At 36.3% G+C, this 144,179-nt stretch overlaps 5 protein-coding genes across 6 annotated transcripts; 4 read left to right on the top strand and 1 right to left on the bottom strand.

Moving 5' to 3' along the window:
• Positions 1–14,368: 14,368 nt before the first annotated feature.
• On the top strand, positions 14,369–16,222 carry LOC135153961 (uncharacterized). The gene has a single exon (XM_064098958.1). It carries the CDS (start codon positions 14,369–14,371, stop codon positions 16,103–16,105), a length of 1,737 nt encoding a protein of 578 aa, XP_063955028.1. The 3' UTR covers positions 16,106–16,222.
• A 16,893-nt stretch (positions 16,223–33,115) lies between these two features.
• LOC129265260 (uncharacterized) lies at positions 33,116–37,699 on the top strand. The gene is made up of 2 exons (XM_064105089.1): positions 33,116–33,220; positions 33,829–37,699. The coding sequence occupies exon 2, from the start codon at positions 33,837–33,839 to the stop codon at positions 35,571–35,573; it is 1,737 nt and encodes a 578-aa protein (XP_063961159.1). The 5' UTR covers positions 33,116–33,220; positions 33,829–33,836; the 3' UTR covers positions 35,574–37,699.
• A 6,517-nt stretch (positions 37,700–44,216) lies between these two features.
• On the top strand, positions 44,217–48,454 carry LOC135155588 (uncharacterized). Its single transcript, XM_064105081.1, has 2 exons — positions 44,217–44,582; positions 45,223–48,454. The coding sequence occupies exons 1-2, from the start codon at positions 44,513–44,515 to the stop codon at positions 46,962–46,964; spliced, it is 1,812 nt and encodes a 603-aa protein (XP_063961151.1). The 5' UTR covers positions 44,217–44,512; the 3' UTR covers positions 46,965–48,454.
• An 11,029-nt stretch (positions 48,455–59,483) lies between these two features.
• Positions 59,484–107,244, top strand: LOC129258539 (vacuolar protein sorting-associated protein 8 homolog). Its single transcript, XM_064097389.1, has 42 exons — positions 59,484–59,845; positions 63,856–63,945; positions 64,534–64,602; positions 65,854–65,978; positions 66,431–66,518; positions 68,390–68,477; positions 69,426–69,550; positions 70,225–70,311; positions 70,722–70,789; positions 72,782–72,832; positions 73,110–73,212; positions 73,726–73,782; positions 74,151–74,273; positions 74,805–74,888; positions 75,711–75,881; positions 76,553–76,627; positions 77,325–77,360; positions 77,795–77,885; positions 78,498–78,544; positions 81,843–81,932; positions 82,504–82,550; positions 83,257–83,479; positions 83,901–84,042; positions 85,260–85,302; positions 85,451–85,523; positions 86,306–86,466; positions 87,290–87,359; positions 87,890–87,982; positions 88,763–88,902; positions 90,029–90,113; positions 90,528–90,626; positions 91,621–91,710; positions 91,866–92,069; positions 92,601–92,757; positions 93,576–93,679; positions 94,142–94,223; positions 94,579–94,661; positions 96,996–97,076; positions 97,527–97,693; positions 101,837–102,068; positions 103,587–103,658; positions 104,388–107,244. The coding sequence occupies exons 2-42, from the start codon at positions 63,868–63,870 to the stop codon at positions 104,517–104,519; spliced, it is 4,236 nt and encodes a 1,411-aa protein (XP_063953459.1). The 5' UTR covers positions 59,484–59,845; positions 63,856–63,867; the 3' UTR covers positions 104,520–107,244.
• Positions 107,245–114,869: 7,625 nt separating this feature from the next.
• On the bottom strand, positions 114,870–131,027 carry LOC129258520 (galactosylceramide sulfotransferase-like). 2 transcript variants are annotated; one of them, XM_054896783.2, is made up of 4 exons: positions 130,655–131,027; positions 122,708–122,988; positions 120,017–120,214; positions 114,870–118,326 (listed from the first exon to the last, which is right to left on the bottom strand). In XM_054896783.2, the coding sequence occupies exons 2-4, from the start codon at positions 122,971–122,973 to the stop codon at positions 117,354–117,356; spliced, it is 1,437 nt and encodes a 478-aa protein (XP_054752758.2). In that variant the 5' UTR covers positions 122,974–122,988; positions 130,655–131,027; the 3' UTR covers positions 114,870–117,353. The 2 variants fall into 2 exon arrangements, with proteins under 2 accessions (XP_054752758.2, XP_054752764.2); XM_054896789.2 differs by having other exon boundaries at positions 130,661–130,910.
• Between the last annotated feature and the right edge of the window lie 13,152 nt (positions 131,028–144,179).

The following is a 144,179-nucleotide window of genomic DNA, read 5'->3' as shown; positions in this document are numbered from 1 at the left end:
AATCCCTTATGTTTGACCAATTTATATAGCTATAGCTGCTTTTGTACGGGTGTAACCATTTTCATTTGCCGTTTATTTTAAGGAAATGAAATTAATTTAAGTTTGAAAGGCGTATATCGTGCTGATTGTTAAGGGGCCAAGAAGTTGAATCACCCAGAAAAATAAACAAATTGTTCATAACTATCAATGGAGTTTTATTAAAATATCAGAAACTTACAAACTAATACTTTTATTCATGTACGCCCAAAGTTTATAGATATATCTACTTTGATGTGTAAATGCTTTGCAATATAACCAACAACCATAATTTCAATATTTTTCAATATCAACCGTTTCGAACCACGAGTTTGAACAGTTCCGAATAATTTTTTTCTACTTGATTGGCATATTCAACATCGTCGACGTCCCTTTGACACGAAAAAAAAAGGGAAATTGGCGCTTGGTGAAAAAAAGAAAGGAAGTGAAGTAGCAATCTGCTGTAAGGCATGGTCTTGATTCCAGCTCTCATCTTCGCATTTTCGAATCTACGAATATCATGCGAACTTTGCTCGGTGTTTGTAAGTGTAGTCTACACATCCAGGGTAGGTGAGTATGTGGAAATGACGGAAAGAGGTTCCACAGATTTTGTCAAGCAAACTTATTTAGTTGAATTCATTAACTGGCAAAGATATATTTTTTTCTTCATTTCATCATTTTGTTGAAAAGATATTAACTTCAAAATAATTCCCAAGCAACACCCTTCCAGCTCCGATGAAAAATCATTCACAGTAAAAATATAAAAGTTTTTCAAGAAATATACTTGGAAGGTTAGTAGGTTTGTGAGGATCACTACACTGCAAAACCTCTGGTGTTGATTTAACACCAGCCCGGAATCTATATAGGCCTATGTCAACACCAGAGAACTATTAAACAACACCGGTTTCGTTTTGGTTTAACACCAGATAGGTGTTTATACAACACCAGTTAGTATCAAAACAGCATCGGTTTGATTCCAAACTGGTGTTGTTTCAATACTTCTCTGGTGTGGACATATATAGATTCCGGGCTGGTGTTAAATCAACACCAGAGTTTTTGCAGTGTATAGTTACGGTACATGTTTTGGTAATGGTGATGGACTAGCAGTGAAGGTGTGTGCGCGAGTGTGTCTGAGAGGGTGTGTGTGGGTGTGCGTGCTTGAATGCGTTTCTGCTGTGCCACGCTCTAGACTATGAGTTGTGTGTAATGTACGTTGTGTGTGTGATGATACGTATTTGTCGATCAATAAGTTTCTCTTTATATTCTGTGTGATAATTCCAAATGATTAATATATTTTGAAATCCTGATGATAAACATTAAACAAATTCATATGGGACATATTTATTCGTATTATACTTTACATTGCCGGGCTTTGTTGTCGTTGTTGATAACTTACGAGACACACTGTCAACTGATCGAAACTATATTTCTCGAGTGATTAGTGAAATATTCGTATTTCGGGTTCTTTATACATGATTATGTAAATTAGCAGAGTTTTATTTCAATTCAAATTAGAAATACGAAACACTCCTTTTCAGCACTTCATATCTCGTACAGAATACGTTACATATACCTGTAAAGCCTTGGTCACAACCCATCTTGCGTGTTTTTAGTCCGTAAGTGTGTGTGTTTTTTGGGGGTGGGGCACGGCCGCCATGTTTTTCTTTAAAAAAGGTGAGAAGAGAATGGCGAGAATAGGGAGGGATTACGTCAACGCACGTCACTCCTACGACCGAGAGCGTGTGTGTGTATTCGAGTTTTGTCAGACGTGTATCAATCAGATATGATTATTTACGTCTGGGACCGACCTTTAACGTCACCATCCGAAAGACGTGACCAGGGCTCGAACCTCGATCCTCTGCATCAATTTGTAACTTCCCCACAGCTTGGATTACAGGCGCACGCCACAACGCCCAGTCTCTGGTCTCATCTACGAAGAGAGCGGTTGCGTGCATCCTACTTTGTGCACGTGGTAAGAGAGTTGAACGTGATTACAACGCACTTACAACGTATGATCTCCGTGTGATTGCCATCCTATCGTTCGGAGGTTTTACTTACACGTGCTCTACACGTATGGTGTCCTTACTCACTCGGAAGTTGTAAGTACGTGCAGGTGCGATAAACGTTGGCAGCAGAGGGCACTCGCGTCACCCGTAATGGGGATGAATCCATAGCCCGCACGAAGATCTCACACAGCGAACGTTCCTCATGCAGTAAAAGTGCTATGTCTTGTCTTTGTGCTCCCAAATCCGTAAAGAGATGGTACTCACCACGTACGACTTCAAAATTTTGCCCATGATTTCTATCGTGTTCAATTACCTTTTTCTTCATATCCCCACATTTTTTTAAAGTTCTTATTGCTAGATGGAAATTGATGGATTAGCTGCCTAAATTACATTCAATACCAATCCTTTAATACAGTTTTACTTCAACATGAAAATAAAAATATGAATTAAAATAAGTATAGTAAAATAGACAATTTCATCAAAATGTCATTGAAAAATAAGTTTTTTATTTATTGGTGTAAAAGCAGGCACATCCATGGTATCATGAATGTACAATTAGCGAGCAGTTATCATCTCCCCACTTTTCATTTTTATACTGTCATATGAAATTAACACTGTTCTTAATTTATGCTTCAAGAACGTAAAGATTGTATGATATTACCTTCCGCTTTAAAATGTGTGATATCGTCCCTGCTGTAAGTCAATGGATACCATGGATATATATTTTTCATACCCATTTCACATTTGTATAAAAGAAATGAATTAATCAAAATGTGGTGTAAGAAAATAAAACGAGAGGAATATGGATATGCTAAAAGCCATATCCATAATGACATTAATGTAACTGTTTCAACAGTAACAATTTGCATTTCGATAATTTCGTTATTTTTCACGCGCATTTGCTGATTTTTTTTTACATGTTTTGCTTATTTAAAGGGGAATGAAACCTTTGGAATGAGTACGCTTTTGTTGAAACAGAAAAATCAAATAAACAGATCAACGAAAGTTTGAGAAATATCAGACAAACAATGAGAAAGTTATGAGCATTTGAATATTGCAATCACTTATGCTATGGGGATCCTCCCATTGGCAATGCGACAAGGATGTGTGATGTCACATGTGAACAACTTTCCCATTGATGGACTATAAAATACCCCCAAAATGTCTCTTTTTGCTTTTTCTTATGGTGATACAAACTCTTTATCCATGATGTATTCTTTAAAAACTGTATTACATGCCCTCCTATAGCATGTATAGAAAGAACACATGATCTACAGAGAAATGTGATAAAAAAAGGCAATTTAAGTGAAATATATATTGAAGTAATGGGGGGAATTGTTCACAGGTGACATCACACATCTTTGTCGCATCGCCAACATGAGGATCTCCATAGCATTAGTGATCGCAATATTCAAATGCTCATAACCTTCTCATTATTTGTCCAATTTTTTCTCAAAATTTCATTGATCTGTTACTTTGATTTTTCTGTTTTCACAAAAGCTATGTTGTTCTAAATGTTTCAATCTCATTTAAGTTTACCCTTTTAATTAAAGTGCGAGAGTGAAGTGTCATACCATCGGCTTGGGGTTGTAGTAGAACAGGCTGCTCGCAGGTTTCTAGTATCAGTTTATACTTGACCTTCAAAACAAAGGGTACATGAAATCACCAATATAACTAAATATACAGTGAGTCCCACAAAAACCGAGGTTTATCGATGATTTATCATAACTTAATCACAAATACAATAGACAAATTACCTCTTTCGTCGGAAATTACTAAGATTATTCTAATTCATGCATGAGTGAGGAAAAACAATGTGAAGAGGGGATACCAGAGTATCTGGGTTTCAAAACGAAAACTACATTAAAACAAAAATCAATATCTGCTCTTTAATTTGATACCTCAATTACAAAAAATGGTCAAGAAATAACAAAGATCTGGATATTTGAAGTAAGGCTTGAATTTCAATAATTTCATAAAATGAAGAGGTTTTACAGGCTAGTGTCGACACTCTGTTTTGTTTACGATCAGCAATGCATTAAGTCTTTTGTTAACCGTGCGATGGCTTATGTGGAAAACCGTAAAAACACGTTTATTTAATGAAATTATGGAAATACAAGCATTGTTTCGAGGGAACATAACTTTTTTACTTCTAGACCATTTTCTGTGATGACGGTATCAAATAAAAGAGCAAATATTGAACTTTTTAGTCATGTGATTTTCTTTTTGAAATTCAGATACCCCCGTCAAATGAGTTTTTGGTATACTGTCTTCAAATGTTTTTTTCTCACCCATGCGTGAATAAGGAATAATCCAAGTAACTTCAGATGAAAGAGGAGATTTACAGTGGTAGGTCATTTATCTATTGTATATGTGATTAAGTTATGATAAATCATCGCTAAATCTCGGTTTCGTTTTTTGTGGGACGCACAACATAAATAGCAAAGCGTATAACTTTTTTTAAAAAAAGCCAGGAAGTACAGCCATGAGGGAAAGTGTTTCATGAAAGGACTTGGACGTTTTATCCGACCAAAAGAAAAGTGTTTTTCAGCCAATCAGATGAAAGGAAACTTGTCAGATCTGACAACATGTCTGACAAAATATATTGATGAAACTCCGATCCCCAGAAGTGTATTGAAACCACGTGATACCACTTCACCTCCTTGATTGGATGTGAAGTCATACCCAAAAAAAATCATCCCCTCTAGGGCAATAACGATGACATTTTGCTATACTCGATTATTTCTCACCGACCACTCTCAGAAAAATGTTAGGTCGGTTAATCTGATCTTACCAACTGTTGGTTGAAAGAAAGTTGCATGTCAAACGAATGGAGATTTTTTTTTTCAACCAACCGTTGGTAGGTTCATATGTTAACCAACTCGGTAGGTTGGTTAAAATATTTCTGAGTGCATATATCATATCAAAATAAACCCTGGATAGTTTCAACACATCTGAGCTTCTAGAGTGACCATGGTAACTGAAATTGTATGATAGACATTTTTGTTTCGGATGAGACTAGTTCGTTCTTGTTTTTTAATAGATTGCAGGTATATTTTCATTGCTTTATCAGAAATAAAATGATCTGTACATTGGTGTCTTCAAATAGGCTTTTAACATCCTGCTCACCAAATAAAAACTAATTAACAGATGAATTTGATGAAAACGTCGTCATTGTTACTCTTTTCTGTTTCCCTTTTTTCTTCTGACCATCTCTGCTCGAGTGGAGAAACAAAGGATAAGCTAAATTCTTAAAAGGAAACATCTTTGATAAACGGGAAAAGTATCCGCTATTTGATGGGAATATGGAATTTTAACATCCAAGAAAAATATGCCTTAAAAGGAAAATGAAACAAGTTTGAATTTCATTCCCCTGTCATCTTTATTTTTTTTCATACATGTTATTTATTTCTCAATGTACCATTTTTAACGTTCTGTCACACAAAGTGTTGCTATTATGCTGTATGGTATGGTAAATACTACAATATAGTCTAGATTTTAAATCATTTTTTACATCTTTGTCTTTATGTTCTGTTATTGTGAAATAGAAAATGATTTCGAACAAATTATGTTATATCACGAAATTTTGATGAATATTTTCTACAGTTTATTTTTATTTTATTTATCCTTGGTATTGCCTTGTGAGCAAACCACAATTTTGATAAGGTAAATGTGTGTCAGGAAACAGTTTAATATCTGGAAATTTCTGATTCTTTATTTTGAACACTATCTACAGAGGGCGATATGCAGTCACCACTATTTCCTGATCTGAGTTTTTCTCCTTGAAGGTATACAAAACATTCTAAAGGTAAAAAAGGATGAAATATTATTTTTTCACAGTGACAAAACTTCCAGATTTTGGTGTCATTCTGATCTTTGTCATCGTTTTGCGGTTAGTCTGCAGCTTTGTTTCTTACCCCCCCCCCCTCCCCTCCTTCAAAAAAAGTAAAAAAACAAATACAAATCAAAATACTTTATAATACTGCCACCTTGGAAATGTTAAACTCTTTATATTGACATTTTCATTTATTCATATTTCAATCCTGACCCATTTTACCACTTCCTTGTATGTAGTTTGAGTTAATTATTCTATCGTAAATCAAAACCCAACTAAGAAATCAATATATTTTCTTCGTCGATTTGCTGGAACATAAGCAGCGCGAGCACGATTATCTGAAAGGTAATCCATCGTAAGTCGAATTTTATGATATTCTTAAAGGTTAAAGTTACCCGAGTTTAGATTGTATTCCGAGAATATGAAAATGATAGAAACTTTGCCTGATTGGAGAAAGAATGAAATCGGGGAGGTGCATTTATCGGAAAAGTTAGATGATACTTTGCTTGAAATGTTACCGAATTAAGGAAATTATATTAATAATATGTGAATACCTTCAATGGAGCCTGGTTGTATACTTGCTCAGTCATTTCATATATTTAATACTGCTACTTTTTATCGCATCATTTTATTGATTAACTAAATTTCTTATTCCAATTCAATCGAATTCACTTTAAATAATACACGATGTACGGTAACTTTTATACCCTGATTAATCTCGCTCTGAAGGAGTCAAATCTCATTAAAGATAATTTAGACAGATTATTTTTGTTGCAAACTCATCTATACTGCATTTTCAGCATCCTTTGATATGAATATGCAGGTCACTTTTCCACTACATATTACCCTTCTGATCGTTTTATATTTAATCAGTCTAAATTATTTACTTTTCCTCCCCCTTTAAGAACTATACCTTTTTTGTCCCGCTTTAGGGGGACTATAAATGTATAAATCTGATTTATTCATAACTTGGTTATTGCTATTATAATATCCATCTCTTTTGATCTTTTTATGTAATTATGATCAACATGTTCATGGTCTTTCAGTATTTTTCAATCTTCCTTGAATTTCTTGAAATTTCGTATATTTCATGAAAATGTGTACATATACGATAATTTTGATTACTTTTGATATATATATATATATATATATATATATATACATGTATTTATATTTTTTTTATTAATAATAATTTTAGATATGACTCGATGGGTTTTACTCTGAAGCTGGTAGTGGTAATGACGACAAAGATGATGATGATGATAATGAGGATGATGATGATGATGACAGTGTGGTGGTTGTCGTGATGATGATGATGTTAATGATGATGGCGATTATGATGACGATGATGGTGGTGGTGGTGATGATGATAGAACAAGAGAGCATTGAGCAAAATTGATAAATAATTTGAAATACAACACGATGAGTATGAAGCTGGTCGTGGCTATGACGACAATGATGATAATGAGGATGATAACTCTAGAGATTAAATGGTTATTATGACAGTATTCATGGTAATGATAACCATGATAACTAGAATGAAATGATGACATTAAGATATTAAAACTTCGAAATATAAGTCTTCTCCTGTTGTTCACTTGCAGGGTTGATGATAATAACAGTAACAAGGTTTATAGGCTAGGTTGTATAGATCTCTCCATGCAGATTATAGTAAATCTGACTATCGGTTACACTACAAACAGATTCTGCATAACATAATATAATATGTCATTGATTTTTTTTGTAATGCGACGAATACGATGTTCCTAAATGTTATACAGACTCAACTCAGAGGGCAATCTTTCAGTCAAAAACGTATAAAACAACCTTGGTCACTGCGAACAGTTTGAACCGTCATACCGTGAAAACCGACTCCAGACCGATCAAAGCTGTCACGTTATTTTGAGTAAGATATACCATCGGTCGGTTTGGAGTCGGTTTCTTGGTGTGACTGTAGGATGAGCCATATATTATTAGACCCAATCTTCGATACGAAACACGTGATCCAGCTCACTAGATAGGCCCTTGCGTGTCCTATAAGTTGGGTCGTCTGGAAACTTTTAAAAAGAAGCAACCATATCATTTTTGACAAACATGACCATGATTTTCTCCTTCCGTATATTTCGGATTATGATTCCTATGGTGCCTTGTAAAAATACAACAGGATGGTGCAACTTATCTCGTAAAGAAAATACATTAAATGATAGCATTGTCATCCATTCTAGTTTATTGGTAGTAATACTTTTATCTCAACTGCCTGGTTGAAATCCAAACCCATTATGACATTTGTAATAGATAAACAAGTATTTCCTCTTGTTTCTAAAATAACGACGCACGCAAATATGTTTAATACGATATGTTACAGAATGATATCAAAAGACAATAGTAAAGGTTGAACGGTAAATTGATCGCAGAAAGGTAGTTTTGCCGGAATTGTCTAAATAAATAGAAACTGAAAGTAGAGTTGATTTAAGTCGGAGAATGTAAGTGGTCAATGAGGATGGCGTTACATTATCCACTCCCCTCGCTTCCATTCCCACTCTCTCTCTCTCTCTCTGTCTGTCTCTCTCTCTCTCTCTCTCACCACCCACCCTCCCCCACACTTACAACCATACATAAACAAACAAGAGTAAATGGGGGAGGGGTTCCGTGGAAACCAAATGAAATTGTACAATTTTAATTTTTGAAAATATATTCTTGTTATTTTGGTAAACTTAAAGAGAAAGAAAAACAAATTATATATATTTATGTATCTTTCTCACTAACTATCTATGTATCTCTATGTTCATGTATGTTTGTCTATCTCCTCCCCCTCTCCTTATATATATATATATATACATACATATATGTAATGTATATTTATGTATATGTATCTCGATAAAGTCACCTGCCTATCTAATATTTATCTAGGCTGCATGTCTGTCTTCCCGTTTTCTATATCTCCCTTTTCTATTTGATTTCATTTGAATGAACCCAGAGAAATATCAGGAAGAAAAATAGGAAAAGAAGGTTGCATAAACCCAAGGCTGACTGGTGGGAATTTAAGAAAAAATTAAAAAATTTGAGATTATTGTTTACGTGGTGTCAGATCTATCTTATTAATGGCACTATATTGATATGGGATTCCATCCGAGTCACTTATTTCTAATGTCGATTGGTTGGTTCTCATTCGATACCACGTCAACCTTAGTTTATATACTCAGGAAAAACAAATCACCTCAGCACCTTTCATCGGTTCTCAGTTGATAACACGTCATCCTTTCTTTGTACACTCAAGAAAAAAACAACCCCAACACATTTTATCGGTCCTCATTTGATACAACGCCGTCCTTAGTTTGTACACTCAGGAAAAAAAATCACCTCAGCACCTTTTATCGTTTCTCAGTTGATACCACGTCATCGTTAGTTTTGTACACTCAGGAACACCCAGGGAATATCGGTTCTCAGTTGATACCACGTCATTTCTTGATTGTACGCTCTAAAAAAATATAGTTCAACATAGCACCCGAATCAACGCCAGGCAATGGGAGCACCGTTGGTCGGGTTCGATTTATAAATGGCACGGGAATAACGTAACGATTTCATTTGCCATATTACTGACTGGAATCGTATTCTTTATTCTAAACGATTTCCCCTTCATTTACCAATTTTTATTTGGTAATTTTTTTTCACCCCTATCTAATTTTCAGATTTTGATTTTCGCCTGCGTTAAATATGAATGTGCCGCTATCATATAGCTTTAAAACAAACAAACACACACACCTCCGTATGAGAAGTCATCAGTCTCGAAAAAGCCCTCAGACATTTATGGGAATGGGTGGTAGAATACACAGCAAAGAGAGAGCATGTGAAAAAAAAAAACACGCCATGAAGGATGCCCAGCAAAATAACGTCATGGGTATATTCTACCTGAGAGGGCGCTTGTCACAATGTCCTAATTTGTAACCTCAATTTAAACGAGTGAGGTATCACATCCCTGATCTAAATGAAACTAAAACTAGTTAGTGAGTATAGACTATAGTAGACTGCATGCAAAGTCCCTTAGCGGAAATCTTTGGTTCCAGAATGCTGCGAGTCTATTACAGGTTGGGTGTAAGCTTAATGATCTTTAAAAAAAAAAACAGTTCTTGTCATGTTGATATTCAGTAGTTATTATAATAACCTGTGGCAACTACGGGACTTAGAGGTTGGGCTGTGACTGATACTGTTTCTTTTATTATTATTACACCATCCCATCAAAGGGGATATTTTTGTTATCATCTTACTTCATAGTTCACTAGGCCAGATTCGCATATTGGTTATATAAATATTTTAAAAAAAATGGCGTTAGATACCTACCAATTTCTTATGAGTATATGAGTATCTACAGCATATCGAAGACAAAAAGAATAAATGACACTCTAAAAAAGGTTTACCAAATATTCTGTAAAATGGGAATATGCATGTTGGTTGGGTAAAAAGATATAAAAAGATATTAAAAAATGTAAAAAGATACCCAATATTTTGTAAATTTTACGCAATGTTGCGTTGAAATAGCCCAATTTGGAGTAAAAAAAAATACCCAGCAAACATGCATGTTCCCTCTCTACCCAATATTGGGTAAATTTTTACTTAGTGTTTCTAGCGTAGGTGTACTCTTAAACTGTGAGCTGTTTAAAACAGCCAGTCAATATTGAACTTGCAATTGACATTCCTTTCAGTTCTTCTGTTCGATATCATTATGCATATATTGTCCTCAATATGTTAATTATTGAAGAAGGGAATTCCTAGAATACTTTCGATCAGAAAGTACATAATTATTTGAGCTGGAGATGTTTGTGGGTGTGTGTGAGGGGGCATAAGGGTACGTTGGGAGGGTGTGTGGTTGTATGTGCGTCTGAGGGAGGGTGTGATCATGAGTTTATACTCAAATTTAAATCCCCTCTTTTCATGGGAGAGAGTGTAAAGCTCTATTCAAAATGATCAATCAAAGATTATTAGGGCTAGTAAATAGTTTACTGTCCGGGCTTGAAAGAAAATTAGTGTTCTTAATGACCACTATCTTAGATTTCTGTTTTTCCTTCTATATAACACGTCCAAATAGAGCAATTATTATCATCATTAATTCACCATGATGATCATAAATGTGCATGTCGATCTACTGAAGACATACATGAAGTAAACATTGTAAGAAGTGTTAATGATGAACTCAAGTAGCATATTAAATGTTACACAATGGATTTGAATGATTTTCTTTTAATCTAGCAAAAATACATTTCTGTACTTCTGAAATATAAAAAGAAATGATAATTAAAGTCTATTGATTAAACCTTAGAATTTGATTCAGGATGGTACGAAAAACACGTTGTTTCTTCATGATTATGGTCTTATTAAGAGCTTTCAAGGAATTATCGAGGCATGCCCGCATTTACCATGTTTACCAAAGTCAATTTGATTCTGACGTACATTGACAAGCCTGCCCTCTTGATATAGCGATACGTTATTATAATAAAGCGAGATATTGATCTGGGTTCCGTAATTGTACATTGTAGACTATGCAATCAATCGTTAAAAATGTTCTACGATCATTGCTAAGTACCTCCGGACTACGGGCCCCTGGAAGTACCGGAATACCACTCCCTCTCTTTTCCATCTCCTTACGGACCAAGCGCGCGCATATGGGCCCAAGAACCGTGAGTTCTTGTATGGCAAATGGATACACAGGCTGAACATGATTATTTCCCGTTTTTTTTTTTTCAATGAACCAGACAGTCCTAAAAAAAATTGTGGAAAAGGTCAGATTATGTGGACGTTAACGTCGCCACGATGATAAAAATCGTTTAAAAAGACACTGATCCAAATAAAACTAATATATAAACGACAATAGCTTAAACAAACCAACGAACCAAGATAGAAGCTGGCCGCAAGAAATACAAAAAGAAGACATAACGATAAATAATAAGAACTTCAATATAAACTTTTAAATCTTACTTTGATATCAATTTTATTTCTTCTGCAACTTTGATCTCTTATTCGCCTCCCACTTTTCTTCTTCTTCCTTTTCTTTCTCCTTTTGTTTTCTTCCCTTCTTATTTTCCGATTCTCCACCTTTCTTTCTTTCTCTGTCAATATTTCCCTATTTTTTTTAATAGGTTTGTGAGGACAGTCTGCGTTCGCGGAGCTGGGATGAATTGGCGGTGCCAGCACCCTTTCGACATAACCGGGTGAGGGGTGGGGGCTCCCGAGTAGTATGCTGAACCGATTATTTCTATGAAAGTATCAAATAATAACAACAAATATATCAATAGGAGAAAAAAAGGCAAGCTTGCATTTGATTTTAGATCCCCCAAAACAAGCTTACACAAGTACACAAATAAACATCTGGTACAGGAGACAACTCAGCACAGCGTTTTGAGAACCTCCTCCCGGTGGTATCGAAATGGTGTGGTGACTCCCCCCCCCCCCCCCCCCCACCCCCTCCCCCGAACCACCCCCGCTCCGCGAACGCAGACTGTCTTCACAAGCCATCCTGTCTTCTCCAGAAATTATGATTGTATTTTCAAATGAATTACACAATTTCAACTAAAAAAAATATGTGTTAATAATTAGAATAATACTAACTAACATCCGTACATATCCCGGGGGCCACTTCCATTGACGAGTGGATACCATGTGTGACCATGGGCTTTCAAAAACCATCCTAAACAAGTATAAACAAGTATTTTCCATGTTCTGAAAATGCACCCTTAACAAGTAATGGCGTGTGAAACCCTACCCTTAACAAGTATTTGAAACAATAGCGAAATATATACCTTTTGTTCATTATTTTAGTTTTTTTGACACCCTTATTACGTTACGTACGTAACGTGCCCTATCTTGAAAAAGAGATCCTTTTTACGTGTTTTGGGGATCACGCATGGTATCCACTCATCAATGGAAGTGCACCCCCCGCGAGGTAATATATCAATTATAACTTAAGCAATTGTGATTGATAAACACTTGACAAGATTCCTTGAATTGACCTCCTAAACAAGTACAACGATGTTATGTCACTGACGTGATCACGGACTTCGGCTTTACCTCTACTTTCATTATGTTTAGTACCACCCCACACACCTCGCTCAAATCGGACCCTAAACGCGTAGTGTTGGGGCAAAAAGTACATTCTTTATAAAGTATTTTAGTCCTTTTGTACCCTCGAAAATTGAACCGTAAACACGTAGTTTTCCTATCGAAATATATACCTTTTTTCATTATTTTAGTGTTTTAGACACCCCTATTACGTTACGTACGTAACGTGCCCTATCTTGAAAAAAGGATCCTTTCTACGTGTTTTGGGGGTCACGCATGGTATCCACTCATCAATGGAACTACCCCCGGGTACATATTAATATAAACCTAAGCAATTGTGATTGATAAACACAATTGGCTTGCTATATTGCAGTCATTGGTAAAGATGGTTGAAGTTCATTCAGAGCTTCCCAGACACTAATGTAATGAACCGTCCCCTTTGTCCAGGTTGGGGGCTTGTACAATCTTGGTGAAGATTTTAAGTGATGCACTGGGAATTTAACCACTGAGCTCGCCGTTCTCTATCATATCATATATAGGAGAAGAGATTATATACCAACAGAATCTGTTAATCCATACTATCTATACTCTCCTCATCCTATGAAAATGTGCTGAAATAATCCATGTCAGGAAGGAAATGGAAACAGTGTAGGGCATGAGTCACTGTCACATTCATCATCCACTTCGCCATGGGAACACCAAAACATCAAATAAAACAACAAAACTAAAAAAAAACATTGCGCAATCATGTTGGCTTCTGTCTTCCGTATTGAGCAATGTTAGCACAGTTATTCGTGTGTCATGACTGAACAGTTATAGATTATTGAGTGTTGTAAATCAAATTGTTGGATTTTTTACTCGGTTTTCTACCATTTAACAAAAGAAGTTTCCGAGGTAATCTACATCAGATTGGATGACTCTCTTGAAAAAATATGGGTGTTTGCTTCATTTTATAGGTATTGCAGATAATTTTGCAGTTTTTCTATCATGCATGCTATCAATATGCTTTAGTATCTTCCTCAATGTTTCAACGCAACTGGAACTCTTGTGCATTACGTTGGTAATATGGGTAGAGCTACCGACTTACTAAACAAATGGTAGAAATGAGATTGAGGTCACCCCCCTCCCCAAATTCCCACTTAGATGGTCATCTGTACCGCATGCGTTTTTCCGATTTTACGGATTTTTCGGGGGTTAGTTTTGGAATTATCCGAAGGAATCATTGAAAATACTGGGTGTTATAGGGCAGTTGAGGGGGCAGATATGGCGTACTGGGAAAAGAAAAGTCCAATGTTGTGATAGATTTTGACACAACATTCAGAAATAAAATCATATTTAACCCCTCTCTCTCTTTCTCTTTATATTCTACAAGTTTTTTTTTATTTTTACTGTTGTAATTTGTTGTATTTTTTGTCTATTTTTTATTTCAAAATCGTTTGAAATCTCTGTTCCAGGGTACAAGATGGCTTCACTAAGAGAATATATTGATAGGAACCTAGAGTGTCCAGTCTGCCTGGGCTTTCTGAAGGATCACCGAATTCTGTCATGCTCCCATACCTTCTGCAGGGGTTGTCTTGAGTTTCTACTCAACTCTCAACAGGATAAACAAAACATATTCTGTCCAGTATGCCGAGAAACCACACCAATTCCAGATGGTGACGCTGGTGGATTGCCGATGAGCAAAGCATTCCAGTCTATGGTAGCGGAAGTAACGGCTGAGAACGATAAAGAAATTAATGTCAATGATTTACAACGAGCTAACGTTGCATTGAAGAGACCCTGTACGTGCGATGAACATATGGATGGTGATGAGGAATGTTTCTGCGCCAACTGCGGGAAGTACATATGCTACAAGTGTGGCATTGGTGAGCATGTGCAGGAGGGACACACGGTCATGGACGTTGAACGCCATAAAGATGTCGTGAAAAGCAATGTTAATGAACTGTTGACGAAAGCAGCTACAAAGAAATGTGACATCGAAAAATACATTGCCTGTATAGCTGAACAATGGGAAACATGTGAGAAGGTAGATAAGGAACTCCATGACGACATCAACCAAGCTTTTGAGAAATCTGTTGCAGAGCTGATGGAGCGTAAGGAGCTCCTTAAGAGCAAAGTTGTGAATGAACTGAAGAAGATAAAAACGTCATTACTAGAAATGGAAAAGATCACTAATCAGCAAGTGACATATATCAACAAGGTTAGTGAGCTAGTAAGAGGGGGTTTAAAAGGTTTCCTGCAGAAAGCCTCTCTTCTGAAAGCACACGAAACCCTTTGTGAAGAGCTGGAAAAGCTTTTGAAGGAATCAGAACCTGATCAGGAAGGGCTAAGAAGATTGACTCACCAAAGTGAACGCATTCGCTTTGAAAGCGACAACCGAACAGCCAGAAATCTCTTGGACTGCGTTCGCCGAGGAAAACAATGGAGATTGGTGGCAGACAAGCAGCTGCCATCAGCTAATAGCATGGATAGTTTAGCAGTATCTCCAAACAACGACATATCCGTTGGTTGCCATGCAGGAGGAATAGTCACATATTCTGCTAATGGTACATTACAAGATAGAGTTCTGCTGAATGTTTTAGTTCGGGGCTTACAATATAGGCCAGATGGCTGCTATATTGTACGGAAAGGTGAAAATAACATTATCACTCTCTATACCCCAAAATGTAAGAAACTTGCCCTGTCATTTGACACACTGGATAATGTGAAGGGTGGCATTGGTGGCTTAGCACGGGGTCGAGATGGCCACATTTTCATCGGTTACAGGAAACTAAAAGAGATACACGTGTTCAATGCAAAAGGTGGGATACCAATCAGAGAGATAAAGTGTGATGGATACGAACCTCAACAGATCTTCTCACTATCGACAAGCAACAAGCTCTTGGTAAGAGACTTAAATGCAATAAGGGTGGTCGACAGCATATCAGGAACCATCCTGCATAGCGTCACCAAGGAAGCCCTCTCTGGATTCCCATGTTTGTGCACTGATGACACGGTTCTCATTGCATGGGTTAACAACAAGGAATGTGTGGCAAACATCTCTCTTTACACAAGTGAGCTCAAAATGATGAAAACCATCATCAGTGACTTTCACTTTCAAATCTCGGAAAGAAAGTGGTACTTTCTCCAAACATTCAAGAGTGGGGAGATAGCTTTCTGTACTCCAGACAGACTCTACATCTTCCGGGAGTCACTATAGAGTGATACACATCTAATTATTCATAATTTGTGTATCTAAATCGCCGATACACATGAGAATAATACGTATCTATGAATTAGTAACCAGCTGTAGTATGTAGATAGATAGATGGCGCTATATAAATGCCTAACATTATTAGGTGGTCTGTCATTAAGATGACAGATCACCTATTATATTCGTCAGAATTTTCTTTATTTTTATTGCCAAATCTTTGTCCACCTCTATCTCAAAATCGGGCATGTCAATTTCCTTGATTTTCATGTCATGTATGGGCATCAATATGGACATGGGAATGGAAACTTTTCAAGGTTATCAAATCATGATGACGTCATCTAGGCGCCATTTTGTAAAATTAAATGATTGATCATATCATCGCAACTAATCATAAAAAATCATCCATATTTGCATCATATCAAGTTCAGGTGACAGGTCATCAGGACATATCATCAGAGGTCATGCAAAGGTCACGACGCGCACGTACGCGCGCGTCAAAATTTTAAATTTCCCCAAATCGACCGTGGTCAAGTTTGGGTACGTTTCTGGTCATTTTGAGCATGTCAAGAATTTGCGCGCGCACAGGTATGCGTGCGCGTTCTTGCACCTACCATCGTTATGCATCTTCGAGTCATCATTTCTTTCATGTCTTTCCATTGTTCATTATCTTCTGATTAATTTGATACCTCATTCAGCCTCTTACGACCAATAATACGGGAATGCGCGACCATTCAAATTTGCATTACGCGCGTGTAAATGGGCTAAAATATGCCTATATAAATTTCACTGTAGCTCTTCAGGGAGTCCGTTGACCCCAATTTTTCTTTTCATATTCGAATAGAGTATGAATAGGAGATATGATTTCATGCCACATTGGACTCTTAATTACATCGTGACGTCATCAAAATGGCGTCGGAACTAAGAACAAGTGTTTTCTGTTTCATGATGTCACCACAGTCATTTAAATTGATTTTAATTCCGTAAATCTTGGTCTGTTCTCGCCAAATTTTCAATATGTTTTAGCTTAGAATGTATCCTTTAGACAATATCTCCACTGTTTCATTTTAAAGCTTGTACTATTCTCAAAACTAGAATTTGTAGAGTTTTGTCATCATGCCAATTTGGAATTGCAAGAATGTACATTCAATGTCAAGTTGACAATATGTTTCCTATTTTGCTCTCTGTGCTTGTCGAACACACTGTGGCCGACTGGATAACACACCTGACTGGTATACCAGGGTTCGGTGGTTCAAACCTCGCTGGACCCCCTTTTTTTTTTTTTTTTTTTTTGGTCCTTTTTAGGTGGTCTGTCATTAAGATGACAGATCACCTATTATATTCGTCAGAATTTTCTTTATTTTTATTGCCAAATCTTTGTCCACCTCTATCTCAAAATCGGGCATGTCAATTTCCTTGATTTTCATGTCATGTATGGGCATCATTATGGACATGGGAATGGAAACTTTTCAAGGTTATCAAATCATGATGACGTCATCTAGGCGCCATTTTGTAAAATTAAATGATTGATCATATCATCGCAACTAATCATAAAAAATCATCCATATTTGCATCATATCAAGTTCAGGTGACAGGTCATCAGGACATATCATCAGAGGTCATGCAAAGGTCACGACGCGCACGTACGCGCGCGTCAAAATTTTAAATTTCCCCAAATCGACCGTGGTCAAGTTTGGGTACGTTTCTGGTCATTTTGAGCATGTCAAGAATTTGCGCGCGCACAGGTATGCGTGCGCGTTCTTGCACCTACCATCGTTATGCATCTTCGAGTCATCATTTCTTTCATGTCTTTCCATTGTTCATTATCTTCTGATTAATTTGATACCTCATTCAGCCTCTTACGACCAATAATACGGGAATGCGCGTCCATTCAAATTTGCATTACGCGCGTGTAAATGGGCTAAAATATGCCTATATAAATTTCACTGTAGCTCTTCAGGGAGTCCGTTGACCCCAATTTTTCTTTTCATATTCGAATAGAGTATGAATAGGAGATATGATTTCATGCCACATTTGACTCTTAATTACATCGTGACGTCATCAAAATGGCGTCGGAACTAAGAACAAGTGTTTTCTGTTTCATGATGTCACCACAGTCATTTAAATTGATTTTAATTCCGTAAATCTTGGTCTGTTCTCGCCAAATTTTCAATATGTTTTAGCTTAGAATGTATCCTTTAGACAATATCTCCACTGTTTCATTTTAAAGCTTGTACTATTCTCAAAACTAGAATTTGTAGAGTTTTGTCATCATGCCAATTTGGAATTGCAAGAATGTACATTCAATGTCAAGTTGACAATATGTTTCCTATTTTGCTCTCTGTGCTTGTCGAACACACTGTGGCCGACTGGATAACACACCTGACTGGTATACCAGGGTTCGGTGGTTCAAACCTCGCTGGACCCCCTTTTTTTTTTTTTTTTTTTTTTTGGTCCTTTTTAGGTGGTCTGTCATTAAGATGACAGATCACCTATTATATTCGTCAGAATTTTCTTTATTTTTATTGCCAAATCTTTGTCCACCTCTATCTCAAAATCGGGCATGTCAATTTCCTTGATTTTCATGTCATGTATGGGCATCATTATGGACATGGGAATGGAAACTTTTCAAGGTTATCAAATCATGATGACGTCATCTAGGCGCCATTTTGTAAAATTAAATGATTGATCATATCATCGCAACTAATCATAAAAAATCATCCATATTTGCATCATATCAAGTTCAGGTGACAGGTCATCAGGACATATCATCAGAGGTCATGCAAAGGTCACGACGCGCACGTACGCGCGCGTCAAAATTTTAAATTTCCCCAAATCGACCGTGGTCAAGTTTGGGTACGTTTCTGGTCATTTTGAGCATGTCAAGAATTTGCGCGCGCACAGGTATGCGTGCGCGTTCTTGCACCTACCATCGTTATGCATCTTCGAGTCATCATTTCTTTCATGTCTTTCCATTGTTCATTATCTTCTGATTAATTTGATACCTCATTCAGCCTCTTACGACCAATAATACGGGAATGCGCGTCCATTCAAATTTGCATTACGCGCGTGTAAATGGGCTAAAATATGCCTATATAAATTTCACTGTAGCTCTTCAGGGAGTCCGTTGACCCCAATTTTTCTTTTCATATTCGAATAGAGTATGAATAGGAGATATGATTTCATGCCACATTTGACTCTTAATTACATCGTGACGTCATCAAAATGGCGTCGGAACTAAGAACAAGTGTTTTCTGTTTCATGATGTCACCACAGTCATTTAAATTGATTTTAATTCCGTAAATCTTGGTCTGTTCTCGCCAAATTTTCAATATGTTTTAGCTTAGAATGTATCCTTTAGACAATATCTCCACTGTTTCATTTTAAAGCTTGTACTATTCTCAAAACTAGAATTTGTAGAGTTTTGTCATCATGCCAATTTGGAATTGCAAGAATGTACATTCAATGTCAAGTTGACAATATGTTTCCTATTTTGCTCTCTGTGCTTGTCGAACACACTGTGGCCGACTGGATAACACACCTGACTGGTATACCAGGGTTCGGTGGTTCAAACCTCGCTGGACCCCCTTTTTTTTTTTTTTTTTTTTTTGGTCCTTTTTAGGTGGTCTGTCATTAAGATGACAGATCACCTATTATATTCGTCAGAATTTTCTTTATTTTTATTGCCAAATCTTTGTCCACCTCTATCTCAAAATCGGGCATGTCAATTTCCTTGATTTTCATGTCATGTATGGGCATCATTATGGACATGGGAATGGAAACTTTTCAAGGTTATCAAATCATGATGACGTCATCTAGGCGCCATTTTGTAAAATTAAATGATTGATCATATCATCGCAACTAATCATAAAAAATCATCCATATTTGCATCATATCAAGTTCAGGTGACAGGTCATCAGGACATATCATCAGAGGTCATGCAAAGGTCACGACGCGCACGTACGCGCGCGTCAAAATTTTAAATTTCCCCAAATCGACCGTGGTCAAGTTTGGGTACGTTTCTGGTCATTTTGAGCATGTCAAGAATTTGCGCGCGCACAGGTATGCGTGCGCGTTCTTGCACCTACCATCGTTATGCATCTTCGAGTCATCATTTCTTTCATGTCTTTCCATTGTTCATTATCTTCTGATTAATTTGATACCTCATTCAGCCTCTTACGACCAATAATACGGGAATGCGCGTCCATTCAAATTTGCATTACGCGCGTGTAAATGGGCTAAAATATGCCTATATAAAATTCACTGTAGCTCTTCAGGGAGTCCGTTGACCCCAATTTTTCTTTTCATATTCGAATAGAGTATGAATAGGAGATATGATTTCATGCCACATTTGACTCTTAATTACATCGTGACGTCATCAAAATGGCGTCGGAACTAAGAACAAGTGTTTTCTGTTTCATGATGTCACCACAGTCATTTAAATTGATTTTAATTCCGTAAATCTTGGTCTGTTCTCGCCAAATTTTCAATATGTTTTAGCTTAGAATGTATCCTTTAGACAATATCTCCACTGTTTCATTTTAAAGCTTGTACTATTCTCAAAACTAGAATTTGTAGAGTTTTGTCATCATGCCAATTTGGAATTGCAAGAATGTACATTCAATGTCAAGTTGACAATATGTTTCCTATTTTGCTCTCTGTGCTTGTCGAATACACTGTGGCCGACTGGATAACACACCTGACTGGTATACCAGGGTTCGGTGGTTCAAACCTCGCTGGACCCCCTTTTTTTTTTTTTTTTTTTTTTGGTCCTTTTTAGGTGGTCTGTCATTAAGATGACAGATCACCTATTATATTCGTCAGAATTTTCTTTATTTTTATTGCCAAATCTTTGTCCACCTCTATCTCAAAATCGGGCATGTCAATTTCCTTGATTTTCATGTCATGTATGGGCATCATTATGGACATGGGAATGGAAACTTTTCAAGGTTATCAAATCATGATGACGTCATCTAGGCGCCATTTTGTAAAATTAAATGATTGATCATATCATCGCAACTAATCATAAAAAATCATCCATATTTGCATCATATCAAGTTCAGGTGACAGGTCATCAGGACATATCATCAGAGGTCATGCAAAGGTCACGACGCGCACGTACGCGCGCGTCAAAATGTTAAATTTCCCCAAATCGACCGTGGTCAAGTTTGGGTACGTTTCTGGTCATTTTGAGCATGTCAAGAATTTGCGCGCGCACAGGTATGCGTGCGCGTTCTTGCACCTACCATCGTTATGCATCTTCGAGTCATCATTTCTTTCATGTCTTTCCATTGTTCATTATCTTCTGATTAATTTGATACCTCATTCAGCCTCTTACGACCAATAATACGGGAATGCGCGTCCATTCAAATTTGCATTACGCGCGCGTAAATGGGCTAAAATATGCCTATATAAAATTCACTGTAGCTCTTCAGGGAGTCCGTTGACCCCAATTTTTCTTTTCATATTCGAATAGAGTATGAATAGGAGATATGATTTCATGCCACATTTGACTCTTAATTACATCGTGACGTCATCAAAATGGCGTCGGAACTAAGAACAAGTGTTTTCTGTTTCATGATGTCACCACAGTCATTTAAATTGATTTTAATTCCGTAAATCTTGGTCTGTTCTCGCCAAATTTTCAATATGTTTTAGCTTAGAATGTATCCTTTAGACAATATCTCCACTGTTTCATTTTAAAGCTTGTACTATTCTCAAAACTAGAATTTGTAGAGTTTTGTCATCATGCCAATTTGGAATTGCAAGAATGTACATTCAATGTCAAGTTGACAATATGTTTCCTATTTTGCTCTCTGTGCTTGTCGAACACACTGTGGCCGACTGGATAACACACCTGACTGGTATACCAGGGTTCGGTGGTTCAAACCTCGCTGGACCCCCTTTTTTTTTTTTTTTTTTTTTTGGTCCTTTTTAGGTGGTCTGTCATTAAGATGACAGATCACCTATTATATTCGTCAGAATTTTCTTTATTTTTATTGCCAAATCTTTGTCCACCTCTATCTCAAAATCGGGCATGTCAATTTCCTTGATTTTCATGTCATGTATGGGCATCATTATGGACATGGGAATGGAAACTTTTCAAGGTTATCAAATCATGATGACGTCATCTAGGCGCCATTTTGTAAAATTAAATGATTGATCATATCATCGCAACTAATCATAAAAAATCATCCATATTTGCATCATATCAAGTTCAGGTGACAGGTCATCAGGACATATCATCAGAGGTCATGCAAAGGTCACGACGCGCACGTACGCGCGCGTCAAAATGTTAAATTTCCCCAAATCGACCGTGGTCAAGTTTGGGTACGTTTCTGGTCATTTTGAGCATGTCAAGAATTTGCGCGCGCACAGGTATGCGTGCGCGTTCTTGCACCTACCATCGTTATGCATCTTCGAGTCATCATTTCTTTCATGTCTTTCCATTGTTCATTATCTTCTGATTAATTTGATACCTCATTCAGCCTCTTACGACCAATAATACGGGAATGCGCGTCCATTCAAATTTGCATTACGCGCGCGTAAATGGGCTAAAATATGCCTATATAAAATTCACTGTAGCTCTTCAGGGAGTCCGTTGACCCCAATTTTTCTTTTCATATTCGAATAGAGTATGAATAGGAGATATGATTTCATGCCACATTTGACTCTTAATTACATCGTGACGTCATCAAAATGGCGTCGGAACTAAGAACAAGTGTTTTCTGTTTCATGATGTCACCACAGTCATTTAAATTGATTTTAATTCCGTAAATCTTGGTCTGTTCTCGCCAAATTTTCAATATGTTTTAGCTTAGAATGTATCCTTTAGACAATATCTCCACTGTTTCATTTTAAAGCTTGTACTATTCTCAAAACTAGAATTTGTAGAGTTTTGTCATCATGCCAATTTGGAATTGCAAGAATGTACATTCAATGTCAAGTTGACAATATGTTTCCTATTTTGCTCTCTGTGCTTGTCGAACACACTGTGGCCGACTGGATAACACACCTGACTGGTATACCAGGGTTCGGTGGTTCAAACCTCGCTGGACCCCCTTTTTTTTTTTTTTTTTTTTTTGGTCCTTTTTAGGTGGTCTGTCATTAAGATGACAGATCACCTATTATATTCGTCAGAATTTTCTTTATTTTTATTGCCAAATCTTTGTCCACCTCTATCTCAAAATCGGGCATGTCAATTTCCTTGATTTTCATGTCATGTATGGGCATCATTATGGACATGGGAATGGAAACTTTTCAAGGTTATCAAATCATGATGACGTCATCTAGGCGCCATTTTGTAAAATTAAATGATTGATCATATCATCGCAACTAATCATAAAAAATCATCCATATTTGCATCATATCAAGTTCAGGTGACAGGTCATCAGGACATATCATCAGAGGTCATGCAAAGGTCACGACGCGCACGTACGCGCGCGTCAAAATTTTAAATTTCCCCAAATCGACCGTGGTCAAGTTTGGGTACGTTTCTGGTCATTTTGAGCATGTCAAGAATTTGCGCGCGCACAGGTATGCGTGCGCGTTCTTGCACCTACCATCGTTATGCATCTTCGAGTCATCATTTCTTTCATGTCTTTCCATTGTTCATTATCTTCTGATTAATTTGATACCTCATTCAGCCTCTTACGACCAATAATACGGGAATGCGCGTCCATTCAAATTTGCATTACGCGCGCGTAAATGGGCTAAAATATGCCTATATAAAATTCACTGTAGCTCTTCAGGGAGTCCGTTGACCCCAATTTTTCTTTTCATATTCGAATAGAGTATGAATAGGAGATATGATTTCATGCCACATTTGACTCTTAATTACATCGTGACGTCATCAAAATGGCGTCGGAACTAAGAACAAGTGTTTTCTGTTTCATGATGTCACCACAGTCATTTAAATTGATTTTAATTCCGTAAATCTTGGTCTGTTCTCGCCAAATTTTCAATATGTTTTAGCTTAGAATGTATCCTTTAGACAATATCTCCACTGTTTCATTTTAAAGCTTGTACTATTCTCAAAACTAGAATTTGTAGAGTTTTGTCATCATGCCAATTTGGAATTGCAAGAATGTACATTCAATGTCAAGTTGACAATATGTTTCCTATTTTGCTCTCTGTGCTTGTCGAACACACTGTGGCCGACTGGATAACACACCTGACTGGTATACCAGGGTTCGGTGGTTCAAACCTCGCTGGACCCCCTTTTTTTTTTTTTTTTTTTTTTGGTCCTTTTTAGGTGGTCTGTCATTAAGATGACAGATCACCTATTATATTCGTCAGAATTTTCTTTATTTTTATTGCCAAATCTTTGTCCACCTCTATCTCAAAATCGGGCATGTCAATTTCCTTGATTTTCATGTCATGTATGGGCATCATTATGGACATGGGAATGGAAACTTTTCAAGGTTATCAAATCATGATGACGTCATCTAGGCGCCATTTTGTAAAATTAAATGATTGATCATATCATCGCAACTAATCATAAAAAATCATCCATATTTGCATCATATCAAGTTCAGGTGACAGGTCATCAGGACATATCATCAGAGGTCATGCAAAGGTCACGACGCGCACGTACGCGCGCGTCAAAATTTTAAATTTCCCCAAATCGACCGTGGTCAAGTTTGGGTACGTTTCTGGTCATTTTGAGCATGTCAAGAATTTGCGCGCGCACAGGTATGCGTGCGCGTTCTTGCACCTACCATCGTTATGCATCTTCGAGTCATCATTTCTTTCATGTCTTTCCATTGTTCATTATCTTCTGATTAATTTGATACCTCATTCAGCCTCTTACGACCAATAATACGGGAATGCGCGTCCATTCAAATTTGCATTACGCGCGCGTAAATGGGCTAAAATATGCCTATATAAAATTCACTGTAGCTCTTCAGGGAGTCCGTTGACCCCAAATTTTTTCTCACTCTTTTATATATTCAATATTTCATTTGGAGATTTTGTAATTACGTCAATTTTAAGTTATTAGTGAAAATTACATATTTCCGCAACAAACGTCAATGACTTGACCGTATCTTCGTTTTTACTGGTCAGTTTTCTTCCAAATTTTGATATCGTATAGTGAAGACAATTCTCTACAAATAACGTGGAATAATTTTGACTTTTGACCACAGCATCAATGTGTTATGATGTGTTTAAATTTTTGCAAATTTTTTCTGGACGTAATTTTTGAGAAATTCTTTAGAGAAATGTTTTATTAACCAATTGTACAGTCTTCCTGAAAATTTCAAGCCCACTTGCCTTGCATTTTTTTATGTAGGACAATTTTTGTAATTTTGCCGGAACTTTTTAAGGGGCAATTTTAACATTGTAAAACATCATTTATGTATTTTTTAGTAATCGCTGCAATATTTAAACGCTATTGGGTTGAAAATTTTCATTCCGGACATTTTGCGGAAATTCCTGGATTTTTTTCTGTTTGTTCATTTTTACTTAATATAACATATAACAAATTTTCAGGTACCTTCTGTGAAATGAAAAAATTGTGCAATTTAGTTAATTACACATGTTCCCGAAATTTTGCGGGAAAATTGCCAGTATTTGAATCTTTTACCTGACTTTTTTTCAGTAAAAATCATCAAGAAAGAATTTTCAAGTAAATGTCAAAGTCATACACAATTAATAAATGGATATTGAAAATTTTTGACGGAAAATATTATTTGAAATGTTTAAAAATTTTCAGAAATTTGGCAAACATTTACAAAAAAATCTGGTTCTTTTATCAAATACATCACTCATGAGTTTTGAGGTGAATGCTGTGAAATTATAGCATTATGAAACTTCTCATTAAAATCTATTGAAATGTAGCAGAAAATTTGAACAAAAATATTTAAGATATTTTAGCTTTTAAAAAGTATCACCTATGAATTTTCAAGTATTCTGTGAAATTAATACCCACTGACATTGTGAAATGTCAGTGGGTGAAATTAAAAAAAAAATGCTCAAAGTACAAAGAATTTTTAACAAGAATTTGCATAAAAAACATCAAACTGTCGATTAAAAATTAGCTGCTGTGAAAATTAAGGCGCCTTTCATTGCGCAATTTTGGAAAGCCAATTTCGGTAAAATCGTCTGAGATTTTTGGAGAGTTTTTAAGCCGGCATTTTACGTGCTCCTAACTTTATTTCGTATTCAACATATTGCATTATCACCACCATCATTATAATCATCACGATTGTCATCACTACATTTATAATCACATTTAGCAATGGTCAAAATTTATTCCTTTGATGTCTATGATCAAGATTATCAATCATATCTGAATGATTCATTCCCGGGATTCATTTTATACAACATTAGCCGACAATGAATGAAAAATCATGACAGACCACCTAATTCGTCCGCATGACGAATTAAAATCTAGTTATTATTATTATTACATGGACACGAGAATGAACCTCTTTCAATTAGTCTCCGGGAGATCAAGTTACCGGTCAGCCCTTCTGTGCATTTCAGACACACACGACAATGATTACATCTTACTGGAGTCTTTTAGTGATATATTAATTCATGATATCTACTAAAGAATACTCGAACGATATTTGTATATTTATAAAGGCAAGTAACTGTGTATGGGGGAATTTTTTATTCTTATTTTTTTTCTTCTTATTCTTTGGAATGAATATATAGCTGATGGCACCGCAAAATACTTTACTCATCTGTCTAAGACTTTTGCTAGTCAACGGCATTGTGATCTTCATGTAGATCAGAATGGAAGAATGACATTATCACGCCCTTTATACTTATTCGAAATCAGCGAGAATCAAGGAGATGTTGCCGGAATATAAACAGAAAAAAACACCGCCGATATTCGGGAGGGAATTTCAAATTGCAAGAATGTCCTTGAAGTTGACTCGGCTAGTCCTTGAACCCACTGAACATCCAGCAATACAGTGGCGTATCTAGAAAAAGCAATCCCTAAACCAGTGTAATTTATCAAAATCGAGCCCTTTCAAAAATATGACTTCGTAGTAGGGGTGGTAAGTGGTGCTGAAATATCGCTGAAATAATTGTTGATGTTGATAGTTTCTTTGATTGTTCTTGACATTAATATCCCGATGGGACTCCCCTCTTTTCTCCCTAATCCAATCGAAGCCCACTTTTTTCCTATTTTAAGCCACCTGAAATTTGTAGGAGACACATGAGGTTGCCGAATATATTCAAAATTACTCTAGAACGCAATTTTGGTTCAAATCTTGTTCGAATTCCAGAGGCCTTTGTGCGTATTGGATTCGGAGTACGTTGTTAATTTTCGATTGCAGTTGGAAATTATCTCACTTAGATTACGTAGTAAAAGTTATAAGCATGAACATGTTTTCGTTGGGCTGACGAATGGGCCCAAACATATCAAACGCTCTGAGAATGTATATTTAAACACACTTCGAATATACAGGAAAATTTAACATAATTATTATGAATATAATGTCTATGGAATAGAATTATATACACCTACAAATTGTAGGATGTAATGTTGACGAATAATGTAAATTTGTATACAAATGCAAATGTGGATTCCATTATGAAAAAAATATCAATACCCCTTGTCGAATTAAAATGTAAAATTAACTGCATGATATATGGTCTTGAAAAATAAATAAATCAACTATCGGCATTTAATGATTCTGATTAAATTCAGTATTATATAAATTCAGGGTAACACCAACACCGAATTTTCCAGAATAGATTTGTACAGATTCTGCCCGAATGTGGTCTAATTCGGTGGATTTGGAACCTATTCGTCTCTGATCCGGGGAGCTTCCCGAATCAAAGACGAATAGGTGCAGAATAATAGCAGAATAGCCAAGATTAGAAAGTTGTCTGATCGTCAATATGTTCTCATTTCCCACTTTTCGCTATGCAACGCGGACGACGGTATATTGATTTTGGAAGAGACTTTTGGGCCCGTCGCAAAACAGTGTCCTGCGATGCAAGTTGTGTGACATTGTCCAGTCATTTTAACTTTTTACTTGGAACAAATTGCAACAGAATTTATTCCAATGCAGAACATTTCTTTGAGGTCCATTGAAGACCATACTAAAAGTCCCAAAAAATCCGAATAGGGGAAAGTGTTCTAATTTGCATAAACATAATGGTTAGTTTTGGTCATATTCGCTCATTTAGTTTACGTAGCAGACGACGCCAGTCTAAACTGTGTACTCAGACCCGATTGGAAATGATATCAATTCCGGCTTCGATACTACTATAAACATTGGCTTCCTCAAACTATAGCTATATTATAAATATCAGTAAGCAAAGAATTATACTACAAGAAAACTGTTACTATTAACATTAAATGCATAAATTCGATTATGTTTGGACTGTATTAATTGTTTAATATGAAAGGGTCTAGGCATATGCTAGTCACATAGCGTTGTACACCAAGTAATGACATTTTCTGCCTGCTCGATCTCAGAGTTCAAAAGAAAAATGAAATGTAGCTATTAGACCTGCCACATCTTATTATACTACTATTATACTACCGATGTCACTCACCCCTTTTCTGTATTTTGTCAATTTATGGAAAATCTGTCAATTTGGAGCCCCTAAAGAAGGAAGGGGTCGATGCGCTGATAGACGAAACCTATTCATCTTTAAGTGGTTTCAAATAATAAAAGTGACAGAAATGCAGAAGCAAACAGCATATAGCAGAAATGCATATAGCAGAAATGCCTTTTGCCTTAATGGGGAGGGGGGTAAAAAAAAAACTACGATTTTGTTTAAATAAAGAGGGAAAATAGACAAAATCGTGGGGAGACTTCGGGAACCACTGACATGCCAAAGGGGGTAGGCTTTGTTGAGACAGCACTTCTTCATATGTATCTGATAGAGGAAAATCTACTTTTTTATATTCAAGTGGTTAAGAAAAAAATGAAAGAGGTTTGCTATAGAGCAGAAATAACGTTTTGCCTCAATAGGGGCTCCAAATTGGCAGGTTTTCCCAATAAATTAATTAGGAGGCAAAATATGGAAAAGGGTTGGGTGACTTCGCCAAACCCTTTAGAGGTAGGGTTTGCTGTGCCAGCACTTCTTTGTATGTAGCTGATAGAGGAAAATCAAATTCTGTAATTTCCGAGTGATTAAAAACTATTAACCGGACAGTCCCGAAAACTATTGCAATCGATATATAATATCTTAATCATCGTGAATTGTGTATTCATTTTAAGATTTTCACATTATCTGTGCAAAAAATATTAAGGATAAGGCATATCAATTAATTTTTGGCAGCCATCTTGGATTTATGCAAATTAGATGCCTTTCCCCTATTCGGATAGTTTGGGACTTTTAGTATGTTGTACTAGGGACCTTACAGAAATGCATTGTGGTGAAAAAAATTAAGTTGCAATTTGTTCCAAGTTTGGTCAAAATTTGGGCTAAAATGACTGGGCTAATGATAACTTTTTTTACGTTTCGCATCCGCGACGGAAACATTCAATCTGCGTTTCGTGTGCAAAATTCTGGTTGCTACTATGGTAACAGCGAAATATCCGATTTCGGGCGAACTTCCAGAGCCACACTTGGTTCCTCCCAGAGCTCGAGGGGCCGTTGTTTGCATATCAACGCATGCAAAATAGTTTCGGCTGGAGAGGTGATCTGACCCATGGAATCAATTGCCATTGATCCACCAATAATCCACATTTGATGCAATATCGATTCGATAGACTGTAATGATCTATATCTAAGCCTTAATTTAGTAAGTTTTTCCTCACTCAATATGTACTCGATTTGTTTGAAAAACCACTTTCTTATCCATGTCATAATCTACCATGTAGGCCGCTAGCCTTTCGCATATCTCCAGCCAGCTGCCAGAGTAGCGACCCACCGATGGCTCAGGCTGGCATGGTGTCGCATGAAAGAATTTTGCACACGAAAGGCAGATCTATAGTGCCTGTAACACAAAGCTTAGCAATGATTGTAGAACAGTTTTCTACGTTTGATTGACTACAATGTACAATCAATCCTAAAAATCGAGTGTATGATAAATCGTTAACTTTTGTGTTACCGGACCCTAATGACGCGTTCCTGAGGTTTGCAAAACTCGCTATTTTCTGCCATTTGGCGCAAGCCTCTTTTTGAACCCCTGACAAAAACGTACCATGTGCGCTCAAGCATGAACGAAACTTATTTTTAATGGCATTTGAAAGATAAGACTTCAGAACATCTATTGACATAAAAATATAGACATAATTTGAAACAAAATTTTTGACTTTTCGAGACTGTCCCGGTTTTTTTTATTTTCTTCGTTTTTTTAAATAATATTTTTCCTTCTCTCTATTTTTCGATCTGTTCTTTTCCCTTTAACTCTTCTTCGTTTTCTTCCCCTCTCTTACTTTTCAATTCTCCATCTTTCTTTTTCTCTTTCACTGTCAATATGTTTTTATGTTTTTTGGGGGGCCAGACTAAAATCATCCTTACAGGTATCACATTTCGACATAGCGGGGGGGGGGGGGGACAAATTATTTTTCCTACGAACTTTTGGCTCGTTGAAAACGAGCACTATGATCACTTTACAAATATCATAAATATTATGAATATATAGACATACATGCAAGATGGTGATTTTCCGTGCTAAATATTCTCTCGAAAATGATAGTTTAGACATTATCGAAGAATTTAATAGTAACCATTTAAATGACATTTCGATCAAGCGTCAAAGACGTAATTTGAAACAAAATTGAGTACAGTTACCACCGAGTTCTAATTCATTTTGTCGTCAGTCCAATTGAACAATGTAGATCTACTATTAATAATGTGATGTGGGTGTGCATGCTCATTTGTGTGTTGTTCAGCGGTAATCAACAATCAACTTTTGTATGTTCAACTATTTTACATCATGAACCTGAATGAAGAAAACTGAAAAAAAAGATAAATCAGAGATCGATACTCGAAAGGGAGTAAAACCCTATGCATTTATGGGCTGCGGAGGGGGGTAAATAAAAAAAAAACCCACATAAATATGAACTTTCCCATTTATCCTGGATTTTTACTTTATATCTCTATCCATAGGTTTCTTATGTTTTCTTAAAGGAATAGTTTCATCAACTAGCAATAAACATTTTAAAAAAATCATCATGCCATGTCTGGCCCCCTAAGAAATTTAGATTCATAAAGCCAATGGCCACCCCCTAAAAAATCCCTCACAGAGATCAATATTTGTGTCAGTCACCCCCCCCCCCCCCATGCTGGAATACCGATCGACATCCATATGAAAGGGAGAATGTAGGCCTATGCCATGTATGCGGCATTGGGAGAAGAAAAAAAAATTAAAACAAAGAGAAAGAGAGATATCATTGCAAGAGATATTGTAATTTGCAATTAAAAAAAAATCATAAGTATATTTGAAGTTTGTCGATTGGGGAATGGACCTACTAGTAGGTATATGATTGCAAACAATCTGCATCACGCGATACATCAAGCAGAACAACACACATGGAATGCACATGCCTACCCACGTCACACGAATTGGACTAAAGTGAAGACAAAATGAATTACGACCTCGGTGAGGGGCTCGGTGAAGAGTCTGCGTACTCAATTCTGTTTCAAAATGTCTCAACTATCATTTTCGAGAAACTAATCATCACGGAAAATCATCATCTTGCCGATCATCGGTAGAGATGTTAATGAATATTCAGGATATCTGTAAAATGATCATAGTGCGGATGTGCAATGAACAAAAAGTTCGAAGGAAAAATAATTTCGCAGCCGGCGTGGGTGGGGGGTGTCACTTACATTGATGAGTGGATACCATGCGCGACCAAAATAACACGTAAAAAGATGTCTTTTTCAAGATAGGGCACGTTACGTACGTAACGTAATAAGGGTGTCAAAAACACTAAAATGATGAAAAAAATCGCTAGGAAAAGCTACGCGTTTAAGGTCAAATTTGCGAGGGTATAAAAAAGACTAAAATGTTTTATAAAGGATGTCCTTTTTCCCCAACACTACGTGTTTAGAGTGCGATTTGCGCGAGGTGTGGAAGGTGGGGCTGTACTAAACCAAATGGTGTGTAAACGTAAAAACGACGACCGACGGACCCATGACATAGCCTAACAATAAAATATCGCTGTATTGTTTAGGGGTTCAATTCAGGGAATACTTGCAAAGGGTATAGTTTTGTTTTCAATACTTGTTAAGGGTAGGGTTTCACACGCCATTACTTGTTAAGGAGTGCATTTTAATGAATATGGAAAATACTTGTTTAGGGTGCTTTTCGAGACCCCATGGTCGCGCATGGTATCCACTCGTCAATGGAAGTGCCCCCCCCCCCCCCAGGATTCCGAACCAGTTACTTCTGTGAAAGTTGTATATCACTAACACAATTAAACAACTGGTACATGAGACAGCACAGCCTTTTGAGAACCATCTCTGATTGTCTCGAAATAGTGCGGTGACCCCCCCCCCCCCCGCTCCGCGAACGCAGACTGTCTTCACATGCAAAGCCGTCCTGACAAGATATGATGATGTATTTTCAAACAAATTACACAATTTAAACCAAAAAATCTGTGCTATTAAGTAAAATAATATCAACATCCGTACATATCAATTTTAACTTAAACACAGTTGGCTTGCTTGAGTGCAGTCATTGGTAAAGATGGTTGAAGTTCATTCAGAGCTTCCTAAACACTAATGTAATGAACCGTCCCCTTGGTCCAGGTTGGGGGCTTGTACAATCTTGGTGAAGATTTTAATTGATGCACTGGGAATTTAACCACTGAGCTCGCTGTTCTCCATCATATCATATATAGGAGAAGAGATTATATACCAACGGAGTATGTTAATCCATACTATCTATACTCTCCTCATCCTATGAAAATGTGCTGAAATAATCCAAGCCAGGAAGGAAATGGAAACAGTGTAGGTCATGAGTCACTGTCATATTCATCATCCACTTCGCCATGGGAACATCAAATAAACAAAACAACAAAAAGAAAAAAAAGAAAGAAAAAAAACATTGCGCAATCATGTTGGCTTCTGTTTTCCGTATTGAGCAATGTTAGCACACTTATTCGTGTGTCATGACTGAACAGTTATAGATTCCCGAGTGTTGGATTTTTTACTCGGTTTTCCTCCCATTTAACAAAAGAAGTTTCCGAGGTAAGCTACACCAGATTGGGTGACTCTCTTGAACAGATATGCGTGTTTTCTTCATTTCATAGGTATTGCAGATTATTTTGAAGTTTTTCTATCATGCATGCTATCAATATGCTTTAGTATCTTCCTCGTTGTTTCAACGCACTGGAACTCTTGTGCATCACGTTTTTAATAGGGGTAGAGCTACCGACTTACTAAACAAATGGTAGAAATGAGATTTAGGTCAACACCCTCTCCCAATTCCCACTCAGATGGTCATCTGTACCGCATGCGTGTTTCCGATTTTACGGATTATTAGGGGGTTAGTTTTGGGAATAATCCGAAGGAATCATTGAAAATACTGGGTGTTTTAGGGCAGTTGAGGGGGTAGATATGGCGTATTGGGAAAATTTAATGAAAAGTTGCGAGAGAGCAAAAGTTTCAGCTTTTTTATTTTTTTTATTCAAAAGTCCAATGTTGTGATAGATTTTGACATAATATTCAGAAATAAAATCATATTTAACCCCTCTCTCTTTCATTTTCTCTTTATATTCTACAAGTTTTGTTACTATTTCGTCGCTGTACGTTTTTGTCTATTTTTATTTCAAAATCGTTTTAAATTTCTGTTCCAGGGTACAAGATGGCTTCACTCAGAGAATCTATTGGTAGGAATCTAGAGTGTCCAGTCTGCCTGGGCTTTCTGAAGGATCATCGAATTCTGTCATGCTCCCATACCTTCTGCAGGGGTTGTCTAGAGTTTCTACTCAACTCTCAACGGGATAAACAAAACATCTCCTGTCCAGTATGCCGAGAAACCACACCAATTCCAGATGGTGACGTTGGTGGATTGCCGATGAGCAAAGCATTCCAGTCTATGGTGGCGGTAATAACGGCTGAGAACGATAAAGAAATTAATGTCAATGATTTACAACGAGCTAACGTTACATTGAAGAGACCCTGTACTTGCGATGAACATATGGATGGTGATGAGGAATGTTTCTGCGCCAACTGCGGGAAGTACATATGCTACAAGTGTGGCATTGGTGAGCATGTACAGGAGGGACACACGGTCATGGAATCTGAACACCATAAAGATGTCGTGAAAAGCAATGTTGATGAACTGTTGGCGAAAGCAGCGACAAAGATATGTGACATCGAAAAATACGTTGCCTGTATAGCTGAACAACGGGAAGCATGTGAGAAGGTAGAGAAGGAACTCCATGACGACATCAACCAAGCTTTTGAGAAATCTGTTGCAGAGCTGATGGAGCGTAAGGAGCTCCTTAAGAGCAAAGTTGTGAATGAACTGAAGAAGATAAAAACGTCATTACTAGAAATGGAAAAGATCACTAATCATAAAGTGACAGATATCAACAAGGTTAGTGAGCTAGTAAGAGGGGGTTTAAAATGTTTCCTGCAGAAAGCCTCTTTTCTGAAAGCACACGAAACCATTTGTGAAGAGCTGGAAAAGCTTTTGAAGGAATCAGAACCTGATCAGGAAGGGCTAAGAAGATTGACTCACCAAAGTGAACGCATTCGCTTTGAAAGCGACAACCGAACGGCCAGAAATATCCTGGGCTGCGTTCGCCGAGGAAAACAATGGAGATTGGTGGCAGACAAGCAGCTACCAACATCTAATAGTATGGATAGTTTAGCAGTATCTCCAAACAACGACATATCCGTTGGTTGCCATGCAGGAGGAATAGTCACATATTCTGCTAATGGTACATTACAAGATAGAGTTCTGCTGAATGTTTTAGTTCGGGGCTTACAATATAGGCCAGATGGCTGCTATATTGTACGGAAAGGTGAAAATAACATTATCACTCTCTATACCCCAAAATGTAAGAAACTTGCCCTCATATTTGGCTCACTGGATAATGTGGAGGGTGGCATGGGTGGCTTTGCACGGGATATAGATGGTCACATTTTCATCGGTTACAGGAAACTAAAAGAGATACACGTGTTCGATGCAGAAGGTGGGATGCCAATCAGAAAGATAAAGTGTGATGAATACGAACCTCAGCAGATCTTCTCATTTTCGACATGCAACAAGATCTTGGTTAGAGACTTAAATGCAATAAGGGTGGTCGACAGCATATCAGGAACCATCCTGCATAGCGTCACCAAAGAAGACCTCTCTGGATTCCCATGTTTGTGCACTGATGACACGGTTCTCATTGCATGGGTTAACCATAAGGAAGGTGTTGCAAACATCTGTCTTTATACAAGTGAGCTCAAAATGATGAAAATCATCATCAGTGACTTTCACTTTCAAATCTCGAAAAGAATGTGGTACTTTCTCCAAACATTCGAGAGTGGGGAGATAGCTTTCTGTACTCCAGACAGACTCTACATCTTCCGGGAGTCACTATAGAGCGACACACATCTAATTATTCATAATAATCTAAATCGCCGATACACATTAGAATAATACGTATCTATGAATTAGTAACCAGCTGTAGTATGTAGATAGATAGATGGCGCTATATAAATGCCTATTATTATTATTATTATTACATGGACACGAGAATGAATCTCTTTCAATTAGTCTCCGGGAGATCAAGTTACCGGTCAGCCCTTCTGTGCATTTTAGACACACACGACAATGATTACATCTTACTGGATTCTTTTAGTGATAGTATATTAATTTATGATATCTACTAAAGAATACTGAAACGATATTTGTATATTTATTTGGAAGGAATATATAGCTGATGGCACGCAAACAAACTTTACTCAGCTGTCTAAGACTTTTGCTAGTCAACGGCATTGTGATCTTCATGTAGATCAGAATGGAAGAATGACATTATCACGCCCTTTATACTTATTCGAAATCAGCTAGAATCAAGGAGATGTTGCCGTAATATAAACAGAAACACCGCCGATATTCGGGAGGGAATTTCAAATTGCAAGAATGTCCTTGAAGTTGACTCGGCTAGTCCTTGAACCCACTGAACATCCAGCAATACAGTGGCGTATCTAGAAAAAGCAATCCCTTAACAAGTGTATGTAATTTATTAAAATTGAGCCCTTTCCAATATATGACTTCGTAGTGGGGGTGGTAAGTGGTACTGAAATATCGCTGAAATAACTGTTGATGTTGATAGCGTCTTTGATTGTTATTGACATTAATATCCCAATGGGATTCCCCTCTTTTCTTATAAACTTTTCTCACTAATCCAATACAAGCCCACTTTTTGTCTCTCCCACCAGAGGTGAAGGCGAGACTTAGGGATCCAAATGTCGTCTGTCGTCCGTCCGTCACAAACCTTATGACACATAACTCCACAACCGTAATTCACTTTCCAACCAAACTTGGATGGTAGATGGACTTGGGTGACCTGCATGTTATGCTACAGTCGGAGGTCACATGGTAAGGTCAAAGGTCATTTTCAGGTCAACGTTAAAGTTTACATGCAAGACTCTCTTATGACACCTAACTCCGCAACTGTAAGTCACTTTTCAACCAAACTTAGATGGTAGATGGACTTGGGGGACCTGCGTGTTATGCTTCAGTCGGAGGCCACATGGTAAGGTCAAAGGTCATTTTCAGGTCAACGTTGAGGTTTACTTGCAAGACTCTCTTATGACACCTAACTCTGCAACCGTAAGTCACTTTTCAACCAAACTTGGATGGTAGATGGACTTGGGAGACCTGCATGTTATGCTGCAGTCTGAGGTCACATGGTAAGGTCAAAGGTCATTTTTAGGCAAACGTTAAAGTTAACATGCAATACTCTCTTACGACACCTAAATCCGCAACCGTAAGTAACTTTTCAACCAAACTTGAATGGTAGATGGACTTAGGCGACCTGCATGTTGTGCTGCAGTCAGAAGTCACATGGTAAAGTCAAAGGTTCTTTAAGTTTACTTGCAAGACTTTTATGACAAGTTTTATTCCATCCCAGTCATTTCACAATGAAGTTTCGATACAATTCTGTTGAGTGCCCTCGCAAATCACGATATTTCTGGTTATTTTCACAAGTGGGCGAGACACAAAATTGCTTTTGCCTTGTTTTCCTATTTTAAGCCACCTGAAATTTGTAGGAGATACATGAGGTTGCCGAATATATTCACAATTACTCTAGTTCGCAATCTTGTTCGAATTCCAGAGGCCTTTGTGCGTATTGGATTCGGAGTACGTTAATAATTTTCGATTGCAGTTGGAAAATATATATCTCTTAGATTACGCAGTAAAAGTTATAAGCATGAACATGTTCTCGTTGGGCTGACGAATGAGCCCAAACATATCAAACGCTCTGAGAATGTATATTAAAACACACTTCGAATATACAGGAAAATTTAACATATTATGAATATATTGGAATAGAATTATATACACCTACAATAATTGTAGGATGTTATGTTGACGAATAATGTAAATTTGTATAAAAATGCAAATGTGGATTCCAGTATGAAAAATATATAAATACCCATTGTCGAATTAAAATGTAAAATTAACTGCATGTTATATGGTCTTGAAAAATAAATTAATCAACTATCGGCATTTAATGATTCTGATTGAATTCAGTATTACATAGATCCAGGGTTACACCAACACCGAATTTTCCAGAATAGATTTGTACAGATTCTGCCCAAATATGGCCTTATTCGGTGGATTTGGAACCTATTCGTCTCTGATCCGGGGAGCTCCCCGAATCAAAGACGAATAGGTCCCGGATAATAGCAGAATCGCCAAGATTAGAAAGTTGTCTGATCGTCAATATGTTCTCATTTCCCACTTTTCGCTGTGCAACGCGGACGGACTTTACGACGGTATATTGATTTTGGAAGAGACTTTTGGGCCCGACGCAAAACACTGTCCTGCAATGCAAGTTGTGTGACATGAGAATTTTTTTTTACGTTTCGCATCCGCGACGGAAACATTCAATCTGCGTTTCGTATGCAAAATTCTGGTTGCTACTATGGTAACAGCGATATATCCGATTTAGGACGAGCTTCCAGAGCCACACTTGATTCCTCCCAGAGCTCGAGGGGCCGCCCGGGGGGGGGGGGGTGGGCACTTCCATTGACGAGTGAATACCAGGCGCGACGAGTGGGCACGTTACGTATATGTAACGTTATAAGGGTGTCAAAACAGATATTTAAAATACTGAAAAAAGGGATATATTTTGTTAGGAAAGCAACGTATTTTCGGGAAAATTTCCAATACTTTCTTGTTAAGGGTAGGGTTTCGCACGTCAAATACTAACTTGTTAACTTGTTAAGGGACGCATTTTCATAATCTGGAAAAGACCTGCTTCCCTTATTTAGGGTGCTTTTCGAAACCCCATGTTCGCGCCTGGTATCCACTCGTCAATGGAAGTGGTCCCCCTCCCCCGGGAATTTGAATCTAATCCCCCATTTCGGGGGAAAGTAAAAAATAATGCCCATCACATTGTGTGCTAGATTGCTTACCGTTTGTGTGTAGGAGAGAGCAAAAGAAAAAAACCCCGCAAATTCGGATGGTTTTCTGACGGACATAATTTGAAACAAAATTTTAGACTTTTCGAGACTGTTCCGGGTTTTTTTCTTTTCTTCGTTTTTTCATAAATATTTTTCCTTCTCTCTATTTTTCGATCTGTTTTTTTCCCTCTACTCTTCTTCGTTTTCTTCCTCTCTCTTATTTTGCAATTCTCCATCTTTCTTTCTCTCTTTCACTGTCAATATGTTCTTATGTTTTTTTGGGGGCCTGACTAAAATCACCCTTAAAGGTTTGTGGTGCCGGCACCGCCAGCACCATTTCGACATAGCCGGGGGGGGGGGGGAACAACATATTTTTCCTACGAACCTTTGGTTTGTTGAACACGAGCACTATGATCACTTTACAAATATAGACATACATGCAGGATGGTGATTTTCCGTGCTAATTATTCTCTCGAAAATGATAGTTTAAACATTTTCGAAGAATTTAATAATAACGATTTAAATGACATTTCGATCAAGCGTCAAAGACGTAATTTGAAACAAAATTGAGTATACTTACCACCGAGTTCTAATTCATTTTGTCTTTAGTCCAACTGAACAATGTAGATCTACTACTAAAAATGCGATGTGAGTGCATGTGCATGCTCATTTGTGTGTTGTTGAGCGGAAATCAACGATCAACTTTTGTATGTTCAACTATTTTACATCATGAAGCTGAATGAAGAAAACTGAAAAAAAAAAGATAAATCAGAGATCGATACTCGATGGAGATGGGCTGTGGAGGGGGTTAATTTCGAAAAGATAATGTAAAAAACCCCACATAAATATGAACATTCCCATTTATCCTGGATTTTTACTTTCTATCTCCATCCATAGGTTTCTTATGGTTTCTTAAAGGAATAGTTTCATCAAATAGCAATAAACATTAAACAAAAATCATCATGCCATGTCTGCCCCCTAAGAAATTTAGATTCATAAAGCCAATGACCACCCCCTAAAAAATCCCTCACAGAGAACAATATGTTTATCAGTCACCCCCCCCCCCTATATATGCTCGAACACCGATCGACACCCATATGAAAGCGAGAATGTAGGCCTATGCCATGTATGCGGCAATGGGAGAAAAAGAAGAAGAAAGAATTAAAACAAAGAGAAAGAGAGATATCATTGTAAGAGATAATGTAATTTGCAATTAAAAAAATCTTAAGTATATTTGAAGTTTGTTGATTGGGGCATGGACCTACTAAACTAGTCCATGATTGGAAACAATCACGCGATACATCAAGCTGAACAACACACAGGAAATGCACATGTCTACCCACGTCACATGAATTGGACTAAAGTGAAGACAAAATGAATTACGACCTCGGTGAAGAGCCTGCGTACTCAATTTTGTTTCAAAATGTCGAAACTATCATTTTCGAGAAACAAATTATCACGGAAAATGACCATCTTGCCGATCATCGGTAGAGATGTTAATGAATATTTATGATATCTGTAAAATGATCATAGTGCAGATGTGCAATGAACAAAAAGTTCGAAGGAAAAATAATTTCGCAGCCGGCGTGGGGGGGGGGGGTGTTCTTCACGAAAGACCGTTGAGTAGTATTTCGAACCCGGGGGGCCACTTACATTGATGAGTGGATACCATGCGCGACCAAAATAACTCGTAGAAAGATGTCTTTTTCAAGATAGGGCACGTTACGTACGTAACGTAATAAGGCTGTCAAAAACACTAAAATAATGAAAAAAAGGGTATCTATTTCGCTAGGAAAGCTACGTGTTTAGGGTAAAATTTGCGAGGGTATAAGAAAGACTAAAAGGTTTTATAAAGGACGTCCTTTTTGCCCCAACACTACGTATTTAGAGTCCGATTTGCACGAGATGAAATAAAATAAAACTGACGACCGCCACGACGGGCCCGTGACATAACAATTAAAATATTAGGGGTTCAATTCAGGAAATACTTGCAAAGGGTATAGTTTTGTTTCCAATACTTGTTAAGGGTAGGGTTTCACACGCCATTACTTGTTAAGGGGTGCATTTTCAGAATATGGAACATACTTGTTTAGGGTGCTTTTCGAGACCCCATGGTCGCGCATGGTATCCACTCTTCAATGGAAGTGCCCCCCCCCCCCGGATTCCAAACCAGTTACCTCTGTGAAAGTTTTATGTCATTAACACAATTAAACAACTGGTACATGAGACAGCACAGCCTTTTGAGAACCATCTCTGATAGTGCGGTGACCCCTGCTCCGCGAACGCAGACTTCACACGCAAGCCATCCTGACAAGAAATTATGATGTATTTTCAAACAAATTACACAATTTAAACTACAAAATCTGTGTTAATAATAAAAATAATTTCAACTTCCCTTTACAAATATAGACATACATGCAGGATGGTGATTTTCCGTGCTAATTATTCTCTCGAAAATGATAGTTTAAACATTTTCGAAGAATTTAATAATAACGATTTAAATGACATTTCGATCAAGCGTCAAAGACGTAATTTGAAACAAAATTGAGTATACTTACCACCGAGTTCTAATTCATTTTGTCTTTAGTCCAACTGAACAATGTAGATCTACTACTAAAAATGCGATGTGAGTGCATGTGCATGCTCATTTGTGTGTTGTTGAGCGGAAATCAACGATCAACTTTTGTATGTTCAACTATTTTACATCATGAAGCTGAATGAAGAAAACTGAAAAAAAAAGATAAATCAGAGATCGATACTCGATGGAGATGGGCTGTGGAGGGGGTTAATTTCGAAAAGATAATGTAAAAAACCCCACATAAATATGAACATTCCCATTTATCCTGGATTTTTACTTTCTATCTCCATCCATAGGTTTCTTATGGTTTCTTAAAGGAATAGTTTCATCAAATAGCAATAAACATTAAACAAAAATCATCATGCCATGTCTGCCCCCTAAGAAATTTAGATTCATAAAGCCAATGACCACCCCCTAAAAAATCCCTCACAGAGAACAATATGTTTATCAGTCACCCCCCCCCCCCTATATATGCTCGAACACCGATCGACACCCATATGAAAGCGAGAATGTAGGCCTATGCCATGTATGCGGCAATGGGAGAAAAAGAAGAAGAAAGAATTAAAACAAAGAGAAAGAGAGATATCATTGTAAGAGATAATGTAATTTGCAATTAAAAAAATCTTAAGTATATTTGAAGTTTGTTGATTGGGGCATGGACCTACTAAACTAGTCCATGATTGGAAACAATCACGCGATACATCAAGCTGAACAACACACAGGAAATGCACATGTCTACCCACGTCACATGAATTGGACTAAAGTGAAGACAAAATGAATTACGACCTCGGTGAAGAGCCTGCGTACTCAATTTTGTTTCAAAATGTCGAAACTATCATTTTCGAGAAACAAATTATCACGGAAAATGACCATCTTGCCGATCATCGGTAGAGATGTTAATGAATATTTATGATATCTGTAAAATGATCATAGTGCAGATGTGCAATGAACAAAAAGTTCGAAGGAAAAATAATTTCGCAGCCGGCGTGGGGGGGGGGGGGTGTTCTTCACGAAAGACCGTTGAGTAGTATTTCGAACCCGGGGGGCCACTTACATTGATGAGTGGATACCATGCGCGACCAAAATAACTCGTAGAAAGATGTCTTTTTCAAGATAGGGCACGTTACGTACGTAACGTAATAAGGCTGTCAAAAACACTAAAATAATGAAAAAAAGGGTATCTATTTCGCTAGGAAAGCTACGTGTTTAGGGTCAAATTTGCGAGGGTATAAGAAAGACTAAAAGGTTTTATAAAGGACGTCCTTTTTGCCCCAACACTACGTATTTAGAGTCCGATTTGCACGAGATGAAATAAAATAAAACTGACGACCGCCACGACGGGCCCGTGACATAACAATTAAAATATTAGGGGTTCAATTCAGGAAATACTTGCAAAGGGTATAGTTTTGTTTCCAATACTTGTTAAGGGTAGGGTTTCACACGCCATTACTTGTTAAGGGGTGCATTTTCAGAATATGGAACATACTTGTTTAGGGTGCTTTTCGAGACCCCATGGTCGCGCATGGTATCCACTCTTCAATGGAAGTGCCCCCCCCCCCGGATTCCAAACCAGTTACCTCTGTGAAAGTTTTATGTCATTAACACAATTAAACAACTGGTACATGAGACAGCACAGCCTTTTGAGAACCATCTCTGATAGTGCGGTGACCCCTGCTCCGCGAACGCAGACTTCACACGCAAGCCATCCTGACAAGAAATTATGATGTATTTTCAAACAAATTACACAATTTAAACTACAAAATCTGTGTTAATAATAAAAATAATTTCAACTTCCGTACATAACTTATAACACAACTGGCTTGCCAGTGGCGTAATTACGAGGGGCATAGGGGGCACGTGCCCCCCCCCCCCCCCCCCCCCATCGGCTGGCCAAAAAAAAACCGGGGAAAAGGAGAAAAAGAGGGAAAAAGAAGAGAAACCTAGTGGGAAAGAAGAAATTATTGTTCATTATGATGTTATATTATATTATAATTATTTTACGTAAGAAACATTTTTTTTCATAACTTTATGAAACGTAATTTGCTCAGGGCCTATGACTTCATTGCTTCCTGGTGCTCGCATTGTCTGTTTATCGAGATATATAATCCTGTTGTAATAAAATCTCCCGTTTTCAAGTCAATATACACCAAATATATTTCCTCGCACTTCGAGTTATTATTGTTTTATGTAGTGACATAATACTTCTTTTTCATGACTACTTAAAGTGATTGCCCCATTTTAAGGTCTTAACATAAACAAAATTCCTGTCCGTGATTACGTTCGCATTAGTGGATTGGTAAGATATGTCTGCTTTTCATGAATTCCTAAAAATAGTCCTTAAAATATCCCTGTTTGGGGTCAATATATACAAAAATTTCAGCTCGCGCTCGCATCATTTGGTTGGTTGGTGAAATACGTATGGTCTTCGTGAATTCCTACAAACAAGGCCTTAAAATGCCCCTCTTCGGATCTGAATTTCCTAAATTTTCAGCTCGCGCTCGCAATATTTGATTAGTGAGATGCGTATGTTAATCATGATAACAATGACTACAATTGCTTCATGTGTTTAGATGTAATTCTAACAAAATCAGCAAGCACTTGGCACTCTCATTAGATGACTATGGTGAGATATGTATATTCCTAAAATATAGTACTTAAAATGCCCGTTTGTGGTCAATATATACAAAAATTTCAGCTCGCGCTTCGAGCTCGCATTGTTTGTTTAGCGAGACAGGTGATGACAAAAATTTGCTTACAATGTCCCCTTTTTAGGTCTGAATATAATTTTTTTTTTAGCTCGTGCTCGCATTATCAAAGTGACTCAAATTTTTTGTTGGTCCCCCCCCCCCATGCCGTGACCCACGGTACGCCACTGTGGCTTGCTATATTGCAGTCATTCGTAAAGTTGGTTGAAGTTCCCAAACACTAATGTAATGAAACATCCCCTTGGTCCAGGTTGGGGTGTTTACAATTTTGGCGAAGATTCTAGTGCTACAATGGGATTCTAAGCTCGCCTTTCATACTAATCATATCATAGGTGTAGAGGTTTTCTACCAATGGGTTCTATTGATCCATACGGTCTCTACTCTCTTCGTCCCAGGAAAGTGTGCTGAAATGATCCAAGTCAGGAAGGAAATGGAAACAGTGTAGGTCATGAGTCACTGTCACATTCATCATCCACATCCGCCATTGGAAAACCAAAAACATCAAATTAACAAAAAACAAAACAACAAAAAACATTGCGCAATCATGTTGGCTTCTACTATCCGTACTCATCAATGTTAGCATACTTATTTGTGTGTCATGACTGAGCAGTTATAAATTCCCAAATGTTGAAAAAGCTGATTGTTGGATTTTTAACTCGATTTTTCTCCCATTTGACTAAAAGAAGTCTTTTAGGTAAGCTACACCAGATTGAGTGTCTTGAACACAAATGCGTGTTTTCTTTATATAGTTAAGGCAGATTATTTTGCAGTTTTTCTATCATGCATGCTATCAATATGTTTAAGTATTTTCCTCAATGTTTCAACGCACTGGAACTCTTGTGCATCATGTTGGTAATATGGGTAGATCTACCGAGCTTACTTACCAAAAGGTAGACATGAGATTTAGGTCAACCCCCTCCCCCAATCCCCACACAGATGGTCATCTGTACCGCATGCGTGTTTCCGATTTTACGGGGAATGGGATATGTTTTATGCGGTCAGTTTTGGGAACGAGTCTAGCTGTTTTTAGGGGGTCAGTTTTGGGAATAATCCAAAGGAATCATTGGAAATACTGGATGTTTTAGCACAGTGGCATAATGAACAAAAAAATTGCGAGCAAGTGACGCGAGCGAGCAAAAATATCGACACTTTATTATAAAAATCCAATGTTGTGATTGATATTGACATAATATTCAGAAAATAATATCATATTTCACCCTTCTCTTTCTTTTTTCTCTTTATATTCTACAAGTTTTGTTAGTTACTTTTTCGTCGCTGTACGTTTTTGTATTTTCTATTTTTTATTTTAAAATCGTTTGAAATCTCTGTTCCAGGGTACAAGATGGCTTCACTCAGAGAATCTATTGGTATGAACCTAGAGTGTCCAATCTGCCTGGGCTTTCTGAAGGATCATCGAATTTTGTCATGCTCGCATACCTTCTGCAGGGGTTGTCTTGAGTTTCTACTCAACTCTCAACAGGATAAACAAAACATCTTCTGTCCAGTATGCCGAGAAACCACACCAATTCCAGATGGTGACGTTGGTGGATTGCCGATGAGCAAAGCAATCCAGTCTATGGTAGCGGTAGTAACGGCTGAGAGTGAAAAAGAAATTAATGAATCGCAACGAGCTGACGTTACATTGAAGAGACCCTGTACGTGCGATGAACATTTGGATGGTGGCGAGGAATGTTTCTGCGCCAACTGCGGGAAGTACATATGCTACAAGTGTGGCATTGGTGAGCATGTGCAGGAGGGACACACTGTCATGGAAGCTGAACGCCATAAAGATACCGTGAAAAGCAATGTTGATGAACTGTTAGCAAAAGCAGCGACAAAGATATGTGACATCGAAAAATACATTGCCTGTATAGCTGAACAATGGGAAACATGTGAGAAGGTAGAGAAGGAACTCCATGACGACATCAACCAAGCTTTTGAGAAATATGTTGCAGAGCTGATGGAGCGTAAGGAGCTCCTTAAGAGCAAAGTTGAGAATGAACTGAAGAAGATAAAAATGTCATTACTAGAAATGGAAAAGATCACTAATCAGCAAGTGACATATATCAATAAGGCTAGTGAGCTAGTTAGAGGGGGTTTAAAATGTTTCCTGCAGAAAGCCTCTCCTCTGAAAGCACACGAAACCCTTTGTGAAGAGCTGGAAAGGCTTTTGAAGGAATCAGAACCTGATCAGGAAGGGCTAAGAAGATTGACTCACCAAAGTGAACGCATTCACTTTGAAAGCGACAACCGAACGGCCAGAAATCTCTTGGGCTGCGTTCGCCGAGGAAAACAGATATGGAGATTGGTAGCAGAAAAGCAGCTACCATCAGCCAATAGTATGAATACTCTGGCTGTATCTCCAAACAACACCATCTCTGTTGGTTGCCATATGGGAGGAATAGTCACATATTCTGCTGATGGTATAATTCAAGGCATAGTTCTAAAAAATGTTATAGTTCGTTGTTTACAATATAGGTCAGATTGCTGCTACATCGTGCGTAACATAAAGAACAAAATCACTCTCTATACACGAAAATGTAAGAAGCTGGTCCTGTCATTCTTTTCTTTGGATGATGAGGAGGGTGGTTCTGGTGGCCTTTCCCAGGATCGAGATGGTCACATTTTCATTGGTTATAGGAAACTAAAAGAGATACACATGTATAATGCAGAAGGTGGAATACCAGTCCGAAAGATAAAGTGTGATGGATACGAACCTCGGCAGATCTTCTCATCGTCGACAAGCAACAGGATCTTGGTAAAGGATTCGAATACCATAAAGGTGATCAACAGTTTATCAGGAACCATCCTGCATAGCGTCACCAAAGAAGACCTCTCTGGATTCCCATGTTTGTGCACTGATGACACGGTTCTCATTGCATGGGTCAACCATGAGGAAGGTGTTGCAAAAATCTACCTATACACAAGCGAGCTCAAAACGATGAAAACCATCATCAGCGACTTCCACTTTCAAATCCCGGAAAGAAACTGGTACTTTCTCCAAACATTCAAGAGTGGGGAGATAGCTTTCTGTACACCAGACAGACTCTACATCTTCCGGGAGTCACAAGAGTGATACACATCTAATAAGTCATCATCCCTGCATGTACAGCGCCGATACACATGAAAATAATTGATAAATCACGATGTATACACCTCGTATACACACGAGAATGAATCCCTTCCAATTAGTCTCCGGGAGAACAAGTCACTAGTCAGCCCTTCTGTAGATTGCAGGCACATACGACGAAGGTCACATCTTAGTGGATTCCTATATATTTGAAGGGATAGTATATATTAATTCACAATATCTAGGTCCTACACTCTAAAAAATATTGGGAAAAAAATGTTCCATGAGGACAATTATGTGTCCAACCAACATTGGGCATTTCTTTTTTGGCATTTTTATTTATCCAGTGTGATGAAAGTTTTGCAAATTCTATAGTAATTGCTGCTTATTTTTTTCAACCTTACTGGACATTACGCTTCCCGCATTGGGTAAAAACTGTCCCAAATTGGTTGGACACATAATTACCCTCGGGCTGGTTAAAATTTTACCAAATATTTTTACAGTGTAACTAAAGAATCCTGAGACTTTAATTTTATGTTTATGAATGCAAGTAACCTCGTTTGAGAAAATATCTTGATCGATGAATTGAACTTTGGAAGAAAGCTGTATGGACCCAGAGAAACCAAGGAACATACATGACATATCTGATGGCACCGCAAAGTGTCGCCTAAGACTTCTGCTTGTGAAAGACATTGATACATTCATGTAGATCAAAATGGAAGTATGCCATTATTACACCATTCGGAGTCACCAAGAATCAAGGAGATGTTGCCGGAATGAATAAAAAGAAAATCCGCCGATATTCGGGAGGGAATTTCAAATTGCAAAAATTTCCTTGAATTTGTCATCCGCAAGTCCTAGATACTGACTAACCTTTCAGCAACACAGTGGCGTATCTCAGAAATCATTGCCCATACCATGGCTATTGTTAAAAAATATATATGGATTAAAATGATATACACCTACTAATTGTAAAATGATATACACCTACTAATTGTACTATACAGTGCGTATCAAAAAAAGTTTACACTTAGAAAAAAATCATGTAAAATTATACATTGTAATATCCTGAAGCTTCTCCAACATTTAAACATTGGTACAGGTCTCTTGAAGCAAATGACGATATAACTGTCAAAAAAACTTTCCGCATGAGTGAGCACCACTTACATTTGAAAAGTTCGTGAAAGTGATTTGCGCAGGCCCTTATAAAAAAAGTACCGTGGTTTTACCATAGTACTTTTACAATGGTAATACCATAGTATTGCCATAGTATGGTAAATTGACGAATGAAGGCAGTACATTTACCACGGATTTGCCATAGTTGTACAATAATATTATTATGGTTGTACCATAATATTATTATGTATGGTTGTACCAAAGTATTACCATAGTTGTAACATAGTATTACTATGGTTGTACCATAATCTTTCATGATGCGCGTGGGTTGGCCATCTGGATTCCATGTGGGTCCCATATGGGCCCGATGAGAGTTCACTAAAAAAAAATAATAATTAGTGTCAAGGTCATTGAATCACATTTTACAACTCTATACTCTAAGCCATATCATCTTATCCTATCCTAAAATCCTACATAATCCTAATCCTATCCTACACCTATCCACAGATGTGTGTATTTGAGTTTTGTCAGACGTGTATCAATCAGATATGATTATTTACGTCTGGGACCGACCTTTAACGTCACCATCCGAAAGACGTGACCAGGGCTCGAACCTCTGCATCAATTTGTAACTTCCCCAAAGCTTGGATTACAGGCGCACGCCACCACAGAGACATGTCATTGACTTTTATATATTGGGCGAGTTCACAAAACTTTAAAAATTATAGTTAACAGTTTTCCATATTCAATCCTATGCCATTCGTTCAAAATTAAATGTCATGATTATGATTAATATGATATATAAACCACACATTTTTCTAAAACTTTTCGTGGTGGAATCACTGCATAAACACATTAATTGTTATAGATATATTTGCTAAAATTTTGGTCATTTATTGTTGTAATGAATATTCATGAGTGAAGTCCAGATCAAGAGATACCATAGTAATACCATGGTTACTATGGTAATACCATGGTCCTTAATGATACTTGACACTGATCATTATTTCTTTAATGAACCTACATGGGGCCCACTCATGACATAGAAGTACCTTGGTAATGACTGGTAGAACCATGGTAATACTAAAGTACAACCATGGTAATACTATGGTACAACCATAGTAATACTATGGTACTGTCACCTTGGACATGACTTATTTTTGTTTTTATTTTGTCCTAATCTTACTTCTTTGTTGCATATAATGCTTAACCAGCTGCTTACATTCCTCAGGTGCTGTAGGGTAGGGAGCTTGCACACAAAAAAGGCTGCTGCATTGTTAGGAGCTTGCACACTATTCTTTTTTTTTTTTGCTTAATTCTTTTTCCTTTCTGCTACACTGCACAGAGTTGACACAAAATGAGGTCGCTGCATTTTTAGGTAATAGTTCACGGTAATTTTGTTTTCACCCCCCCCCAAAAGGAATGCAATTAAATTGTTTTCTGTTGCTTGGTGATAGGGACAGGCAGTGAGATTATTGGCTGAAAATTGAGGTGTGTGTTGGAGTGAGCATTTTGAGCAAGGTACCCTGAGCAGAACATATTTTAACCTTGGTTTGGGAAGGTTAGGTTTTCACCTCTTCCTGTGTGAGAGATGTTGCTGATGTGTCTCGAGTGTTGAGACCGGTGTGAAGAGGGTTGAACGATTCAACACTGGCATTTTCAGGCTGGCTATTCCTAGAATCCTCATGACTGTCACACACACCATGATCAGCAACAAGGACCGGAATTACCAAGATATCCTCGCAGTTTTGGTCTACCGCTTAGCTGGGCTAAGAGAGTAATATCCTTGTCAAGAGATACAACACGGGGCTCTGGGCCTGATGACACTACATAATTCCAATGTAATTGGGTCTTCGACGGACTCGCCGTCGACATTCAACACTTCTGAGTGAATGGTATTGAGGAACTACGCTGTGTTCCTGGTGATTGTCTTCATATACACCCCAACTGTCGACTCAAGAGAACTTTCGTTCGCCAGTATATGACAGTGGTATTGTCACCCGCTTTCATCGAAGAAAGTATGACTGAACCATAATATTTGAAATCATAAAGTTTATACCGGAACTCAGTTTCTTTTCACAAGAAACCGAACTTAAATTATCAAGTTGCTGAAAGTAATATTATTATATGCTAAAGTTACAGGTTTTCATATTACATTTCTTGTAATTCAGGATATTTATTTTCCTGCCCTAAATTATGCAATAGAAACTCCATATGCCTTTTCCAAATTGGATGTAATTATTCATCTGGCCATTGTATGCTGATTTAGGATATCAGAATATTGAATTAAACAGTTGAATTATAAACGTCAAAAAGTATTTACTGTTTCTTATGTTATTGGTAACCATGTTATTTAAGTTATTTAACAAGTAAATCGATTTAAAATTTTAAACAGGCAACAAACAAGTGACAGGTACAACCATGTCAATACTATGGCACAACCATAGTAATACTATGGAACAACTATGGTAAATCCATGGTAAATGTACTGCCTTCATCTGTCAATTTACCATACTTTGGAAATACTATGGTATTACCATAGTAAAAGTAATATGGTAAAACCATGGTACTTTTTATAAGGGATGTGTACAATGAAACAAGGCCAAGAACATGGAGTTAAAAGTGAGGTGAAAGAGATGGGAGTTTGTTGGAATGTTTTGATAAGTAAATTTATGACAATTAACTACACGTATAATATAGTGAAATCCCACTTTCCACTGCAGTGTACCATCAAATACACAAATAAAACATGTCTACATTTTTTTTTGTTGGAAAAATCCTTAATTGAAGTTGAATCATACAGTCATATTTAAAACGTTCAGCAAATTTTGATTCCGTGCTATAAAACTTTTCTCCAGTATAATCTTCAATCTATACATTATGTATCCTGACAATATGATAACAGATCATGTATGCAAACAACTGCGTCATTATTCATTCATTGTTTCACGTTCCATAAAACCTTTATAAGTACTTTGCAAGTTGAATATGGAAGTAGCATGGTATTACGGTAGAAGTATCATATGCCAGTCAAACAAGTACCATAAGTACCATACTGAACTGTGTTACGATACTGCAACAAATAACAATGAAAATTTAGTTTTAAATTTGATTTCCTTTTTTTATTACATGAAATACATGTACATCAATCAACAAAAATATAAACAAAACATCTTACATGTCTTGAAGAGTTAGATGTGCAATCCAAGTTTATGATATTATATCCCAATAAAATCCAAGTTGGTTGGCGAAGATTCCGTAAATTAGAGTTCACAATGATGGCGATGACGAAATTGATGTTGAAGCACGATGAATATCAAGACTTCAAGAGTCACCGTAAAGAGTTGAAATGTCCGTGAAGACGATGTTGATGGTGATTAATAGTCAATTTCAGCAATCCATGGGTTGAAAAACGTTCATTAAAACAGCTTGATGATCTTGATGAGAACTGAGAATTCCTCTCTCAAAGTAACTGCAAACAGTTCATTGATGGCGTGCAAATAATTCCACAGAAGATAAATATTCCTGGTGGAAATAAACTCTGCTCTGACATAAAGTCTGGCGTGAAACTCTGAGTTCTGATCTGATATGATGTGATGATCTCCTTGAAGAAACTGCCAGCTTATATATAAATTATTCACTATTCTGGAAGCTTCTAGTATTGTCTACAAAAAGAACATTCTCCTTCTTTCTGGAGCAATCAAATTCTAGAAGACTCTTGAATGACCTCAGTGAAATTAACAATTGTAAAACAACATAGCTAATCCTATTGTTCATTTCCACTACCACTAGAAGCATTTTGTCTACATTCTGTATTGTTTGTAAATTCCAGAAATAACAAAGATTACTCCATCTCATTGAATAGACATGCCTATCAAAGCTTTAATGAAACATTTTGGAATGTTCTTAATCATTCTATGCTATGAATATCCTTAGAGAGAAAATAACTAAATAAATGAATGTATTTGCTCTTACAATTCTTCTTATATATAACAACTGTGAAAGTACCACGAAGTGCAATGAAAGTGTTCAAGAACCATGGAGTACTATGAAACACAGAGAACCATGAAAGTACTATGGAGCAGGGGCGGATCCAGCCTTTGCCAATAGGGGGGGGGGGCGGAATTTTTTTTCAGCCATATTTTCCCCGATCGGCCGCTCGAAGATAATTTTTGGTTTCTTTTAAGGGGTAGTCCTAATAGTCACTTCTCAGCTTTATTCTTATGAATAAACATAAATTAATAATATTATTATCCTTATATATATATATAATGCGAGCGCGAAGCGCGAGCTAAATTTTTTGGGAAATTTTATGTATTTTTTTTTCATCCTGAAAAAGATGTGTATGCAAATGAATAATAACTGCGGACGTGAAGCGTGAGCAGAAATGAACTGATGGAAAAGGTACCTGTTAAAGACTGCTTGCAGTTAGCCATGAAGACGTTACATATTTTAGAAATCAATTAATGCAAACGCAAAGCGCGAATTATTTTGACAATTTTACCTAAGGAATGGAAATTCTAAGCACTTTATGTAACCTAAACAGAATAGGTAAACTAAAAAATTGATGCGTGCGCGAAGCGCGAGCGGAAAATTTCGAGATTTAGACCTACTGAAAGAGACATTCTATTCAAGTTTTGTAAATCCTGAAAAAGATAAGTAAATGGGGATTGTGCTTACATTAATAATGCGAGCGCAGAGCGTGAGCTGAAAATTTTTGACATTTGTACATAAAGAATGCAAAATCGTAATCAATATTTTCAATCGTGGACATGATAGGTATGTAACTAAATAATTGATGCGAGCGGAAAACAAATCGAGATTTAGACCTAAGAACGGGACACTCTATTCATGTTTTGTAAATCATGAAAAGAATGAGTAATATGGAATCTTCCTACATTAATAATGTGAGCACAAAGCGCGAGCAGAATTTTTTTGATATTTGATCTGCAACTGGATAATGATTTAAATAGAGAACAAGTCGAGTATCTGAATAAACATGCGTGTTTCATATTTAGACCTAGAACACATCTTCTATCATGAAAATCAAAGCGAGCGCGAAGCGCGAGCTTAAACTATTTGATATTCCGATCTGAAAAAGAGTCAATTTCAGCTCTATACTTCAAGCACTTTGTAGGAAAATTGTGAGGTGGATATGGATAGCACGTAATAAAGAGCTGATATTTCTCATAATTATATATTACTTTGAGTTTTAACAAAGGACCGGGACATCCTTAGGACATGCATATGAAAATGATGACTATCTTCCTATTCCTCTTGCTAAGCGCGAGATGAAACAAATGGGAGAATTTAATTATACAATTAAAATCTTATTCATTAATGCCTAATAAGGGCGCAAAATCTGATGATATTATGGCCTGAAAACTGGACATTTCAAGCACTTTTGTAATTATAAATAAGATGCATCAGTTAACATATTTTAACTATCAATGCGAGCGCAAATCGCGAGCCAAAATTTTTGATAAACTGTCATGAAAAGGTGAGGGGATTTAAGTAGTTTGTTATATAATCAATATTGAGACCTGATAATCAGACCTGAAAAGGGATATTTTGAAAACTTTATGGAATACACGAAAATAATAGGTACATGATAAATAGTGTAGTAGGTTTCACGGTACACTATGTATCTTTCTTGGGCAGATGTTGGTCCTGAAAAGGACCACCCAATCTCTTGGTTGGGTGGTCCTTTTCAGGACCAACATCTGCCCAAGAAAGATACATGGTGTACCGTGAAACCTACTACACTATTTTTCTTCGCCATGGAAACGTTCAGAAGTTATACCTGATAAATCAAAATTTGCGAGCGCGCAGCGCGAGCAGATAATGTTAATATTCATACTATAAAAATGATTTTTTTTTTTTTACAGAGCACTTTTTAAAAATCAATTTGTAGATCACACAAAATAATGAAAGTTCGATTTCCGAGGTGAGATATGTTCTGTATATTGACTTCCAAACTTGATATTTAAACTCCATATTGAACAAGATATGGAAATCACCTTACAGGCAATGCGAGCGCGAAGCGCGAGCGAAAATTTTGTAAAGTGACATGAAAGATTCTTTTTTTTTCCAAGTCTTCCCCTCATCTTATTTTATTCACTCGTCTTCCTCCTCTTCTTTTTTCTCCTCTCTTTTCCCTTCCTCCCCCCTTATTTTTCTTTCCTTTTCTTTCTTTTTTTGCTCCTTCATAAGGGGGGGGGGCGGGCCCCTCGGCCCCCACCCCCCAGGATCCACCTATGCTATGGAGTACCATTAAAGTATGTGTATACTTTGGGGTTGTTTTTATGAAGGGTTTTACACTTGGCAATATTCTTTGCCGGTATAATTGGTACTTTATGCTCCTTACTCGCATCATGCTTTTATCAACTACCTACTACGTTTTAAGTTAAGTAAAACATTGCAGTATTATTGTGTCTCCCATGATACATTTCAAGGGTGTTTTCAATATTGAATATTTTTAAAGATTTGTTCTACTAGATTTACGCAAAAACAAATTGATAATGGATTACAAAATTAGACAGAATACAAAAATGATGTATTTACAGACAACAGAACCATTTTTTCTATTATGAATGAGTGTTATTTAAAAAAGTACCAAAAAGGTATGTAAATTTTACTACTCTGATGGTGTCACTGGTCATTTGAAGGTGAAAGGCAGTGAAAATCAAATTTACACCTTTTAGACATGCACTTAGCAAAAAACAACTATTATTTGTTAAATGGTAAAGCTTAAATTTTGAAGCCTTGGGTATCTAATTCTAAGGAATGGCTGATCAGAAAATGACATTCTTCTTAGAATGTGTTTTGTTATTATCTATCTTGATTAATCAATATAAAGCATTATTACCATTAATGTAATCTTAAAGCCTTCTACATGAAATAATTTTTAAAGGCAAAGTTAATCTTTAAAAAAATCAATAATTCTCTTTATTTTCAAAGATTTCTAAAAACGTGACTCGCATGAGAACCCTAAGAAATCTTAATGTGACTCGCGTGACATTTCTGTTCAGGTGGGTGTTTCATAAAGCTGTTCGTAAGTTAAGAGCGACTTTAAGAACGACTGGTGATCCTTTCTTGTGGTGAATGGTATATACACCAAAATGTTAATTGGCGATGGTTCAACTTGTAAGAAAGGTTCACCAGTCGTTCTTAAAGTCGCTCTTAACTTACGAACAGCTTTATGAAACGGCCCCCTGGTGTTTTTTTTTTCATAATGAAGGGGCTTACACATTGAAATTTTTTTTGCTGGAATTATTGAGGTCCTAAGATCCTCAGAAGTAATCAACTACAATTCATACAATCTGCTATACTTTTCAAGCAATGTAAAATATGGACCTATTTTGTGACTCGTGTGATACATTTTTAGGGTGTTTTCAATCTTCAAGTTTGTGTAGCTCATCATATATAAATGTAAAAACAAACTTGATATTGTAGAATGAGTGTAAAATAAGACTTAATGCAAAATAATGAGGTATCTACACACTATAGAACGTTGTTTTAATACTCGGTAAAAAATTATCTTAATAAGTATTTAACACTTAATGTATACAGTGCGTATCAAAAAAAAAATTTCACTTTGAAAAAGCCCTGGGAATTAAAAAATACATGTGGGTAATTTTTTCACATATATTCTTGGGTTTGGGTCTCATCTATCCAATGAAAGTAAAAGATTTGACAGAATATTACACTTGAGTGAGTACTGTCCATTTTTGTAAATCTGTTTGCGCAGAAAAGCTCGTTTTCACACTGTGTCGAGGGGAAAAGGCGAAATCAAACTTACCCTGTGAAACATTTTTCATACATTTCCCTTGCACTTTTAGTCAATTGAAATAAAACGGATACATTCAAGCATTTTGTAACAATTTTGCCACTCAATTTAAAATTTTAACAAATTAATAAGCACAACCTTTACCCTTTTTGTGCCAGCTGGATCTGAGGACATAATTGAATCTAAACAAATGTTTATATCAGACATCTCCAGCATTTTTTCACGTTTTTCAAGTTTTTATTATTTAAAGTGGGTTTACATTTCATTTTTCATTTAATTCTTGTTTCTTCACACTTTTCCCAAGCTTGACAATGATTAACAAAATGAAAATCAAGCCTAAGCCATTTCATGTAAATCACAGCTCAGTGTAAATATCGTCACGATGGCCTCGGTGTGTGGGGGAGTGGGGGGGGGCGCAATGGCACTCTTCGAAGTGTTTTGGGTAAGAAAACAAGTTTAAAAAGGTAAAAAGATATCTTCAAATCAATGTTACTAGCTAAATGTCATGTGTTCTTCATTATTAAGGTCTACTGTTATTCGCATAACTATTTCAAAGTTCTGCGCAAATCATTTTTCACTAACTTTTCAAAAGTAAGTGGTGCTCACCCAAGCGGAAATATTTTTCGACAGTTATATCGTCATTTGCTTAAATGGATCTGTACCCATGTTAACATGTGGAAAAATCTTCAGGATATTACAAATGTATAATTTTACAGGATTTTGTCTCAGTGTAAACTTTTTTTGATACGCACTGTATAAGTAGAATTTATTATTTGAAATTATTTCTCGATTTTTAGGTAGCTTTAACTTGAATTTTAATTCAATTGAATTACTTGATTTATTTGGGTTCATATACATTTATCAAATTTCATGTATCCTTGCTTCGATTAAGTAAATCTAACTCCAATTAGGAAAAGGTGATTATTTCTTCTAAAATCATGATCAGTGTACTTATATTTTTTAATTAACGCCTTATTTAAATAATATTTAATATTCATTGAGATCAAGTAAATGTTAGCATTTCTAAATAAATTTCATATTTTTTTGTGTTTGAAATTGTTCTGTATTAGGGTGTGCAAAATATTTTATTCTTTTGTTTCATCAAAGAAAGAGCACCATTACATAGTCACTCATCAGAAAATTTCAGATGTCTTTTTAGGTTTTCGAAAAATGTATATATTATTCTCACTGTTTTATTTGTAGTTAGGATGAACCGGTCGCGTAATGAATATAAATGTCAGTACCTATCATTTACAGGTAAGTGACAATGTATAAAGTCTAATATTTGGATAAATAAGAGATGTCTAAGATGAAAATGATGCCACTGAAAGCGGGACGATGGGGGAGCGGACTTTCGAATCACGAAAGTCCACTTCCCCATTTTTATTTTCAGTGATTGTGTTACTTTAATAATTAATAAAAAAAACCGCGACGCAGATCAAATAAAAAAAAAGTAAATGTATTGAAAATGCCCGCCAAATAAAACACCTGGGAGGGCTTTGTCGAAAATTGGTGAACAGGAACAGCAGTTTAGCCCTCATTTTCAGAGTGGACGAACAATTGCAAAATGTCGTTTGTGCAAAGTGTAGGGCGATCTGCTGATTTGATTATTAATCTTCGACAAAGAGTTTTTAGTTGTTTTTTTGTCATTAAATCCATTTGACAATACATTTCCATTGAACTTGAAAGCGTTCTGCGTCTCAGTTCGGAAACTTCCTACTTTTTTATCTATTCACATCTTTCTCTATCTTTCTCCAGCCGCCCTTGGATGTTTCTCTCTCTCTCTCCCTCACACACACACACACACACACACACACCCTCACACACACACACACACACACTTTCTTCCTCTCTTGCTTTCTTTCCCCGTCTTATTATTATATTTACTCTTCCTTATTTATATTAAAAGGGGAAAAGAAGGGAAACTGAACGCTAGTTTTTAGAACTGAATCATTTTCGTATAACTTCTTACCTACTATGCCAGCTCCTGACCCTCCTCGTCATCCAATACTATAGTTCAATAATATTCCAACTGTAAGCTATTTCCAGCTACTTCCCTAAACCATGAAATAAAAATAAGAGCTATAGAAATTATTATAGCAATTATTAATATGGTATTAAAGGTACATGAGAAATAAATTCTATATAGCTATAGATGTTGGGTGATCAAAATGCCAAGATTGAAAAGAGCACGATAACCTAACTTTGAAATCATGTTTTCTTTATCATTGTAATAAAAGGGTATAGAGTTACACAACTCTCATCACGTTGCATTTTTATTTTTCTCCCTCTTCTAGCTGTTTTTCTCGTCTCCTTCCCCTTTTTTCTTCACTTTACGAAATAGTTACGTGCACACTAAGAAAAAAAATCGAGTTTGCACCCCTAGTTACAATAACAGCACCCTTTATTACACTGTAAAAATGATGTGCTAATTTGGCACTTACAGTGCTTGTATAGTGACTGCACTACGAGTGCCGATTTTCTAGTTTATAAATTTGAACAAGAAAATCAGCACTCGTAGTGCAGTCACTAAATTAGCACTTCATTTTTTACAGTGTAGGCCATAGGGTGTAAGTTTGCACACTAAAGGGTGTAAAGTGTGTGCACTTGCACCCAATAGGGTGCATATACTGTAAAAAAAAATATTGGTTAAAATTTTACCACCACGAGGGTAATTATGTGTTCAACCAATTTGAGGCAGTATCTTACCCAACGCAGGAAGCATGTTGTCCAGTAAGGTTAAAAAAAACAAGCAGCAATAACTTTAGAATGGGCAAAATTTTCATCACACTGGATATTAATAAAAATGCCCAAAACTTTTGAGAAATGCCAAATGTCGGTTGGACGCAATGATGCTCTGTGGCCAAGTTCTCTTTCAGTCTGCTGCTCTCCCTCTCCCCTCTCTCTCAGTTCCTCTATCTGTCTATTGCCTTCCTCTTTCTCGTAGTGTCTTTGGAAAATGATTTTTTGTTTTTGATCGACATCACGCGTTCGTCCATCTCACATCGCTATTTTTACCATTTAGATGACCATGTCGTCGGTGATCAATCGAACCGTCGCACATGCAGGTACGACATTTCAAACCCATTTCAGAGAAATTTTACTTCAAAGTTTGTTAAAATTCCAACAGTTTGAGTGATTTATGATTTAGTTATACAACCCCCACGTCACATACCCAATATGTCCAAAGCTATCAATACCAAGGAGCGTTCAGCGGTGCCCATGCACCCCCCAAATAAAATGGAAGTTTCAATGTCGAATATTCCTTGCAGACACATATAAATCATTTTGTGAGGGCTGAACGAGGTCACTTTATAATTAAAACATTACAAAATCATAGGATATTGTATAACATAACGAGTACAAGGGGATGATTGTGCGAATGGTGCTGTAAACAGAAATAGGTCTACACTCTAAAAATATATAGTTGGGCAAAAATGTCCAACTTGTAACCAACTTTGGGCAACATACAACTGTCCACACAACTATTGTTAAAAATCTGTCCAAATTGGGTAATAAAAACTTACATAATTGGGTAATGAATTTGTTTAGTTGGATATAAATATATATATTTCTACCAACATACATTATCCAACACAGTGGACAGTATGTTGCCCAACATTCTAAGTGCGTATGGTGAGAGAGGAAAGACAAAACATGAGCTAGACAGGAGAGACAAAATTGCTAGGGGGATATTTCAGAACCTATCAGTTAATGAAACTTGATAATCTAAATTATTTCATCTGTGCCTTGTAGAAATTAAGTAAATTTATTTCGAACAATAAATATGGATTTTTTTGTGGGGGGGATATTAAAAATTATTAAAAAATGACCCGCGCGGCATAAAATGCATGCAGGCTCTATAGCCTAGCTAGGCCGGCAGGAGCTTCGATTGTGGGGCGTAGTCCAGACTCTGCTGCTGTTGTCTGCCGGTTAGCCAAATTTGGACTGATTCTGAGGTCGAGTCTGAGCTGAATTACTTGTAAGTACTGGTATTAAGGATTTTTTTAAAAAGAAGTCTGTGTTGAGTTTTGCTCATAGTTTATGCAAACGTTGTCCACTTTTCAAGGTTTACTTTAATTCATAAAATAGACCAAGGCAAGTGTCCCGAGGAGCAAAATCCAGTCTGCTATGCCCCACCTATTGACTTTGACGTGTGTTGTTGTTTTGTCAGTCGTTTTTTTTCTTTCAATCATGTCTTTCTTTAGTCTCTTCACTTTAAGTGTAGACCAAAAGCTTCAGTCTCTGTATGATTGGGGGACCTAAAGCTACGCACTTTGTTTTCAAACTATAAAAACTATGCCAATTTTAATATTTGAACAAATCATCTTCAAGTTTCACTAGGCCTACCTAATTTTGTAAAATATAGACGTCACTAGACACTAGGCCTAGTTCTAAGTTAGATCTATTATATTCTATAATTCTAAAGATCCTTAACCAAGAAGAAAGTGTTACAAAACTCACTAATAGCATTACGAAAATCCCGCCGTGTTTCGCCGCCCGATTTAGAAGGGGTCCTAAAAAGTTACGCTCTCGATTTATTATGCAAAGAAGTAGTATTTACTGTTCCGAAATTTCTAAAATATGTCTGTGTTATTAATTTAAAGGAAAAAAAGAAATTAGAGTGAATATAGAGCAAAGTGCCCAAATATTGGACACTTAAGCATTATTGGACTAAAACAAAAATACAATTGTTGCATCAAATATAAATCATGTTTATTTCCGTAGTACAAATGTTGAATATTAATGTCATTAAAGAATAGAAATGAAAAAATTATTATGCTAAACAGAAATTATTTACTTACTACCAGAAGTTTGTTTTTTTGCCCAAAATCGGATGCCGTCTCCAAATATTGGACGAGTAGAGTTGTTGGCCGCAATCAATTTCGGCGATTTAAATCGTGCTGTAGACCCCAAAATAATTCAGATTCAGATATTTTCATTGTCCAATTGCAATCATGATTTATAAATGGAAATTCAATTTGTTCGCACAAAATAATTTAGAATATCACATGATACACACAAAAGATTACACGATGAATAAAGTATATATTATACAAATCAATAAGCAAAGATAAGAGAAATTAAGATAAAGGCAGGAACGGGGGGGGGGGGGGGATAACATAATTTCAAGTATGGCTATTAAATTGCTGACTTGTTGATAAAATGATTTATTTTAGCTGCGCAAATGCCAATTTTGATTATTACTATAAATAACTTTGATATAGAATTCGGTAAATAATGATAATTTACTTACCCAACGGACCTCTTTCGGCTCTTTGCTCAGCTGCACGCGACTTCGTTCTTGAAACCTGCGCGCGCGTTAACAGCACGCATTTCCAATTCAATCGGCCGATATGTCCGATGTTTGAGATAGTGCCATATTTCTTCTTTGCAGATTTTTTTGCGATAGATCGAACATGTGCGATCTCGCAGCGGCGATGTTTCTGACGAAAGTCACTTCTCCCTTACGAGATTTTTTTGGTCATCGATCTTTTGGAGTCCATAATTAGCGAGGGTCGTAAGAATCTCTGGAAGTCAAAATTATGGATTTTACCGCTGGATTTAACCCCTGGAATTTTTTTTTTTGAGCAGCAACTTGGATCTACTGTGTGTGCAGCTCAATAGCATGTATGTTCATGTATTCTTATGCATGCAAGTCCCCTGCCAGTTCGGGTCCCTGTAGTTACAGTGAAGGGAGTTCAAGTCATTTTTGGAACCGTCCGATGTTTGAGGGTTTTACTCCACCTCCAAAATTCCAAAAAATTGTTGGTTTTCTCTGCATTCAAGGATTTATTGCAGCCTCTGAAAGCACTCTGTAGAAATATTGAATAGGGATCGTTCGTCACTCTATACAGTCACAGCTTAAGCTTCACACACAGAGCTAGAGTGAGCATTTATTTGCCATTGAAATTGCATGCGCAATGGAGTAGTGCGTAGCTTTAGAACCCCCTACCATACAACTGATTGTTCCACTGACTTTCGCTGGCTATACTCACCAGTTGATCTTCATACTTTGTAGACTGAATTCTCGTACAATTGTACATGTAGGCCTAGGCCCATGCAGACTCGACATAAATCCGCTGTTTCGGAGGAGTTTTTCAACATTTTTTTTCCTCCTACACAGACGGATGGATGATGGCCATTGCACTCGTAATGGTGGAGTTTCAACGACGCCTTAACTACAACGACTATGGAGAAAAGGGTTCACTTTTGCAACCTCCTCGATTACTCCTAAATTTTGCTTTAATTTTAACAAGGGAAAAGAGGAAGAAATAAAATAAATTTATATTGAATACAATCAGCTTACCACTGCCCACCTTTTTGAAAAATATGCTGGAAAATTTGATGACAAACACATCAGGATCAGGGGATTAGCTGGCACGTTTGTATGCTCACCTGTAGCTGCGCTGATGGTGATCGAGCGATCATAGAAGAACCTTGCTGATCCTGATCTGTTCGTCATCAGAATTCGCTATTTTCCATCATATTTTTCAGAAAGGTGGTAAGCTGAATGTATTTAATATAAATCTATCTTTATTTCTTCTCCTTTTCCCCGTCAAAAAGCAAAATTTAGGAGGATGCGTCAGCACACCCTTTTCTTCATAAACGCTGTACATGTAGTTAAGGCATCGGTGGAGCTCCACCACTTCGAGCCCAATGGCCCTCATCATTCTATTGACGGAGGGGATGCCGTGGAGCCAGACGAAGTCTCAGCGGAGCATATCCCTGACAGAAATAGACCTATTTATCGGTCTAGTCCATGCCATGCCCATGCAGATAGTGAGAACTAAAAATGTTTAGGTTGTGTTTTAGTGTGAAAAAGTTAGACACCACTTTCATAGTGCAGTGCAACCACCCTGTCTCACTCTATGGGACATTGGGATCTCAATAAGGTTGAAAAAGCTGACAGAGTAGTCAGACTTTCAGTTTCAAGCATCAGCATTGACCAGCATAAAATCAATCCACAGATATTTAGACCTAGATCAATTCAAAACCTTTGATGTATAATATGGTATCTACATTGATATATCCGCTGTTTTGGAGGAGTTTTTTTTTTATTTAAAAAATTTTTGGTCCTCCTTTTACTCAGACAGATGTTGGCCATAGCCATAGGGCTCGTAATGGTGGAGTTTCGACCGACGCTTAACTTCAGCATCTAAAGAGAAGAGGATGAGCTACCACACCAATTACTCCTAATTCCCTCCCCCCCTTTGACGGAGAAAAAACATGTAAATGAAAATCAACATTTTAACATAATTATGTGATGTAAATTTAATGATTGTTGCAAAGAGCCGGTCTCGGGTTCCATCGATTGTTCTTCGTCATGTTTGTATCGCAGCTTGAGCATGCGAATGCACCAGCCAATCATGTTCATGCCCTATTCATCATGGTAACACGCTTTGTTTTCTCCATCAGATGGAGGGATTAAAGAAAAATCAAAGAGGGTGTGGTAGTGCACCCTTTTCTACATAGACGCTGCAGTTAAGAGTCGTGCAAAGCATTGGCACTACAAGTTCTATGGGAGAATTCGGTCTATTGACAAAGGGGATGCCAAGGAGCCAGATGAAGTCTCAGTGGAGCAAATATCCCGGACAGAAATGGACTAATTATTTTTTTAATTACTCCATTATGAGGAAAAAAGATAATACATTAAGAAATTTCATACCTTAGACTGCAGCTTGAGAAAAATTCCTCAGGAATGAGGAAAACCTCTCTTAATTGAAAAAGTCAGTAGTACTTGTAAATTTGCCAACTTGAATGACATCATCATCCTTATAGACGTCTTCACCTGTCGCAATATATCATGATTATTCGTGTTGCTTGTCTCCATAATCGCCAATTGTCTTTGTGTGTGTGCGGTCTGCACATAGAAATGAACATTTGGTTCATAAATACTACAGCTATTCTAACAGATGATTAAATGATGTCTTCCTAAATGAGTCTTTCACCAATACCACTCAAATGCTAAATATTTTTTCTCCTTTGTAGAAGTTTGTCATCATGGAGGATTCTGGTGATGAGGTTGAAACGGCAATAGCAGCTACAGATATACTCGACTATACTCTTGATGATGTTACAGTAAGTATGAAATGCCTCTCATTATGTCATTTTAAAAAATGACCTAATTGAAACTGTTACAAATTCAGGATCCAATATGGTGCCATCGATTGTAGCCTTTCCAGCTCTCACTTATCTGGGGAATTTTGGGGAAAGTTGTCCTTTAGGACAAATAATCTTGTATCTTTCTTGGGCAACAATTGTTGGTCCTGAAAAGGACCACGCAAACTTGACGTTTCGACAAGTGTGTTCTTGCCGTCTTTCTCCTGGAGACGACAAGAACGCAATCGCCCACGAAAGATACATGGTGTACCGTGAACCTCACAACACATCTGCTTTTCACCATGGAAACCTTCAGCAGTTAAAGAAATAATCTTATTGTACTATTGTCTCAGTGGGTTCAATGACATAAATACAGATAACTTGTTTGCATACATATACATTGTAATTACAATTTCTTGGGACAATAGGAATTTGTTGACTTTAAAGAAATCCTAAATAGATGAGATAATGAATTTTGCATGGACTGGTTTGAAATGTTGATTTGTTTTATTCATGGAGGCTGACTTTTGCAAACTTATGTCATTAATTGTGCTTTTCCCTTTCCAGATTGATGACAGTGAATTTGACATTCCTGAATTAGATTCAACTCCAAGTCTTGAAAGTATTCTTAATGCAGTAAGTAATTGAATTAGTGATGTTATAATACACCAATGATTAGATCTCTATAATCTTCATTCATCTCTTGTCTTAATTTTCAGTGATTTTACACTTATCATACTGGTTGTTCAAATGTAATACAAAGGTATCCTCACTATACTTTGTGAGTAATTGCTATTGATTCTGTAAATAAATTTGTATGTATTTATTCAACGATGTAGAAATGAAGTCCATATGATTTTTACTATCATGAATTGGTCAATTGAAAGACAGGTACAATTATAGGATCAAAACATTGAGTTATAAATAAGTTCCATTATTCTGTTGAAACTCTTGTTAATGTCATCAAATTTTTCGAGTTTAGCTCAGAAATGTACACTTACAATGCAGGAAGTATTATGTTGGCCAATTTACTCCTTCAGCTAGCATTGCCTTCATATTTGAAAAATAAATAAAGCTGCACTTTAATCAAAATCCATGTAATTTTCAACAAAATTTGTGAGATAAAAGATAAAAACATTAATCAAGAGTGGGTCTAAGTACTTGCTTTTAAAGTACTGGAACCATTGTTGTAGTAAATGCACAAGAAAAGTGCCAAAGTCTGGAAATCTAGATAGTGGTACAAGTCTCTATTCCATGCATTCAAAATCTATGCCATATCCATCGTACTTTGTAGATTGCAGAGAAAAGTATGCTCTGGATATAACGAAAAGAGTGTTCATACACTTGTTTCTATTGAATGCCTTCATATTCTTATGTATTAGATTTGCAGTTAGAATGCAGGCCACATATTAGCTGATACATCCAGCTGATCAATTGGCTGTGCAGTCGTTGTGATGTAAATCCACAGTGTGTGAAACATGCACAGAAAGGGTGCACAAACATATGTGTGAATAATTTTCAAACATTTGTATTCATTATCCCATATGTTCTTAAGAGTATTTATGGAGAAACCTACCAATGTTTTCTGTACAGTTTTGACTGCACAAATAGATTGTAACTTTCCCATTAATCTTTGCTTATTTGTTGATTTGGTAATAATTTGATAGCTATGATCAAATTAATAGGTGTTCCTAGCCTGACAAGATATCCAGCCAGGAGAAGTAGTGAGATCCATAATATGGTTTAACAATCAGTTGAAGAGGTAGGGTTCCCTGGGAGCACTCATCCCTCTGCTGTCCACCCAAGGAAAGGAAAACTTTAAATAATTACCTTTCTTTCTATCATCTTATCGACAAGTTTCTGAATTTTGCTCTCTTCTTTTGTTAGCCCGAGGAATCATTTGAACCTGATAACCATTCGCTGAGCTTCTTTCCTGGTGGCCCTGACAACAGTGATAGTGTCTCTTTATCTGAGACACCGGCAACCCCTGATAAATCTCCCTCAGCTCACCAGTAAGTCATACTATTTCAGTCGCATTCAGTGTATAATTATTTTTAATGTTATTGAAATTTCATTCAAGAGAAAGAAAAAATAATACTCATCTTCATGTTTATTTGACTTGATAGACAATATCTTGAGAAAAAAAAGTTTATTACAAAAGTAAACATCATCCAAGCTATCCCTATGTTATTTAATTCTCTCGCAATTCCAATTTCAATAAGTTACTGTTTCTCTGTTTCCCCCAGCATTACTATAAACAGAAATAAACATACAGAGAAAGAAAGGGGCTGGGATAAAAACATTGGATATGCACTTGTAAAGAAAAATGAGTGATAGGCTAAAAAAAACCTGAATGATTCCTGATGCCTGCATGCAATGATCATAGCAAATTGTTTGATGAAGGTCTTGAATATGATAATTAAGTTTTTAAAGCTGTTGATACATTCCATTTTTCCTTCTGCAGGAAGAAGAATATCCAATATGAGGCACATGGTTCAATTCTGAGACATGTGATGTTAAGAGGAATTGCATCCCAAGTATCATCAGCTGCTGTAAGTATTGAGAACTGTCATCTTTGCCTGACCTAGCATTGGATTGTTTGATAACTACTTGTTCTAATTGTTTCTTATTTCAGACCACTTTTCAAAATAACAAATTATGAATGTGAGTGCTAATAGACATACATTGAATACTCACTGGCTTGATTATATGTTACATGAAATTTTGCCATATGTACTTGCTCTATTATTAGTAATTTTTAAACATGTCCAAATACATCTTTAAACATCATAGAAAAGGCAAGTTTTTCCATTTGTTTGGTAATAATACATTATATGTACATGTGTGGTAAACCCTTCTATGATGGTTTTTCTTAGTCTGTTTATTTATATTATTTGATCATATGCATCATTTACTATGTGCAAGTATGCCGCATGATGCAACATCCTATTTTTCTAGGAAATAAGTCATACAGTGTACAATATTACTAATTGTGAAATTTGAGGTGCCGCAGTACTAATTTGTACTTTATAAGGTTGGCAGCTCTGTCCTTGTTTTCAGTTGAATACTTTGGCCCCCTACTTTACTTGTTCTACTTATTGCTCAGGTAACATGACAAAATTAAGAGATGGACATGCTTTGAAAGGTTTTAATATAAGTTTACATATAGGAATAGTCAATTTTCAAAAAGTGTAGACAATCTTATTCATAGAAATCTTCTTCATCTCACTTTGCATTTTTTTCCTTCAAACTTCTAATGTATTATCTTCCTTGACTTTATTGAGAGAGCATGCACTAGTATTCAACCCGTTTGGAGAACTTCCTCAAATAAATAGAAATAGGGAATCTACCTTAAGTTTAGACCTTTCTCATTTCCAAGAGGAAATTCAGGTTTGTCTGTTGCCAGTATTGTTTTTATCAATCTGTCGACTATATGCACGTGCGATGGAATAATGTGGCGATGGCTTTTTGCACTAGTATACAACCTGCCAACACTAGTATTCAACCTAGTGATAAAAGATGGCCCTGTCTCTCAATCTGCCCTTGTCCCATCCGACTGTGGACTAGACCATTTGAGATGAGACAAAACAGGGAATTAGTCAAAGCCAGAGACTTAAATAGATCTAGATCTAGTTGAGCAATCTAAACCATTTTGAGATTTGCTATCTATCATTACTAGGTTGAATACTAGTGCAATTCAGTGCAAAAGATCATCGCCGCATAATTCGATCCTCCACACATACAGTTGACAGATTGATTAAGAAAATACCGACAACAGATTACCCTGTAAGTAACAAAGGTATGAAATTAAGATAAATTCCCTATTTCTAAATATTTGGGGGAATTTCTACAAATGGATTGAATTGTGCCGGGTTGAATACTAGTGCCCAAATGGTAATTGTTGCAATATGAAACTTGAAGTGAACTCCCTTCCCAAGACTAATACCTTTATGTAGCTGCAGTACGGGCAATGGAAAACCATTATGCTTGTAAAAAAATATAGCAACATCACTTAAAAAACACAAAACATGTCTCTGATGATTATGATAAGTATTTCATGAATTTTGCTTAAATAACTTTATGCAGAATTTAATGAAAATGTAAGAAGTATAAAAATACCTAAATTTGGGTCATTTAATGTTATGTATTTGTCTCCTGATCCAAACCTGTAGAGAATAAACAGCATTAATTCCAGGGTCCAGTAACACAAAGGTGGTGATTAATCGTACACTTGATTTTCACGATTGATTGTACATTGTAGTCAGTGGAATCAATCATAGAAAAATGTTCTACGATCATTGCAAAGCTTTGTGTTACGGGCCCCAGGTATCTAGAAATATCCCGTGGTTGCTGGATTGCGACAGTTCAAGGAAACACATCTGTATATGGAAAGGAATAACTAATTTCTCTGTGTTTCATACAGGATCGTGTAGATGCAGGCAAACCCACAGCCATTGCTATCTCTATCCAGATGGCTGTTGGGACATCACATGGTCTCATCCTTGTATTTGGTATGTAGATAATTCTTGATCAGTATAAATGATTGCTTTGGTCACACTGGGAAACCAAACTCTAGACCGACAAAAGCTACTGTATACATTACTAATGACAGACCATTGGTGCGGTTTGGGTCAAATTACATAATAGCATGGCTTGCTGGAATGTCAACTACCATGACAACAGTGAAAATTCTGCTTTTTGATTGGCTTTTCCAATGAAAGGTCATATAAACTATTTATGAAATGGGGCCCTGGAGTTGGTTTTGCCAAGTGTGACTGCAGCATATGTTTGTCTGTATATGTCACGAAAAGTATCAGTCATTATGGTATTAACCCAGTTGTGAAAAATTGTCATCAACTAACTTAAAGATAATGTTTGAGTGAATTCAAGGTTGGACTCTTAAATTGTTTTGTGCTTTACAACCAGAAGAATTCTTTTGTTGCCAAAGTGATTGGCCAGTGAAGGTTGAAAACAGGACTGAGTCGTGTCAGAATGGTTGTTTTTTTCTTGATTCCGACGGTGTCTTATCTTAGTTAGTGGGCATAATCTGGTTTTCTAGTGGATGAAATGTTGGGAACTGAACACTTTAAACACAACATTATCAACAAGTCATGGACTTTCATGTTCCCTACTTATAAAATTCTTTATCTATATTGAACAATATTGACTTCAAAACTTAATGTTTTATCTTGTCGGAGGAAAAAATAGAAATGTTTCATATTTTGTAGACAAAAGAAGTAGTCAATGTATGGTTTTATCTTTATTTGCCTAGCCACCAATGGTAAATTTCAAACTTTTTTGTGAAAAACAAGCAAAGCTTTCAAATGCTACAACTTTTCTTATTCTACATCTGTTTTGGGTGATATTTTCAGTAATATTGATTTTCCTTTTTTTTTCAATTTGAACAAACTTATTGAACTTGGCCATTAAGTTATTTCTGTGTATCATGTTTCTACTAGATCCCAAGCAAGTTTTAAGATGGTGCTTAGGTAGCACAGCTGTAGGTGCTCAGTACGGAGCAGTGTCTGCTCTTAGTATCAACAATGATTGTACGAGATTGTTGGCTGGCTTTGCAAAGGGACAGGTAATTATTTCAGGCACCATTCCTGGAAACTCTCAAAGTTCCTGTCTTTTGTACTTTTCTGTGTGAATCATTTCTTTTGAAAAGATGAGGTCTGAAGATCCACTTATTGATTAAACTTTGAATCATAGTCCGTGCCTGCAGTTTCATCAACTTAAATCAAAATTGAAATTGATTTTAAGATTAATGAAACATCTATAGGATAAATCAAACTTTATTGATAATGTTGAAAAAAAATTGAATTATACATGTACTTCAAGGATGTGGCAGTCCTGGGGGGTGTTTCACAAAGATTTAAGTATGACTTAGGTTGCACTTAAATGCCGATGCGTACATGATATGCAACGCACAATCTTATTGATCAATACGCAGTAGTGCGCATCCTCTTGGCGTGATCTGACCAATGCTGTCATGCCTTTTATACCGCACGCAACTAGACATTTAAGTGCGACTCTAAGTCGTACTTAAATCTTTGTGAAACACCCCCTGATTTGTGGTATGCATACTCCAGAGGTTGTTTCATCAGCTATGATTTTTAAAAAATAATTATTTATATAGGTGAAACACTATCTTCCCAGATTTGATGGGAAATGGAAAGACCTATTTCTACTCTTGACCACATTATTTATTAATATCAACTCTAATAGATTAAAAATATGTTTATTTCGTCTTTGTAGATGACAATGTGGGATTTGACATCGGGAAAATTGTTACGAACGATCACTGACGCCCATCCACCCGGCTCTGCAGTGCTTCATATTCAAGTGAGATAGCTGAACTTTTTGTAGTGGATGAATTTTTCTGCTGTAACAATTCCACATTAACAATTTCTGTATTTGAATATTTGGCAATCGATGCCCCTGAAACCATATCCAAAACCAGGGAATATAGCAATTATTGAAGACATATTATGCCAAATGATATTTTTAGCTCAGGACTCATTAAGCAAACCATAGTGATTGATCATAATTTTTTTTTTTTATGATAGATTTCATAGACCACAATGTAAATTGAACATGAAAATCAAACATACATTCAGTCACTATTAAAGCTTTCTGTCAGATGCTGGAAGGTCATTGGAAGTCAGGGAATATGATAAATGGTAAAGTGTATTGACCATGAATGATTATCAAATGCATCTTTGTAATCCATCCTCCCCCCTCCTTCCCACCAGTTCACAGATGATCCAACTTTAGCCATATGTAGTGACTCGGGAGGATCTGTCTTTGAGCTCAGCATGAAGTAAGTAATCTGCGGAGAGTGTCATGAAACATCTCTTTATCAATTTTCCTGAGACAAATCTGCTCTGAGCCAATCAGATTCAAGGATTTGAGTAGCTTGTAACAGTTGTCATTGAAAACATCAGTAATGAATTTTTTCATGACATCCTCATCTGTTAACTGCACTACCTACCTGTGAATAATTAAAGCAGTGTTTTTGATCAAACCCCAAATACTTGTGCTTTATTGAATGTAATCTGAAAAATTAGAAATATCCTTGAGCATACACCATGTACAAATTGTTCCAATCAGTTGATTTCGATGATCTTTGTAGGTTTGCATGGTCGAGTTTATAACATGGAGAAGGTTTATGGTTCACCATGTGTTATATGAAGAAGGGAAGGAAATACAGGCAGAAAAATTGAAAAGGAAAGACGAGAAAGGATGAAAAGAGGAAATTAGAAGTTTTCTTTAAAGTGAGTGAAGTCCTGAAAAGGACTGTAAACCAGATGAGATGAGCTGAATGTGGCTTGAGTAGTGATAGTTTGAGTAGTAGCAGGATGAAGTTCAGTTGAGTTCATTGTTCATTTCATCTCAGTCAGTAGGCAGGTCCCCCAAAAGTGGCTTCTTTCATCCAAGTGATATTCATGACAAGAGAAGTTTTGCATATTTAATGAGGTTGATGCGGACCAAAACACCTTTTCATTTGGTCATTGCTGCTCTAACTGTACATCAAATTTCATGATTTTGGTATCATCGTAAAGGAGGAGAATCATTCTTTCAGATCATGTGTTTGAATTTGTTCAAGGATTTTGTAACGAAGGTGAAACTTTTGATCTAAACTATGCTAAAAAATAATTATTTTCACCTGACCAAAGGTGCTATTTTTACACTTTATTACTGTTTGAGCCCAAATAATTTTTAGATCATGATAAAGCTGAATATGTATGCTGTAAAATGGTATAGGTTTCAAAATAAGAATTGGTTTAATCGGGTCAAGATCACACTTTTCGTTGGCCAAGTACATAAAGCAGCTTGAAAACAAGAATACTGCACTCTGATTGGTCAAAGAGACCACACAATGGCAAATTCCAACGGTTCCAGTGCCTGGGTTCACGGGAAGGTCACACTCCTCATGTGGTAATCTCCTCAAATTACCCGCACCTGTTTTGTGAACCTTATCCAGCCAATCAGAACTCTTGATTTCATGCTACTCCAAATCTCGTCTTGTACCTTGGAGGGAAAAGTGTGATCTTGACCCGATTAAAAGGTGCCACATATCAAGAGTGACATTGTGAGAAAGTACAGAAGTTCAGCTTTATGGTGATATAGATATCATTGAGGCTCAAAATAAAAAGTTTTGCACAATTTGCAAAAGAAAACAGAGGAAGAAAATTCAGTTTTGAGGCACATTTTCAGGCCAGAAATTCACCTATTTATGAAAATATTGTAAACAAAATAAATGACCAATATGAAAGAGTAAAATTTACTCTATCTGATGGTGCATTGATATTTCATTTGACTTGAGGTTAAAACAGGTAAATTCTTAGAGGAAGAAAATCTCATGAATCACGAGATTTTGCAAGGAAGAGGATTCAGCCACGAGATGATTTGGATGAATCTGGCCTTTTTGCTCATTAGCATAGGGACCTGCAGTCTGACTGATCTCTGATAATATGATTGCATTATATATATATATATATATACATCAAATATACACTTTAGGACTTTTGGATAAAATCAAATGCATAAGGGGAAAAAATGTTATTCACACTAGTACAAATGATACCTGAATACAATTAGACCTGTTTAGCAAATTGAGAAATAGATGAACATAAAATAGAGCCAATATTGGTGACAAGTAAAACAGGTGAAAGAAGAGGGTTACATCGCAGATATTGATTTCATATTATGATGTTACAGGACACATAAATTTTGTTGGGCATTAATGCCAATTTGTTTGACATTTCAACTTTTTGAATTACAATTGAGAATTTTTTGTCCTTCCTTACAGGAGAGTTATGGGCATGAGAACGTGTGAGTCAAGGTGCCTGTTTTCAGGAAGGTAAAGTTTTTCTCAGATTTTGCAGATTCATGTCAATTTCACGCTTCATGTTTAATTAAGCCAAGTTCATCTTCATATGCCATAAAAGCCATATAGGCGTGGCATTGGACAAAGTCTTACACAGAAAATTTAAAAGAAAATTTTAAGAATTACTTGATTATTTTCTTTAGAACTTGAAATCAAATACCAAAATACCCAAAACCATGAAGCCCTAGAGTTGAGTACAGTATGTAAATAAATATAATTAAGTTTGATTTATGTCTTCTGTGTTTCTTAGCCGAGGTGAGGTGTGTACCCTGGCCCCACTCAGAATGGATACCACTATAACAAGTCATCCACTCAAAGATTTCTCACTTCTTGCCATGGCTACTCTCTCTAAGGTACAAACAAAACTTGTTCTTTTTCGTTCGGTTTAGTTGTTAATAAAGATAGTTACTTGAGAATAAGTTCCAGTTATACCTATTACAGAATGAACATTAAATGATTTTGGTCAAAATACAGTAGATACACAGTAATTAGCAACATTACATGGTGTAATATGGCATGTGCCCACATTTGACTTGTGCTTATTTTTCTTGGTGATTTTTAAGTGTTTTTTTTAACACTGCTTGTTTATCAATCAGCTTTCATAGTTTCACAATATTTTGCTTATTGTATGATCATAGTGTTAACCATTTTCCTTGATTTAAAAAAGAATCTCAAAATTATGGGTTATTGCATCTACTTGAATTTGGCAATTGGATGTGACTTAACTAAAACTTTCAGCACTTGTATTTGCCATAGTTCCCTGAATGAATTCTTAAGGTAATATCTACAATGTACGTAGTCTTCATATTGCATATCATTGAATGTATGTGTGTAAAGTTGAGATAACTTCCTTTTATTTGTTTCAGGTGTTCATTGTTGGACTGAGACCTAGGTTAACTGTAATGTTTACAAAGCAACTCAGAGTAAGTTCAAAATGGTCAAAGGGCGTTGTCCATAAATAAGTTGGAAAACTTGGTGATACATGTACTTAAATGACAAGTTCTCTATTTAATAGTCAGTCGGCCAATCAAGGAATTATGTCATATTCTGCTTTCTGAAATATTTTTTGTCAGAATTTGATATGGAATTCTTTAAAAATGGAAGTAGAATAAAAATGTTTATCAAGTGTTCCCCTTTCCTATTCAAATTTCTTGATCTTAGATATTACATGTATCACTTTCCTTTCAGTCGTGTTTCCTTCTTGACTTGGAATCCGTATAATTATAATAGTAGTTTAATATATGATATCTGTGAAAGTATTAAAGTGCGAACTGTCTTTCTTTTTTATCAGGGAGACCCTTCAACTTTGCCCCTCCTTGCCTGGCAGTTTGTCATCATCCAGGTCACTGACACTGCTAAGGTCGTTGACCCTGTCCTTGCCTGTGCTCGAACAAATACCATCAACTTCTATCAGGTGAGAGAATTTTATTTCCTTTTGTCTCTTTTTATATAAATAATTGTTTGTCATGCAATATGAAAGGTCAAAATGATTTTCATAAAATATCTCAAAAAGGATTTAAACTTTATTCAAAACACAGAGAATGGTCACTGCTTTCTCAATTTTCTGATGATTAAAATCATGTTCTAGCTTAAGTCTTATGCATTAATAATGCACAGGATTCAGCAACGCTGTTTATGTAGATTAAACCAAATAATTTTGCGTTAAGATATACATGGACAGTTCTATCTGATCCCCCACCTTTTATTTCCTCAAATGATTTGTTTTGTATGTAGTTCATGTGACAAACTGGAATACTCTCAAATTTTCATGGCTTGGGCAGTTCATGAAGTCAAGTTAGAATAGAGAAACATGTGGACCGGATGTACATGTACAAAAGGGTTGATTATATTATGGAAATATTGTAATCAACCCTTAGATGTAAGATCTAATCACTTATCAATTCAATTTCTGACCCCCCCCCCCCCATTTTGTGTTTGTGTTTAGGTGCTTTATCAAGAAGATGGTAACAAGGTTAAGTTTGCTCCTCTCCAGAGCATAATTCTCCCCTATAGTCTTCTCAATGTACAGGTAAGATATAGTTCAGCAGAGTTCTATTCAATGTCTGGTATATGTGAAAAATATAGAAAATAAGAGAAATGGCATCCCTCTTGAGAGAGATATTTTCATTTTCAGAAGTGTATGAGAAATTGTGATAGTAGACTGACAGTAATACATTCAGAAGTTAATGAAATGGCTTAAGTCTCAAACATATACCATTTTCCTGACTTCTTCAGTTTGTATATGATAAACAATTCTTAAGACAGTGTCATGTTGATAAACTGCTGGAAACTATCACTAATAGTCCACTCATCATCTGACTTTGCTCTTGCTGCAACTCTTGGCTTGCAGTTTTCCAGTGAATGGAGGAATTCAACACAGAAGAATGTTTTACTTATTCATGAATGGTTTTGAAAAAAAGAGAAATTGAATAATATGCATTTAACAGGAAGTAAAAGAAGTTGGAGTTTGTAGATATATATTACTAGGTCAATTTATATATTCATTGCATTGTCACATGGGCATGTTGGTTTTTGGATGTTTACCCAAAAAGTATCAATATGAAATGTAATGACATTGTGTATTCAATAAGCTGTTCAATATATTCTGCAGGGGCACTAAAATGTTTACATCTTGAGAAATGTAATATTTAGTAGAGTGAAGAGAAGGGTTCCTTTAGCATGAAAAATTGTTTCATCATTTTATTTGAGTATAAATTTGGATTGGGTCATGACTTCACATACTATAGCCATTCAAAGTAAAGTGATCACTCCAGAAATCCAGGATACTAGATCTTGTCATCCAAACAGCTGTATGCATATTTAGTGAATATTTAAATATTATAATTTCTAGTGGATGAATGCAAAGACTCTAGTGACAGTGGATACAACGGAGAAGCTCCATGTCATCGATGTCAAGTCAGAAGAAGAGCTGGAGGTCATCGATCTCGGAGACGTTGAGCTCGTTTATGGTAGCAGTCACTTCAAGAGCCTTGCCACAGGAGGCAATGTCAGCAAAGCATTGGTAAGATATCACCTTGTAGTTTGTTGTCACTGGAGCGTTGGGGATAGTATGGCAGCAATAAATGGTTGAAGATTCTTGTGGCGTTGGGTGATATTTTAAAGTCTCTGATTTTAGATTCAACAATATTGGCACAAGGTCAAAATGGAGTTGATGTTTTTTGTTGTTATTTGAGGGGTTGTGATAAGTAAAGTCAGCAAAGCAATGAATGAAAGATCATTTAGTAATTGTAATCTTCGAATAACAAAGCATTGTCAAGAGATCATTTAGGATTTGCTGTAAGTGATGCCAAAGCTGCAATTTTTTTTACCAGTATTCAATTTATCAATATATATAGATTTTGTCTGCATTTATCACTTTATCCGCAATCACCTTGTTACTGAATGAGAAAGGTCTTCCTGATCTGCTAAAAAAAATTTCCATGAAAACTGAATACTACAGTAAGGAATGTTCAGGGATTGCATATGATACTGTTGAGTTTCTGTATCTATATGAAATGACTATTGTTCCAATTCCAGCACTAATATTCATGACATTTAGGTGTTCTTGCTCTCTTAGTGTCAATGATTTATTCTGGAGTTTAGATAGCTGAATAGAAGGGATACTATTGTCTATGTGGTTTCTTGATTGAAAATGAGAAATATTTGGTTTTATAACATGTATTATAATTACAGGCACTTGCAGGGGAAAGGGCGTGCTACCAATCTATTGCCACCAACAAAGGACAGCTAATTATTCTTGGTACAAAGGTATAACACCAAATTTTATTTTAATGAACACTTTGTATTGAAGTTCCTTAGCTTTGTTGTGATTAGATTATTGAGATTTTGTCCTGATTAGAAGGAGTTCCTATTCTGAACTTGGGTTGAATTTGGAATTTATTATATTAAAAAAAAATTAACTGTTGACCATGGGTGACCAGATACATGTATGTCACAGCGATAGTTATTTTATTGTCAACTTCATTGACACTTAAAATATAATATCAATGACTTACATATAACATGATCAAACACTGTCTTGGAATTATTATATGTATATGCTTAATAGATTCCTAATGATTGAATAGAGCCAGGTTAAGTTTAACCAGGGATCAAAATAGGTGTCAGTGTGTTCAGACTTATGTGGTACCTTGTTTACGTTATTAATGATACACATACATCTTTCATTTTGATTTTGGTTGCGGTAGGTTCAAAGGAGGCAAATATAAATGAGAAAGTAGTATAAACTAATTGATATGGTCCATTTTTTGTAAAGCTAAGGGAAAATAAAGAGGAATAAATCAGAAACTAAATGAAAAATGAGGGAGCAAAGGGAATTTTCTGATAATTGATGAGTAAAACAAGATATCTTTGTCTTAGATGTTGGTTGTGCTGATTGGATGTGTAGTTGTTACTGATGTTGTTTGTGAGATTCAATTATGTTATATTGTCTTGTTTTATACAGTCTCTTCATGTAATGAACCTCAGGACATGGCAGCAGGTACGCTTATTCCTTACTCATTTATTTGTGTGAAAGTCCAATGAAAATCTCTAGGACAATTCAAAAAGTCTATATTTACTGAATAATTTCATAATGATCATCAAGTGGTGTAGCCTTCTTTGATTTAGTGTTCAGTCTTATTTTTCTTCGTGAAATATTTGCAGTGGTTTTATGAGTATTGTTATTGCAGATTTGGGATGTTGATGTAGCATTTAAGCTGCAGTTGTTTAATCATGTTATGGTATGATGTCATATCTTTATCTATTACATCCCTTTTCTTCAATAAAGACAAGTACTTTTTATTTAAACATTGAAAGAGGATGATTAATTCGAATGTTCCCATTTGCATGCCTCAGTGGCATATATTATAACTATGGTGCATATTTTTTGCTGCTTTTTAATGTCATTTGTATCATTGTTATTCCATTTCACAGCGACTGGAAGTTTTATTGAAGGCTGGCAAGTACAAGGACTCCCTCCAGCTTGCCAGCTCCTTTTATAATGGCAAAGCAAAGGCAGTGATTGGTAAGATTTACATAATAATTATAAAAAGAAAAAAAGAAAGGGTACATTGAATAAGAAGGTTGAAAGATTTACATATAATGATTGTTCATAGAAGATGAGAAATACATATGCATGATGGCAAGTATGTTTATTTCATGTAGTATACAGTATTGAGAAAGGCATGAATTAGTTGATTTTATACTTGAAAGCAGTGATACCATCTGCTTTGCTTACCTCTACATATATTTTCTATTTCAAGCTGAGATTCTGAATCCCATTTTTGTTTTATTTACAGGTGTTCTACAAACTTAATTAACAGGACTTCTTGCCTTTGAAAAAAAAGAGTTCAATATACATAGACACTTTTGAAGGCTGTTTAAATCTTGTAATCTTGACTATGATCTTTTATGGCAAAGACTATAGTGGATGTCAATATGATCATGTACAATCAAATATTACAATTCAATACAATCTTTTGATATTACCCCCCCCCCCCCCCCCCCCTCTCCATCCCAGATCAAAGATAGGTTCAAAGTGACACGTTTTAACAGTTCTTTATATCCCAATGTATTCTAGGGGATTATATTCTTAACTAAATATTAACTTTCTCCTAATTCTTTTTTTTTTCTTCAGGTCTTGTAAAGAAGCAACCCCAGAGACAGGCAGCAGTTGCTGACAAGGTACTTTGCAAATTGCTCTTAATAATAGTAATGTTTTATCTGTCAGCTGTTTCATGAAGCTGTTTGTATGTTTCACATAACTTTGCACACAACTGGTGATCTGTTGTTGTGCTGATTGAGATACCCAAATATACAGTACCTCCCTGTTCAAGCGTACTCTCTACAAACACAGTAAAATTTTACCCAATATTGGGTAGAAAGGGAACATGCATATTTGCTGGGTATTTTTTTACCCCATATTGGGCTATTTCAACGCAACATTGCATAATATTTACAAAATATTTTTTTATATGGTTAAGTGCTCAAGGTGCTCCTATATTGCCCCGGCTTAGCTACTTTAGAAGTCTACTAGTTCCGGTGCTCACAGCTTTTTATGCCCCTGCATGTTCCCATTTTACCCACTATTGGGTAAACCTGTTTTTAGAGTGTAGTGGGAGTATATTTCCTATTATCCCAATGAAATCTTAACATATGTCAATGTGGATGTTGCATTCAAATATTTGTTACCAACAATATTTTGTATGTGCAGATATCAGATTTTACCTTTACCTCCTGAGAAGTAAGGGGATTGAGAATCTAATTAAGCACCAAACAACATGCAACCATGCATAAATTTGTAAAATTGAGTGTAACATACAAGTACAGTAGCACTACCCTGGTCAAGTTTCTCAGCTCACAGTGAATACATCCACTCCCTGGGGAACATTTGACTAGGTTACCTATCATCACCAAAGGGGAGGGTACTAAATGTCAGTTGATATCTTGCAAGACATTATAAATTTTTGATGACATTTTCATTTTTGTACTGTTTTATTTTACTAAGCCAACTTGTTGATGTGGAAATTTTTCTTCTTCAGACCTGCCAACCTACAACCAAAAAAGTATTCTTAGAAGGAAAAAAGGAGTATTTTTTGACAAAGAGTATTTTTGACAAAAAAGAGTATTTTAAAGAAATTTGTCTCAACGTACATGTAACAATCGCCAGCCTATTGTAGTCAGATCAGTGAAAAAACATGTGAAATGACTCTACTTGTGCTCGTAAGCAAGAATTTACTTTTCTTTTTCATGCAACAAGTCTGAGCGAACGCACAAATCAGACTCTGAAATCACATCCATGTATCAAATTTGACACTTTCCATAAAAAAGACCATAATATATCCTCTATGTAAAAAATAGACAGATCTACTCTCATAATTGAAACTTTCATCATGTCTACAAACTACTACACATGTATCATTTGTTCAGACTTCCACATATGTATTTAACTGTACACTAAACTTTAGAGACCTTAAGATGATTTCCATACTGTTACATCTGAGTATGTATTAATATTTACAAACTGTGTACAAAGTTTCATTATCCAGATGAAAAATAAGAATGTTTTCAAAATTAAAAATATATCTATTTATCACATTGAACAATGATGATGAAACAGCAGCTTACATAATGAATGATTTTGGTTCTAGAGGATGCTGAGCAATAGAAGCAGGTCTGCATAAAGTCTATAGGTGAAAATGTTAAGCAAGTGGTATTGCATTACTTGAAAGTGTGAGCACTGTCACTCATATTACATTATCCTTGTTTTAATTTTCAGAGTATTGATTTTTAAAGGGAACACAGTAAATTTCACAAATATGATATGTACATTCACTATTGATTATGTACAACCTGATGAGAAAACGTGAAAATTACCTGGAACACCCCATTAAAAAAATAAAAGGTTTATAGTTTCTCCAATAAAATTCACATTTACCATATGTATGTGACTTTTATTCCATTTGGTATAAACATGTATTTGAATAGAAGCAATTCCTTTCAGCCTCCTGTAATTGTGTCTCATTTCAATTTGGACTACCTTCCACAGTTCAGTTCTACATCAAATGCAGTTCCAATGTCAGGAGTCCAATTCTACATGGGAAATATCTTGTCTAATTAAAACTCTGAAAAGCTTTCAAATTTCAGTTCTGTCTTTTAAAGCAGCTCCATATTTCTAACTTTAATGTAAACTGTCCTATTGTACTGACAGCAGATGCCAATGTTTTAGTTACCACTACACTCTAATGCAACTTCTGAAGTTCAGTTATGACTTAAAATTGCATCACCATTGTTCAGCTCTATCAAACTAAAGTGAAATGCTTTCCTATGGGTTCACATCTGCGGTGTTAAGTTGCATACTGAGTTCAAACTTTCTGCATTCAATGTACATATATTACTTTAAGTGGGCTGCATCTCATGAGATTTTGAGTTGTATGCAACTGTTGCTCATTTGCGTTTCTCTAGGAGTTTGTCAGAGAAGTTGATTTGGCGACAATCTTGGCCCATTGCTTGATTCCACACCTTCCGAGTAAGAAAGTCTGATATTGTTGAAGTCTTCAAACTTGCTCCAAACTCTGTTGAGTTCTTCCTGACTCGCGAAAAGATGCGTTTGTCAGTTGCATTGCTATGCTCGATGGTCAGAATGGTCAGAATGACCTTACTCAGGTTGGGATACTTCTTGGTGCCAGTGATTCTATTCTCCATGTTAGAAATCTGAGCCCATCTGCTCTCTCACCCCATTCAAAGTATCTACTTGGTATGATTCGAATTCTAACTCCAGAGCATCTTTGTCAATGCTTTCAAGCTTGAACCTATCTTCAAAATAGGCAACTGAAGAGTAGGTCATGTCTAGTCGCTTTGTTGGGTTAGCCACCATTGCATGTTTCAGGACATCATCTTGAAGAGGGAACTTTGTAATTATGTAGTTGCAAGCTGTAACAAAGTAATTCCTCACTGAAGAATAAAACTTTGATTATACAGTCTTCTCTCCCTGCTGAGCATGCATGCAATGTGACACGCGGTAGCCATGCGCGGTTTAGGGCCACAGCGATGTATGATGGATCGTGAAGGCCACGGAACGTGGATAAGCGCTGTGACTCGGTCTATGGAGAGCTGATCGTGTATAACACGATTCTCCATGATTGGAAATTTTGAAAAAATGTAACAAATCATATAAAAAAACGTATTGGCGTATTCATAGCCAAAAAAGAGTAACAAATACTCTCAAAGAGTAACGGTTGACATGTCTGCTTCTTCTATTCAATCCCAAATTTTACTTCTGGAGAGTGTCTCATAGAGCATCTTGTCAGTCCTTTTCACTGACAAAATTTCTCTGAGCCAATCAGATGCAAGAATTTAAGTAGCTTATAACATATAGGCAGTAGGATCACTGACAATTTTTTTTTCACGAAATGCTCCTGTGGTATTACTCTCTTGATTTATGTAGACTATTAATTCATGTTATTTTGTTTGCTATTCTTAGATTCTTCAGATCTTATTTGATTTTGTTGAGATCTCAATGAAGCAAGGACCTGAGAGAGGAGCAATTCACCTGCTAGAAGAACACTTTCAAGTAAGACTTGTCTTTCTTCTTGCTAAATCAGTTGTACCGGTAATCGCTAGGGTAATCTAACATCGGTAATGAAATTAATGTGAAAGCAGACAAAGGAAACACCTAATACTGTCTTAAATCTGAAAATGGCAGTCTATGGTACTTGATTATTAAAAATACTTATGACAACTCTTTTTCAATTAATGCTTTCTTAATGATCATTTGACTTCAAATTGATTCTCCCCTCTCTGCATTAATCAAAATACATATAGATACTACATGTACATGTATATCATTGTAGTTGCTCACAAAAAGGGTCCTTTTTAGTAAAGCTTTAGAAGAAGATGGAATTTCAAGGACTTATTTTAGCAAATGTAGAAGTTTTTCTCTTTGAGTATTGATTCAAACTATTGGAATTCACGACTTTCAATTAATCTCTGTTTAAATTTTTATCATTCTACTTCTTTGAGTTTTTTCTTTCTTTTGGAACAATTTGTCATCTTGCTTAGATTTCCCTTCTTCTTTTATTTTTGTTATTGTTAATTAACATTCATCAGCCATATTTTCACCTTCTATCTTATTCATTTTACAGAGAGTTGTACCAGTTTGTGTAGAACATTGCCTGATGCTCGGGAGAAAGTAAGTAAACATTTTCATTATTTTTTTATACTTATATATATTTGCCATGATTACCTATAGAAGGCAAGTCCAAGGTGCTTGGTTATAAATTTGGATGTCCAGTTTGTTACCAAGTTATGTTTAATTCACTACAAGTTCGGTATATCACTTCATTATTGCTGTAATTTTAGCTATGATTTAGTAGCTTTGTGAAATTAATGCTAATATGTGGTTATGCATTTAATCACAGACTCTCCCACTTCAGATATGGGTATGGTGAAAGGTCAAGCAATAAAGATGCAGGTGATATCAGTGAGAGTGTAGTGAAAAATGAAATTCATGAGAAAAGAACTCAATTTTCATCTCGACAGAAAATACAAAGACCTTCTTTGTTAACAATGCATGCATCATTGCACAGGTTGTATCGCTAGACACCATACGGAATAACGGGTTAAACCTGTAGCAGCTGTATTGTATTGATTATTTGATGAGTCATAAATGACTATTTATACCATATATTTTATCTTCAAATGATCTATTACAGTCACAGTTTGAAGTTTTAGATATTCAGATATGCTTCTGCAGGACTTTCTGTTGATCTTATTAAGCTGTTTACTGACTATGAGCTACTCTGTGGATATCCAGGTTGACGAGGTGTGAGAGTAATAACCACTGTAGGTAGGTGTGTTCATGTGTTACACTATATACGTTTCTCTGCCTTTAATAGGGACGTTCTGTTCGGATCAATCTACGAGAAGTTCAGACATGACATCATCGCCAAGGGGGTGTACCTAGAGTGCCTGGAGCCGTACATCCTCAACGACCGTTTGACCTCTGTGACCCCTGAGGTCATGAAAGATTTCATTGAGCACTATCGGGAGAAAGAGCTGATATCCAATGTCGAGGCCTGTATAGTGCATATGGACATTGCAAGTTTAGATATTCATCAAGTAAGTTGATAAGGACCGAGTTGCACAAGACTATCTAATCCAGTCTGATATTTGGCAGATGCTCAAACATTTAACTATGGGCTGTCCAAGAACATATATGAGTCATGACCAATTCAAGGAAATGGGATAATGGAAGCTTTCTATAGTACCATTGAATATATGATATTGGAAGTCCATGATTCCCTGTGCAGAAACTGTTTTTTTTTTAATGGAACTGTTCAGTCTCTGTGTGGAAATGATGAATTATTTTGTTCAAAAGATAGTGACATGTATCATGTATGTATCTTTTTTGTCATGTGTTTGGTCCTGAAAAGAAACACCAAGTTCAGTGTTGAAATCATAAAAAACACTATTATTGCTGCCAATTTAGAGTTTTTACTTATGTGACTTTGTCAATGATGTTTTGTTTTTCCTTTACAAGGTTGTATCACTTTGTTGGGCTTATGGTTTGTACGACGCCATCATCTACGTGTACAACAAAGGGATGAATGATTACGTAACTCCTCTGGAAGAGCTTCTACAGCTGCTTAGAGCTGCTGTCAGAGCCAGCAGTCAACTGTCAGGTATGGATTAATGAAAAATAGATTATTTGGAATGCACTCTCTCCACTCCCTGGGATTATTCTTGTGATGTTTTGTTGTATATTCTGCTGTGTATTTGGACATTGTATTTCTTCAGATTGTATCCAGAATTGTAGCTGTCACAACAGATTAATTCATTTCTTTTTTTACTCCCCATTGAGCTTTCTTGAATTGAATTCAGAGCTGTCAAGTAGTACTGATTTTCAGTTATTTGTTCTGGAAGTGAGAAGAATACTAATGATTCGTGCAAAATACTGATTTCTACTGATTTCAGTTTTATGCGTTGTCTTATAGATGGCATTTCCTTGAAGATATTGATTTCCTCACCAAATCAATGATTTTCAGCTTTTAAAATATTGAAATGTTTTTGTTCAGGTTGGTAATATGTGTTTGTTTGACTCCCTAGACAAAATGTTGACATTTTTTCTCCCTCTCACTCATGTTATTCATGATGTATGCACATTCTTCTCTTTCTGGCTAGCACCCTGGAAAAACATCCTGCTGTGATGAATTGGAATATTAAAAAATTATCATCATAATTCGATATTTGTAAATTTCATTTATAAAAGTGCTGAAGATAGGGTTAGATCAAAAGAGCTCTAGATGTAAGTAAAAATGGAAAAGTAGAGTGAATTTGTAAAAAAAAAAAACACTACACCACATACCACCCTCTGAATTTACCCACCATATTCACTTTGTCCAACGCGCGACACTGGCACTGGTCCGACGGTCCTAGACCAGTCAAAATTGCTGTCGGACCAGTAACTTTTCAGAAAAAGCCAGATTTACTGGTCCAAAATGACCAGTAAGATTATATCTATCTGATACAAAATATATTTTCTTCTCTTTTGTAAATTATAAGAATGGCTCTCATGAATTATGTTGTGTGTGTGTACTTTTTTTTTTTGGGGGGGGTAACAATAAGCAATAAAAGACAGCAAAATAAACTCAAGTCTTTTTTATATTTTTCCTTATTTTTTGGGACCAGTAAATTTTAGGTTCGGTCCAGTAAAAAATTGAAAAACTGGCAATGTACTGGTCCGACATGATCAGGTTGGACCAGTAGGAAAAAAGGGTTAGTGTGGAGCCCTGCTTTGTCACATATGGAAATCATGGTGATCGCTTTCTATTTGAAATATTTATTGTAGATAATCAGATAAATTACTCTCCTTGGTTTGTTTTTGTTTTTTCTTACCCAGACAACCAAATAAGACTAGGAAACAAGTTGCTTGTGTATATCAGGTAAGAGTTAACTTTCTGTAAATATCATGAAAGAATTAGTGAAATGGAGCTTGTAATTGTCTTAATTGTTCATGACGATCCTACTATGCATATTTTAGTTTGGGGTGAAATATATAACACTCTTTTCTATGTTTTTATTTTCTTTCAGTTGTTGCCTTGCAGGCAGGGCATACCCTATGGGTGATATACCAACACACCTAGTCCAAGATGTCAAGCAGGGGGTAAGAATATTTTGTTTGTATTTTAATCCATTGACTTCTATATTCTGTACATCCCATAGACCATGCACAAGAATCCCCTACCCCAATTCTTGAAAGCAAAGTAAAAATATTTTTGGGGGGAGGGGTCAACTCTGAATTATTAAATTAATTTTATTGAATTTTTAAAAGACTTGCATGCTTTTTGTAATCTATGTTTAGATTGAATATCTTTAATATGGGTGTTATGAATTTGATGTATAGTGATGGGTAAGAAAAGGGTCTGAAATGATTATAGGTTTGGCATGTCTGACAAATTACTTAATAATAAAAATACCATATTACATGGTAATATATTTCTTCTATAGAATTATACATGTACCCATTAATTAATAATTCTTTTTGGTTGGATATTATCTCATGTTTAGAAATTGTTATCACCTGTAAATACCAACACCATTTCTAGATGTGCTAAACTTTTCACACTCCCCTAAATGCTGAAATACTAAATTTTACCAGAGCTATAGCAAGTTCCTAAGAATGTCTGTTATGGGCCTGAAGTAACCACTATGAAACAGTGGCGGATCCAGGGAGGGGTGCCATTGGAGTAATGAACCTTTTTTTTTTGGGGGGGGGCAGGCACAAGTTCCCCTTACTTGGCAATCCTGGATGTGCAAGTGCCATGAAGTAACCAATACTCATGTCCTTATGATGCCTTATTCCTCAGACATACATGGACCTCTTCAAGAGGCTTTTTTGCGCTGCTTTTTATATTTCCTGTTTGTTATAATTGTTAATTACTGTAGGTTTGGAAATGTCTGACAGCACTTCATACCAAAGACCCGTCCCCAGATGAACCAACCTACCCTAACCTTCGAACCCTATTGACCTTTGACACCAGGGAGTTCCTCAATGTCCTGTCCCTAGCGTTTGAGGAACCAGAGTTTGATGCACCTCAGGAAGCTAAGTAAGAAATCAAGATTCTGTAAAGTATTACACTGTACGACTGACCCCTCATGCCTGTCTGTCTGACCATCCAAAACAAATTTTTTTTTGGATTGATTAGTATGTAAAATGAATTAAGATTGGAGTAAAATATGAGTTGGACATACTAAATAGTTTGATTGTTTTATGGAATTTTCTTCTATTGATGTTGCCGTCATACATGTATGTAAATAAAAGTTTCATGATATTACAACTATTTAATTTTAAAGGATTTTTTCAAAATGTAGATTATGTATTCTGTATTGTACTTGCAAATAAATGCCAAGTCAAATTTGGAGTACTAATGAATTGTGAGAATGTCTGGGGGAGATGGGTGTCTTTTAAATATGACCTACATTATGGTATTATATTCAGGATAATCTGAGTACTGTGTGTGGTAAAAAGAAAAGAGCTAAATGGGTAATGCACAATTTCCAAACCAACCCTTGTGTGCAAACACATTTTTCTGTGCAGCTGAGGTGCATAAAAATCATTTTTAAGTTCTACCAAATATGAAATTCTGGTATGTTTAATTTAGAGAGTCATGGCATTTCCGGGATAGAACATTTCAGGGGAGCGTTTCATGAAAGGACTTGTCAGACGTTTTATCCGACAAGTCCCATTTTATCAGACAGTTACCACAGTAACAATGCTTCTCAGCCAATCAAAATCCAGAAGAGCTGTCAGATCTGACAGCTTGTCGTAATGTTGATGAAACGCTCCCCAGGTGAGAAGTTTTTTTTAAAGAAAGAATATTGATAATGAATAGTAATCTCAATAACCTTTTGATGTTTCCATTTTTCCAGTTCAATGCAATCTAGACAAAGGATAGTAGACATTCTTCTACAAGTAATGGTAGAAAGCGTTGGCTTCTCGGTAAGTAAAGTAACACATAATGATTATGGTCAGTGATTGGCATAGAATAGGTTTTTTTATATTGAGTGTAAAGTTACATAATCCAATGAAAAGAATTATATGTAGTTGAGAAGTATTATATGATTTTTATTTATATACTTAATATGTCACAGACTTTTCTCACAGACCAATTTTTTTACAATTTTTGTATTAATTGTTGTCAATACATTGAGTATTTGCTTATGCTGTGATGTTGAGATGCAGCAATTGAGCAACTGATAAGATTTTCATGATTGAAATGTGTTAACATTTGCTACCATGCTTTTAATAATGTGTTTTTATTGACCTTAATATACTTGTGTACAGATTTTATTCATGTCAATTGAATTTGATTAAATCTCTAAATTACAAGGTTGCCTTTTTTAGAGAAAAGTAGGGACTCCTACTTTTTTCATAATTTTGTTTTCAATATGAATGTGTTATTTCTATAAATTCTTAGTGGCATCCATGTATTTTCTACTTTCTTTGATCTTTTTGTCTTGTCATTTTAGCCTGCTCAGGTCGGCTGTCTCTTCACATTCCTAGCTCGTCAGATGGCCAAACATGAAAACACTATCTACGTCAATAGAATGCTCTTTGAACAGGTATGAAAAAAAATCCTTACTTCTATCAAATTATATGCTTCATCTATCCATCATGAATGTTTCATGCAAAGTGTAAGATTGTTATAGAATTTATCTTGATAGTAAATACATGTATACTAATAATCAGTCTTAGGATATTATTTGGTGTCCAGTTCCATGATGTGTTTACATTGTTTTGTGGTCTATTTTATGACTGATATTAATAATAATGATGTGGAACAAAAATATTTTGTGCATATTTCTTTGTTATGTTTGCATGGAATGATCTTGAATAGGGGATATGAAAATTTTATCAGTCTACTGGCAGCAATAGACATCATGTCCTCTCTTTGAGTTACATACATGTATAGCTACTCCTGAAAGTGTGCATGTACATGTACATGTACATGCCTGTTAAACTCATCTCAACCAAACACTTGCTTTATATGGTCTCCATAATTGTAGTAAACTCTTGTATTGCTTTTCCCTATAAGATGTGTATTACTTCTCTGTTTTTGACAGGATTCAACACTCACACTACATGTATTATTTAATGCTATAAATTGGTCTCATAAATGAGATGTGTGATTTCGTACAATTGAATGCAGGTATTTTATTATATAAAGTTCTAGTTATATAATGTAAACTTGAGTGCAACTGGTCATCCATAACACCCCTGTCCTTATGTCATTTTCTCTTGATACTGCAGTCGTATTCTATCTTACCAATTATTCTTTTAATCTTTGCTCATTTCCTTTATTGCACCATTTTCACTTGTTTTACGTGCTATCTTTATGACAGGTTTTAGAATTTTTATCCAATCCATCTGGAGAGACAAGGCATGAAGAGAGGGAGCAGGCTCTCCTGGAGCTCTTAAATGCAGGAGACCTGCTCCAGGTGGATCATGAAAGGCTCCTCCAGCTGGCAGAAGGAGCCAAATTGTGAGTGTTTGCAATTTAGACCTTACCTACATGTACCTACCTTACCTTTTTCTGACTCAATCACATGGTGGCTTTGTAGAGAGATCATCTTCATTATATTTTAGGATATCCTTTTCTAAGTGAAAAGTAATTTTCTAATTTTTCATCAGAGCTTTTTTACATTGTGCATCACTGTATTTTTAAGGTGAAAAATAAGAAAATATTTTTTAAATGAACAATAAGTAAAAGCATTTGATTCTGACTGGCTCCTGGACAAATGGGCACCCTATATCAATATATCTTGATCCATCGAATTGCAAGATTATTATATGCTGGTGCAGATCCAGTTGGATAAGATACAATATGACCCCTGAAATGGTATTGTATTCAATCCGTATGGATCAGCCTCTGAAATGTTCAGAACTCAGCCTGCTTAGACCTAATAATAATAATGCAGTTCTTATATAGCACATTTCAGACCTGAAAGGACTCTCAATGCACTTTACAGAAATAAAATTATAAAACATAAGGAATTACTTAGAATAACACTTAATCAACACTAAGAGAAATGTTTTAGGTTGGGATTTGAAAAGTCCAGGATTATTTTGTGATCGGAGAGTACTGGGGAGGGAATTCCAAAGGGTTGGGGCACTGTAGGAGAAGGACCTTTCGCTACGCGTCTTAGTTCTTAGTCTAGGTACTTGAAGGACTTGTTGAGTTGATGATCTAAGTGTCCTTGAGGGGTGTATGGAGAAACAAATTCAGAAATATATTGAGGGGCAAGACCATGGACAGGATTAAATGTTATTAGAAGGACTTTGAAGCGAATTCGTGATTTGATGTGTAGCCAGTGAGGTTCTTTGAGGATTGATGTGATGTTGGTTGATCTAAACGGAACCCCTTTGTATTTTGATTTTGCTCAATTGCAATAGTAGGGTTTTATCTGTTTGTATCACATTTGTCTTTGACATATAACACATTAATTATGTTGAGAGAGAATTTCTGTGATTTTTTCACAAACCCTCTGTCTTTTTATTATGTTCTCAGGGTTGACCTTTCGCTACCAATTCTCAGAGCCTCATATAGTCAATGGATAATGGCATATTTACACCTATTCCTGCTTATGTTTCTCTCTTTTCTCTTCTAGCTACCGAGTATGTGAAGTCTTATATGAAAGAAGAAGGGAGTTTGATAAGATTCTTCTCTGCCATTTAAGAGATTCATCAAGGAAAGTAAGTATTCATTCAAACATCTCCCTGTTTTTTTTCTTTCAAGTGATAGATGAATGATATGAGTGTAAAACAATTGGAGGGAGAAAGTAGACTTGCACAGAATTTTTTATCAATTGATTTTAGAAGCCAAAATTGTATACATGTATGCTATTAGAATAGATGATCCTATGCTTGATACAGTCAAACCTGCTTCAGCAACCTCCGTTAAATAAGAACCATCTATAGAGACCACAACTTTAGGCTCCTTTGAATAATTTTTCCAATTGAAATATGTTTTCTGGAACCTAACTCACAATGACCACCTGTTATAAAGACCACATTTTTTGTCTACATTGGGTTGTATTTAAATACAGGATTCACTATTTTTTTATGATGTATTTGAAATGTTTTCTTTTTTTCCTTCTTCTCTTTCAGGCTACCATATTCTCGTACATTCACCAAGTGATGATGGAGAGTTACTACACGGAAGCAGAGAAAGATGCAGTCCAGCGACAGGCAATTAAACATCTTCAGGTATAAATAATAAGCAAATTAATTGTTTATGTATATTTTGATCATGTACTTGTACATGTAGGTTGTAGATGACTCTAACAAATTTTAGAATAGACCCATGTAGGCCTGTATTCTGAACCCGGGTTAAAATTAAACCCTGGTTTAAAGTTGTGGTTTCACTATGGAGAGCCAATTGGAGTACAAATCCCTAACAGTACACATTCAATTTATTAACTCATATGACACCCAAATTGTTCATAGTTGTCTGGGAATGATAACTAAAGTATTTTTCTTCATTAAGAAAGCAAAAGGAAACAAAATAGTAAACATAAGAAATATACAATATAAACAGAATTTTCGAACTTTTGGCTCTCCATAATTTTAGACTGTGGTCTAAGTTAAACCTGACTTCAGAATACGGGCCGTAGTATTCATAGGTCATGAATGACATTTTACCCCCGTATATCAGTCAACCTGACAATATTCTTAGGGGTCCGTAACACAAAGATTAGCGATTACTTGCTAAATCGATAGAGTGCAGACTAGGAACCAATCAGAAGTGTTCTTTCATATTTGCTATTCATCGCTTAGCTTTGTATTACAGGCTCCAGAAAGGGTGTGAAGCATTGTAATTCAGTTAATCTACAGTTAATTGTAGTTTTAATCATGAATTCTTTTTCTTTACAAATAATACCTAGTTTGTGTTTAATCTTTACTTACGACTGCAATCGTGAAAATTGTCTTGTTTCCCCATTTTGAAAGCACAAATAATCTGTACTTTGTGTGCATCAACCAATATCGGTACCTTAGACTTCATTATTTGAGAAGAAAACAATGTTTCTCGTTTACAAAAACTAAAAGCTAAGAGATGAATACATTTACAAAGCTGCTGAACAATCTATATCATATTCCAACTTGTACAGGATTGTGCATGCTCTTTGCTTTGTTCAGTAGATCTGTGTTACCTAAATTTGTAATTTGTTGCAGTTTTATTTTCATGTTTTGTATTATACAGGATCTTGTTGCCATAGACAGCAGAGAGACTGCCCAGTTGGTCCTGAAAGTCTTTGCTCATTCGTTGAGTGATGTAGTCATACAACTTCAGGTAAGCTACCAAAAGTTCTTGTTTCCTTATCATCTCTTTAAATCAAATGACTTTGAAAGATGTGCATCCTGGAACTCAACTCTAGAATTTGTCAAAGCAAAAGGTTTATTCAAGGCAGGATTATACACCAGATTTCTGTTTTACCCAAATTTCAGAACCAACCAGAACTGCAGTATGAATTCCTTGAAGGTGTGTTTGATGGCAGAGATACAGGTAGCGCCCTCTATGGACGAGATGAGGCACAGCCTGACTGCTATCTACATGAGAAGTTCCTGGATCTGATGTGTACATTCAATCCTAAGAAGGTCCTTAACTTTGTTATGATGTCAGAGAATTACAGACTTGAGGAAGCACTTCATGTAAGTTTATCTTCATATTATTTCAATCAAGCCTCTAGTCCAGTATCACTATGTTTAAGGGACATTACTGGATGTGAATGTGGCATAATGAGCACAACTTGAGGTATTTGAGAAAATTTCTAAAATGTTGCGAGCAAGTGAAATTTTTTGGCCCTATTCAAATGAAAATCTAACTTTGTGATGAATTTTTATTTAATATTAAAAATATAATACCATAATTCACCCTCTTTTATTTTTCTTACATTTTCTCATTTTCATTTATATGCTCCCCCAACATCTGTATGCCAGTGCTGCATATGATACTAGATTTCTGGGAGAAGAATGTTATTTTTTTATTCTACTTCCTTTATCACTTCCACCCACATTACATGTCTATACAGCCGTTTGTTTGTTTTACATCAGGGAGAAATGTGTGTGAATGGTTACAGCTTAAGATGGCAATTATAATCAATTCTGTAAACCACCAAGAAACATGTATGCAATAATTACTGTGATACCTGGGAATTCAATTGAATTATTTGCTTTTTACAGATTGTACGCAAACACAAGATGTCAGAAGCCACTGCCTTTTTGTTGGAGAAATCTGGAGACATTCAAGGAGCCTTTGGGATTCTCATGGAGAACCTACAGACTAAGGTGAAAGGTCTCTCGGATGTGGTCAAAGGTCATGATGGAAGTCAGAATGATGGTGAGAAACTTGGATTCAAGTTTTTGTATTTTGTCACCCTTAAAATATAATGGGTGGTATTCTCACAAGTTAAAGATAAATTCCAGTTGTGGGGATGATCTCAAAATGACTTTTTACAGAATTTGATATAATGATCACCAAAGTGTCTGTTTGTATGAATAAAAAATATGTGCCAAAGGATTCTGGAAGAAATTGTGTAATTGCTAAGAAATAAGCAAAATAAGCGCGGATTCTGTCACTTCCGTCGGGTCTTTATTCTAGCAATAATAATACACTGTCCCACGTGTGCCTATCTGTGTTGGCGATCTTCAGTATGATCGTTTTTTAGCTTAGATATTATGATTTCACAAAGTTCAGTTTATGTAACTACCAGATCTAGATCCACGATGATATAGTAATACTTAAACTTGGTTTTACAGACTTCCTCAGGAAATCAGTATTTTACTGCAACTACTGTCATTTAGCTTTAATCTGAGTTTAAATCAAGAATGAACAATAAGTTGATTCCACACTTATATGGAATAATAGGAATCATATTCCTTATACGTTCACGAAAATGATAGTGTACTTAACACTCCATGCTCTCAAAGGAAACTCCAACACCCATCCCACATTATTGTGGTAGTCGGCCTACATGATTCATGCTCTCAACACCAAAACTGAACCTGAAATTACCCAATGGTTGATTGTTCAATTAAAATATTGTGGTATTCTGACACTTTTGGTGATAGGCTGTTTCTGCTTTTCTATCTAAAATTTATCCGAGTGTCACATTTGTACAATTCTGATGTTATTTGTTGGTGTTCTTGTTCTTGTAGGAATGGATATCACCTTGGGTCTGTCCAATGTGCAAGTAGTTCTAATGGTTCTTGTTCAACTTTGCCAGAGGAACTCACCAAAGTTAGATGAAGAAGGCCGAGAGGTAAACACATCAAACCTGAATGATGTTGACATTAATTTGAGGTTGCTGATGGTGACTGGAGATGGTTATGATGAGGATGATGCGATGGCAATGCAAGTGATAATGATGGCGATAATGTTGATGATGATTAGATAGATAATGCAGTTTGGGTGGTGGTGATGATGAAGATGATGATGATGATGAAGATATTGATGATGATGATGGTGATGACGATGGTGATGGTGGTGATGGTGATGGTGATGGTGATGGTGATGACGACGATGGGGATGGTGATGACGACGATGGGGATGGTGATGACGATGACGATGGCGATGACGATGACGATTATGATACATCATCTTCACTATTGTGATTGAGATGACAATGATACTAGTGTAAAGTGAAAATTGTATTTTGTTGTAATTTAGGTGGTAACATTCAAAGTTATGAATTTTACTTTCATATTTCATGTAATTTCCCTAGACATTATGGTTTCCCCTCTTGGATCTGATGATGACAACACAGAGAAGACTCAAACCATCCTTTAATGAGACCCAGTTTGAAAGTAAGAATCTAAATGTTTTAGTTAATCTTATGAGTCTAGATGTTTTTTTTTTTCTCAGCATTTAATTTGTAACCAAGGAATGATTATGCATTTATGTCATTTGTAATATTTGTTCAAGTACCGGTAATTACTTTTTAGAATATATGTGTGTTTTTTATAATTTCATACATGAATCTCAACTAAAATAATTTATCACTCGAACATTACCTTTTCTAAATCATCATTTCCTAATAGATTTACCTGTAAGGCCCTGCTCTTTTTTTTTCATTTTAATCAGACAATAACCAGTCGAAGTGTTAAATATTTATTTATTTGTTTTCTAAAAGCATGGTAATTTTGTACTTTCTTCTGCCAGGTTTCAAAGAGCTGACAAGGCATGTTTTGAATAGCATGATGGGACATCTCTCATTACCCAGAATCCTTCAGAAAATCATGCAGGTTTGTCTTAAGAATTCAAGTTTGACATTTTTCATGATCGGGTATTAGAAGATTGATGTTGTTACACTCGCTCCTTCCTTTTTCTAGGCAGTAAATTGTAATCACAGTTTTATAAAGACAAATTGAAAAGTAACAAGAAAAGAGTGGGAGGGGGAGTATGTACCCATTTCACTCTAGTTAAGAAAAGGTTATCTTTCATAATTGTGTTACTCAATCTTGATAATTTTTACAGCCTAATTTGATTCCTCCCAATGAAATATGATGTTTTGAAATCCTTTGTATATCATTAGTACCCAGCAAGTGTCAATGCTCATAACCATCTCAGTGTCTCATTATTTTCTGTTATATTACTGTCTCATTGATATCTAACAAATTTGAAACTTGTATCTCATATGTGTCTTTTAACTAGCCCTTTAGTATATAATTCACCTCTCATAAGTATCTTGAAAGTATACCGGTACTTTATATGTGAAGTATCTCATGTGTATTTCACAAGTATCTCAAAAGATGGGTTGAAGATCAATCTCAAAGGGTTCCATGACATTTGCTCTGATGGAAAATATGTATGTTAAGCCAGTCATAAACTTAACTTCCTAAATAAACCCTAATCCTACATTATTCTGAACCAAAAACTCTATTACAATCCTAACTCTAACACTATGCAATCTGAGATATTTAACCCTAATTCTCCCGGGGGGGGGGGGCCATAATGGCCCCCCCCCCTCGACAATTTTCGCGATATATCTGCTGCGCAAAATTTTTTGACCTCGCTGCTCACTGACATTTTACTTTCAAGTCTCGCGCAAATTTTGAGACCAAATTTGTGACGCCCGGGTACACGGTTACGACATTACGCAACATTATGTAAGTGCATATCAGACCCAAAATTGCTCATAAACGTGATTTCATGTACAAATCCAATGCAAATTGTGTATTTAGCCAAAATTCATAAATGTATCATTATTTCTTCTTTTACTGATGAAACTTAATTAATTTTGCCTTGTTTATGATCAGAATTAAGTCTGGAACGATTTCTATTGAAAAAGCAATAGAAAACAAAAAGTAAAAAAACAAAGAAATACATAAAACAATAAAATACATAAGAAATTGATTTCCAAACCAAAGTTTTTTTAATTGTGATTGTTAAGAATGCTACAAAGAATATTTTTACAAAAAATTAGCATTCTAGGAGCTTTATTTAGTGAATTAGAGCAAAAAGTATGATTTATGCATAAATTAGCATAATTAATTCATATAAAATAGAATCTCATTATTTCGGAAAATTCTACCATACAGCCTTGTAGATTACATCGCACACTACCAGGGTGCAAATTTTTGCGTCGCTCACGTGATCGGCGGCCGAGATCTCCGAGATCCCCCCCCCCCCCCGGGAATGACATGAATCAAAATACCCCGGGAGATTTTGGGTTAAGACAGGAGCAAATGTCGCTGGAGCAAATGTTGTGTCACCTCTCAAAGAAGTATTTGATTTGAATGATCCTCTTTTTATGTTAACCCTCAATCTCCCGGGGTATTTTGATTCTTGTCAATCCCGGGGGGGGGCCATTATGGCCCCCCCTTAAGATCTCGGCCGCCGATTGCGCGAGCGACGCAAAAATTTGCACACTGGTAGTGTGCGATGTAATCTACAAGGCTGTATGGTAAAATTTTCCAAAATAATGAGATTTTATTTTATATGAATTAATTATGCTAATTTATGCATAAATCATACTCTTTGCTATAATTCACTAAATAAAGCTCCTAGAATGCTAATTTTTGGTAAAAAAATTCTTTGTAGCAATCTTAACAATCGCAATTAAAAAAACTTCGGTTCGGAAATCAATTTCTTATGTATTTTATTGTTTTATGAATTTCTTATGTATTTCTTTGTTTTTTTACTTTTTGTTTTTTATTGTTTTTTCAATGGAAATCATTCCAGACTTAGTTCTGATCATAAACAAGGCAAAATTAATTCAGTTTAATCAGTAAAAGTAGAAATAATGATACATTTATGAATTTTGGCTAAATACACAATTTGCATTGGATTTGTACATGAAATCACGTTTATGAGCAATTTTGGGTCTGACATGCACTTACATAATGTTGCGTAATGTCGTAACCGTGTACCCGGGCGTCACAAATTTGGTCTCAAAATTTGCACGAGACTTGAAAGTAAAAAGTCAGTGAGCGGCGAGGTCAAAAAAATTTGCGCAGCAGATATATCGCGAAAATTGTCAAGGGGGGGGCCATTATGGCCCCCCCCCCCCGGGAGAATTAGGGTTAATAATGACCAGAAAGTCAAGATTATAATTTGTTTCTCTTAATTGACTGTAGGATCCCACATACAGTACAGGAAGGTTTGGAGAGATCCGTGAGCTTATTGTTGGAATGTTGGAAACATACACATATGAATCTGTGAGTAGTAGTATATCAAAACATACGACAGTAATTCTTCCTTGTTTGTTCACTGTGTGTCACATTCACTACAGAAAAACAGTATATATGTATGATTATGCTCATTTCATGTATGAAACATCATTTATAAGTCCCTCAAGCTATGCAATATATTATGGAAATATATTGCAGTACTTAGTATGTAATCCGAGCATTTGCAACAATCAACTCTACCCCATATAGATTCAAAATGATATGAAAGTAATTGACTTTAAATGAAATGAAATACTTATACTTCTGATTTTTCTAACGTTTTAATCTTTGCTGCTGATGTTGTTCTCATGTACATGAGTTCCTTCCTCCCTCCCCCCAACAACATTGTAAATTAACCTTTGATCTCTCTCCTGCTTCTTATTATTTAGCAAAACCCCATTCTTTCACAATCTTCATTGCTCTGGTTACTATCTTTAGACCTTGCTGAAGACGGCCAATCGATTATTAGACAGGGATCTGTACGGCTCGGTGAAGAACTTAACTATGGCTGCCAATAGAGGGCTCATGCCTCGTAGAGAGAGCTGCATGATATGTGGGAAGAATTATTCATATTCTACCGAGTCTGATAACTTACTGATCTTCAGGTAAGGCTTTTTCATTCATCTTAGTAAAAGTGCAAATTTTGAAAATTGAAAAAAAAAATGGATATTTTAGGTAGTTGTATCTTATGATATCTGCTAATATTAATAAGCTTTAAACCTGTAAACTTACTAAAACAAAGAATTACACATTGCCAATACCTATTCTTGAAGCCAAAGTAGCAAGACAGTATCAGCTTAAGTCCCAAACCACTTGAATATTTCCTGGTCTTTACCCAGAATGCATCATTTTGATCATGTAGTCTTGTAATATATACCCATTAGAATGGTACCCATTTACATTTCTGCTGCTTTTTAAAACATTTTATACCATAATATTTTCCCAAGAAATGAAAGTATGCTTCCAATCATTTTTGTTTTTTAACTCTTTAAGAGCCATTGGCAGCTATTTGTGCCCTTAGGCCTCTAATGCCATTGGCACGTATACGTGCCCAAGCAACTTTTTTTTGTTTAACCAATTTTACAGCCAGAAAATCAACACCATGTTCTGTTTTTTTATGTTGTTATACTGGCAAGGAATTCGCAATTCATTTTATCATATAAAAAATAGTGGTTTACATTGACATTTTTTGAGTAAAATTGTATTTTTGCATCATTATTTTGAAGAGTTGATTTCGGATATTGCCGCAATCTGAATCAAGATTTCCCCTATAGACACGTGTGATATAACGGTTGTGTGTAGCAAGACACGTACTTCTATGAGCAGAGCAAAGGCGAATGTGCGAGGGCATATTCAGCTCGGAATTGACCAATGACAGAGCGGTACGATGTTCCTCACCCAACACTACTCGCCCATTCGCTATTGTCACATGAATATTCATGAGCTATCGATCGGGTCTTTTGCAGGCCGGTATGGTAGTATTCTTGTGTCAAGGCCTTTATCTGCCAGCAAATGTGCACGATTTGTGGAAGATTTTATTTTTTTTTTTTTTGGGGGGGGGAAAGGTTTTATACTTTGTTTTTAGCATTCTCAAAAAATTGTTCTCGCTATGAATATATGAATAAAGAAGGCTGTCATTTCCAACTCTCGTCTGCGCACTACAATCATCACACTCATTATTTATTTATTCATTTATTATTGTTATTATTATTATCATTATTAGTATGACTGTTATCATAATCATTATTATCATTATTGTTATTGTTATTGTAATTATTATTATCATTATTCTTCTCCTTCACCTTCTTCTTCTTATTATTATTAAAGGAATTGTCTGGGCTGAAAGTATTTATAGTTTTATAAATAGAGCATAATTCACTGAGCAAAATACTGAAAATTTTTATCAAAATCGGATAACAAAATAACAAAGTTATTGAATTTTTAAGTTTAGCAATATTTTGTGAAAACAGTTGTCATGAATATTCATTAGGTGGGCTGATGGTGTCACATCTCCACTTGTTCTTTTGTATTTTATTATATGAAATTAGGTTTATTCAATCTTAATTCCTCCAAGCATTAGAAAAATTGAATTGACAACTGATTTCATGCATTAGATATTAGACAACTGATTTAATGCATTATATATTTATTTCATTATAAGGGAGACATATTATTCACACAAGTATGAAATAATAAAATAATTATGATTTTATGTAATAACATAAGAAAACAGAAAGTGGGGATGTGACATCACCAGCCCACCTAATGAATATTCATGACGACTCTTTTTCACAAAATATAACTGAATTTTAAATGTTAATAACTTTATAATTTATTATCCAATTTTGATGAGATTTTCGGCATTTTGCTCAGTGAATTCTGCTCTATGTATAAAGATATGAATATTTTCCTTTAAACCCTTTAATGTTATTGCGATCAGAGTCATCATCATTATGATTATTATTCAAAAATAATTGTTGTGATCATATCCATTGCATTTCTTCTGCAGCCAAACTCTCTCTTCATAAACTTAAGATCTGGTAAATAACGGGTCATATTCGTTTTGTCTTTTTATAACCCAAACCATTTTTAAAGAAATGATTGACATTGTTATGCTTATCAATATCATATTCAAACTTCTCACAAAGATATGAATCGTTCAATATTCTCCTCGAATAAAATAGGAAAAGGCAAAAAATTTGATAATTAAAACTGCCGATAATAACGCTTTATTCCTCTAAAGATTTATCTCTTTTGTTCAAAGTGAATGTTTTTCCTTTACTAAATCCAACCATTGGTAATAGAAAATGTAAACCGAGTATGTACATCAATATCAGATGTTTTGAGGAAAAGAAAGAAAGGGATAGGGCGGGACAGCTGCCAGTTACATTAACAAACCGATCAGACCGACCTGTTAGTTGCTGCATTGAATTCACTATCAAGGAGATTTTAAAACGACTTTAGAGAGTAGAAATGAAAATGATGACGATAATGGGTTAAATATTACATTTCTTAAGGCTTGGTCACATCGCCCGAGCGTTGGTCGTGGAGCGGTAGGGAGAGAGGGTCGAATTTCGCTCACAAAATTGGGGAATCGAAAACAAAAATCAAAAAAAACAAAAAAAACAATCGAAATCGAAAATGGCGAACAGTAGCGAGCGGTGATGATTTTTTTCTCTCCGCTCCAACAACGCTCGGGCGGTGTGACCAGGCCTTTATATATTGTACATCATGTTATCTGAACAAATTATTATTTTTTACTACGGATAGTGCTACGAGCTGGGGAGACCCTTGGTGGATGCCGGATTTTTATGTAGGAGGGGGGGGGTAATTGTTTTCTTTTTACCTGGGTCACCCACAAAAAAGTAAAATGTAAAAAGAAATAAATATCGGAACCTTTGAAAGTATTGAATAGTCAAATCAAAAGTCGTGCGTGAGCCCCGATTTCTAAGAACATCCTGTGCTAAATTGCTCTCCTAGATAATAGGGAGCGTGGATTAGAGATTCCTCATGAAAGAGAGTCTGGGCATCTATTGTTCATGACTTGGTGGCATGAACAAAAGAATGTAGTCGCGGAGAATGTTAACGGGTGGCTGCATTGGTCAGACCAGCAATACAGAACAAATAGGCCTATTTTCTTTTTTGAAAATTTGTATTGATTTTTTGTTTGTAACTGATCTGCATTTCCTCTTCTTTGATTCACGAAAAATAAACTTTTTTTTTTCTTGCTTTTTTGTAATTTGCCAAGGACGCCCATATCATTTTGTGGGATTTTATACCCCAAACTTGTTAGTAGTGAATCTGTCCGAGCCCTCTTTATCTATATTTCGATATATCATCTTTAAATTTATATTTTGTCTCCTTCTGACTGGCAATAACTTTGTTTGCTACACTACGAATAAAAAAACACAGGGTCTTATTTTGAAGACTACACGAATGAAAGTTTACGGTTGGCCACACTTTGAAGATACAGGGTTCTGATATATTATTGTGTGTGTTCGCGTGGGGATCACAGCTGTTCTGTGATTGGTCACTTGATAGAAGACGATGCCCTTTTTTGGAAAAGAACGCTTTCAATTGTGTGTGTATTCTTCAGAGGAAGCAACTTAAAAAGCCAAAATAGTATTTCATTCAAAAGAGCATTATTTTTTGTTATTTCTGTTTCTTCAATTTCATCAATATCTACGTCATTTAAAAGGATAAACATTGAACTTTTATTTTATCTTCTTAATTTCTTGGTATCTCTACAATTCATCAGGTTATTTGCTCGTTGAAATGTTCATGAAATTATAATTATTAGGTTTTACTTATTGAAAAAATAAGACAATGTAAAATATTACATTTGTTCTCATTTTTTTAAAACGCAAATAGAAAGATAATAACACGATCATAAAGTCCATGAACCATGCATGATTTCATGTGTTGAAGATTTCATTATACAATGTACGGGTAAAGAATTAAAACCGTTTTAAAATCAGTCTCTGCTTACGTTTCGGTCAATTTAGGATTCCCTCGAATACCCCTGGCAGTCAAGGGGTATTCGTACTGGCACATTAAGAGTTAATAAAGGTCAAATTGCCATCATTATCTTTTACCAGAAGTCACAACTTATTTCACATTGTTTTTTAAGTATTTGTGGATTGTGCTCCTTAGGGATCAGTCCCCCTTTGAAGGATAAACACGATTGGATTAGGTCTGCTGTGAATGCTTAAAACCCAAATGTTCCTTTTTGTGTGTCTGTACGTCAGCTGCGGTCATACTTACCATTCAACCTGCCTGCAGACTGCTGGCTGTTCAGCCATGATAGATGGGCAGAGACACTGGACATGCTTACAGTGCTATTCCGCAAGGAGAGGGGCGGCGCTTACACCCAACAGGAGGCCACGCCTCTTCAGCTCAGGGGAGGAGCCTAAGAGAGGAGGCGGGCCAACATCACCAAGGGGTGGAGCAGCAGGAGGTTCAAAGGATACTGCCGAAGAGGTATGAAATGAAGTATTTCTGCAGGCATTGTCATTGTGATATACAGTATGCAAATTCAGTACTAGTTTGTCAATATATTTGTAGGAACATCACATGAATTGGATGTTCTTTACATGTACTGTTAACTCTTTACTGGCTTCGTTAGACTCAAGGAATATACAGCGGGCTGCCAATTCTATCATTCACACACATATAGAATTAGTGATGCATGAATTGCATAGTATACACATCCAACGTCCATTACAGCTTTTGTCTGCACTGTTAGCATTGAGAGTTTTTGAGAAAAATTCAGGTTTTTAACTGCTTACAGAAATGTTCTGATGAACTAGTACGCCCCTACTATTGTATGAGAACACTGTGTAATCTATGTAGATGAATACATTCTGATTTTATTTTATTTTACACCAGCTTTCTACAATTCATAATCTGGCAAATTTACAAGCACATTGTGTTGTTGACTAGCCATTAGTGAAGAACTTCAATCTAGGCCTTCTATTCATTCTAATAACTTGCACAACTTTGCATGTAAAGAAGACCAATATGAAGTGATACTTCTGTACAAGTATGAGTAGAAGGGAAGTCTATTCACAAGTACCGAGGTTTCTATGAATAAAAGGAAAGTCTATTCAGAACTACCCTAGGTCATGTATGAATAGACAGGAAGTCTATTCACAAAATATACCCATGGTAAATTTCAATAGGAGTTTAGTCCATTGTCAGCTTACCCTTTATTGAATTGAAAGCCTTATTTCAATCCTAAATTGCCATGCTCAATGTTGCATGTACCTTCAAGTCATGATTTTAGTATGTAATGGTATCTCATGAATACATTTTTTAAATGAACTAACTTAGAATACAAAACTTCATTACAGGTTAAATGTACATGTATTGGATATAAGAGGTATGAAATAACCTTCTAAACAAGAACCTGGTCATAGAATGTATACATGTAGTCTCAAAATCTATATTATATTATTTATTAACAAAACTGAAATGAATTGCAGGATTATTTATTTGTCTACATTAGTAATGCAAACATTTTTTTTTAATCAACAAAATATATTGTGATGCAAAGACGGGCAAAGGAAAAACAATTCTGGTCACGATCTCAAAATGAATTAAACCAGAATCCAGTAGAGTGACCACCAAAGTGTTTGTATGTATAAATAATGAAAATATGTGCTGAATGAGTCTGGTAAAAAATTGGTGATTGCTGAGAAATGAGCATGGCATTTCAGCTGTAGGGTCTTTTCCAAGCAATAATGACACACTATCCCGTGGTGTTGAACATTTCATGTGATTGTTTTTCATCCTAAATGACAGGATATCACAAAGTAATTTTCTTCAAGATTTGTCAGATCTCGACCTATGATGATATGATGACAATTCCTCTTGATCTTAAAGATTCTATTGTGAAGTCATTCTTAAGCATCATTCATGATTATCTACTTCTTTCAAATATTGTTGGTGATTTCAATATCTATAAAAGAATTATTCTTGTTACTTGGTTCCCTTTAGGATGTTTCCTTGAATCCAGAACAAGAAGCTTCTCTTGAAAATCTCAAGAAATGGACAGAAGGACCATCTAGAGTAAGTACTTTGATCACATCTATAACATGAAGATATGTTGGACTTTAATAGTGAATGAATTTGTAGGAAAAATAGCAGTGCTGAATTGTGGTATCTAATAATTGTCGTTCTTTTTAATTGAGAATTAAAGTTGGGTGGTCTGATGGGTTTTGTAACAGTTGTGTACAGGGTGTGTTATATTGAGGATGTGGTGCAGTAGTAACAACAGCTTTCATGCTTTTTTTTCAAAAGCTGTTAATGGTGATTGAAAAAGAAGAAAACAGAATCATTTTTCTTCAGAAGATACCTTCCTGTATTCAATAAAATAATTAAACAATTTGTCATTGTTGAAATAAATCTTCAAGCTTTCTGAATGGAGCGGAAAATGCAGATTTCAGCTCGTCCCAACAGTAAACCTATCTTGATATACTTTATGACAATGTGCCTTTTTAAAGGTTGATATCGGGCTTATGTTTATTCAGCAAAGTTCCTTTTGGACAGATGATGATCTTGCAATGTAGCTTATGATTGTCACACTAGGCTTCCTGAGGCCCTTATCAAAAAGAACATAACTTGGGATGGCTATTCGGCCATTATGGTAAATACATTGCTAATAAGCCTCAAAAATCAATTTAAAAATCAAGGTTTCCATGGTAACATCATAATCATGAATTCTCTATATCATAAGTTCGCTATGACACAGGCTCCCAACTAGTGATTTGTTTCTGTATTTTTATCAAACCTCCACAGCTGGCAATCTTGAGCGAGGTACTGCTTTCCCAGCGAGCCAATCCTTCTTCCAAGGGCCTTGTGAGACCCAATAGTATTCTGCATCAAGAAAGTTTTAGACTGAGACTAGCTCCACCTCCCATTGATGAATGACATCATTAAACGTCAAAGACTCAGCGATACCTCCTCTGCTAGTGTTGAATGACATTGTTCCTTGTCAAAGAGAGAGTTTTTGGACTGACACAAGCTCCTTGTGATAAATGGCATTCTCTATCAATGCAGTCATAGATTAGCTCCTCCCACTATAGATGAATGAGATCATTGAGTGAGACTAGTCTTTCCCCAGAGATGAGTGGTATTCTTCTTCAGAGAGCTGAAGCTGTGATGGGCTCTTATCCCTTGTGATGAAATGATATCGTGTATCTAGAGGCCATTAGACTGACCCTCTTACAAAGAGTTGCAATTGATCCAATCAATCACAACTAAGGATGGCCAGCAACATCAGCATCTAAAATGCAAATTTGTTCAAAATATTTTCTAGATATGATGAATATTCATACATTCATTGTTCTCTTGAAGATTCATTGCAATTCTCTTTGTTTACTAAGGAGATTGTGCAAATTTCCTGTAGAAGAAAATTATGGTGTGGATGGATTGCCATACAGTTGAGATTGATCAGATCAATCTTAACTCTTTGTAAGACGGAGCCCAGATTAACCCAAGGACTGAATGACTTTATTCTGATATCAAGAGATCCTTGAACTGACTCTAGCATAGTTCTAGTTATGAACAACAGTGTTCTACATTATAGGAATGCTATATGTTCACTCCTCCGTAAACATTGAATGTCATCACTCGATATAGAGAGATTTTTGAAATTGATATGTTGCTTTCTCTGAGTGTTATATGATTCCATTCTTATCCACAAAGTCTTAAGGTCCCATTCATTAAGACTTGTTATAATAACAAATGCACTGTTTCTGCATTAACATTCTATAACAAATTTACTATCAGCCAATCAAATTGATGGATTTTAGTAGCTTTTAACTGTTCTTGCAGATTTGTTATTATAACTAGTTTTATGAAATGGGCCCCTGAAATCAACTAATTTCTCCTTGTGTTAGGTGATATTATTTTATATCTCAAAAGCTGGAAAACCCAACGAGTCTCTCCTTTGAGACTGTCACTATTTCTGGGTTTCACAAAAAAATTATTGTGACCCTATCAAAGCTCTGAAACTTGAGTGCTGTTGTAGTTGGAACAAATGTTTAAGAGGATTGAAGAATAAGTGTGGCATCTGTGTATGTGTAATTTGTTTTCTTTTGTTATTTATTGACAGAAATATTCTAACTTTTAAGCTGGTTTGATTGCCATCATTGCCATCACATAAAAAATGCAGATAGATTTCATGAACGACCAATAATTAGATCTTCCAAATTAATGATTTTTTTCAAAAATTATGCAAATTTAATAATTAGTCTACACTCCTTTTTTGCATTATGTTGCATTGCTGCCTGAATCATTGTTGATAAATGTAACAGTTAAATAGTTGATCATTAAAAGGTACAAAAGATATTCTCCCCACCTCAATATATCTCAAATATCACAAGAAAAGATAATTGAAAGGTCTTTGGTTTAGACTTCTTCACTTGCAAGTATGTGGTCACAGTGTGTGAAGTTATTCATCTTTTATTTTTTCTCATAGTTTATGATCGATGATATCACAAAAACTGCCACCCAACTGAAAAATGAATTTATTGGAATGGATATTGTTTTACTAGTATTGGATCCTCATGATGACAAGAGTGTTAGAAGCTTTCACGATGCCAAGTCATCCCCAAATTAGTTGTCTAAATACTGACCTTTGACCTGTAGATTTCACCATTATATTATGTTGTATTGTGGTGGAACATATTTGCAGTAGGGAGAATTGCCTGTGCCATTTTTTGTTCAACATCAGTGTTTACATTACAGCAGTATGGTGGAACCAAGTCAAAAGAGCTCTTGACCTGGTTGCACAAAGACATGAGATTGATCAAATCAAACTGAACTATGGAAAGCAATCCATGCCATGATTGTTCACATAGGAGGCATAGAGGCAGTTTTTGTTTGTAAACAAATAAAGAGCATGCTGGTTGGCCAAAGCACTGGCACATCCATGAGTGAACATGATTAATATTGAAGTGATTAATTATGACTCTTTGGAAGACAGGGCTCCTAAAATGTTAATATTTCTGATGTAACAATGAAGTATTCTTTGTCGAATTCCCCTTACATTCTAATGTTTGTTAACTTGCCTGCATAGAAAATTCAAGATATAGCTGCTACTTTCTCCACAGGTTTGATTTGTTGTTTCTTTTAAACCTGGAATAACAATATTCTTGCTTTCCAATGTAATTACTTTGGTCTGAATGACCTTGTTATGGGAGTTTCCACTCAATGTATCAATAGAACAGCTTCATGTGATATTTATGTGCAATTCTTATCATTGATAAGTTTATGTTTATGTACAGTATATTTTCTATGTATGACAAATTAATGTTCATGAGATCATTGATATACTGAAATGATATGCATAAGTTATTAATTCATTTGATGAAATGGAATTCCAAATAATGTGCTTGTGCTGCTCTTAACTGTATAGATTTTTGTTAATATTTTTTTTCAAGATGGGTTTAATTAACCCATTTTATTTGGTTTAGCAGGATAACATGCATTCATATGTAAAGTGAACAACACAAGATAGAGAATATAGATAGGTAAATAGATATTTGGGACGTGGTTCCTATCCAGATATAAGACCGAGATGCAATTGTTTTATATTATTGAAACTATTATCTTAATGATCAAGAAAATATAAATGGCATTTTGCAATTAACATGTGTACAGTCATGTCATTTTTCATTCATCGTCATGCTACTGTTGATTTTGTCATGTTTTTGGCGCGGTTTCATGATTTGAGTGCTGTCAGCACCGACCAATGATCATTCAGTTGTAGCTCCTATGTACATGTAGTGTCTGTGTATCTCTGCTAACCAAACCCAGTACAGGGAAGTGATCAGTGGATGATAACCTTCTTGTAATAGTGTCTAGTTTCTTCTATCTTGCCAATCTAATTCCTATATTGTGCTCAACCCATAATATTAGAGGGAGAGAGAGAGAGGGGGGAAGGGTGAAAATGGCAGAAATGAGAGAGAGAGAAAGGGGTGGATGGAGAAAGAAGACGATAGTGAGTGTTAATTACAGTAAATAATGAGAGAGGGCAGACAATGAGTATCTTAGATTTATTGATCAATTAAATTTATATATTAATTGCCCTATATAATACAGTGGGAATCGATTCTGGCTGATGATGAAAAAAAAGTACAAAATTCAATAATTAGTTCAACAAGTCGTATCAATAGTATAATGATCGGCTTGTATATTACATTCTTATGAAAATCGAGTAAAGCATTTATTCAAATAGACCTGCCACGTTTCTTAATTAAGTCAGGCAGTTTGACTACGACTCTCGGGGGGGGGGGGGGGTATCCGCCGGTCGGCCTAGTGTTAAAATATCAAATGGAAAGTGCTATAATACGCCAGTGGTACTGACCTAACACCATGCATGTAATACTACAGCGTGTCCCACGGAAAATATTAATGACACTCTAGATGGGCATAATATTAGAATTACAATTTTACGACCGTTAACTACAATTCATTTCCTACAACTGGATTAAGTTAAATATGACATGATTCAATCGTAACAAAGAAATGAGCATTTGTTCATTACACATCAGGAAACCTCTCCATCAAAGTTTTTTCAGGTTCAGCCAACAAGATTGTTATCTATTTACGCATGTTAAGTAGCTTATATTTATTCACGTTCAGCCATTGGGCGTGAATCTGCAAGGATTTCCTTTTTTAAGGGCTTGGGGGAGACCTATTCATTCATCCCCTCTGGTTATTTGATGAGATCATGGATTTAAGAAATATTTACTTTAATTAATTTCCTTGTATTTGTCCTTTTGTTTGCCTTTAATCAATCAATCAATTTCATATTTGATTAAAGATATGGCAATCTTCTTACACCTTCAATTTCCTTTTAAATTCAAGTATCGGCCCGCCATTCGTGGGCCGAAAATCTAAAAAGGAAATTTTAAAAAAGAGTGAATGAAGACGTCATTAATGCGTACTTTATGCAACGCAATAACGAAACTTGGGTTGAGAGGTTTTCTGATGAGTTCTGAAAGAAGGCTCATAGCTCTGTGTTTGATGAATCATATCGCATTAAGTTTCCGCCAGTTGTATGAAAAAAGATGCTAATTTGCGATTACAAAAATTGTATACAATATGATTTAGTAATTTTCACATTATACTCGGTTAAAGTGCCGTTAACGGTTTTTTTGGGGGGGACACGTTATAATATCCAATGCTTGGTGTGGTCATCTTCTTTATACACCGGCGGTACTGTTTTTTAAAAGAGCACACAAGCAAATAATTCTTGTTGTGGCCGTATGCTCATATTTGGCAACACTCCCAATCTGAAGAACAGAAAGTGGTTGTAAACAAAGTTTGAGATCATTGTGAAAACCATATTAGCCAAATCCACTTTTTATAAACATTTACAGTACAATGCACCCAAAATTCAAAAGTTCATAGCGAAATATTATATTATCATTGGTGTCTGAGTTTAAAATCAAAGCAAAGAGTCTAATAGTTCAGTTTTCCCCTAGATTGAGATATGCGATAAGTAATAGCAGTAGACAAGGCATAGATGATATTCCAACAAGTAAAATCCAAGAAGCAATTCGGCACAACTGTGTCTTGTCACAGGCACACTGGTCTCATTTTAGAGCAATATCGAGTAACGTATACAATATCCATGGTATTTTGTTAAAAAACTTATTTTCCCCATAAAAATTAGAGATGGCCGTCATAATTGCTAATTTTGAATGGTCATCTGCAATGAAAACGTAAAAATTCATTCACTAGACACTTAAGGTAATTGTTTTAATGGTGTTTTTTTCTACAATGATACACCGTTAACCTATTTCCGACTAAACTATTTCGAAACCGTCTGTAAAAAATGTGAAGATGATTATATTCCACTTTGTCCGTTTATATTTATTAGAAAGTAAAAAAGGGGGCCTAAGCTTTCGATCCTAGCAGAATCTTCGTCGGAGGCAAAATGACAAACATATAAAGTGGAACAACCATAATATAGACAACAAACAAGCTACAAGAAACAAGGAGACAAAAGGGGCATTAGTGAGTAGAGAAGACCAATCAGGTTAGTGAAGGGGATGAAAGAAAAGGAGTAGGCAGACACAAAGGGAAGTTAGTGTAAGTAAGGCCAAGAGGGATTAAGATAATGAGGCAGGCAACATCAAACAGGATCTGGAACAAAACAGTGATAGATGGATGAATAACTAGATAATTAGTGAGAGGTGGGTCAAAGAGGTTACAAAGAAAGGCATAATAAACTGGTACATAAGAAAGGGGGAAAAAGGAAAAGAATGGGGAACAACTGATAATGTGCAAAAGACATATATAAGTATATATGATAAAGCATTAAACAAACTAAGAGAAGAAGGTAAGTGTAAATATGTATCTTTAAGTGATATGTATATAAATATATCCAAAAAAGAAATGTATATGAAAAAATATAAATACACATATGGTGTAACTGAAATTGTAATCCGCTAGGTGTGACGGGAAAAAAACATAGGACTATACAGTAGGAAAAAAAAAAAAAAAAAAACTGTATATGTGAAAAAGAGGAAGCAAATTGCCTAAAAAGGTAGAAGCAAATATAGAAGAGAGGGGGTGTATTATGAAGAAACCATAGTATACATGTAAATAAGCAAATGTGGTAAATCTAAAAGAGGTGAGTGGAGAAAAAAAAATATGTATAAAAATTATTATATCGCCTGAATAAGGAGGGAAAATTGGAGCTGAGCTTGTATGAGATATGGGAGGAAAGTAGAGGAAGAAACTATAATGTAACTATTCAAAAGAGCTGAGGGGAAAAATGATATGTATATATAAATTGAAAGTGGATAGGAAAGAATAATCAGTCGTTCCCCTCTTGGATGTTCAGGCCATGAGGTTGGGTGGTGCGAAGTCGTCTCATCCAGAGCTTCTCTCTGCTAGTACGGACTGAGTCAGGACGGGTACCTAAAGATTCGATGCCCTGTAGCATCATGTCAGTGATGGAGTGGTTGGGGAGGTTAAAATGGCGGCCAACCGGAGTGTCCAGCTTTGCTGTGTTGACGGTGGATCTGTGCCCGTAGAATCGTCTCTTGAGTGTGGTCTTGGTTTCCCCTATGTATTGTACCCTACAAACTCTGCAAGTGATGAGATATACAACATTAGTGGTAGTGCACGTTGCCCTTGATTTGGTGAGACAGGCTGGTAGAGTTGCTGGTGAAAGTGTCGCCCTCGTGAAAGTGTATTTCACATATGATGCACCTGTTGCTGGTTCATTTGAAGGTGCCATGCTGTATGGGAGAAGAATGGTTAGTGAGGGAGGGCACTTCAGCACGAACAATGAGGTCCCTGAGATTCGGTGGGCGTCGGTATGCTAGAAGGGGAGTATCGGGAACGCCGCGGGAACGGCCTGTTGGAGACGATCAGAAGTGTGTAAAATGTGGTGGTTATCACACAGGATTTTGCAGAGAGGGGGTAGATTGGGATGGAAGGTGGTCACAAGCGGTATTCTGTCGGTAGTCTCCTTGTCTCTTTTTGGTTTGAGAACTTCAGATCTGGGGAGAGAACGAACTTTGTTAATTGCCAGTTGGACTGCCCTGGCCCCGTGGCCCCTGGCAGAGAGATGTTTCTGCAAATTCCTGGCATGGAAGGAAAAATCAGGGTCCTCGGAGCAGATACGGCGAAGTCTGATGGCTTGACTGTAAGCGATGCCGGTTTTGCAGTGACGGGGGTGGCAGCTGGATGAGTGGAGGTATACTGGTGGGTATCGGGTAGTGGTGATACCGTTAGACTTTTTCTGGACTGTGACATCAAGGAAGTGGGTTTCCTGTTGGGAGAAATCAGAAGTGAATTTGATGGTCCTGTGGAAGGAATTGATGTGGTCAATGAATGTATGGAGGCTATCTTCATCCCTGGTCCAGATGAAGAAAATGTCGTCTATGTAACGCCACCAAATCCATGGGCGACAGGGGGCTGAATCTAACATCTGCTGTTCCAGCTTGGTCATGAAGAGACAGGCTAATGAAGGAGCCATCCGGGTGCCCATTGCTGTACCGAATATCTGTAGGTAGTGCTTGCCCATGAATGTGAAGTTGTTTTTTGTTAGTACATGAGACATCAGAGATTTGATATCGGATATGGGGGGACTGGAATGGCCACTGGCGGCCAAGGCTTCACATGATGCTTGGATACCTTCGTCGTGGGGAATGCTGGTGTACAGTGAAGAAACATCGAAAGTGCCGATGATCGCAGTCTCCGGTATCTGGTCCTTGATGTCATTTAGTTTCCTGAGAAAGTCTGGAGTGTCGTGGATGTAAGAGGGTGCACGTGAGACAAGGGGCTTAATGTGGTAATCAACAAAAAGGGAGATGTTCTCTGTTGAGGAACCATTTCCTGAGAGGATGGGTCGACCGGGGTTGCCAGGTTTGTGGATCTTCGGGAGGAGATAGAAGCGGGCAGGTTTAGCATTAGTAGGGGAGAGAAATTTGTGGGCCTTCTCGGAGAGATGCTGGTGTTCTTTTATGTCATTCAGTGTTAATTGGATCTGTAGGGAGAAATTACAAGTTGGGTCAGAATCGAGGAGTGCATAGTGAAATTTTCATGGCTTCATCGATGTACTGCTGGCGGTCCATAACAACGACGGTTTATATTTATATGAACTTCTCTCTTACAGTGGGGTGAATATTTTACGTACACTGTAAAAAAAATATTGGGTGAAATTTTAAGCAGCACGAGGGTAATTATGTGTCCAACCAATTTGGGGCAGTATTTTACCCAATGCGGGAAATTATTGTCCAGTAAGGTTAAAAAAAATAAGCAGCAATTACTTTACAATGGGCAAAATTTTGATCACACTGGATAAATAAAAATGTTCAAAAGAAATGCCCAATGTTGGTTGGACACATAATTACCCTCATGGAGCATTTTACCCAATATATTTTAGAGTGTGCAGGACTTTGGTGTAACGGAAGCTAGGTAATTCTGTCGACCATCGGAACAATATCCCTTTTCAGGTCTAATTGTCAAAATCATAGCTCTGCGTTCTCGCATTTTATACTTCTTTATTTATTCTAAAAAAACTACTTAAAATCTAATATCTAATTTTCATATTAGTTTATAAAAAATTTCGGCTCGCGCTTCGCGCGTATTGATAGTTAAAAATAATCATTAACACGCACATCCTGTTTACGATTACAAAAATAAAAATGTCCCATTTTCAGGCCTGAATATATATTAAAAGATCACACTCTCATAAGGCCAATTAATTAATGAGATACCTTTTCACGAATTCTTACGAATAGTCCTAGATCGGAATATCAAATAATTTCACATAGCATGCAATTCGAGCTCGCGTCATTGAAAAGGTGTGATCTATTTCCTGTTAAATTTCCCCCTTTCAGATCGGAATATCAAAATTTCTCAGCTCGCGCTCGCATAATTTATCTAAGAAGATACTTATCCTTTATCATGATTACGGAGGGAAACGTAGATAAAGTTATTTCTCTGCCTCTTCCTATTGACGATTATATGAAAACATCAAATAATTTTAATTTTATGTAACAGAAAAGGGAAGGTGGGAAGATGACATTATGAGCCCACCTATACAGTGCGTATCAAAAAAAAGTTTACACTTTGAAAAAGCCCTGGGAATTAAAAAATATGCAACATGTGGGTAATTTTTTCATATATAATCTTGGGTTTGGGTCTCATCTATCCAATGAAAGTAAAAGTTTTTACAGAATGTTACACTTTGAGTGAGCACTGTCCATTTTTGTAAAGCTCGCAGAAATCTGTTTGCGCAGAAATGCTCGTTTTCACGCTGTGTCAAGGGGAAAGGGCGAAATTAAACTTATCCTGCGAAACACTTCTCATACATTTCCCTTGCACTTTTAGTCAATGGAAATAAAACGGATACATTCAGGCATTTTGTAACAATTTTGCCACCCAAATTGAAATTTCAACACTAAGTAAGCACAACCTTTACCCTTTTTGTGCCAGCTGGATCTCGGGACATAACTGAATCTGAACAAAAGTTTATATCAGACATTTCCAGCATTTTTTTTATTAAGGTTTTATCATTTAAAGTGGGTTTACATTTTATTTTTCATTAATACTTGTTTCACCACACTTTTCCCAAGCTTGACAATGATTAACAAAATGAAAATCAAGCCTAAGCCACTTCATGTAAATCACAGCTCAGTGTAAAGCAAGTATCGTCACGATGGCCTTGGTGTGTGGGGGAGTTGGGTGGGGCGAAATGCACTCTTCGAAGTGTTTCGGGCAAGAAAACAAGTTTAAAAAAGGTAAAAGATATCTTCAAATCAATTTTACTAGCTAAATTCCACGTGTTCTTCGTGATTAAGGTCTATTTTTATTCGCATAAATATTTCAAGCTCTGCGCAAATAATTTTTCACTAACTTTTCAAAAGTAAGTGGTGCTCACTCAAGCGGAAATATTTTTCGACAGTTATATCGTCATTTGCTTAAATGGATCTGTACCAATGTTGAAATGTGGAAAAATCTTCAGGATATTACAAATACATAATTTTACAGGATTTTTTCTAAGTGTAAACTTTTTTTTGATACGCACTGTGTACTATGACAGCGTATACGTATAACTGTTTTCACAATGCTAAATCAAAAATTCAATAACTTTGTTATTTTCAGATTTTTATGACACTGCATTTTGCGCAGTGAAATATTTTATTTAGCTATCCTGAGTACCCCTTCAATAAACGTCAATGTCCAAAATATCAATATTTTCAATATTGCAAAAGTAAAACTTAAAAAGTTCCCAAGGGTTTATTCTTAATTCCACTTCATATTTTTTATCAGAAAACATGTCAATGAAATTGATATTGTTATTTACTAAGAAAATATAGAAATACTGCACTGCGACGAAAAGAACCCATTGATTTGCTTTGTGACATCAAAACAGATGATTAAAAAACTTTTACAAATCTTTACAGCATTCAGAGAAGAATACATTTTCCAAGAAACAACAATTAGAACAACGTCAACAAAATATAACGTTAGCATTACTCGACTAACGACATACCATACTGAAAGTAAAGAGTAAATCATAATTTTGTTTTCTCTTTGGATTTTTATTTCCTGATTGATTTTATCTGGATTGTTGAAATGGGGTGAAATGAAACACCTTGATGAGATGTCTGAAATTATATTTTAGTTCTGTTTCTGCAGCTATTCAATACATATAGATCTCTATGGGAGAACTACAAACAATGTAGCTAGCCTTATTAGACAAGTTGAAGGGCAATCCTTAAAAAGCTAACACCAAACAAGTGATTGAAATTCATTCAATAATCTTTATTAATTTCATCTGTTTCTGATCATTTCATCTCATTTGTTCACGATTCACTTAACCAATAATATAAGTCTGCACAACCATATCAGTTGGCAGGGGACATTCAATGAATATATAACCTCAGGTTTGAGCTACATCCTTGAGTTAACTTGATCAATGCTATGACAATCAGTATAATAATGCTCTTATATATACAATTAAATACATATCACTAAAACTAATTCCACTGATCGAAAAATACAGAGTATACTGTCCAATGATATTCATTCTTAATAGAGCATACTTTTTTTCGACTACACCCGATCTAATCAATTTCCTGGCCCCATTTTCATTGCACTGTTTCACTTATTACTTGTAATTTACAAGCCACTGAAATAACAAGATGTGATTCGCCAAGAGTCAATCGTGTCATAGAATTCCATTACTTCCGCATAGGTTCCCATTGCCAAACTGGTCTATTCAATATATCAATATTATTTTCCGCCTACGTGGTCTAGTTGGTATAGCACTGGTTCCCTGTTATAATATTTTGACACATGTCCAAAATCGGAAAGGTCCGCGCAACCGAGGGTCCACTGTGACGATATTCAATGTTAACTGAAATATACATTTTATAAAACACCCTAGAGGCAACTTAACTACGTAGAAGTCAAATGTGCACCTTCGGTGCATGTTCGAAAGCAATAAGCAGAAAGTCATTCTGATGCAGACAAAATAATGTAATCATCTGCCTCGTGGGAAGGAGACGCCGTCCTTAGTGATCCGCACCTGGTCTATCACTCCGATCAAGGTAGATTGATCCCAATCATATTGATCTGGGTTGAGAGATCACGTGTTTAGGTGTTCCAATTTTGCAATGGGAACCTAACATTGCGTCATGCAATATTCGAATTGCCTGCGTGACATCGCTGTGCTAACTCGATCACGTTAAGATGGTTTCGATGGGGTCGATCTAGCACGGCAAGTTGAACCGGGTCAACCTACCTTGATCGGGGTAGACGACAATGCTCTGGCTCCCTATGGGCCCTCTATACTCATATATATTAGACAAAATATTCGGGCCAGGACGATATGGATCCCCCGCCGAACTATAGACTTAACAGAACGAAAACTTGTTGTTTTAGTTTGATCAAGTTTACAGAGCGATATAGGGTCGTTACCAATATTTCCACAAAACTACCGATCGGACTAGATCCAGTGCCAAATCGATCTACCCGATCGGGCCAGACCCAGTGCCGAATAATGATCTACCCGATCGGGACAGACCAGTGGCGTACCTAGGATTTTCCACAGGGGGGGGGGGCAAATTCGTCAGCCAAAAAATTTGACAAGCAAAAAAAAAAAAGGTCTTCAACCAAAAATAAAGGATTTCGTACCAGAAAAAACTTTGACAAGCAAGAAAAAAAAAGGTCTTCAAAGACTCGTCAGGGGGGCAGTGATATGTCCCTTGCATGGGTTGTGACTCGTCAGGGGGGGCAGTCTGCCCCCTCTGCCCCCCCCCCCCGTAGGTACGCTAGTGGGACAGACCCAGTGCCCAATTAATCTACCCGATCGAATCCAATCAAGGTTAACCTATACCTGATGAGTCTATTTCGGTAAGAAAATGGGGTGCTATATAGGCGTCAGACTACCTTATCTGACATCGCTGTGGTTACCTATTAAAGGACAAGTCCACCCCAACAAAATTTTGATTTGAATAAAAAGTGAAAAATCCAACAAGCATAACACTGAAAATTTCATCAAAATCGGAGGTTAAGTATGAAAGTTATGATATTTTAAAGTTTTGCTTAATTTCACAAAACAGTTACATACACATCCCGGTCGGTATGCAAATGAGGGAACTGATGACATCACTCACTATTTCTTTTGTATTTTATTATATGAAATATGAAATATTCTAATTTCTCCTCATTGTTCTTGTGAAACAAAGTTTTATTTCTCTCTGAACATGTTGAATTACCATTTCTTAACATTTATGGTTCAGTCAAGTTGGTACTTATTGTCAAATCTGCAAAAATTGAAATAATGTATAAATCGAACAATGAAAAACAAAAGAAATAGTGAGTGAGGGGCATCATCGATTCTCTCGTTTGCATGTGACTAAATTGTGCATATAACTATTTTGTGAAAAATAAGCGAAACTTTAAAATGTCATAACTTTCTTATTTTACGTCCGATTTTGATGAAACTTTCAGCATAATGCTTGTCTGATTTTTCTCTATTGATTCGAATAAACATTTTTACGAGGTCGACTTGACCTTTAAATAGCTTGACCAGGTAACTTTCCGGGGTAACTTTATTCTTGCCGACCTGATCGAATAAAAATATATTGGTCAAATTAATGTGGTTACAAGTTGACAAGTTCTGCAATGGAAACCTAACACAATCGAGGACACAGGTTGGCAGTCTGCAGTGGGGACCGTACTGCGTACGAAGTATAGGCTTATATTTATCATGTTCCCCGCCTATTGTTTGATCTTTCGCGTTTTGATGATCGTCTGATTACGCTGTCTTTCAAAGACTCTCCTAAATGTCATTAAAAAGTTATCCGCCATAAATCTACAAAATAGGGTTGCATTCTTCTTTGCCTTTACATTGTATATTTGGTAATTAAAGCCATGTTTCTTGGACTTGCCTTCGGCAGAACATTCTGAATTGACATCAATCAACATTTGTCTATAATGATTTAGGTCTTTCTGAAAATCTGGTCCGTAGGCTTCGATCTTCTTCCACAGGGAATCATTGAAGCGCTGATGAAGTAGAGTATCTGCTCTGTTAAAGTCTCTAATTTTTGCACGCGTTTTCTCCGGCAACATTTCTTTTACTGCTCGTTTATTCTGTGAAATGTATAAAATGTCTGTAAATTCCCAACAGAATTCCTTCTTCATGACTAGTAGAGATTCATCGAAGTATTCGTTTACAATGACAACATCCAGCTCGTCAACTAGTCGGTCGATTGTCCGATTGACAAGCTTCTCATCATGAAGCTGCGTTGATTCTAGATCCGTGCTCAAATCGTAGGTCTGATCGTTGTTCGCAAAATGATAAATGACCTTCCCCTTCTTTTTTAGCACCTCCAAGTACAATTTGGGCTTTCTAAGGAATTCGTGGATTGCATCAAGTGTAGAATTATTTTCATTAAAAGGTACTTTGTGCGTCTTCGTTATATTGACCATCTGTCCATTAGCATCGGCTAACTGGGATATGGCTTTTCTGAATCCGAAATGATTAAATGCAGACTCCCATTGGTCGGCAGGATCACGCACGCTAGAAACATAACGCGTATCTTTGGCCATGAATCTGTCGAAGACGTCGCGATAAAATCGCACGTGAATCGCACTTGTTTCGTAGTTCTTATATCTCGCATAATCTCCTGTCTCAACTCCTAGTGGTGGGAGTAGTTGCTCCAGCATGTCAGCTTTCCGCAAATCCATTGCCCTTGAGATTTAAAACAAAGCAAAATGATATTAAAGTATTATAAAATGGCATGGGGTTCACAGTAACGAAGCATGAAGTTGTCGATATCTGGGTCCTGTAACACAAAGGTTAGAGATCAATTGTGCGCTTGATTTTCACGATTGATCGTACACTGTAGTCAATAGAATCAATCGTAGAAAGATGTTCTACGATCATTGCTAAGCTTGGTGTTACGGGCCCCTGGAGGACAATACTAGGTGAAAATATGGCTAGCTCCAAACACACAAAACAACCAATACCTGGCTAGCAATCATTAATTATGTTTGTATCAAGTCAGAAAATCCTGGTCTTCAGTTCTTGTCTGCAGTATCAACGATGCAAATACTCCCATGCCGCTCCATTTTGAAGTATTTTCAATTATTGTCATTTTCGTTTACATAAAGAAAATTATGTGACTATATATCAAGAATTATGTTTAATGAATATAAATAATTTCGATTAACTTAATGTTATGAATAATAGAGAAGACTAAAACAGGGTCAGTAGGGTTTAAACGGAGACACTTTAATTCGAGAAAAGGGGAAAACATGTCTATTATAGAACATTGAGGAACGACAGAGCGTCTATGGGAGGGGGATAACCGAATAACCGAAAGAGCATCTACATACGATATCCCGGCCATTTAATGGAAGCAACCGATCAGCGGCGGAGGATATTTCGTCCGCGAAAAAATTTGACAAGCAAAAAAAAAAGAAAAAAAAGAAAAAAAAAGGTCTTCAGTCTTCACGTCTGTTTTCATGGCATTTTTACATTACAAATATCTAATTTTGCTTCTTATAAGGGGGGGGGGGCATGTCCCCTGGATCAGTGATTGTTTTCCTTTCTCTTAAACTCTTTCTTCTTTTTCCCCTCCCCCTTTTTTTCCTCTCTTTCCTTTTCCTCTCTTTCGTTTTCTCTCTTTTCTTTTTTCTTTCCTTTTTTTTTTGCTTGTGACTCGTCAGGGGGGCAGTCTGCGCCCCTTATGTACGCTAGTGCAACCGATGACATATTGCTAATAAGTTGGCAGCTAGAGGCGGCATTATTCGGAGGGGAATGACCTTCTGCTTGATTGTTCCACTTATTAAAAAGTATGTTATATTATGTATGTTATACTGGGTTTTTTACCTGACTGCTAAGAAAGCACGAATGTGGAATTTTAGTAGGAGAAAGAACTTAACAAATGTAGTAAACTGTTTTAACAAAGAAAAAGAGTGTGGAAAATAGATGATTTCATCGTTTAATCATATCAAAGGCAAACCCAATTTTTCTATTTGTGGAAAATGTGACAATTATTTAATCGAAAATCTCCCCCTCCTAAATCTCTGCGGTAAAACTGCGACGCAAGGATACTTTGATAAGAATGATACAAGATGACCAAAATTTTAGATATTTGTTGTGCCGATCAATATCCCCCTTCCGTACCTTTCCTTTTTTATAGAGAGAGATAAACATTTTTTTTGCCTTCTGCCTTTATCATTTTTTAATTTTGTTCTTTTTCCACCACTTAGAAATCGCAGAGGATAATCACCCTTCCCTTTCCCATGCTATTAATAGCGACAACCATGAATCAAATTTAAATTTTCAATGTAATTTTTGTTTATTGACAATTTTGTTTCAATGCCAATCCCTCAGTACAAAACATGTTTAAAACGAAGCTGACATCAAAACTTACTCGAAGTGTCCATACTTCTGTTTTCCATTGAAGATGAATGACAAATTGTGGAAATAGCCAAATCGGTTGAATAGCGTTTCCAGTGTGGTAGAGCCCGTCTTATGCGTTTTGATATACACGACGTGAGTGTGAACTTCACAATCCGTACTCGGTTCAGGAATGTCAGGGGTTGATGGGAATGAAGTTGGTTCCAAAAACCTAGATATGGAATTTGGTAATTAAAACTGTATTCATATTGTTTTCATGCATTGCAATCTGATATAATATAATAACAATAATGTTAGATTTATTAAGCGCATAATAATTAATATTCAATTCTCTATGCGCTTTACAATAAAACTACAGTAAACTAAACTTATACCATCTACAAGAGCTACAACAACAACTAAAGAGTATAAATAACAAAATAGCATACATGATATTAGGAATTAAAAAGATGGGTATTTAAAGTGCTCTTAAACTGAGAAAGGGAATATAATGTGGTTGTGTGCTGAAACACCAAGAAACACTCATGAATAATCACTTCATGATCATCTTTATGAAATGGTCCCAATTAAAAGGGCCGTCACATATTACATGTACTACCTTACACACATTTGAGAAATGAATGCTTACATTTACTGGCCTTTAAGAAATATGTAGATGTTGACAACATGGGCGTCAACAGCATAAATTGTATGAGGCCGTAGTAAGATGGGCTAACAAACATTGTTGTTGAATAAAGTACTGGTCCATTACGAGACAGCGTCTTGAGGATGTATTTTTATTCAAGCGGACATTGTGGAGCACTCGAGCATGTTGTATTTTAATTGAGAAAGTTGCGAATGTCGAAAAATGGCAAATTTTCACAATTGCATTTCATCACTGTACGTTAAAATTCGAAGATGGATTCGGAGACGTTGTTAATGTTGAATTTCCTTCAAGCGATTCACCTTCGCACTACCATCGCGTCCGAACAAAAGAGCAATTTTGGCGGAGATAATATTTCAGACATCAGTTCTTCCGTGTCTTTAATTATTCGAAAAAAACTTTGACTTTGAAACGTCATCCGGGATGAACCGCACCATAAAGATGTATCGATGGCTCTCTGTTTTATATTTCTAAACCCGGTTTACATTGATCGGTGGTCTAAACCAATTGGCTACTAGACCAAGTGGTCATTGATTGATTGATTGATTGATTGATTGATTGATTGAGAGTAAAAAAGAAGATGCAAATGATATGTTGTACGGTTGATTTAGCCTGAATACTGACCTAGTTCTTTTATCTTCTCTACTAGGTATTATTATGTATTTTACATAGTTTGATTGAAGCTTCGATATGTCCTTTCTTCTATTCTTTCTATTTCTTTTATTTCTTCCTATTCTCCTCTTCTTGTTGTTATTGTCGTCACGTTTATGCTGTTGTTCTTCTCCTTATTTATTTCCCTTCGTTATCAGTTTCTTCCGTCTCCTTCTACTCCTCGTCCCCTCTCTTCTTCTGTTCCTCCTCTTCCTTCTCCTTCTTTTCTTCTTCTTCTTCGTTATATTCTTGTATATATCTTATTTATTGTCTATATATCTTATTTATTGGTAATAGTAAATTCTGATTTTTTTCTTCATTTTTAATATGTAAATAGTATAATTTTAACATTTTATTATCTTAATTCTGTATATTGAGGACCCCACTGGAAATAAGCTTTCGAGCTTTCGTGGGTCATCCTGTGCAAGCCTGTTGTTTTAATGCTACTGTATATATGTTATGGTGACTTGCCAAATAAAATCAATCAATCAATCAATCAATCAATCAATCAATTAAATATGAGTTTTGGATCATATTTGGATTAAATGATTATCCCTATATAATGATTGGGTCTCAGCACGTTTTTACACTATTTTTCAAACTCTCCGGGAATGCTGACGATATAGCTTATCGAGTTTGTTGGCATAATAGCAGAACAAAGCCCAATAATACGCAAACCGAGTTTTGAAATTTGTAACTAAACATAAATTTAGCACAGAAATAGACAATGGCTTAAACTAAACCAGAGTTAATAAAGAGTGGATCTCGCAGACCGGATTTTTGATCTGCGTCCAAGATAATAAACAATAAATAACTCATGATATAAACAATATAGTCGTAATGACGTTGTGAGCATAAACATCACTTTTATAATTCATATATGTATACAATATTGATGACGGCCCCATAAAACAGTTCGTGAATGAGATTGATATTTACTGATCAAGTGTGTGCAGTGTATGTGTGCGGGTGCTGTTGCTATTTTTTTTTCAATCTCAAACATTTCTGACATGTAGATGCCTCGATAAGGGCACAATGGATGTGAGATCCCGACACCCACTTGAGCGAGCAGTTTTATATCGAATATTCAAATCACATCAATGTATCCATTAGGTTATACACATTAAACGGGTGCCCTCAGCTCCGACAAATCTAACAATACGATTAAACGCTTTCACATACATGTCATATGATTCATTATATTATCATACACGGTGATAAAAGAGCAACGTATAAAATACCCTGCTTAACATTTGCATACGTGTCCTTCTGGTATTCGAACCCGGAACCCATGAACCTAGTATTATCAATTGCAAACGAGACCTTCTTTTATTAAACGTCTCGGCTAGGACAAACTCGGTGGGAGAGTTATATAGCACAGCTAGTTGTCATTGTGATGAAAAGTCTTACCTTTTCTGGACAATCGGTTTGGGGGCAATTTGGATTATCGGTTCGCGGATCATCGGATCGGGGATCATCGGTTTGTGGTCACCCATCAGTTGCTCATGTCGGGGATCCGGATTGTATCTTCTCGGAAATTCATCAAATGATCTCCGTTCTGTTTGACATTCTAGGACGATGACAGTTACAGACAACGTCACAATGAGAAGGATACCACTCACGTTTCTCCTTAGCTGCCTCCTTGCTTCTGTGCTGCTGAACAATGAAAGACCCATTTGGACAGTAGGTAGCTAAACACAAAGTTAGAGAAGAGAAATTACCTTCAATGGATGGATAACATGGAATATGTTCCGTGTAGGGGCGACGATAAAGGGGGCAGAGGGGCGACGCGTCGCGACGGTTCTTGTTTTTCCCATAGAAAGTAAAAATTAGAAAAACCCTCAAAGGGAAAACGAAAGAAGATCATGATTAAACAGAGATTGCTGGGTCGTGGATCGATCATGTCGAACTATTAAAGATTGTTGCTGAAAGTAGAGTTGCCGTCGTCATTATCGTTTTATGAAGGGAAATCACCTACATGCACTAATGTTGAAACTGTTTCTGATGATTAGACGGACGAGCACGTCGTGGTCTGGTGGTTCCGACCCTCGTCGTTCAAATTGAAGTTTTGAGGGTTCGAATCCCAGCTATGGGAATTTTTCGTTCATGAATGAGTATCTGGAAGGATCAATTCTTGAAAGTGCTCACCATTCCTGTAAAGGCTCAAACCGAGGTAATAATAGTTGCGCCGAGATATCATCATCATCATCGTCATGTTTATCATAAGTTATAAGGTATGTCACATGCTTGAACTCAAATATGTGAAAGAGTTATTTGAATGAAAAAAAAAGGATAATGCTGCAATTGTAAAAGTTAGCCTCCCTTTAAATATTGAAGCGTGGCGACCAGGCACGTCGGAACACTTTTAGTTTTGAGGGGTCAAAGTCTTGAAGGGGCACAATCACTAGCGTACCTAAGGGGGGCAGACTGCCCCCCTGACGAGTCACAAGGAAAAAAAGGAAGCGAAAAAGGGAAAGAAAAAAGGAAAGAGGAAAGAGAAAAAAAAGGTGGAAGGGGAAAAAGAAGAACGAGTTTAAGAGAAAGGGGAGAACAAAAACTGGACTGCAGACTGTCGGAAAAAATGTCAGGCACACAGGGCTGTTCCAAGTGATTCGGTTTTTTAGTTCCACCATCTTTGTCGGTAAATGTCAATTAATGTCAATTAAACTGTACACTTTTATCGGTAAATTGTGATTTTTACGCAATGCGACTTTTAGAGCTCTCTGTTCCGATAGTGAGGACGGACTGGGCTGACCAGGGACAGGAAAAAGTTAGAGAACAACTTTTAGGTAAAATAATTATAACAATAAAAATTTCGCACGTAGCGCTTGCATCAATTTTTTAGTCGGATACCTATGATCAATGTCTAGTTTTCAGGTTGAATTATCAAAAATTTTCAGCTCGCACTTCACGCTCGCGTCAATTGATTAGTTAGAAACCAATTTGTTCACGGTTACAAAAAGTGCTTATAATATCCAGTTCTTAGGCCGGAATATCAAAATTTCAGCTCGCGCTTCGTGCTCCCATATACTGTTTAGCAGGCGCGTGGCCAGGGGGGCGGTGGGGGCGGTCGCCCCAAAAAAACGCTCCCAAAAAGAAAAAAAAAGAAGGGGGAAAGGAGAAAAGGGAAGAAAGGTATAACTTCTGCTGTTTTTTCCTTCGTTTTTGGTCAAAAGAATAACAACCTAAACGAGATTTTCTTCTCTATTCATGCTAAAATTTTTGCTTCCGCGCTCCGCGCGGGAAAAAAACATCAAAATTGCCATTCTCTTTTGATTCCCACACCTTCTTTCTACTCCGTTTTTCCCCTTCCCGGCCGTGCAAATCGTATATTCTTGCCAGAAATTATAAAGTATACATGGGTGTAAAGAGTATGATTTTTTTTTAATATTGCATTGACACAAAATTTTGGCTCTTCTGTTCGGAGCGGTTAAATATTACCGTCACTCCCTGGGTCTCCAAATGCTAATTCTTCCGCTTTTCAGCAAGTAATTTTCGGCAAAGTATCTGTTCAAAGGGAGAGGAATTAAATTCGTGCCGTGCTATATGCAAAAGTATGTACGATATTAAACTTTGTTCTGTATCGCTGCACATCCATCTCCTGTTTTGTTTGGTGCCATTGATTTGAAATTTTGAATATCACTGAACTTTCTTAAACAAAAGGAGGCGCATATTATAATATGAGCGAAAATTTGTTTCCTTCCAAAATAAATCACAAAGGTTTCCGTGCTTCGCGAGCATGGGAAAGGAAAAGTCCCTCTTCTAGCTTGCATCATCTCTTTCACATCTGAGCTCATTTTCTTCTTAATCGAGTTATATATAATCTAAGAAATATCAAAATTAGAACAGATTAAAGTTTCAGATAAAAAAAAAAAATCAGAGCTTCAACACCATTCGCGGAAAGGAATAGGGCCTGTTTACTTCCTGTATATACCCGTCTTCTACTCTGTTTTGCAACTTGAGTTAACAAAATTTAATGTGGATAAATTTTTTTCACTCAAATCTGATGTGACCAAGGTAGGCATGATTGTATAATTTCTGTTCTCTATTTTTATAAAACGTTCTAAGCTTTCGCGCGGTAAGAAGAACTATTTCAAATTCTCCAATCTTTTCCCATTTTGGGGGCGCACATAATTTCTTTCGAAAACATTTTTTTTTATCACAGCAAGTCAAGCAAGTTGATAAGGGTACTAGAGACGCCTTCTTTTGATTTGAATTTGATGAGATATCAAAAACTTCGCGCTCAGCGAGGGAGGTGGGAAACTCCCCCCTCCCTGGACACTCCCCCTAGTTGGCACGCTTCGCGTGCACTTACCGCCCCCTCCAAAATTAAATCCTGGCTACGCAGTTGATTTTTAGATATATCCATCCTGTTCATAGTTAAATGAAGTGCTTAGAATGTCCGGTTTTCAGGTAGGAATATGAAAAATAAAAAATACATCATTAGAAACCAATTTGTTCACGGTTACAAAAATTAGTTCTTAGGTCGGAATATCAAAAATTTCAGCTCGAGCTTCGCACTCGCATAAAATTCCAACCTGTTCATAATTAAATGAAGTGCTCAGAATGTAAACTTTTTAGGTCGAAATATTAAAAAAAATAGCTCGCGCTTCGCGCTCACACCAATTAATTGTTTTTAACTAACATTTTGTTCATAGTTTAAAAAAAAGTGCTTAGAATGTCCACTTTTCAGGGGGGGGGGAATATCTCAAATTTTCAGCTCATTCTTTGCGTTCGCATCAATTAATTATTCAGTTAGAAACCAATTTGTTCATGGTTACTAAAAGTGCTTAGAATGTCCAGTTCTTAAGTCAGAATATCAAAAGTTTTAGCTCGCGCTTTGCGCCCGCACGACTGTTTGGAAACCCATCCTGTATAACTGCTTAGAACGTCTAGTGTCCAGTTAGGAATATCAAAATTTTGTAGCTCGCTCTTCGCGCTCGCATAATTTAATAAGGAAGATACCCATCCTATTCATGATTAAGTGCACAAAATGTATTGTTTTAGGTCTACATTTTTTGGAAAAATTCAGCTCGCGCTTCGCGCTCGCAATCATTAACTGATTTCAATGTCAAATACCTCTTTTATAACGTCTCCAAATGAGCAGAATTGGGAACATAAGGTAAACACCTTCAAATAAAAGAAGTATTTTAATATAAACATTGCAATTACCACTTGATTAGAAATATATCGATCACGATCCAATACATTTTATTTCTGGAATGATATACAAAAAAATAATTAATTTCGACAATAAAAGTGCAATCGCCCGATAGCAAATATCAGTAGTAGCAAGATCCCAACTGTTTTATTGGGCACCCCCTGGGTAACCTTTCCCATCTTCAGTGCCACTGCCAGACCTACACATACAAACGTGTAAAGGGGGGGGGTGCGCTGCAAAATGCAGGGCAACGAGGACTGCGAAGTGCCCAAATATCCTCGTGTATTGGTAATTTTATGACCAAATGTATAATTTCTGCACGTTTCACATCATGTAAAAAGGCTAAATAATAATTGAAAATATGTTCGTTCGCTTCGCTCGCTCGAAAATTAAAAAATGTGAAGTTGATATTTGGGCAATGATTATCAGCCCCCCTGAAAAAATTGTGCCTATATACGTCAATGCCTACACCCCCCCCCCCCCCACCTTGCTCATCCTTGTCGCTTGCCCCCCCCCCCCCTGACGAAATATGTCAGGTACGCCACTGGGCACAATATTGTAAATATATTATTTACAATATTATAAATATTGTAAAAATGTTTTCAGCCACATTTCTCCCAATTGGCTGATTAAAGCTGTTTTTGTTGTGTTTTTTTTTTTGCAGTCTTGAGGGGGCCCGCAGTCCTCGCTAGAGACCGATATTTTACACGGAAAAAATAGCACATTGTTTAAGACTGTCACTCTAACAACAAGTTGTTTAAACTCTTTTGTAACTGCTTAGACTATAAATAACTTGTTTAAAAACAGTTGGTTCAAGCAATAGTTGTTAAAGTGACCGGCTTAAACAACGTGCTTAAACTTTTAAACAGCGTTTTTACAACGTACATTTTTCAATTTTGCACTTATGAAATTGACAAGAAAGGTGCCCTATTGTTTAAGGATCATAAGGGGGGGGCATGAGGGCAAATATAGTTTCCAAATTGTCAATATGAAAACCTCGTTCAATTTTGCCACATTGCTGATAATAACAAGTGATTTGAATGCAAGAACATAATATTAACCTGCGGTGCATAACTGCCCAAAGGATGAAATAGAATACAACTTTAGGCCCCAAAACACAGCATGAGATCAAGATATCCAAAGTATTATCATAATCATTATTAGGAATTATACATTTTGACACAAAACCCACATATGTTATCTCCTTTGGTTTTGCAAACAGTGTTTGTATTCTGAAGGGAATACAAGAAATATTTGTCAAATGATAACAGCATCTGTTTTATAGACTCACAAAACCTGATGTGGCTGCCTCACTAAACACGAGATAGTTCGGTCGAGTTCGGGGAACAAAATACACTCCAAAAGAATTTTATTCCGAACATAAAGATAGATGTGAACTTTCGATAGCGATTTAATTCATTTCCGAGTCTCCCATAGAAAAGTATAGTACTCCGAGATAGATGGAACAAATTAAACGAACATTTAGTATTTTAATTTACAAGCGATATTACGAAAGTAAACGAATACTTAATTGTGACATTATACTATGACTATGACTATATACTGATATACTAGAATGATGTGCCAAATTACTATTCTAATAACAAGAGAAAAATGGACATAAACTAAATAACATATTACATAAAACATGTAAAACAAACTAGTATTATAAAGGGAAGCGAATAATAAGTTTATCAATTATATTTCATTTAATTCATTGAAATTTCTTACATGACTATGTTTCTGCTATATTATATTCAAGTATGCAATACCGATAAATGTGTCTCCTAAGTAGTTAAAAACAATACCCAAATTAAAGGAAACATTAAAACCACTGTACTATATAATTTACAAAACAAGAGCTGAAGGTAAGTTAGGTAATTTAGTTATCAATCATTTCATATAAGATGTTCTTCTACTGTAAGTTATTATTTTGAAATAAGAAATATTCTAAATTAAGCTCTAAAATACATATATATAACTAAAATGTCTCCGCCATGTAGAAATCAATATAATAATGATGATAATCATAATACACTTCATTTATATAGCGCCTTTTCATCAGATACAAAGCGCATTAAAGAAAGAAAGAATAACAGAACACAAATAGGGAGTATGAAACATAAGAATAATAACTACAAAATTATGAACATTATATGGAAACCTTACAGAAAAATTAGAATAGGTAAGTTTTTACCAATTCTCAAATGAGGAAAGTGTTGGGGAAGTCTTTAGTGAACGCGAAAATAGTATATATATATATATATATATATAAATATATAATATATAATAAATATATAATATATAATAAATGTATAATATAAATATATACAAATATATAAATAAATATATATTTATATTATATATATACACACATATTATATATATATATATATATATATATATATATATATATATATATATATATATACATGTATATATATAAATATATACTACATATATATATATTATGTTTCATACTCCCTATTTGTATATATATATATATATATTCTATATATATATATATATATATATATATATATATATATATATATATACAAATATATATATATTTATGATTAGGAAATTTAAAACTGTTCTTACAAATTGGAGGCTTTGAACTATTGAAACTGGTTTTGGATCGAGGGTATTGAAAGATCGAACTGCGAAGATACAATAGTCATAAAGGGGGTGTTTACAATTAGAAGTTAACTATATGGCTTTCTCAAGCCAACACCCAAGCCCGGACCCAAGCCAAGCTCTATTGAAACCATGACTGCACAAACTGAAAGAGTGTCATTTTTAATATTGTGGCCAAGTACGTTCATTAAAGGTCTGAAGGCCTAGTCAGCCCCTCCGGGAATGAATAGAAACTTCACTGAGAAGTTTATACTTCTTTCTAATTAAGGCGTTTAACTCTTATAACACTTTAATATGCGCACGTTTCTACTACATGAATGCATACTGATCAATGGTTTTTATATTATTAGAGTCTGTATTTTATAAATGATGAACTTATAACGAATTTCTATGCTTAATACGAGTTTGTTATGATTCGATAGTTTTATGTAAATATGATGGTGACGTCTTGGTATAGGCCCAAACGGTGAGTGAAATCAAAGTGATAAGTTGTATGCATGCAGGTCGCCAATAATGGTTGATAGGACTTGATTCCCCCCCCCCCCCCTCCGTGGGTGGATGAAATTTCACCAGTCTCTCTTCATCATTTTCCTTTGTCTCTTGTCTGGCAATGTTTAAACATAGAGCTATTAATAGCTCCATGGTTTAAAGTATGATCAGCCCGGTCTAGCCAGGCCCCCATTGAATGTTGGACATATGCCTCTTTGGACCATTGGTCCGTCCACTTTCCGAGCGCATCATGTACTTTACTACAATGTACTTTACATGGTTTTTGCATGCGAAAATTGAAAGGCGTCCACAAAAGAAGATGAGACTATATATTCAATGGGGTTATGCAATGCGTGGTTTAATGCATTGTAAAGGCTAGTCCAATCAATAGAGATCGTCCAAGACGTGGACTATGTAAAGGCATGCTTGGGAGATCACTGGATTAAAGCGATGGAATATATAGTGTCCAAACTGAACTCCATGTATATGTTAGACCGACCCGTTTCCAAAAACAATATGTTTGCCTTGTTGTAGCATCTCAAAGTAAAATAAAAGAACATACTCAATGAAATGTCAGATGTATTGCTCGTTATAGGAATTGTTATGATCAATATAAAAAACAAAATACTGTTAACTCAGCGCTTCAAATTATCGAGTTATCTTCTCGTTTTCTTGTTTTACCGAGATATGCTTTTAACATTGGTATTACTGTACTGAATGAAGTAAAATACTTAAAATTCAGTTTCCATACATATATATTTTGCTGCTACACTTAATAGGTCCTTGGCAAGCTATCTGGTTGTAAATGATCACTTTTGTTTATAAAGCTTATGAAATTCGAACGTAATTGAACATGTAGTCAATTATGTCAGACAAGTAGAGATCACGCCATATGGTGATGGAAGAATCTGTAGAATTTCGTTTTTCCGTCTTAGCACTTTCCGAAAAGAAATAACCTTTTCCTTGACGCAATCACTAATTACCTACCAACTTATAGCGATACCAAAATAAGATCAAAGCGCCACAATAACTTCATCTATTTAAGCAAAACTAAGATTTTTTCTTACCTTTACCTTAGAAAGTATTCAGTTGCGAGCCTCTGTCGGTCATGAAGATTTCATAGTAGAGAATGCAGCCACCACGTCCACACCACGAAAACATATAGGCCTTACACAATAACTTTCTTGAATGGGTATGATTATCGGGGTATTTTATCCATTCGTGGGGTGGATTGGGGGTAAGGTCGACTTACAAGGAGGGTTGTTCACCAAGGGCCAGTGATTCTCAAGACCGCTATTCATAAAGACTGTTTCCAACATGTTCAAAGAGGCGTAAATCTGGTCCAAGCAATTGGAGGGGGGGGGGGGGGTATAATGAGCTGAAAATTCCGGGGAGAATATACCCCCCACATGTCTATGTAAAACACGTACATGATACTATGTACCCGTCTATATCACAATTTTGGGGGCTGTTGGTGGTGACAATATGTTGTCATATAAACTACTGAATTACAATTGGGGCTGACCGTACATACATTTTAATGTACGAGCGAGCGAAGCAAGCGAGCAGATTTTCAGAAGTTAGAAGACTGAATGACGGCCCGTCTTTGAAAGGTTTTGTAAGTATATAGGGGAGACTTAAAGCTTACGGCAAGTGAGCGTAGTGAATGTGCCTTGATGTTGCTTCAGATGTATAAAATAATATGCATATTAGAGGAAAATAAGGGTCACTAAGGAATTTAACTTTAGAAGAAAATGTAAAAAATATAAAGTTGTTATACACTAGCGTACCTACGGGGGGGGGTGGGGGCATACTGCCCCCCCCCCCCCCCCTGACGAGTCACAAGCAACAAAAAAAAGGAAGCGAAAAAAGGGAAAGAAAAAAGAAAAGAGGAAAAAGGAAAGAGAGAAAAAGGGGAAGGGGAAAAAGAAGAAAGAGTTTACGAAAAAAGGGAAAACAAAAACTGGACTGCAGACTGTCGGAAAAAATGATTAACTGTCGGGCACTCGGGGCTGTTCCAACTGATTTGGTTTTTTAGTTCCACCATCTTTGTCGGTAAATGTCAATTAAACTGTACACTTTTATCGGTAAATTGTGATCTTTACGCAATGCAACTTTTAGAGCTCTCTGTTTCGATAGTGAGGACGGACTGGGCTGACCAGGGACAGGAAAAAGTTAGAGAACAACTTTTAGGTAAAATAATTATAACAATAAAAATTTCGCGCGTAGCGCTCGCATCAATTTTTTAGTCGGATACCTATGATCAATGTCTAGTTTTCAGGTTGAAATATCAAAAAATTTCAGCTCGCACTTCGCGCTCGCGTCAATTGATTAGTTAGAAACCAATTTGTTCACGGTTACAAAAAGTGCTTATAATATCCAGTTCTTAGGCCGGAATAATAAAAAATTTCAGCTCGCGCTTCGTGTTAACTATCGTATAACTATTTAGGTATATCCATCCTGTTCATAGATAAATGAAGTGGTTAGAATGTCCGGTTTTCAGGTCGGAATATAACAAATCAAAAATATAAAAAATATGTAATTAGAAACCAATTTGATCACGGTTACAAAAATTGCTTAGAACATGTAAAATATCAAGTTCTTAGGTCGGAATATCAAACATTTCAGCTCGAGCTTCGCACTCGCATAAAGTTCCATTCTGTTCATAATTAGATAGAATGTAAAGTTTTCAAGTTTTCAGCTCGCGCTCGCGCTCACACCAATTAATTGTTTTTAACTACCATCTTGTTCATAGTTTGAAAAAAAGGTGCTTAGAATGTTCACTTTTCAGGGGGGAATATCTCAAATTTCAGCTCGCTCTTTGCGCTCGCATCAATTAATTATTCAGTTAGAAACCGATTTGTTCATGGTTACTAAAAGTGCTTAGAATATCCAGTTCTTAAGTCGGAATATCAAAAGTTTTAGCTCGCGCTTTGCGCCCGCACGACTGTTATAGATACCCATTTTGTAAAACTGCTTAGAATGTCTAGTGTCCAGTTAGGAATATCAACATTTTTAGCTCGCGCTTCGCGCTCGCATAATTTATTAAGGAAGATACCCATCCTATTCATAGTTAAGTGCACAAATGTATCGTTTTAGGTCCAAATTTTTTAGAAAATTACAGCTCGCGCTTCGCGCTCGCAATTATCATTTTTATATAATTTTAGTGTAAGTTGTTAGGCACGTGCAAGTAAAAGTGAAGACTTTTTGGGGGTGGGGCTTGTCATTTTTTTGTAAACAAAATGTTCCACTTGAAAACCCTGGATCTGCCCCTGGGTTGGATATAGATGAGTATTGGTCGTCGGACGTCAGTAATCGGTACTGATATCTCGGTAAAGGCCTAGCTATACCCCTGCTTACACATTCCTCTGGTTATTACCGTCCTCCCTTTCTATCCTATGTACCCGATCCCTTCGTCCGCCTATCTATATTTTCCAATTTCAATTCCCTCAACCTTCTGACATTGTTGTCAGTGTGTGAGTGATTTTCTCCATATAGCTAGTGATATATCATGTTACTGTCGCATATATTTTCACGTTCATATTTATTTTTTTATGAGTGAATGTATGGAAATAAAACAAATGCAAATTAATACATGAACACAACTGATTTCAATGTCAAATACCTCTTTTATAACGTCTCCAAATGAGCAGAATTGGGAACATAATGTAAACACCTTCAAAGAGGAATAAAAGAAGTATTTTAATATAAATATTGCAATTACCACTTGATTAGAAATATATCGATCACGATCCAATACAGTTCATTTCTGGAATGATATACAAAAAAAGAATTAATTTCGACAATAAAGTGCAATCGCCCGATAGCAAATATCAGTAGTAGCAAGATTCCAACTGTTTTATTGGGCACCCCTGGATAACCTTTCCCACCTTCAGTGCCACTTCCAGACCAACACATCCAAACGTGTATGGGGGTGGGCTGCAAAATGCAGGACAACAGGGACTGCGAGGTGCCCAAACATCCTCGTGTATTGGTAATTTTATGACCGAATATATAATTTTTGCATGTTCATATCATGTAAAAAGGCTAAATTATAATTTAAAAAATGTTCGCTCGCTTCGCTCGCTCGAAAATTAAAAACTGTGAAGTTGATATTTTGGCAATGATTATCAGCCCCCCTTGAAAAATTGTGCCTATACGTCCATGCCTACTACCCCCCCTCCACCTTGCTCATTCAAGTTGTCGCTTGCCCCCCCCCTGACGAAATATGCCAGGTACGCCACTGTTGTTATACCATGCAGAACTAGCAAATGAGGATTAACAGAGTCTTTTTTTTAGAGGCAGTCTAAATTTGTGCTTGATATTTGGCCAACATAATGTATATATATAAATATTTATTAATTTATCAAGACAGTTTCAAGTTTGAGATATGAAATTACATAATTTAAGACCCGACACGAAATGTGAGGACGGCTATACAAGAATGAGCTGATTTTATATAACAATAATATAAATAAAGTTGAAATTAAAATATTGATTAATAGTTTAAAAAGACACTAAATTGGTTTTATAAATATGGTTTTGGTGAAAATAAATCGATGAAGCGTAAATTTGGTCGAGTAGAAGCTGATACATGTCTTCCGATGAAATAAAGAAAAAGAATTATGAATATATAATTAATCTTATCAAGTGAAATTGATTTAGATGAACTTAGAATATTCAGTCCTACAATGCGACTCCCGTCGGCACAGTGGCAAAATAATCGGCAAATAATCCCCCATTATCAATAAATGTAAGCGCCCTCAATAGGACAATAAAAAAAGAAGTCAAGAGAGATATGTCCTTAATTTCGCTCTGGGATTTCGACCGGGCGTTGTGGCGTGCGCCTGTAATCCAGCTACTTGGAGGTCGGGGTTGGTGGATCGTTTGAGAGCGGGAGTCCTGTATGTCGTCGTTCTATGGCGATCGGGCGTCCGCGCTAAGCTCGGCATCGATATGGTTACTTGGTCGGAGGATCGGGCAACCAGGTCGTCTAAGGAGGGACGTACTGGCCCAGGGCGGAAACGCAGCAGGCAAAAGTCCCCGTGTGGAGCAGTAGTGGGATAGCGCCTGTGAATAGTCGGCGGCTTGCAGCCCGTTCAACACAGTGAGACCCAATCCTGTTTTTGTTGCCGAGATGATCCTGGTTCGAGTCCGAGCGAGGTGTGTCAGACTTTTCATTCAATTTTTTTTCATTGATAAATATATTGATATATTAGCCCAGAATATGTTTTGTTTTCTGACTCCGAGCATAACAATATCAACTTTGTATGTATGTATGTACCAGGGGGGAACGGTGGGGGCGGTCGCCCCCAAAAAAAACGTCCCCCCAAAAAAAAAAAAAAAGAAGGGAAAAAGAGAGAGGAGAAAAGGAAAAAGGAAGGGAGGAAAGGGAAGAAAGATAGCGGTAGCTTTGTGTTGTTTTTTTAATTTTTATTCTTCATTTTTTTTTCTCAAAAGAGAAACTCCTTCACTCTTGCTCTAAATTTATATTAGTCCAGTAGATATGTGAAAAAGATGCTCGAATCTGGCAGAAAGTATGAAATTTGGCATACAGGGGTATTTTCGGGCGCTGATTTCAAAAATTGCCGGCCCCAAGCGATTTGACCATCGGGTCGGCCGCTATTTTGAAATCCAAGATGGCCGCCATGAAAAATCATTAAATGTCAATTTCTTGAGTTTTACATGACATGTGACACTGAAATTTGGCATATAGGGGTATTTTGAGGCACTGATTTCAAATATTGCCAGCCCCCAGCAATTTGATCATTTGGTTGGCGGCAAAATGGCCGCCATCTTGAAATCCAAGATGGCGGCCATGATATATTATTGCAATCATTTTCTCGAGTTTTATATGAACTGCAGTATTGAAATTTGGCATATAGGCATAATTTGGGGTGCTGATTTCAAATATTGCCGGCCCCAAGTGATTTGACCATCGGGTCGGCCGCCATTTTGAAATCTTAGATGGGCGCCATGAGAAATCATTAATGTCACTTTCTTGAGTTTTACATGACGTGTGACACTGAAATTTGGTATGTTGGGGTATTTTTAGGCACTGATTTCAAATATTGCCGGCCCCCAGCAATTTGACCATTTGGCCGGCTGCTAAATGGCCGCCATTTTGAAATCCAAGATGGCCGCCATGAATTTTCTCTAGTTTTGAATGAGCTATGGTATTGAAATTTAGCATATACAGTGTAGGTGTAGTTTAGGGCACTTATTTCAAATAGCCGCCATCTTGAAATCTAAGATGGCCGCCATGAAAATCACTTAAGATCATTTTCTTTAATTTTACATGTGCTCTGAACTTTGGCAAATAGAGTACCTATTTTGGGGTGCTGATTTCAAATATTGCCAACTACAAGTGATCTGACCATCAGTTCAGCGGCAAGATGGCTGCAATGAAAAACCATATCAAAATAATTTTCTTGGATTTTACATTATATATGACACCAAACTTTGGCATACAGAAGTACGTGGCACTGATTTTTGCCGGCCACCAGCCTGTAACCACCGGGTTTTGGCAAAATAACCGCCATGAATTAAAAGCAATAATAATTGTCTTGAGTTTTATATGAAATCTGGCCCTGAAAGTTGTCATATAGGCATATATTTAGGCACTGATTATTGTCAGACCCCTGTTTGCCATTTTGAAATACAAGATGGCTGCCATGAAAGATAATTTGCTCAAGTCTCACGTATGGCCTTTAACACTTTGAATTTGGAGAAAAACTTGATATTTGCATCGTTGATCAATGAAAAAAACATAATAAATAGATGCTATTTTGAATTCCAATATGGTTACCAAGTTTGAATGATGTACAACATTATAATGGTGAGTAAAACCCATTGTATTGGCACTGAAAACAAATCCAACACAACCACATCTTTGTCCGTTGCAAGGATTATAATACTTTGGCACCCTTAACTGCTGATATAGATGTAACGTAAGTATGAAACACCATGAATACACAAACCAGCTAGCTTCTTCTGCAGTTACACATTTGAAGTGGCTTTGGTTGAATAATAACCATCCGGAACAATCATTTTCCGTTGAGAGGCTGTAAATTATTTCTTTGAGTTTTATATGATCTGCAGTATTGCACTTTGACATATCGACGGAGTGTGGGGTGCTTATATCAAATATTGCTGGCCCTCAGCGATCTGATCCCCTGAGTCAGAAGCAAAATGTCAGCCATCATGAAATCCAAGATAGCTGCCATTAAAAAAGATCATCGAAAAAAAAATCACTTTATCTAGTATCACGTAATGTATTATTTTAAAATTTGGCATCTAGGGATATTGAAATCTGTCCAATAGATATGCTGCAAAATGGCCACCATCTTGAAATCTAGAGAGGATCGACTGTCATGAAAATTCATTAAAATCATTTTCTTGGTTTTAAATAATTTGAGGCACTGCATTTTAGACATACAGGCAGGTTTTTGGCCTGCTGGTTTCAGAATATTGCTCCAATAATTGTGACATTTTATTACAAATCGACATGAAGAAAACTGCTCCAGACTTGAAGTACTGATGGTTTAACTCTTTAAGAGCCATTGGCAGCTATAGTTGCCCATAGCCCTCTAGTGCCACTGGCAGCTATAGTTGCCCAAGTAACTTTTTTTTGTTTAACCAATTTTACAGCCAGAAAATCAACACTATATTCTGTGTTTTTTATGTTGTTATATTGGCAAGGAATTTACAAGTGATTTGTTATATAAAAAATAGTGGTTTACATAGACATTTTTTGAGTAAAATGGCATTTTTGCATCATTATTTTGAAGAGTTGATTTCGGATATTGCCGCGATCTGAATCAAGATTTCCCCTATAGACACGTGTGATATAAAGGTTGTGTGTAGCAATACACGTAATTCTATGGGCAGAGCAAAGGCGAGTGTGCGAAGGCATTCAGCTCAGAATTGACCAATGACAGAGCGGTACGATGTCTCTCACCCAACGCTACTCGCCCATTCGCTATTGTTTATGAATATTCATGAGCTATCGATCGGTTCTTTTGCATGTGTGTGTGTGTGTGTATTTGAGTTTTGTCAGACGTGTATCAATCAGATATGATTATTTACGTCTGGGACCGACCTTTAACGTCACCATCCGAAAGACGTTGGCAGAGCCATTGGCAGCTATAGTTGCCCATAGCCCTCTAGTGCCACTGGCAGCTATAGTTGCCCAAGTAACTTTTTTTTGTTTAACCAATTTTACAGCCAGAAAATCAACACTATATTCTGTGTTTTTTATGTTGTTATATTGGCAAGGAATTTACAAGTGATTTTGTTATATAAAAAATAGTGGTTTACATAGACATTTTTTGAGTAAAATGGCATTTTTGCATCATTATTTTGAAGAGTTGATTTCGGATATTGCCGCGATCTGAATCAAGATTTCCCCTATAGACACGTGTGATATAAAGGTTGTGTGTAGCAATACACGTAATTCTATGGGCAGAGCAAAGGCGAGTATGGTAGTATTCTTGTGTCGGTATGGTAGTATTCTTGTGTCAAGGCTTTTTACTGCCTGCAAATGTGCAAGGTTTGGGGGAGATTTTTGGGGGGTGGGGGGGGGGGGGAGGTCTTATACTTTGTTTTTTTAGCATTCTCACAAAATTGTTCTCGTTATAAATATATGAGTAAAGAAGGCTGTCATTTCCAACTCTCATCGCACTGCAATTATCACACTCATTATTTATTTATTCATTTATTATTTTTATTATTATCATTATTAGTATTACTATTATCGTAATCATTGTTATCATTATTGTTATTGCTATTATTATCATTGTTATTCTCCTTCACCTTCTTATTATTAATGTTATTACCATCAGAATCATCATCATCATTATGATTATTATTCAAAAATAATTGTTGTAATCATATCAATTGCATTCCTTCTGCAGCCAAACTCTCTCTTCATAAACTTAAGATCAGGTAAATAACGGTTCATATTCGTTTGTGTTTTTATAGCCCAAACCATAAAAAAAGAATGATTGACATTGTTATGCTTATCAATATCATATTCAAACTTCTCACAAAAATATGAATCGTTCAATATTCTCCTCGAATAAAATAGGAAGAAGCAAAACAAATACATGTGATAATTAAAACGGCCGATAATACCGCTTTATTCGTCTCAAGATGTTTTGAGGAAAAGAAAGAAATGGATACATTAACAAAACCGATCAGACCGACCTGTTTAGTTGCTGCATCATTGACGTCACTATCGAAGGGGATTTTAAAACGACTTTAGAGAGTAGAAATGAAAATGATAACGATTATAACGGGTTGAATATTACATGTCTTTATACCACGCATATTATTGTACACTATGTTATCTGAGCAAATTATTTCTTTTACCACGGATAGTGCTACGAGCTGGGGAGGCCCTGGGCGGATGCAGGATTTTTCTGTAGGGGGGGCAAATTGTTTTCTCTTTACCTGGGTCACCCATAAGAAATCAATACCGGAACCTTTGAAAGTATTCAAATGTCAAATCAAAAGACGCGCGTGAGCCCCGATTTCTATGAACATCCTGTGCTAAATTACTCTCCTAGATAATATTTATTTTTTTTATTTATTTTATTTCCAGGCAAAAGACAATAAGAATATATACAAGAGGAATAAATTACCACCGACTAGTGCCTGAGGATGACTAAAAGAAAAACTAGTTTCTGTTATGAAGCTCTCCTCACTAGTCGGGGTTTACAAATATACAAAATAAAATCAGATAAAATGGCAATATATGTTTAGATGCATTACTTAATAAAACAAAGAACTTAATAATAAAGAGTGTTTGTTTCCATGTGCAATTATAATATCCAGTCAATATGAAGTGTTAACGTATTTAAATAAACAACTTTATGTTATTATCAGATAGTCAAGCCTATGGAGATGGAGTTGCATATATTGTGAGAACTTCAATGTTACATAAGCAGAGAATAAGCAATATAGTCGAACGTGACAACAATGATCATGCTACAAAGTAACACAACAGTAAAATATAGTATCAAAATAATTGTCATATGCATGTATACAATACTCAGAGAGAGAGAAAGAGATAAAAGTGGGGAGGGAGAGAGAAGAAGAACGAAAAGAAGAAGAGGAAGAGAAAGAAGAGGAGGGGAAGGAGGATGGGGAACAAAGAGTTTAGAGAACTGGGGTAGAATGAAAAGAAAGAGAGAGAGGCAATAAAATAGGTCAGAAGGGAGCGCGGATTAGAGATTCCTCATGAAAGAGAGTCTGGGCATCTATTGTTCATGACTTGGTGGCATGACCAAAAGAATGTAGTCACGTAGAATGTTAACAGGTGGCTACTTTGGTCAGACCAGTAATACAGAACAAATAGGCCTATTTTCTTTTTGAAAATTTGTATTGATTTTTTTGTTTGTAACTGATTTTCATTCCCTCTTCTTTGATTCACGAAAAATAAACCTTTTTTTCTTACTTATGTGCACTTTGCCAAGAACGCCCATATTATTTTGTGGGATTTTATACCCCAAACTTGTAAGTATTGAAACTGTCCGACCCCTCTTTATCTATATTTCAATATATCATCTTTAGTTCTTTTATATTTTGTCTCCTTCTGACTGGCCATAACTTTGTTTGTTACACTACGAATAAAAAAATTACAGAGTCTTATTTTGAAGACTACACGAATGAAAGGGTACGGTTGGCAGCACTTTGAAGATACATGGCTCTAATATATTATTGTGTGTGTTTGCGTGGGGATCGCAGCTGTGCTGTGATTGGTCACTTGATCGGCGACAATGCCCTTTTTTGGAACAGGTCGCTTTATCGTACTGTAGAGGGAATAACTTGAATAGCAAAATAGTATTTTATTCAAAAGAGCATTATTTTTCGTTATTTCTTTTTGTTCAATTTCATTAATAGATACGTCATTTGAAAGGATAAACATTGAACTTTCATTTTATCTTCTTATTTTTTTGGTATCTCTACAATTCCTCAGGTTATTTACTCTTTGAAATGTTCATGAAATCATAATTTTCTAGGTTTTACTTATTGAAAAAAAAAACGATGTAAAATATTACATCTTTTCTCCATTTTTCCAAACGCGAATATGAAAGATAATAACACGACCATAAAGCCCATGAACCATGCATCATTTCATGTGTAGAAGGTTTTATTATACAATGTACGGGTAAAGAATTATGACCGTTTTAAAATCAGTCGCTGCTCACATTTCGGTCAAGTTAGGGTTCCCTCGAATATCCCTGGCAGTAGAGGGGTATTGGGCCTGGCAGAGTAAGAGTTAATGGTTATATAGTGGTATGATGATAATGATGATGATGATGAAATTAATATTAATGATGGATGATAATAATACATATTTTATTGTTCAAAATAGAATTCAGTAACAGAAATGCTCTGAAAATTTATTTTGCCCATACCCTGTAGTTCGTGAGCCCGGCAGCAACTTAGCAGCGCCACATCGGAAGTTGCTCTATCCCTTGAAAAGGGAAGTTCACCCCGGAGAAAAGTTTGTTGTAAAAACACAAGAAAATATGATATAAAAAAGATATTGGTAAATCCATCAAAGATATTAGAATTTTAAGTTTTTAATTTGTGACGTCATATACTGTACGAGCAGCTGCCCCATTATGTTGTGTGATATAAAATGCATAAATGGTTCATCATGGGTAATTTTTTTCTTTCTGGAGCGGGTGTGAAATCATTTGTTTGTTGATATACTGAGGGTTCAATAACAAAAATTTCATTTTTTTTAGGAGGCTACATTTCATTGATTTTTGTACTATAAGAAACATGGGGAACTGCTTGCATCTGACGTCACAAATACACCAAATGAAATTCCAATAGCTTTTAAATATTTGATGGAATTTCCTCAAACCTTCAATTTTTGTTTTCATTATTTATTCTGTTATTGTTTCAATAAACTTTTTGTCAGGGTGAACTTCCCCTTTAATTCGTTGACCGCCAAACAGGGTAGAAGCAACTCCCCTCTTTTAACATCTTTTGGTCTGATGCTGTCGGGGCTTGATGTCCCGATTGTGTGGCGAACATGCTCCCATTGTCAGATTGTCGAACACATGACTATCAATTGAATCGTTCCTAAGTAATTCCTGGAGATCTGTAAGATTCACTGTCAACCGTCTAGCATATAAATGATTGATATCAATAATAAATGGATTACCATCAGTTATACCATACATGAATTTTGATTAGTGCTATCATATTGTCCTTATTTTCCCCCACAATAATCAATATTTAGAACTAAGCTAGGTAATCATGTCCTTTGTGTCATGATGGGTCATATGGAATTTGAAATGGCAGATAAAGTGTGTTATGTGTTATATGTTCATTATCTATCCATATTTGAAATTAACATACAATACAAGTTTTTGCTTCTTAATACCAATTTACAGTGTCACAGGTAATGTAGAATTCAGGAAAACATTTTTAAAAGATATTTCGTAGTAGCCATCTTAGATTTCAAAGTGACGGTCATTTTCAGCTGACCCGGTGGATCAATCACTGGGGCAGCAATATTCTAAAACCAGCAAGCCAAAACCTGCCTGTATGTCTAAAATGCAGTGCCTCAAATTATTTAGAACTCAAGAAAATGATTTTAATGAATTTTCATGACAGTCGATCCTCTCTAGATTTAAAGATAATGGCCATTTTGCAGCATATCTATTGGACAGATTACTGGGGGAAATTTCAATACCCCAAGATGCCAAATTTCAAAATAATACCTACGTTATAATTATGATACTTGATTTTTATAATGATTTTTTTATGGCAGCCATCTTGGATTTCAAGATGGCTGCCATTTTGCAGCTAAGGGATCACGGGCCTAAAACATTTCCCATATACTCGTGTGTTAAAGAGGCGCTCTAAAAAAAAGGATGAAATTCGAGGGTTTAGTGTTTACTACCAGTGGATAGGATATATGTTGGACATTCCATATCTGACCAGAAAAGGGTACCTCGACCAGCTCATTTTAAAAATAAATCGGCATTTATGAAGACTACACCTGACAGGATCAAATTCATCACTTGAGACAGTAAAATGGCAATACTTCTCCCGCCAGTATAAAAATAGTTCCAAAGTGGTGATATATCTTCCCAATTTGAAAAAAGGGAAGTTCAGTAAAGTTACCCTCCCTAGAATCAGTGTTAGAATATCAATCATACATGTATTCATTCATTTTTGTAAATCAGCAATATCAAAATTAAAAATTGAGAATTAAATGGGTTGGCTCGAATGAAAATCTTTGGCCCGTATAACCCTGACTCAGGGGATCAGATCGCTGCGGGCCAGCAATATTTGAAATAAGCTCCCCACACTACTTCTATATGTCAAAGTGCAATACCGCAGATCATATAAAACTCAACAAAATAATTGCAATATTTCTATGGCAGCCAGCTTCGAATTCAAGTTGATGGCCATTTTTCCGCCGACCAATTGTCAGATTGCTTGGAGCCAGCAATTTTTTAAATTAACTCACCCAGATACCGATATACTACAAATTTCAGTGGCACATATGTAAAATTCAAGAAAATGAGTTCAAAGATTTTTCATGGCGGCCATCTTGATTTCAAATGGCGGCTGACCCGATGGTCAAATCGCTTGAGGCCGGCAATATTTGAAATCAGCACCCCGAATTAAGCCTATATGCCAAATTTTTAGTGTCACATATCATGTAAAACTTAAGAAAATGACATTTAATGATTTTTCATGGCGGCCATCTTGAATTTCAAAATTGCTGCAATTTAGCCGCTGACCAAGTGGTCAAATTGCTGGGGGCCGGCAATATTTGAAATCAGTGCCTAAAAATACGCCAACATACCAAATTTCAGTGTCACAAATCATGTAAAACTCAAGAAAGTGACATTAATGATTTCTCATGGCGGCCATCTTGGATTTCAAAATGGCGGCCGACCCGATGGTCAAATCACTTGGGGTTGGCAATATTTGAAATCAGAACCCCAAATTAAGCCTATATGCCAAATTTCAGTGTCACATATCATGTAAAACTCAAGAAAATGACATTTAATGATTGTTCATGGCGGCCATCTTGGATTTCAAAATGGCGGCCATTTAGCCGCTGACCAAGTGGTCAAATTGCTGGGGGGGACGGCAATATTTGAAATCAGTGCCTAAATATACCACAACATACCAAATTTCAATGTCACACGTCATGTAAAACTCAAGAAATTGACATTTAATGATATTTCATGGCGGCCATCTTGGATTTCAAAATGGCGGCCGACCCGATGGTCAAATTGCTTGGGGCCGGCAATTTTTTTAATCAGCGCCCAAAAATACCCCTGTATGCCAAATTTCAGTGTCACATATCATGTAAAACTCAAGAAAATGACATTTAATGATTGTTCATGGCGGCCATCTTGGATTTCAAAATGGCGGCCATTTAGCCGCCGACCAAATGGTCAAATTGCTGGGGGCCGGCAATATTTGAAATCAGTGCCTCAAAATACCCCTATATGCCAAATTTCAGTGTCACATGCCATGTAAAACTCAAGAAATTGACATTTAATGATATTTCATGGCGGCCATCTTGGATTTCAAAATGGCGGC

The sequence above is a fragment of the Lytechinus pictus genome, chromosome 1 (genome assembly GCF_037042905.1).
Source record: "Lytechinus pictus isolate F3 Inbred chromosome 1, Lp3.0, whole genome shotgun sequence".
Lineage (NCBI taxonomy): Eukaryota > Metazoa > Echinodermata > Echinoidea > Temnopleuroida > Toxopneustidae > Lytechinus > Lytechinus pictus.
This window is presented reverse-complemented; position numbering and strand designations above follow the sequence as displayed.

Coding starts and splice junctions, on each gene's coding strand:
- LOC135155588 (XM_064105081.1), top strand. CDS start 44,513: ATGTTGAAAAAGCTGATTGTTGGATTTTTAACTCGATTTTTCTCCCAT. Junction 44,583..45,222: donor GACTAAAAGAAGTCTTTTAG/GTAAGCTACACC, acceptor TCTCTGTTCCAG/GGTACAAGATGGCTTCACTC.
- LOC129265260 (XM_064105089.1), top strand. CDS start 33,837: ATGGCTTCACTCAGAGAATCTATTGGTAGGAATCTAGAGTGTCCAGTC.
- LOC129258539 (XM_064097389.1), top strand. CDS start 63,868: ATGGAGGATTCTGGTGATGAGGTTGAAACGGCAATAGCAGCTACAGAT. Junction 76,628..77,324: donor TAATTATTCTTGGTACAAAG/GTATAACACCAA, acceptor TGTTTTATACAG/TCTCTTCATGTAATGAACCT. Junction 85,524..86,305: donor TCCAAGATGTCAAGCAGGGG/GTAAGAATATTT, acceptor TAATTACTGTAG/GTTTGGAAATGTCTGACAGC.
- LOC129258520 (XM_054896783.2), bottom strand. CDS start 122,973: ATGGGTCTTTCATTGTTCAGCAGCACAGAAGCAAGGAGGCAGCTAAGG. Junction 120,215..122,707: donor AAACCGATTGTCCAGAAAAG/GTAAGACTTTTC, acceptor TTCCATATCTAG/GTTTTTGGAACCAACTTCAT. Junction 118,327..120,016: donor CAGAAGTATGGACACTTCGA/GTAAGTTTTGAT, acceptor TTAAATCTCAAG/GGCAATGGATTTGCGGAAAG.
- LOC135153961 (XM_064098958.1), top strand. CDS start 14,369: ATGGCTTCACTAAGAGAATATATTGATAGGAACCTAGAGTGTCCAGTC.